We start from the raw sequence: 113,601 nt of genomic DNA, 5'->3' as shown, positions 1-113,601 counted from the left end.
CTCCTGTGCTTACATCTTCCGCCCATGGTGACCAGATTCCTTCCCAAGCCCTGAGTCAAAATGAACCTCTCCTTGCTTTAATTGCTTTTGTCAGAGCAACGAGAGAAGTCACTAAAACCCTGACATCAACATTGTCCACAAAAGTGGCTGGATATGTTAATGAGCTGTCATGAATACATTATAATCACCCCAAGTCTACTGTTTATACTCGGACTCCGTCCTGACACCCTGCTTTCTATGGGTTTGCACAGAGGTGTAATAATGTGTAGCTACTATTTGTGCACTCCACCTAAACATGCTGCCTCCTCTCATCTCAGCGAACCATTGTTTTTCTTGATAATTTTCTCTTTGCTGTAATATTACAGTTGGGGTTGTACAATAGGTTGCCTTTTTAATTTTTTTATTTGATTTCCCTCATGTGTATGAATATTTTGCCTACATGTATGTCTGTGGGCCATTTAGATGCTTAATACTCATGGAGGCCAGAAGATGGGGTCAGATTCCCTTGGAACTGGAGTTACAGTGAGTTGTGAGCCGCCATGTGGGTTGCTGGGACTCCAGGCCCCCCAGGAAGAGCAGCTGGTACTCTTTAACTAACTGCTAAGCCATCTCTCCAGCCCCAGCAGGCTGTCTTTATAGATAGGTTTCTTGCTCAGAGCTATGCTCTGAGCTCCCTTTTGTCTTATCCCATCCCACCTTTGACTTTTTATGACTGAAGAATGCATTTCTTTCTGGCATTGTTTGGATATACCACAGCTTATTTTTCCATCATCTATGGTAGGAAATCTTGGTTATTTCTTTTCTCCTGAGACTAAAATTTTATCAACATAATAAATTATAAAATCCTGCTTATTTTTATTAAGTAGTCAGTAATCAAAGTAAAACTTAACTGAAAGACCCTAACCCTTCAGGCTTACACCCCCAAGCCCCAGGAGAATAAGGAACTAAAAAGAAAACTAGTTCTAAGGGCCTCCTGACTCAATCAGTTACTCAACCTCCCCTGTAACAATGTAACAATGTAAAAAGATTTCTGTTAAGAGATGTGCTCAACTGTGACTGGGATAGTTGCAAGTGTTCCAGGAAGGACTACTGTGACCTTTGTGTAAACTCCACTCCTGCCCTGATACCCCCCTTGAGGTTTCAGAAAGAATGTACATGCAGACGTGACTGTACCCACTCTGTGATCAGACCATGATCTTGTGAAAAGAAATTGTATGGAAATTGTAATCTTATGGGTTTTGTGGGTTTTTCCTTTAAAAGCCCCCATGGGACTGCAGTAAGATGCGGCTCTTGCTCTTAGGAGCAGAGTTTGCCCGTCTGTACAGTCACTTCAATAAAAACCTCGTGCTGTTGCATCAACTGGACTGGAGCCTGGGTTCTTGGGGTGCCCACTCGAGACCCTAAACCTTTGGTGTCCAACATAACTTGTATATTTAAAAGATATACCTTCTTAAGCAAGGACAGGCTCTGCAGATAATTTTTTTCAAGTTGTAATAACAACTTTGAGTTCATACATAACTGGAAAAATAATAATATGAAGGAAAAATTTATGTAACTTCACTCAGAAATAAATAATATTAATGTTAATATTTTGGTGTAAAATGTAATTTCTGGAAATTAAGGTCTTAGCATTCTAAGTTAATATTATAAATGTTTTACTTTCTATCTAAATGTCCCTCATAAATAGAACTTTTCATTGTGAATGATCCTGTGTGGTTATTTATTTAGTCACCATCTTGTTTTCAAATATTCCCAGTCTTTTGCTGTGCTATAGTTACATCCTAAATATAGCTTCCAGCAACTAACCCCCTCTAGTTTTCTTACAGTAATTTTCTGGAAACTTAATAAAAATGTTATTTTGTTGTTAGAAGAAAGGGGACAAAACTTAGAAGGAATTAGGAATTTAAAAATGTTCAAACCTTTACTTATTAAAAAATCATGCAGAAAAGAAGACGTAGCTTGATTTAAGGCACATTAATTACAAGAGCATAAGGACCTAGGATATGGCTCAGTGTTATCGCACTTGCCTGCCAAGTCTGAGGGTCCGAATTTGACCCCCACCACTGAACAAAGAAACAGTTAAGAATCTAAAAGTCAGGGAATGTTGAGGATATAGTGAAATTGGTAGAGTGCTTGCCCACCATGCAAAAAGCCCTGGGTTTGATTCCTAGTACCACAAAAAACAGGATATGGTGGTGCACACCTATAACTTCAGCACTCAGCAGGCAGAGACAGGAAGATCAGGAGTTCAAGGTCATCCTCAACTACATAGTAAATTTAAGTCTACCTTGGACCACATAAGAACTTGTCTCAAAATATGAAAAAAAAAAACACCACAGAAACATTATTGCTTCTGTTTTCAAATTTTTGTTTATTGCATATGCTTTAATTTTCATTTATTCCATATAGCAGTGTAATGCACCTCTTTTCCAAAATAATGGGAAATAACACCCATGATCCCTGCAGCATTAGGCACAATAGTCAAGAAGCACAATTGAGGTAAACATCAGTGAATGAAGGACTAGAGAAATTGAGGTGCATGTATACAGTGGAACATTATTTAGCCACAAAAAAGGAAATACTGTTTTTACCAGCACGAAATAACGTAGAGGACATTATGCAAGTGAGATATGCCAGGCAAATACTTTATGATCTCAGTTACTTGGAGAATCTAAAAATCATTGAAGTCAAAGAGGTAGAGTGGGATAGGGGCTATCAGGAGCCGGGGGATGGGGGAGTTGGGAAATGCTGGTTAAAAGGAGCCAACTTTGACTTATGATATGAACATGTGTTGAACACGGGTGCTGGTAGGCTCACTGATGATTTCATTTCAATAATCATGCACAGTGTGTGCTGAGTCAGCACTTTGCACACCTCAAGTATATCCAGTCTTTGTCTACTAAGTATTTTGTAATAGAATAAATTTTTAAAAATAGCTAGGCAATGCTGGGGCTATAGCTCAGTGACGGGGGCTTGTCTTGTATGCAAAGCCTTGGGTCTAATCCCCACAACCACAAGAAAAAGGGGAAATGCACAACATTACACAAAACAGAGTAAAAACCACCATAATTGAAGGACCTTGAAACAATCACATTCATGCTTATTTTTCTAAGTGTGTGTGTGTGTGTGTGTGTGTGTGTGTGTGTGTGTGTGTGTGAAGAGAGATACTTACATACAGATATACACGTGTTAGAGTTAAATTCTTGTCCTGGATATATAGCCTAGTGATAGAGCACTTGCGTAGCATTTACAAGGTCCATTAGACGTTTGTCAGCTGCCCTCTTCCTTACTGCCGGAAGTTGTATAATCATGTCCCTGTACCTGGTCTTTTTATTGCAGATATCCCATGACCTCAAGAGCTTGAATTTAATCATCACAACCAGTGGAACTGGTTGGTGTTTAACCTTGAGCCCAGAGTAACGCACAGATGATGTTGGTAAGGTGACTTCCCTTCACACCATGGGTTCATTGGCTGGACTATAAATGAAATGGACAAAAACAGATTAACAAGTCCCAGAAAAATATGTAACCTGAAGAAAGAGCAGATGGTTAAAGTTTATGTAACACATCCTCATTACAGAAAAAGATGGGGGCTTGAGGCTCCTGGGGAAGTGGCAGTTACCTAAGGCAGTACGTTAGGAGAGGGGAGGAAGTATGCCCTGATCGCCTGCCTTGCAAATAAGTCTCTCAGAAAGAAAGGTTCATCTGGGCATCGCCCTCTACTTGACACAGAGTTTACCCTTGTACATTTCCTTTACAGATATATGTCTTCACAAAAGGCAAGCTTGTCAGAGCTACTAATAGAGCTGCAGTTTCTCACAATAACCAGCCCCAAATATGCCAATTATATTTTGGGGTATTATATTTGGTCTCCTATGATCATATTTAAGGGTGATGGGTCCTGAGTACGAGTAACTGAGCACTGTGGGAAAAAACAATCGGCAGACCACTGCGCACAGAAAAGCTCGGTCTTTGTTGTATTGAGAAACTACCTTCTGTGGGGCAGGGTGTTGATTTATAATAATAATCTGGTGGATTTACAAAGTGCACACAAGAGCACACACAGACTTGCATAAAAATGGACTTAGTCAGCTTGAGTGCTATGTGGCCACCAACAGTGACTGAATTCACCACTTAGTTTTTCTCTTTGAGATTGCTTGCTTACAGTAAAGTTGTCCAGTTTATTGATAGCCAACAGAGGGTTCCAACAAAGAACCACTCTTGTTTTTACAGCTGGATGACTCCTGACATAAATATTGTGAAAAATTTCCATGTCAGCACAGAGCAACTTCTAGGATACATTAATAAGAAGAAAAACAAGGGACAGAGGTTTGTGCTGAATTCCTTCTTCTTTATGTAGGCAAAGATGAAGAGCAAAAAGGTGTGTTCATATCTGCTTTTATTTTCACAAAGAAACCCCTGAGAGGCCGTGTGAATCTTTAAACAAGTGGTAACCAGGGTACATATCAGAAGAGGTAATGAAAGTGAGGCTCCAGGCTGGCTGTGGCCTCCCCAACTCATGCTGAAAGTTACTTGCCACTTAAAGAATATGAGGTGAGACTTTTAGGGTGCGGTGATATCATGGGAGTCAGTAGAGGCTGTTACTGTGGGAGTCAGTTACAGTCCAGTGTGCTCCTGATAAAAGAGAGAGAAAGAGAGATCTTGACTTCTCTTCTGTCTGCACATACTGATTTGTCCCTTCTGCTACGTCATGACATAACAGAAGTCGCCACCAGAAGCTGATACTGTGTTCTCGACTTTCCCAGCCACCAGAAACATGAGCCGCATAATTTATTATTCTTTGGGTATGCTAGGTTTTTTTTTTTTTCATTTTTATATGGTCTTTGTCTTTTAACTGTATGTACATCTTAGCTTTCCAAAAATAACATTAAAGATCACCAGATGTAATCTAAGCAAATCTATTTGTTTATACCATACAATAACAACGGGCTATTGAAAGCCAGCTTTTGCTTCCTGTCACTTGGCAAGCTTGTAAACATCCACCATTGAAGAGTTCATAGACCTGCAGCGGAGAAGATTCCCTCTGGATCGAGTGTGATCTCTTCCTGGTATTCACAACACAGTGATAGCTGCTTCCTTCCTCTCGGGATTCTGGCTTCTGTTGCCACCCCGAAGGCCCAACCCAGAACACAGCAGAAAAGAGGTGATGCAAACACCTCTTACAAGGCTGTTTGACTTCCCAAACAGGGCCACCAACTGTGGAGCAAGTGTCCAAATACCTGAACTATGGGGGACATCTCTCATCTAAACCACCATAATTATCAGTCCATGTAATTGGAAGTGACGCTCAACAAAAGTACAAATATGTTTAATAATTTTGAAGTCCAAGAGGATTTTCTGCTGTTACATGTCTTACCAGTCATGTTAAGCATACTTTATGGCATTGGAACAAATCTGGCAGGTCTTGATGCAAATTTTTGTGCTCCTAGAACCGATGGCTTGAAACAAGTTCTCTAAGAACACTCTACTTCATACAAACCGCTCGCTAAGACTGAATGTAAAATCTGAAGTGTACAATTAGGCAATGGCATTTGCTATTTGCTCGGGCACTATAATTTGCAGTAGAAAGCCCAAACCTCTGTGCTCTGTGATCTGTATGTATTCCAAAAGGCCCCTTTATGCACTCTTTGTCTGTACCTTAAATGACCAAGTCTGGGGTATTTTTGAACCCACCTTCCTTGTTAATAACTGGTTCGTGGGAAACCTCCTGTGAAGAGTCTGTGTGTGTGTGTGTGTGTGTGTGTGTGTGTGTGTGTGTGTGTGTGTGTGTGCGTGTGTCTACGTCATCTGTGCTCTGGAGTCAGATGCCCTAGTGGCTGGTCCTCTGACCTTCTCTCTCACCCTCTTCCTGTCTCCGGAGCAGCAACTGTCAGGTGTGGGCTCCATTGTCATAGAGCTCTGCAGCAGAAATAGGTTCAGCTGCCTTGTGATAAAGGTACCATGGGCTGTTCTGGCTTCCTGCTCTGAGTGACTCACTCCACTATTGTCTCCCCCAGGGGACTTACTGTCCGTCTTAAGGTTTGTTTCTGAAAACATACAGCTGACCACAATTTCATCTTACTTAAGAACTAAAGGGGATTTCCTGAGGATGGGCTGGGGGAAGGGCATCCCCAAGCCTAGAGACACTGCTCCCTGACTTGCCCCAGTGATGGCAGCCTAGCCGAGGGTGCTGACAGGAAGTATAATTTCCTGTGTGTTGGCTGGGGGTAAAGCAGCAGCAGCAGCAGCAGCAGCAGGGAGCCTTTGCACCTCCACTGGACTCTGCTTACTTTCCTCATGTAGGAAATGGGACCCAGCCGACTAAGCTCCTCATTCTCTTAGGCTGCAGGTCAGCAACCACTTTCTGGGCAGGAAATGAGTCATTTCAGTGTCGATGGCTTCCCAGTTTCTGTGCATCTCATCCACACTGCCATCATAGCAGAAGCATTATTAAATGATGCAAAAGGAAGGAGTGTGCCCGCATTCCAATCAAACTGTGTTCAGGGACTCTTAAAGACCATAGTCTGGTGTTCTTTAAACACTTTTTTCAATCATTTCAAGATGTAAAAACCCATTCACAGGCTAAAGGGATGCCTCACTGAGTAAAGGTGCTTGTCACCAAGCCTGGTGACCTTAGTTTAATCCCTAAAACCCACATGGTAGAAAAAGAGAATAGACTCCCAAAAGTTGTCCTCAGACCTCCACAAGCATGTCACATGCACGCGCACACACACACACACACACACACACACACACACACACACACACAATTAATTAATTAAAAATGTAATTTTAAAATTATGAAACAAAATTGACCTCATAGCCTCCAGGCAAACAAAAGCAAGTAATAAGTAGATTCTGCTCGTTGTGGTTGTGTTAGTTACTTTTTTATTGTCATGACAAAATGCCATGACCAAGGCAGCTTAGAAAAGAAAGCATTTAATTTGGGGCTCATGGTTCCAGGTAGTTAGAGTCCATTGCCATCATGGTGGGGACCATGGCAGCAGGCAGGCAGGCATAGCACTGAAGCAGTAGCTGAGAATTTACAAAAGATCTACAGGCAGGAAGCAGAGAAAGAGAGACAGAGACAGAGAGATACAGACAGAGAGAGACAGCCTGAGCCTGCCTGGCATGGTCCTTTGAAACTCCAAAGTTCACCCCCAGTGAACCTTCTCCGACAAGACCATACCTCCTATTCCTTCCCAAAACAGTTCCGCCAACTGCAAACGAAGCATTCAGACATAGGAGCCTATGGAGGCCATTCTTATTCAAACCACCACATGGGCCATTGACTTATACACTCTACTGCTGATTACGTTTTTTCACTCAACATGGCATTATAAGCTGCTTTGCAGCTTGGGGCATCCCAGCACCTATCACAGTGATTTTTCATGAGGATGTTCAAGGATGTAAACAGAATATTTCAGTAGCTTGCCCCTGGTTAAGGGCCTTGGCTCTCTTCTTTTCACCAGCCATCCCTATTAAGAAGAGCACCTAATAGAATTCTAAGGATCAAGAATTCCTTTAGACCTGGACAAGGGTATCATACCATCAGTATAATGTCATCCCTGGCCTAGCCACTTCAACTAGGAATAGGCCCTAGTGCAAAGTTAAAAATACCTAGCTATTGGGCAGTGGTGGCGCACGCCTTTAATCCCAGCACTCAGGAGGCAGAGCCAGGTGGATCTCTGTGAGTTCGAGGCCAGCCTGGGCTAACAAGTGAGTTCCAGGAAAGGTGCAAAGCTACACACAGAAACCCTGTCTGGAAAAACCAAAAAAAAACAAAAAAAAACAAAAAAAAAAAAACCTAGCTATTAAATAATTGTGATAGCTTTCCATCGCTATAGTGAAATACTTGGAATAACTAGCTTTTGGAAAGAAAAGGTTTCTTTGGGCTCACTGTTGGGAAGGTATCATCCGTGAGTGATTGGTCTTATGGTTTTGTGCCTGTGGCAAGGCAGGGCGCCGTGGGAGTACACTGCAGAACAAAGTTGCTCACCTCATTTGTGTTCAGGAAGCAAAAGAGAATAGGGAACAGGCTGGAGTCCCATAGTCACACTCAAGTCCAGTCCCTCAATAACCTAAAGGCCTCCCACTCGGCCTCACTGCTTAAAAATGTCTGCAATATTCCAAACGTGTCCCCCTGAGGTCCAAGCTCTTACCACAGGGGTCTTTTAGGGGGACATTCAGAATCCAAACTGCAACACTAAAAACTGAATTCTAGTCCATGATTTTATCAGTCTGCAGCAACTTGATTAGGCAATTCCAGTGGAGAAGGGATGACTGGCAGGTCAAATTCAGTGTCACGTCATTGGATGTAATACTACCATAACACTACATACCCCACCCAAAATTCCTAATCAAAGCAGGCAGTAAATCTGTTAATGTAAAAACGTTTCATACAAACTCAGCATCTGAGCACACAAACCTTTGCGCACACTAGTGTCCCCTACACTCCGTTCATTCTGCTCTGTCCTCTGGCTGCATAACCCTCACCCCTCGAGGCTCCATCGCTTTATTTACAATGCTTTTCTCCCATGATGCTAGTCTGAGCTGAGCCTTCCCCTCTGAATCCTGATGCTCCCTGGGCCATCTTCATTACTTACATAAAAAAATGTTCATTGCTAGGTTAACTACCCATTAGTGGATGTTAGCCCCACCTACCCCCACCAGCTTCCTGCTCATTCTGCTCCTGAATTACATTTGTAACAGCAATTGTATAAATAAATAAAAAAAAAAAAAAGTGTTCCCTCGGTTACAGTTTTGTGTAAATTTGTATTTCACAAAACCCAAACAAGCTTAATGTGCTCTTAAAGCTTGTAAGTGTGAGATTAGTCTTAAATTGTTAAGTTTGAAAACACCATCTAGGTAGGACTAATGTGGTGCATTTTCTAAAATGAGCCAAATCATGCAGGTTAAGTTGGAAGAAGCCAAAGTAAGCCACCCTGCTTTGGTACGGGGAAGTCACACACACACCTGGATCAGCTTTTCAACATACATTTCCCCCAAATAAATGAGCAATTCTCCTGGAGAATTTGGGTAATTTTAGCAGCTGCCACATGACAAAATTTCTCAAGGACAGAACCATATAATCATGAATAAATATCCATTAGAAAAATGATGCATTTTGAATCTTTGAGGGAAAACAAACAAACAAACTACAAAATACCAAGAATTTAGCAATACATATTTCTTACTACTGGGATAGCTTCTCATTTGTTTTACCAGCTTCGAGTCACTGAGATTGTGTTGGAATTAGCACAGTTCAGACACTACAGCCTGCCTTGCTGGTTATTAATGTGGCTCTCCAGAGTCCTCACCAGGTCTTGAAAAGCAGTTTCCCAGTCTCAACAATTGTTCCTCACTGGCCGTCTTTCAGTCTGCCCCTTCCTTGGTGCCAAAAGTCCCCTGAGAAGGGAAAGTCTGAGATCTAGCTTTCAAAGCAAGCCTATTTACCGAGTTCCAGCAACTGCAAAGTCTTCAACCAAGACTCATTCTCCTGGGCTCTGCTTTCTGCCTTGAAGAATTTTGAATAGCCTCCATCAGTGGGAAAACAAGCCCATGGGCCAGTTCAGCTTGCCTTGGAGTGGAATGTGACTACTTTCCAAAGTGATGCTTGGTCCATTCACATCCGTTCCACACCCTCTGCAAATCTTGACATTAATGGGAATTGAGAAAGGGGCCACGTTAGCACAGGCGCAACCCTACACTTCACTGTGGAAATACTCATCGTTTTATTTGTTTGCTACGGCAGCTACAACAATATATGGCGTTGAGGGAAGACTGCATATATTAGTGAAGTGTCACTAGGACAGAATGCTGTAGGCAATCAGCTTACATTGGATTTCCATCCACGGTTTGTCTCGACCATCTCTTCGGAACCAGTGATGAACACTCTGATGAAAGCACACGGTAGAAGAGACTTCTCATCTCATGGTAGCCAGGAAGCAAAAAGAAAAAAGAGGTCAAGATCTCAGAATATCCCCTCGAGGACACAGCCCATCTCTCTCCACTAGGCTGTACTCCTTGAAGGCTCCACCACCTCTCAGTGGTGCCAATAGACTGAGGACCAAGCCTGCAGTACATGGGTCAGATGATGGTAGGAAGGCATGCAATTGAGTACCCTTCTACCAGAACCTCTGAGGGCTTCCCTGAGAACTGAAGGCATTTCCACATTCTCAGCAGCTTCACCATCACAGCCCCACAGTTTCCTCATTAGGTCCTGGGAGTCTCTTGCTATCAAGTCTGAGGGAAGACTGTCAAGTGTAGGGAGACCAGGAAGGGAACCTGGTGGCCAGAGCAGGAACAAAGCAGGAACTCAGTTCTATCAAGTGTCCACCGGTCTCCCTCTTATGCTCTGGGGACTTCCAGAAGCATTTCTCCTTGGTGGAATGCTTGTCACACATTCATTCATTCAGCATCTCTGCATCATATATCCAATGTGTGTCAGAGTGCTGCTGATGCTGAGGCATGTCCATTAACAAAGACATATCCATTAACAAAGATGGTTCCCTCCTACTGAGGCTTGCTGCCCTCTGCCTTGGGGAGGGAAAGCAGAGGCCATGGGAGGTGTCCTTGACCAAGCAAGTAATAGGCTCTTTGAGATGCTGTTGTGTTGCTCTGTAAAATAGCATCATAATTGCAAATTTTTCACAGGGTTAAGAAAGAAGTTAAGTGTACCATATGTGAAGACGCTTCACCCATACACACTCAAAGTAGCAGCTCACTTGTGTGCTGTTCTGGCAGGTGGTATCTAGACAACTATAAAGCAATTAGATCTGTAGCAATAAAACCAACCACCAACACTTGTACAGTACTGAAGACGTGCCTCATACTTTTCTGGGTCGACAATACACATTGGCTGGTCATGAGTTCTTACAATCCTTACTTAAAACAAGAGGGACAAAACTACCTGGTGTAAGATGGGGAGGAAGGGGTTAAATAGCAGGAGGTAACCAAGGAGACTGCAGCTTTGTGTCTCCTGACACTCCAGTGCTCTTTGGTGGTTAAACAACCTTGAAGTTGAGCTAGGTTCTGTATCAGAGGCTGATGCCCAAGCATTTCCCAGTTGCAACACAGAACATCTGCATCCTCAGAGAACCTCTGGCCTCCTTATAATAACATTTACATTGTGGTTTTGAGCCCCTCCCTTGTGGGCTTTTCCAAAGGATCATGGAAAGAATTTCTCCAGTAGCCATATCCAGTCTATCCCTTACTTGAGAGGTGGTAGGGAAGGGAGGAGGCCACCTTACCCTATAAATACACCACTCACCTCATAAATAATTCTAAGACTTCCTAAAAATCCACAATGCCCAGCCCAATGTGTTATACCCTTCAGACCCCGCCTCCCACTCTCTTTGAGTGTCAGCTCTGTTTTGTCTTAGCTGAATCGCTGGGCTGACTTCATTGTTGTGAGGACTGAGGTGAAGCCCTTACCTGCTAACAGACAGACAGCAAGCTGTGTCAAGAATGGGGAACTGAAAGAAGGCATGTGGGGGTGAATGCCCTCCCAGGCACACAGGTAGAAAGGTGGTTTAGGAGCATAGGGGGATGATCTTGAACACTAGACTTAAGAGTATTGTAACACGAATTTTAAAAGGTCTTACTAATTAAAAAAAAAAAAAACAGAGCCAGATATTGGGGTGAAAACTGAGAGATCAGAGGAATAGGACAAGCCTCAGCCAATCTCACCTCACCAACTCCTCAGCCTCCAGAGAGCAAGCGTTCCTGTTTCCTCAGACTGAAAGCCTCTGGTCCTCACCCAGTAGGGTCTTAGCTGAACTGCTTAAAAGCTTTCTAGTTCCTGGTCCTCAGCCTCAAGAGAGCAAGTTCCTGTTTCTTAACGCCTTATATACCTTTCTGCTTCCTGCCATCACTTCCTGGGATTAAAGGCATGTGTCTTTCCAAAGCAAAGACATGAGATCTCAAGTTCTGGGATTAAAGGTGTGTGCCACCACTGCCTGCCTCTGTTTCCAGTGTGGGAACTCACAGAGATCCAGATGGATCTCTGCTTCCCAAGTGATAGGATTAAAGACATGTGTGTCACCGCTGTCTGGCCTCTATGTTTATCTAGTGGCTGTTCTGTTCTCTGACCCCCAGATAAGTTTATTAGGGTGTATAATATATCAACTACAGAGTATGAACTTTTGGCCAGCTGGTGGTGGCATCCCAGCACTCAGGAGGCTGATCTCTGTGAGTTTGAGGCCATCCTGGTCTACAAAAAGAGTTCCAGGACAGTCAGGGCTATTAATACAGAGAAAGCCTGTCTTGAAAACAAACAACAACAAGAACCCCTAAAACCAAGCTCAAAGCAAAAAGTATGGACTTCTGGCTGGCGTGCAGCTCAGTGGTAGAGTTGTAGGTTATCTAAGGGCCAGAAACTGATTCTGTGCTAGGCTGTCATCATGATGTCAGTGCTACAGACATTTAAAAATGTAAGCACATATGAACACACACAGGGAGAATTGACACATTACATAGGTTAACAGATAATATTTGTTTGTTGTCTTTTTCCCAATTTTTTCTATATTGGATTTTTTTTCAAGTAGGCAGTGAACTTCATGTTCAGAAAAGAGAAACACTACTTTTAGTTTTAGATAAAGAAAAGACTTTTCTTTTCCACAGAATCCCAAAGGGCAGCATCCAATTAAGTCGCAGGTTAGTGTGCTGAGGCTGACTGTTGAAGGCCCCGGTAACCCAGGCAACCTGAAGTATCATCGAGCACTGTGTTCTCCAAGCCAGCCTAAGACACCCTTTGTTGATACATCCCTGAGATCAGATTGAGGAGCTGGTTGGTCCCAAGGTAAATTAAGCCCTTTCCTCCTCTTTTGTCTGAGGCCTTAGGTGATACTGAGCTGGGCATGGCTTTCTTAAGCATTTTACAATAAGCAGTGGTGACTGTGTGTATCACATGAACCTTCTACCATGAGGGTTTTGTTCCTCTACACTGCCTCACTTTTCACAATCTGTTTTTTTCGCCCCCCTGAATTTGACCATGTCCCCCACTTCTATCTGGGCTGTGACTCATCAGTCTCAGAGTGCCCTAGACTAGAAGGCAGGATCCATGGGCCTCCCAGGTGCCTGGGTGTGTGTGTTGGGTATAAAAGCTGGAAGGCATGCTGCATATAACTCAACAAATGCTGGCTATAGTCATGATGATAGTGATGAGGATGAAGGTGGCTGAAGAGGTACCCATCTCTTGACTACTACAACACAACTCAGGGAGCTACTTCATAAAGAAACAAAGTTTATTTGGGCTGAAAGCATTGGGGGTGTCAGGTCCTAGCATCGTGATACAAATTCTACTGAGGGTCTCCTAGTTTGCATCCCTATCATGGAGGGAACATGTGTGAATCTCTATATCTATATGCTCTGTCTTAGTTACTTTTCAATTGCTGTGACAAAATACCACGACCAACGCAACTTATAGAAGAAACAGTTTTGAGGGAGCTTACAGTTTCAGAAGGTGAGTCTATGATCATCATGGTGGGGAGCTCAGCAGCAGGCAGGCATGGCCCTGGAGCAGTAGCTGAGAACTTACAGCCTTACACAAGTAGGAGGCAGAGAGAGCTAATTGGGAATGGCAGTAGCATGGGCTTTTAAAACCTCAAAGCCTACCCGCAGTGACATACCTCCTCCAAAAAGTCCACACCTCCTAATCCTTCCCAAACAGTTCCAACAACTGATGACTAAGTATTCAAACATATGAACCTATGGAGGTCATTCTCATCAGACCACCACATGGTCTTTCTCTTTTCCCTTAGAGAGCCACCCACATTTAGTCACCAATGACCTAATCTACTTCCCAAATACCATAACTTTGAACACAATAGTTGGATTAATTTCTCTTCTTTTAATATACTAACATAAAACTTTGAATATTAAATTCCTGCATGAGTCCCCAGAGAAAACCACAGGGGTAGCAATGATCAAGCAGCCTGTTGTTTCCTGACATTGGAGGAAAAACCCCTGATTGAGCCTTATGGAGAAAATTTGTGTGTGGATTCCAAAGGGACAGAGTTAGGTAGAGAATGAAGAGAGTCAGGAGTCAGAGAGGAAGGCTGAGGAAGCTAGAAAGTGATTATATAATTTACACACATACAGCTGGGCGGTGGTGGCACACGCCTTTAATCCCAGCACTCGGGAGGCAGAGGCAGGCAGATCTTTGTGAGTTCCAGGCCAGCCTGGTCTACAGAGTGAGATCCAGGAAAGGTGCAAAGCTGCACAGAGAAACCCTGTCTAGAAAAACCAAAAAAAAAAAATTTACACACACACACACACACAGAGTGGGGAAGGGAGGGAGGAAAAGAAAAGAGGAGGGAGGAAGTTAGAGAGATTGGGGAAGAAGGGAGATAGAGAGATGAGGGGAGGGAGGGAAGGGGGGAGGAAGAGGGAGGGGGAAGGGGGAGAGACAGCCTAGGGCGGGTCTGAGCTGACCCTCCATAGTCTACAGTCACGAGGCTGAATTGTGACTCTCTGCTGAATGCAGTGATGTTAAAGTACATGGAGTCCCAGGTTTACAAAGAATGTTTGCTCAAGAGGCCACAAGAATTTAAACATTAGCCCTGTCTGTGGGTCTCACCCGGATCAAGTGACCTCAGCCAGACTTCAGGCATTGAGCGCCGCTGCAGGGTGGGGCATGGAACCTCAGAACTGACTGCCTGGGCAGTTCTCTGGGTCTGCAGGGATTCCTAGGTCTTCTAAGACAGTCTGGGGAGCTCCTGATGTTCCACATGCTGCCCTATCTCCACCCACCTCCACCCACCCCACCCACTCACCCCACCCCCGCATCAGCATCAGGGAACTCTCAGGCCTGCTTGCTAGAGGTAGAGAACAGAAGTATCTGCAACAATATTTTTTTAGTTTTTTTTTTTTTTGTCTTCTGGAAATAATATTTGTTTAGACAAAATTTCTTATTATAAAAGTAATATATTACAAAAAAAATTGAAAAGATATTAAGAAGCCAAAGGTCAAAAATAGAATCACTGTGAGGTTACTATCCAGAGATAACCGCACTGCCCTTTGGATTATTTTCTTTTATTCATTTACAGTGTATGCATGGTGTACAAACACATGTCCATGACAGGATTTATTATATTCCTATTATATTTCATAACATTTGCATCATACTATGAGTAGTTTTATAACCCACCTCTCACACTCATTAACATTTTCTTATGTGACTAAATGTTCTCTGGAGACAGAGATTTTAAATTTACATCCAGTGAGATTTGCCCCTTCTGATACACAGCTCTATGAGCTTTGAGAAGTCCAGGCTCCCATAAGACTGCCCTTGGACCTTGGTCCTTCTCACTGCTCCTTTAAAGTATCCCCACCCCCTTCCTCATACACCCATCCCAGCCGCCCTGGAATCCACTGCATTCCTCTTCTTCCCCATAGCTTTGTCTTTTTGAGAACTCTGCATCTTTACCTTTCAGTGTGTAACATTTTGGTCTGTCTCTTTCACTTAGCACAATGCCATGTGTATGATGACATACACTGATACTAGTTATTTTGGATCACTGAGCAGTATTCCCCAGTACAGATGCACCACAGAATATTTAACTGTTTTTCAGGTGATGCACATGACTTTTACTTGCTAAATGAATATTCCATCCTATGGATATACAAAACCTCACGCAGCTGGTCTCAACAGTTCCGTGTGTGTGTGTGTGTGTGTGTGTGTGTGTGTGTGTGTGTGTGTGTGTGTGTATTTGACATTTTAGGTTGTTCCCTTACCATAAGTAGTCACTAAAAAGACATCGTTATATATACAACTTTGTATTTATATATATACCTTTATATACTGTACAGGTATCTGAAGCTCTTAACAAGCATGTATTGTGTCTTTTAAAATAGGAACATACAGAAAATAGAAAATACAGATACTTCCAAAAATATATTTAATTATATGAGATTTTATAACACTCCAGGTCACAGTGTTTTGTGTTATTATCAAAATAAAAGATAATAACTTTAATTCTGCGGTAGCAAATTCTGCCTGGTAAGCAAGACTGGCTAAATGTCTTGTTTTTTGAATCATGAGCGTAAGTATAATAGGATTACCGTCTGGTTACATTGTTTTCCTAGAAGAAAGTGTCTTTAGACACGGGGCTCCCTTGGCCTACACAGAACAGGGTGGACTGGTCAAGGCTGATGCAAGGCTGGCTTCTGTTAGACCCGCACGGCGATTTTCTAATCACATTTGAGAAGCTGAAGTCAAAGCCACTAAGAGAGAAATGACAAGGCTGGCATCCCCTGTGGTATAAAAAGATGGGCTCTCCCTCCGCAGAGATGCTGAGGCTCTGGGAAAAAAAAAAAGGGAAACAGAGATAATGTCAGTGTGTGACATCTACTGTCAAAATCATGCATGCACACTACAGAAGTGTTTAGATAGAACAGAAAGTTCATAAGGCCGAAAGTAAAAATTATTCATTTCCCTACTCCCAGAGAATTACAGCTAATAATTTCAGTTGTCCTTTCAAGAAAGCACAGGCGAGCACACGCGCGCGCGCGCGCGCGCGCGCACGCACACACACACACACACACACACACACACACACACACTTACACGCACGAACACACCTCTTTATGTAAATACACACAATGCAATTTGCCCCCTTTGCCTGACCCCACCCCTTGGACATAGTTCATGCTGGTTCACAGGTTCACACAGAGTCAATTCATTTTTCCTTGTGTATGAATTCTTATTGTACGAATGTTTCAGAGTGTTAGCCAACTTCCTTATTGGTGAATAGTGTATTATCAGAGTTTAACTGATTGAGAAAAACTTGTTCTGACTTTAAACTATCCAGCAGAGACCTGGCCAAATCCCATTTAAACTAAAGAAGGTTTGATCTTGGGAGTTCTTGAAACAGAAATTACTGAATTCTTTTCAAACAATTAAAACGTGAACTTTTAAAGTTATAAAACTATCTTATCTTGGTTCAGAAACAATGCTACTGCTCTGGTCTAGTGGCCAGGTTCTTACCCACAGACGACTTCCTTAGGAGGCTGAGTCCCTTTTTCTTATTAGCCAATGGCTCGCCCTACTGGTCATTTATACGGCTGCATTTCTGATTCAGTCCATGTCCATACTTGAATCATGTAAAATTGGTCCATCCCCACCTTTTTTTGTCTTAAAATAATTAACTAACTAATATCTGGATACATTTAATTTATTTTCAGCAAAATGAAATAACACAGAGAAAAAGGCAAGAAATTATGAGGATCTCCCCTCATCTTTTTTGCAATTCTTACTTTTTTATCTAGTAGTTATGATTTGGAGTTCATCTTCTCAGACCATTTCTGCTGTCTGCCCCATTACCATCCACAAATTAAACACACAGCTTTGTTTCTCTTTGCACTATATTTCTGAGTCTATGTTAGAGGTGTTGGTTTGGCATATTTTGGAGTTAAAGATAGTCACCAATGTGAGTGCTAGGAATCAAACCCAGGTCCTCTGGAACAACAGCCAGTACTCTTAACCACTGAGCCATCTCTCTAGCCCTAAAATTTATTTTCTTAAAAAGGTATAGAAACATCTCCAAGACATACTATTAAATGAAAAAAGCAAATCCCAGAATTGTATCTGTAGTATGTGCATGTCCATGCAGATGTATGGATGCACACATGCGCCATGACAGAAATGTCATAATCTACAAGGACATATGAGAATATAGAAACAGCGGTCTACCTGCTTTGAGTAAGGAAAACTGACTAGCATAGGAATAAAGAAAAAGCAGAGTTCACTTCTGTGACCTTTTTATAGTTGCAAATTTTGTTTCAAGCATGTATATTAACTTAAAAATAATCTAAGATTAAGAAGGAAAAGTCCCAAGGTCCCCTTGCAGCTCCACTTCTGGAATGTCTGCTGAAGTGTTGCTAGGCCCAACATGGTGTTGAGCACCCTGGAGAGAGCTGGCTGAGCTTGCAGATGTCGTTGGAACTTGCACTGACCTAGCTCAGAGACTGGGGGTGGGGTGGGGGTGGGGTGAGGGTGGAGGGGGCTGCAGTACAGAAACGACCTACTGTGCAGTAGACAATGTAGGATATGCATGGAGAATCACACTGCAGTTCACCTGGGTGCTGCTGATTCCAACCAATTACTTACGAGTTCATGACACAGTCCGGATGAGTGGTGTGGTCCACACACATTAAGAACTTCACCGGTCTACAGGAGGAAAACAGTCCTTAAGAGATTACCCAGAAAACTTGCACCCATTAAACATTCACAACATGCCTGAAAAGTGCTGGAAACACAGAATGCATCTCTGAAGATTCCACAAGCCACTTCTTTATAAATAATATCAGGTAGGTTGGGAGTGGGGGGGGGGCACACCTTTAATCCCAGCACTAGGGAGGGAGGCAGAGGCAGGCAGGTCTCTGTCAGTTTGAGTCCTGGTCTACGTAGGGAGTTCCAGGAGAGCCAAAGCTTCACAGTGAAACCCTGTCTCAACACCCTCCTCACAAGAGCTAGCACTTATCAAGCACTTACTATGTAGCAGCAATGTTGATTGTGTGTTATATTCAGATCTTGTCATTTAACCCTACAACCATCCAATGGAGTTGGTCCTGTTTTCAACTGCAATCTGCTGCAGCTAAAGCTGACCACAAAGGTTTTCCCATGTCCTCACAACATGGGACACATGGTGAGCTAGAGAGCTAACCTTGAACCTTTAGGCTCATCCAGACCCGTTCTGCCTGCACATCTTACTTTATTAGGAACACCTTTTGGATGTGTACTTTGGACAGAAGGTTGGACTTAAAACACAAGTGGTGATGGCCATGCTCCAGCTTCAGCAAAGAATGCTCAACTGTGTAGTACAATCGAGGCAGAAAATATGAAGTTCCAGGGCAACCAGGAGGGAAGGAAAACAGCAATGGAAATAGGATCAGGTGACAGTGACACACAGGATATGAATGACAAGGCTACGACAACACCTCTATGATCATATACTGGAAAGAATTGAGAGATGTTGGGGAGGTACACCATCACTCGGCGCATGCTCTGTGGTCCCTGCTCAGACTCACCTGCGCTGCAGTGAAGTCTCCTGTACATACATACATTTTATTAGTAGTGGTTTTGGGGGTATTGCCTCACTATGTTGCCTAGGCTGGTCTTGAACTCCTGGGCTCTAGTCATCCTCCCACCTTGGCCTCATGAGTGCCTGGGACAACAGATGCCATCTGTCCATACATATTTACAAAAAATAAATGTAGCTGTTATTGTCTTTTACCAAAGACAGGCTTTGGATTTCACCAAATACAATCTAACACGGTATGAGCAGAAACCAACCAGGAGGAGAGAGTCTATGGAGAGATAATGCTCCGCCAGCATCACCAAGGACCCTGATGTGAACTCTGGCTGACACAGGACTATAGGTGATGTCACTGAATTTTGAGGGCTGGGAGACCCTTCCCTACATTTGTGTTGGCCCTTGTTTGCCTAGCCTTTGCAGTTTTCTTTGCTACCCACGAGCAATAGAAAAACCTTAACACAGAACAGCAGCCAGCAGGAGCTGAGTGAGGCCTGGAGTCCAAGAACCAGCAGCAAAGTGAAGTGGGGATCCCAGGAGAGGGGAGGGACCCAGGCTGGGACCCAGGACAGCTGTGATGGGGAGGAGGCTTCTGGGTGTGGTCTGACTGATACAGCACTGAAGAAAGTGACTGAAGAAAGGGCCTTTCTAGAGAGTTCTTGGGCCAGAGAAAAGTGGTGGTAACTCTGAAATCTGTAACCAAAACTGTCCCTATCAATGAACTGTAATATAGTAAGAATTGTCTGTTTAGATTTATTTCTAATACCAATGCTTTGACTCAGAAAGGAACATTAGTAGGGCGTGCTTGGGGATACATGCTTCAAGGCTACACAAAGTTGGGCTCAAAAATCAACTTTTATCTTGAGTATTGACCTTGGGCCAGTTATTTAACCTCTGTGACTCATCTCAGTAGCTTTTGTACTGTGATCTAAAGATGTAGGAACCACAGCCCTTGGTCTCCAGTCATCACACATTAACCAAGGCCAGAGGGAGAAAGTGGACATAGATATATGATAAATTTCTGCTTTTAGTATCCTCCAGCTGTCCTTGAAATGGACTCAGGAAGGTTCCCCCTGCCCACACATCCATAAGCAACTCAGAAGTCACCATCCATGGCCTTTGGAGTGGATACCTGCGAAACCAACCCTTTGAATCGCTCTAACCCGTCAAAGTGGTTATACACAGTGCTACCTACGCGTAGTCATCGATACAACTGTGCTGGAACCCCAGTGCCTCCAGTCTGTCTTCCAGGATTTTCACACTGCCTTCACCACAGGATTCCCTAAAACACAGACCGATGCATCTTTTAAAACAAACAGATTAAAGAAGGAGGAAAACATAGTAGACTCTTTTAGTGTCAACCAAAGATCTTTTGGCCACTCCCAGATGTTCTCTCAAGGGGAACACGGGAAAAGTTCTGGTTCAGGAGCTGTGGCTCCTGGGAAACTACACAGTCAAGCAAAGAGATGAGACCTCAGGGTTTGGCAATATTCTCCTCCATGCAGCATCAAGGCTCTGAAGAACAGAGACCAGCTCTCCTCGGAAGCTCCCACACGGCCTTGAAACAGGGTGTGGCCTCATCGCCAAGCTTCGGGACCAAATGGGTTTAACTTTTTTATCTGGCACTATTTAAGCCACGGGGTAGAATTGTTTGCAAAACCAGGAGCCAAGCAAGTGGGGGCGTTATCTTAGGCTGCTCAGCAGTGGCGTTCATTCATGAAAAAGATGAGTTCCACCCTTGCTTGTACGTTAACTCGGGTAGTTTCTGAGAAGCTGTAGTTCTTCAAAGTCCTGGTCCTCACTGGTTAGCCAGCACCTAGTTGCAGAAGTGGTTGCTTTATGGAAAGCACTGGGTTGATTTTGAAAACCCTGGTGAAGGTATCAAGCCTTCAAGAGAGAAGAAAAAAGAAACTGGCTTTGACCCTCACAGATGTGTAAGAAGCTCGTTTATCGAAGCTCCCATGCCACTCATAAAGATCAGCATGGTGTTGGCTGGGAGTGAGCTGGCATTCAATCGTCATCATTCTCTACCAGCCACATTAGAAGCAGAAGGCTGGCAGGTCCCTAAAGCTAAGTGCCATGGGCCCTGGTCAGGTCATATCCAAGTAAAGCAAGACCTCACAGCTACCATCCAAAGCCCCATAACTCACACTTTGGGTCCCCCGATGTCATGCATGACCCAGATCTCAATTCTTGTGATTTTATCCTTTTGTAAGTATGGGATTTCAAAATCTGCAAAAAACCTGGGAAACAGGAAGGACATTTATTTTTATTTTTTTGTTCTTCTGTGGTGTTGAATCAGTACATGCTAGGCAAACTCTCTGATGTCAAGCCCCGTCTCCAGCCTAGGAGAATGTTTCCCATCTTAACACAGTATGATAACTGTCCATTTGGTCTGTTAGTTTGTTTAGACATTAAATTTTTTAAACATTTCTAGGAAAGTCAAATGTGGTGGTGCACACCTTTAAACTCAGCACTTCGGAAGCAGAGGCAAGTGGGTCTTTTTGAGTTTGAGGCCAGTCTGGTCTACATAGTGAATTCCAGGACAGCCAGGGCTATTCAGACAGACCCTGTCCCACCCACCCACCCCCAAACACGTTTCTAGGGCTCTTTTTACGTTTGGTGTACATGCACATGCTTGTGTATGTGTGAGAGAGGGAGCACATGCATGTGTGTACATACCTACATAACCCAGAGGACAAAGTTAGGTGCAGTGCAGTCTCTCACTGGCCTGGAACTGGCCCAGGAGGCTAGGCTGACTAAAATAGTGAGCCCGAGATCCACTGGTCTCTGCCACCCCAGCACGTGGGTCACAAATGTGCCACCACTCATGGATTTTTCCCCTGGGACTCAGACAGAGGTCCTTATGTGTGCAAGGCAAGCGCTCCCAATGACCTGTATCCCTCCAGCTGCTCTTCTCACCTGCTACATTCGGGTCCTTGCTCCTGTGCTTGTAGATCTTAATGGTTTAACTGTATAGACATGGCACTAATGACCACATCACTCAACTGTTTTACTTTACCTGACTTTACAAAAGCAAGCTTTAAAGTGGGACTGGTATGATTCTCCAGCTTTTATTCTGGTATCATCTATGGTGCTCTTGGTATTTCGGTTCTTACCCTTTCACGGGATAGGCTCCTTTGGGCTCTGAGCCATTCAGCATGACGTTGATCACCCCAGAACTGTCTCTTGAATACTGCAAGAAGAAACAGAGAAAATGAAGTCACATCCTATTTTTTTATGCTTTGAAAGCATCTTTGTTTTTTTTATTGACAGTTTTCAATGGGGGAAATTTGGCATTTCACATGGCTAGTAGAGATGCAAATTGGTTTATTTGGAGAAGCAAATCACCTTTAAAGTCCCTGACTCCTAGACTCAGTAGTTCCATGTTAGGTACCTTAGCCTAAGGATGTGATTTAGAATGCATGACATCATGTCAGCTAGAATAAACTAGGCTGAGCTGACATGACAAACAGCCTCGACCTTACAGTGGCTTCTCACAAAGATTCACTTTATGCTCCCGCTGAACACTCACCAGAGGCTCTTGGTGGTTTGGCAGTTGGTGTTCTCACTATGAGGAAGCCTCCACACCCACACCTGCGAAGTTGTTAACTTCTCCCAGGAAGGGAGATGGGCCAGTGCCGTCACTCTCACTCACCTCCCATTGGCCCATGTCAGTCACATGTAAGTAACTGCATGAAGCACTACAAACCACAGGTGCAGAAAATAATAAGCCAGCTGTGTTTGGTGACCAACTCGAAGTCCCACCACAAGCGCTGCACACAAGCATGCGCAGCGTGGCATGGCTTGCAAGATGAAAACATGCTCACCAGCTTGGAACTGCAAGGTACTGGTGTACAGTTCCCATTACATACCAACACAACACTGAAGGCCTAATTATTAATGTGCTGCTAGTAAGAATCTGCCGAGGCTACGCAATATCATAGGGAGTGCTTACATTCAAAGCGAAGTGCACGATTAGATGAACGGAAGATGCACATTGCCACAATATAATTGAGCAAGGCTCAGGGTGTAGCTCAGACGTGCTGGCACGCAATAGGCCTCGAGTTCAGTTTCTGATATCATCCAACAAACAGATAAATTAGTGGGTGTCTAGGTAGTCTTGTTCTCAGAGCTCTAGTTGTAATTAGAGCATGTAATTTCCCTCTTAAAATGACTGTTCTAGAATAAAGGGGAGGTGGTGGTGAATTATGGGTCACTGAGCCTCACAGGACAGGTTTACTCACTAATAAAAGGAAACCGGATGCCACGTTTTATGCTATTTGTCTCCAGTTGCTTCCAAAAGGCACTAACAGTAGGAGTTAAGTCTTCAAATGCTGACATCCGACAATCTCTGAGTTAAAGGGGTAACATTTGGGTGGCAGGAACATCATTGGTGATTTCACTTGTCTTTCTGTACCTTGTCCTTCTCTATCACCATCAGTGATGGCACTGACCATGGGGGAAAAAATTGAAAAGTCCATGGGTATATACACAATGAAGCTGCAGAAAGTTATGGCTAAAAGTTCAGTCTCTGAAGCTGGAAAACCTGTTTTCGAATCCTGGTTCACCTGCTTATTACAATTTTAAACTCAGGAAAGTCTTTTGACCACTTTGTAATTCATTTTCCAAGCTACCTCCGAGGATTGAAGGCTGCCAAGACTAAGTGTTTAAAATCATAACAACATTTAGCCTGGGGATGCAGCTCATGGTAGGATCTTCACTTGATATGTGCAAAGCCCTAAGTTTGATCCGCAGCACCACAAATAATAATACTAACAACAATACTGATTGACTACTTATAAGGTTCAAGCCCTGTCATTACTGTACTGGATTAGCTTTGCTCCTGCTTCAACCACCTAGTGTATCTATCCTAAGGGCTTAAAAATTGGAGGCGCTGATACTAGTTTCCAATAATAAAACCCAGTTAGAGCACATACCTTAAAGTGAGGGAGATTCACAGTGGCATGTACTACAATTCTTTCTTTCCTTTCTTCCTTCCTTCCTCCCTCCTTCCCTCCCTTCCTCCCTCCCTCCCTCCCTCCTTCCCTTCCTTCCTTCCCTTGTATGTTTTGTTTGTTTGTTTTTGTTGTTTGAGACAGGGTTTCTTTGTGTAGCCTTGACTGTCCTAGAACTAGCTCTGTAGACCAGGCTGGCTTGAACTCACAGAGATCTGCTTGCCTCTGCCTCTACCCAGCTCAAATGTAGTTTTAGTACCTGTTTACAGCTCTTGCTCTCTCTCTCTCTCTCTCTCTCTCTCTCTCTCTCTCTCTCTCTCTCTCTCTCTCTCTTAGTGATTTATTCATTTTTATTTTATGTGCATTGGTGTTTTGCCTGCATGTATGTATGAGGGTGTCAGGTTGACTAAAGCTGAAGTTACAGACAGTTGTGAGCTGCCATTGTGGGTGCTGGGACTTGAACTTGGGTCCTCTAGGAAAGCTCTTAACCGCTGAGCCATCTCTCCAGCCCTTTATAGTTACAGACAGTGCTGATATGACACCTCTATCGAGGTGCTAAGCCTTCCAGTCTCCAATAAGAACTTTGGCAGCTACTGGAGCCTGTGTTTCAGATGAAGCCCTGGGAAAGTAGAAACGAACACTGCTCCCGCTGGAGCAGACAGGAGTACACAGTGCTCAGCATGAGGCCTTGTGCTTGGAGGAGGCCCTCTGCTTAGCCCTGGTGGAAGGGTTGATCAAAGTCCTTCACCCAATCAGTGGACCCATTGACCACCTGGAGAGCAAAGGAGATGATGGGAGGCAGAGACACGTGACTTCTGAAAGGGGAGGACGGGAAGTAGCCTGTCCTTTACTTGCTTCTTGATCAGCATGATTGACAGTTAATCATCAGCACTTAGCTAAAGACTTAACCCTCCTTATTCCTAATCTTTATTCCAATGCTTAAGGCAGGGAATGTAAGCTATAAATGACATCATTTTATGGCTACTGACAGCATCATCAACTCTGTGGCAATGTCCTCTGAGATACAGATATGCCTTAGGAACATTTCTGTGGTGCCAGCTTATTGGTAGCCTACCGACTCTTCTCCTGTTAATGATACTCTGTGGACATTTCTGATACCCACATCTAAGTCTCCAGTGGCCCAGGCTCTTCTATAGAGATTATTCCCATTTTACATGGCACTAGGCTTTGAAGCACTACACATAATCATGGTGAGACAGAAATGCTGATAATGCACTATCCCTATGTATATATAGCTAACATTTGTGAAACGTTTTTCTCTGCACCAGCCACTATATTATTATTTTATCTCCTTATACCCTCACAATTTTGTGGAGCAAAGGAAATGAGGCAGAGAAACCATTAAAGTGGAGAGGAGGACTCACAGAAATTAGGTAACAGCCTGGGGTCCAGTCCATAGATTCCACACATGCTCAACACGCACTCACCCATCCCAGGATTACCTGCATGGATGCACTTTTCCAATAGGAGTCCACAGCATTGTTTTCACAGTCTTCTGATGTGGGGCAGGACTGGTAATCAAGTCCTAAGAGAAAAGTATACAAATGCCTTTCATATTGGAAACGCATTCATTTAAAGTATTTGCTAATTCCATATTTGGCGTGAGTTCTGAACAAATGTGTACAGTGCGTTTACCTTCTTCGAGCCTCAGTTTCCCCTCTGGAAAATAAAGAGATGAGGGCAGAGTCCTGCTGGATTGGAATCATAGGCTCCGAGGTCTGATTGTGAGATTACAGGGCTTACTGGATATACATTCCTAAGCCACTCCCTTAATCATGCCATGCCTCAGTTTCCACGCTTGCCAAATTAGGAATAATGATAGGATCATAGAGGATAATGTGTGGATTCTAGAATTAATGTGTCTAAGAGACTTGCAACAGCCTGCAGCAAAGGTAAGTACTCTCTGTCCATTATTGTTATTATCCACTACTATAGATGCTACCTACTTCAGAGGATTTGGAAAGGACGAAATGAGATGAGCATAGATGAAAATATCCAGCATCCAAGGTCAATTCGCAGGTAGAGAAGCTGTTACTTTGTGGTGACATGTGCAAAAGTCTTACCAGAGGCATTTTCCTGTCGACACCAACTCAGAAAATCTCCAACCTTGCCATACAGAACGTCGCACAGGGGCGTGAGGCGACGAGTGTTCTCTGCAAAGCTGGTAACGAGTAGGTGGTTATTCTCCCAGAACAGCGACTGATGAGAAACAGCCAGGAGTTAAAATGTGAGACAAAATGAAAGCGCATTGCAGTCGTCATCAAGACAAATCAGCAGCCACTCCTCGTGGAATCGGGACCCACTGCGAGTCTACTGCTTTCCTTTTCCTTGCTGCTACTGCACAGTTGAAGTGTGTCGCCTCTCTCCTCCCTCCCTGTCTTGCAAACACACTGCGTAGACCAGTGGTTCCCAACCTTCCTAATGCTGCGGCCCTTTAATACAGTTCCTCACGTTGTGGTGACCCCCGACCACAAAATTATTTTCATTGCTACTTCGTAACTGTAATTTTGCTACTGTTATGAATTGTAATGTAAGTATGTTTTGGAGACAGAAGTTTGTTAAAGGGGTCGCAACCCATAGCTTGAGAACCACCGACATAGACAATAATGACACATATTCCCAGCGGTACGAAACACACGAACCACTGTCAAGAGCCTTGCATCACAAATGATTAAGGGGCCAGGCCTAGCTCTGCAAGCCTAGCTCTGTCCCATGCTGGATGTATGATTTTGACCAGGGCATTTCATCTTCCTGTGCCTGGGTTTGGAAAATAGGAGCAGAAGCCTTTGGCCGTGTGCTGCAGCTGTGATTAGGATGGTATGCAATTGTGCCATGCCCTTTTCTAGAGTGCGCGGTGATTCAAAACACCTCATTCTTTACAGCACACTTGGTACCTTCCGGGGTAAATAGTGTCTTCGGAGCACAGGTAACAATATTTCCGGCGGTTGTCTCATCTGGTCCTCAGTAGTCCAGTCTCTTTGTAGACTGGAAAGGCTACGAGATCCTTTTTTATTTTGCATCCCTAACCCTTAATAAAACACCAGGAACACAGAAGGATTCCAGTAAATTATTTATTGAGTTCATCAACTAGCTCACTAAACTTCTGAGAGATGTACAATTTTAAATTATGCATCTGCTTTTTACCAACAAAGAAGCAGGAAAAAAATGCAGCATAAACTTAAAAATTACATTTTTTTGTCATCATCTCTGAGGTGGTTGTCCTCACCTTGTCTCTCGGAATGGCGTGCCTGGAGAGGTTAATGAAGAGGTCATAGTCTGAGGGAAGCACAGAACAGGGGTCCTTGTCTAGCACCACCTTGAAGGCTTCCCAGATGGCTGTGCAGTTTTTGTTCCTGTGCAGAAGTGCCAGTCAGGACTGGGGAGATGCTTCAGAAGGCAAGGCTCTTGTGGTGTAAGCGTGAGGACCTGGGTTCAACACCCACCCCCATCCACGTGGCTGCCTGTGGCTCTAACCCCAGCGTTGCATGAGGTGGAAACAGGAGCATGACAGGCTGTGCTGGCTGCCAGGCTAGCTCTAGTTTTCGGACTAGAAGATGATAGAGCCAGGAATTATAGAGCAGGACACCCAGTGTCCCCCTCTGGCCTCTGTGTGGGCACAGGCACATCACACACACACACACACACACACACACACACACACACACACACACACAGTGCAAGTTATAAGAAGAAAACCTAAAAGGCACCGCAATGCACTGTGAAACAGTTCCACTGTGAGAGGAAACACAGAGTTCTCCCATCTAAGTAACGTGCTTTTCCCCAGGTTCACCACATAAGCAAAAAAGGTCACAGACAGAAGCACAACTAGAAGGTGACAATTCCTTTCCTTTTCTCTTTTGTTTTGTGTTTTTTGTTTGTTAGGTTGGTGGGTTGGTTGTTTTTGAGACAGGGTTTCTGTGTATAGCCCTGGCTATCCTGGAACTCACTCTGTAGACCAGGCTGGTCTTGAACTCAGAGACCCACCTGCCTCTGCATCCCAAGTGCTGAGATTAAAGGCAGAAGGTGACAATTTTAATGTCAATAAACTCTAGTTTTCAGATGTTGTGAGTGTGTGTGTGTGTGTGTGTGTGTGTATGTGTGTGTGTGTGTGTGTGTGTGTGTGTGTGTGTGTGTGATCAAGGGCCACATTTCTTGCTCTTGTCTATTCATTTAGACACAAGAGTGGGGCCCATTGTTCAGGTCCATTAGAGGGCAGGTCTCTGCACTCGTGAGGCCAGGTCAGGAGGCAAGACTTGGGAGGACAGAGTGGATGACAAGTGCAGGGAGTGGCTTCTTCTGCTGAGTCAGAATGTCCTCCAGGGACAACAGTTTTCACAACTGAGGTACAAGCACCTTTCAAAATCACTTCCTATGCAATGGTCACTTTTTCTTCCTCTTGGTGAGTGGTGACTAGTCACTAGTGGTGACTCCTTATGTTATTCTCTCTCTCTCTCTCTCTCTCTCTCTCTCTCTCTCTCTCTCCCCCCCCCACCCGCCTTCTCCCTCCCTCTCTCTCTCTTCCGCCTTCTCCCTCCCTCTCTCACTCCCTCCGTCCTTCTCTCTCTCCTCCCTCTCTCCCTCTCTCTCTGATTGAAATGTATAACAATTAAATACAACTGGCACAAGAAAGGGATAATATAACAACACAAAAAGCGGGTCTAAAGGAGGAAAACATTTCAGTAGGAAGCACAATGTGCGCAAGACAGAGGAAACCAGAGTGCTCTGGACACTCATCCTAATGCCGCCTGACTCCCTCTCTGTCCCCTCTCTTCTTCTTTTCAAACAGACACTAAACTTGGAGCATCGTCTGGCAAAAGACACCTTGAGGAGGGGCCCTGAAGGAGATGGGAGTTTGAAGGACGTAAGGATTTCAGCCATAAGGAGGAAAAAAACTTAAGTCCTCTAGAGCAGAGGACCTGAAATTGCCAAAGGGCGCCCACTTCAGCAGTTGCTGCTAGAGACCTCTGCAGGCTGCAGGCTGGCGAGGCAGTCACTCAAACACCTCTAGACTGGTATTTGTGGCTCCCACCCGCACCTCTCTCACCTCTACAACCGCAGGACAACCTCGTCTGCAATCGCCCCCTGGACCTGGAGATCTCCTGCACTCTGGCCCCTGGCCCTGAGAATCGCTTACCTATCCCTGCATGGAGACCGGTTAGTTCCTCTGCCTGACTTTCCAAAGCGCCCCCCTCTCTCTCCCTTTTCACTTTCTGGCTTAGCACTTACCCGGGCTGGAGGCTCAGCAGTGTAGTGTACTCTGCGCAGCGGCCCAGGAAGATGCTTTGCAAATGCGGAGTGGTGCCCTCCCCGCTCCACCGCGCTGTGGCAGCTCTCGCCCCCTGCAGCAGCGGCAGCTGCAGGGACAGCCACAGCCACAGAGACAACGCGTATCCCTGGGCGGCCATCGAGGAGACTTTGAGTCCTCCAACCAACGACCTCTCCTGGACTCCTCCCAGTTTCTCCTTTCTCTCCCGCCTCGGAGGCGGTTCCCCTTAGCTGAGCGCTAGCTGGAAGCTCATCCTAACCCATGGCAGGCCCCCTTCCATCCCCTTTCCTCTTCCGTTCCGAGATTGAAGGATGTGAAGGTTTCATACATAAGAGGAAAAAAAAAAAACTTTTTTGGTTCAAATTGCAACACCCTTGACAAGTGTCCTCTTTCCCAAGGGCCAAATATGAGTGAAATGTGTTTGTTTTCAGGACACACACACACACACACACACACAACTAGAAATCACCCATCTGTTACCACGTAAGCACCAAGCAAGCTTAAGCTAAGTTCCCCTTCACACCTTCACACCGTCCTTCCTTTCTGAGTTTATAATTGTCTTCAGTTTCCAGATGAATAGACTTGGGAAAGTTAATTAACTTCCCCAACATCTCAATCTCACTCCTAGGTAACCCTAAAGATGGTCTAGAACGCGGGAGTGAAAAGAATCCCACGTGGAGTGCCAAGTCCTCAGTCCTTACCTCAAAAACAGCTGTGAACTCAGACTGCTGGAGCAAGTACTTGAGACACACGAGAGGGGTGTGTGTATGTGTGTGCGTGTGTGTGTGTGCGTGTGTGTGTGTGTGCGTGTGTGTGTGTGTGTGTGTGTGCGCGCGCGCGCGCGCGCGCGGTGCATGTGTGTGTGTATGACTTGATTTGAATCCCTTTCTGTTGTAACCAAACTCTATATTCTCCTGTCTAGCTTTTCCTTAAGTAGAAGGTTACAATCCAGTGATAGGTATTTTCAGTTTTTCCAGCATCCATCCTCTCCATCCTGTTTGCTTCCACATTTCTAAACAGGTGTGTATCCATTATCTCTAGGTGATTTTGTTTTGGATGTTATCTCCTGGCTTTCTACTATGAAAAAGCAGATTGTATCTGCTCCCTTGATGTTCATCCCTCCCCCCTCCATTCTTTTTTACCTTTCATCCTCCCAACAGGGTGTTAACACAGCTATAAACCTGTCATATTGCATTATTATGAACTTGTGAATGTTATTCATGGCTGATGTATTGCATTTTATTTCCTTAGTAGCAAGAGGTAGTAGATGACTTCGCCTGGACTCGCTTTCCCCCACCTTGGCATGGTATTCTAGGCTTCAAGGTACGCTTAAGGTCACAGTCCACACTCTGTAAGCCATGTAAATGTTCTCATTCCAAACCACTAGTCAACAGCCGTCCTTGGGAATATCCAGCTTCCTGCTCCAGGATGAGCATGTTGCTCTTGGCTGTGTGCCTGTCATCCCTGCTAGTCTTCCCTCTCTGCTGTGTCATGTTCTCTCATTTCCAGATCTCTTCATGAAGCACAATTCCTCATGGCTTCTTGAGAACACACTAGGAAGTCTCTGAGGTTTTTGCATATCAGAAAATATCACTACTTTACACATCTGATTGAGACATGAGTATGTAGAATTTTAAATTGGAAATAATTTCCCTTCAAAGTTTAAAAACCATTTCCTTTTGTTTATCTACCACATCCTGATCCAGTAGTTTGAGGATTTTTTTTTTTTTATCATGTGGAGTATGAATTTTCAGAGGTGAATTCGGGGAATGGTTTTTATTCAGTATCTTGGTAACCAGTGGTGGGGTCATTCACTGTTTTGTTTATTATTTAGTTATTCACTTAGTTGTCTATTATTAATTTATGGTACTAGTGGAATTGAATCTTAGGCATCACTCATGCTAGGCAAGTGCTCCAACGCTGAGCTATATTTCTAGCCTTCTTTTGACACAGTCTCCCTAAGTTACCACCACCAGCCTTAAAAGCACTGTGTAGCCCAGGTAGGTCCTAAACTACCTCTGCAGAGCACACGGGCTTTCCAGGGTTGGAAAGGCAGGAGATTGATACTTCCCCAGAGCAACCAGAAATAAAGGGCTCTCAGATCTTTAGCAGAGCAAGACTCACTCTGGACTTTGGGCATCCAAAAGGGAGTGTGTGTGTGTGTGTGTGTGTGTGTGTGTGTGTGTGTGTGTGTGTGTCCCACTAAATTAATAAATATGCCACCAATGGAGATTATATACAGATTTTGGCACCCCAAACTGTCTTTCTGTCCCCTTTCCCTTCAGAACAAAAACAAGACTATCACACTTAGATAGTCTCAATCAGACCATGAAGAGCCCCCTCTCCAACTGAAATGACATTAGAGAACAATTTAGTCAGTCAAAATTATTTTTCTAGCCCCAAACTGTCTTCACAAATCCTGAAAATATTTGAGTAACTGTTATACAGCCAGGGAGGCTTTTTGAGAACATGAGAGAAAAAGAAGGCTTAATTTGCCTTCGGTGGTTAATAAAAATATGGATATCAAAGAGGAAGGCTCAACAAGAAGTGAAGAACATAAAAGAATTCTATAACATCTTATCATATGATATATCTAAGTTATCATAAACTATAGAAATACAGATATCAAAAGCACTGCTAGGGAGGGCCCAAAATAAACTGAGGAACATATTTTTGGACACTGGAAGACAGGAGGTTCTTGTGATATAGTGACAGAAAACTGAGATGGATTTTTTTTTCTACAATTATACAGGGAACACTTTGTATTTAACAAATTTATATAGTTACTTTAGATTTCCAAGTCAAGTGTTGAAGTTTTGGTTTCTTGTTGCTTTAATAAAGGGTAAAATGAAAAAAAAAAACTATAAAAACAGAATCAGGAGTAGCAATTGGGGGGGGGAGGTTAAGCCTGTCCAGACTGTGAAAGATGCTGAGGTTGAGGTCCACGATAGGGAACACAAACTTTGGGTAGCAAAAAGATGACAGTTGTGTGGCTGGGCATTCTTATTTGGAAATATATATTTAAAACTTTTTAAACTGTGGTAAGATATACATAAAATTTATCTTCTAGCCATTTTTAAGTATGAGCATCATTATCTTAGTGCTTGGTAAGAGTGACGGTTTGAACAAGTATGGCCCCCATTGACTCATGTGTCTGATGCTTGGCCCACACTCTATTCCGAGGTGTGGTCTTCTTGGAGTAGATATGTCCTTGTTGCAGGAAGTGCATCATTGTGGAGGTGGGCTTTTAGTTCTCATTTATTCTCAAGCCATGCCCAGTGTGTCAGTTCATTTCCTGTTGTCTGTGGATCAAGGTATGGAACTCTCCAGCTCCTTCTCCAGCACCATAGCTGCCTATACACAACCATGTCCTGACATCATGATGATGGACTAAACCTCTAAAATTATAAGTCAACCCCAATTCAATGTTTTCCTTTATAAGAGTTGCCGTGGTCATGGGATCTCTTCACAGCAATAGAAACCCTAACTAAGGCAGGGGGAAAAAAACCTGACCCACAGGACCACCCTGCACTGCCAGGCCTGGGTAGGTAGACACCCACTGGCTCACCTGGTGTTGCTGAGCCTGGGTGGGTGGAAGATACCCATGGGCCCACCTGGCACTGCTAGGCCCAGAGAGGCAGAGGACACCTGAGATGCTCCCATCTACAGCCATGTTGTATGGGCCAGGCGTGAGAGGCTCCCACCCACAGCCACGTGGCACAGGCAGGGCTGAAGACACCGGAGATATCCCTGCCTGTAGCCACGCAGCGCTGGCTGGGTGCGAGAGACACTGGAGAGGCCCTGCCTGCAGCCATGCAGCACAGGAGGAGCAAGCATCACATCGATGAGCAAGTTCATGGTGGAGAGATTGTAGAGGAAGGGAAACAGAATGGCTTGGGCACTATGAAGATAAGCAGAACTGAAGTTGCGAGGGTGGCGAAGAACAGTCCTATGTGAGCAGCTTATGCTGCCACCTAAGGCCACAGAGATGCCCTGACCCGTACTGCCACCAAGAATCATGGCTGGGTCTGTAGTCCTGCAGTAGCAGCCGCAGCGGTCTGGGTCCATGTCTGTGGCCCATGCTACCACCAAAGGCCATTGGGCTGTCCCTGGTCTGGGCTACCTACCACCTGTCTGAGAGCTGTGCAGAGCTGGCCCCGCCCCTCACGAGCTGGCAGTGGGGAGAGCTGACTATCCCTTGACTGGTCAGGGCGGGAGAGCTGGCCCCATTCCTCACCTGGGCAAGCAGGAGAGCTGTCTGTCCCTGGTGGCATGGGTGCAGGAGCGTGGGTGGGCTGTCCAACTCAACTAGCATCCAGGCCCAGATTCAGAGCTTTGAGTTGGCCCACTCCAACATGTACCCTCCAACATGTACCCCGTCTAAGAACTGCTGGAGCATGTGATGGGGCCAGTCCTGCGGAATCAAAGCTGCCGGAGTTCCATGACACACGGCAGCCAGCAGCAGGATATCTGAGAGGAGTCCAAGAATCCAGTATTGATAGTGTAGCAGAAGCCAGAAACCTTGAACCAGACCAATGACTCATTGCAATGAACATTTGCAAGTAAAGCTTTTTGGGCAAAAGGGCAGACTGAGTGGCACACTTTGACACCATGACACACTGCAGCTTCTATGGCGAGATGTTGTTTTTTCTTTCTTCCCTTTATAAATTTTCTTTCTTTCTTTCTTTCTTTTTTTTTTTTTTGGTCATTTTTATTTTTTCCCTTTGGCAGGGAGGTTGCAAGGGCAAAGGGCAGGTATGAAGGGATGGGGAGATGAGTGGGTTTGGGGTGCATGATATGAAATTCACATAGAATCAATAAAAAAGATTTTAAAAATCTAGTCATAACAGTGGGTGTTTTGAAGAGTGGTATGATGCATAGATCCCTCACACATCTCAGAAAACAAAAACAGTGCAGAATTGTTTAGGAAAGTGTGGGAAGCTAGCTCCCACTTTTTCCTGGGGTGCTCTTAAGAAGAGAGGAATAAAGAAATATTTAGATATGTGGAGAAGACAGACAGAAACACAGGATAGCTTCAGGAGGACCTGGATCAATATCCATTAGCCTTTTCTGCCTCTTCAAAAGGGCTTTTTGTAGGAATGCCAAGGGGCGGGGCAAAAGACCTCCCCCTAGCATAGCCAAGTGCAGATCCTTCCAAACTCCTGGTAACCACACACATGGTCAGTCCATCCTCTAATGCAGCCCTGCTGGGTAAAGCAAGCTCAGCTCTCACTAGGAAACCTCTGTGGGCCCCCACAAGAAAGCTCTATGGAAGAGGCTCTCTTTGTAGTGGAGTGAATCATTGTGAGTCACAAAGTATTCAAGACTAAGAAACACTAAGTAGGACTGAAGAAACAGAGAAAAAGAAATGCTTTTTAAAATAGACTGGGGGCAGGGGAGGAAGGGAGTGGGCTACCAAAATTCTACAGGCAGGAAACAGACTATTGAGATCATTCCAGGACAGACATGTGCTACCCTTCATAAAAACAGACAGCTTTGAATGAAGCCACAGGTTTAGAGGTCACAGACAAGAATGACAGGTTATTCCTAGGCTTTGAGCCTTATCTGGGTAGACTTTGGACATGGCTGTCTGGCAGCTCTGCTCTGCCTTTCATTTTCTTCCTTTGTGGAGCACAGAGTCCATGGACTTCACCCTACTCCAGCTTCATTCATTCCGGAGCACAGAACTTGCTGTCTGACTTCACAAGTGCACAGATAACCTTGGCCCAGAACACAGTATGGCCAGGACTACCCCCATTTGTAATTTAGGCAGTACAGATACGAGGTTTGGGACTTGAACTGATACTGAAATAAGTTCAGAACTGTGGGGGACATTAGGATGGGTGATGGTATTTATCATGTGGGATGGATGTGAGTCTTTGAAAGTCAGAGGATTAACTACAATCAAGCCAAAATGCCCCTCAAAGATGTCTAAACTCATATTCTGGAGACCTGTGACTGTCGCCTTACATGGTAGTAGATTTTGCAGAAGTGATATATATGTGTGTGTGTGTGTGTGTGTGTGTGTGTGTGTGTGTGTGTGTGTGTGTGTATCACAGATCCAAACCTCTCAGGGTCTGAAATATGACTTATGGCTCTCACCAAAACAGCAGCTACAAAGGCACTGTGTTGGATCCCATGTTCCAGATCCCTCCATGTGACACAATGCAGGCCAGGTGCTACCTTTGCTTCAGTGGCTTATACCACAGAGGAACCCCACCCCCACCTTTTAATAGACTGAGTTTTATCTCTAGACAGATCACTCATTATTCCTGGGACATAAGAAAACAATTCTTACCAAATATCTGCAGGCAGGTGGGATCGGGGAACAAGCTTTTTTATCTTTTTGTATTTGTGGTATAATCTCTCTCTCTCTCTCTCTCTCTCTCTCTCTCTCTCTCTCTCTCTCTCTCTCTCTCTCTGTGTGTGTGTGTGTGTGTGTGTGTGTGTGTGTATGTGTGTGTGTGTGTGTGCGCGTGCGTTTCCTTTACTTTTAATAGAATGTAAGGTCTGCAAAATCCAACATTGCAATAAGGCCAGGCATTGGAGAAATGTAAAGTTAGAATTCACTTGAGGAAGACATGCTATGTAATACAATTTGCTTAATCAGCAACATCATGAGGATATAACACCAGGCATTGACATTCTGGATGTGTATACTGGTTATTGGGTATAATCAGATGGTTATTCTGTTTGTTTGTTCTGGTAATGTAAGCCAAACCCAGGGCCTTGGGCATGCTAGAGCTACACTGAGCCTGGGGTTATATTTTTAAAAGAAGTCCAAAATTTACACACGTTCACTTTGTAAACATGACTTTAAGGTGCAGCCATTAGGAAGCACTGGTTCAGCTGTTTTGTGTCAGAGGCATGTTGAACACCCACTTTCTTTTGTACCCAAAATGTCTCCAGGAAAGCTTCTGGTCTTTAACTTTAACTTCATGTAATTTTTATTGTTGTTGTCCAATCAACATAAAGTCAGTTGATTTTAACTAATATTGAAATTTGATAAAAATTAAACCAGAAAAGCTACCACACTTTCTTAATAGCAGTATAAAAAAAAAGAGTAACAAAATAACTTTTAACGTTATGAAATGATACAAAAGGTGGGTAAGGTCTCAGGTAATGCGGTGAATGTATCTGCTCACAAGCTCATTCCAACCTAGAACACAGGAAAGTTGCATTACACCTGTGTTTGTGGTATCATTTGTTCTATTTCTCTCCTTTGATCTTACCTGGGTTAAGACTAAAAACCCCACTTCATCCAGGCTAGTTGTTATGAATGGTAGCAACAGCAGGAGCCTCTTCCTATTTTGCAAAGGAAAATGTGTTAATGCATGGAGTCCACAAACTTAAGGTCTAGTAATCATTCTTCAGAGAATATGAAGAAGTTGTAGTAAGTCACTTTCTCCTTCAAGTTTAACTCAATTCTTGTTTCTGGGTTTAAAAATAAATGCATCTTTTATGCAACTGGTTTCTTAACCCTAAGCACTGAAATTTCTTTTCTGGAAAGAAATGGTTAAAAGTTTGAGCAATATTTTTTACTTTATTGCTTTCAAAGGGTTTTCATTAACAGTATCCATATATATATATATGGATATATATATATATATATATATATATATATATATATATATATATATATATATATATATGTTGGAAACACAGTAACTAGGATTCACTTCTAACCCTTGCTTGCTACAGTAACAATTCTGCAGTATTTAACTCAGTTCATTAAGAAATGCAAAAAATGGCAGCATAATATGACAACCTTGTTACCCAAACACCATCTTCAAAACTATTTCCTAAGTGAGATTCTTTTTTTCAGTGAGAAAAATGTGACCCTCATTCCTGCATTCATAAGCTCTGCTTAATATTTTCCCTTGGGAAAACCAACAAACCGCGGTGTGCTAGGTAGGGTAGGTGGGTATGAGTCATTCCAATTTCTGAACCAAATGTTTCCAGAAATCAGCTATTCAGTGAGCTTCCTCTAATAAGGTAAACAGTTTTCACTGCTTCCGGGAGCCCCTGTGCAATTTCTCTGGATACAAAAGCTTCCCAGTGGATGACACAACAGGTCCACACTGAACTGATACTGCCATTTCTAGCATTTTGTTAATTAACCTGCTATGTTCTTGGTGAGGCTTGCTGTCCCGTCTCTTGTGAAACATTTATAATTTTCAGTTTAACTTCTGTTGACCATATGCTTTTCTAATTCTTTAAAAGTATCTATGGACTGAGTTGTGAGGCTAAACTTAAAAGGCACAAAAATCCTCTGTAAAGTCCTCTTGTCACATATATCTGACATAAACTTTTAAGAAGTGTGCAGCTCACCTTACTGGTATTTTTATTGAGCTGGCTTGTAAAATCTATCCTGGATTGTAATCAAATAATGAACACTGTTTCTAAATATTCTGCAACAGTACACATTTGAAGAGCGGTCATGTTATCACTAAGTAGAGTTTTCTGCTTATCTACTGACTCATCATGAGAAATTGTCCACACCAGAGCCAAACATGCTGGAAGAATTCCTCCAGCACGTGTGAGATCCACAGTCACTGTGCTGACAGCAAGGCCTTCTCACTCTCAGAGGGAGGGCAACTGGGTTGATAGCTTTCTGTCCTTGCTTTTAAAACACTTGAGAGGCTCACCACTAAGTTCAGCATTCTAAGTTTCTGGGGGCCTCCTAGTTTGGAAAGTTTTAAGCTTTCATTTGCAAGAATATTATTACAAACAATACATGGAGGTCTTTCATTTTCAAAGGGTTCTGCACATTTGATAAAGACCCACTTTAAGTAATCTTCATTATAACCTTTTATGCTCCCTTTCCCCCCTGAAATGTGGCTCAATTGAAGTTGAAGCTAGAAAATTAAAATCATTATTCTTCTCCATTATTGCCAGCATTCATACTCACAGATCCAGAAGTTGAACTTACTTAAGCATGTGTATGTATTCCTTTTCCTCTTAATAAAGAAATGGCTCATTTTAAAAGTAATTCTTTCATTTTAACTGAAATGTCATAGTTTTCACTAATAAAAACAAACAAAACAGCTTAAATAACAGTTCCAAACATGCCCTTAAGGTTTGCAACTGAATCTCTTGGGTATCTTAGACTTCACCTCTACTTGCAAGTCATGGTGATGGAAAATTAGAGTGCACAGCATTACTTTTGCTTTCATGAATACTAAATGGCATCCATAGGCAAGTTATTGAAAACAATTTCTTAGCCAATGTAGTCATCGTCCCTCATTGCATTAAAATTGATCCCAATAATCCTGAGCATGTGCAAAATTCAGGCAGAGGATTTATGCAAAACATTCTGGTACTTCGTGTTCTATTTTGTTTTTGAAAAGTTCATCATATGGCCAATAACTGATTTAAAGACTCAAGAATGGGTCAAAGACATACTGTGATATAAAAAGACATTAACACTGATACAATGACATTTTGTGATGTCTGTTACTTGAGTGTCCTTTTGATTACGAGAGATTTACAGATCTGCTGGACATTGCATATTTGCTTAGGAACTTTTTGAATTGGTTGGAATGCATCTTAGATTTTCATTGCTGATGCCTTCTGATGGGAGAGTTTTAAGATTGCTTGTTACAGTTGGATCTAGTGAGAATAGAGTGAGGTTTTCCATGGTCAGGTCAATTATCAGGTTGAAGTTGGTGATATATTTTCACAGAACTTTCTTGAGTGCATGCTTGACCTGTGTAAGACCACAGACATGACAGGAAAGAATCACAACACAAAGTAATACTATGGCCAGCCTTGTTCTGACCGGTATATTCCTTTTGCATGTAATACTTTGTCTTCTTCCAGGCACATCTATTATGTTGCCCAGGTTGGCCCCAAACTGGTGATCCTCCTGTCTCAGCACTCCCCTCCGTCTTCCTATGTTGTCCTTATACACGAAACCTTAAAGATAATAACTTCCAGGTACCAGCTGCAGGTGTATTAAAATGTAACCATCTTCTCAAGAGATTCCTGACTGGTTGCCTCTTGACCTCCAGGGACCCAGCTAGTACCGCAAAGGACTTCAACCTCATTAAATGAGCCGATCTGTGTATATGTCCCCTGGGATACCAACTGCTGCCTCATTCTCACAGCAGAACTTAATCCATCCCTGAGCAAACCCGGAAGGTCACTCCTGGTCTATCCTCCTGTCTTTCTTCTTCCTTCACACCCCCAGTTGCGGACCTCACAGTTAACCCAAGTCACTGCAATTCAACAGGCCCTGCCTCACCCCGAAAAGCCACCTTTGGGGGAAACCGGGACTGACTCTCTGCGCATGTGCGATTCCGAGTGCCGGGCATGGATCCCATTCTCTAAGGATCCAGAGGCTCTGGCAATGTTATCGCAGTATTTCCTCCTCTAGCGGGAGTTTTTTGAAGGCCCTGGCGGTGACAGAGCTTTCAAGATCTGAGTCTGAGGAGACTGTGGGAAACTAGAATCCGAGGCGGTCGCTGGTTGTGGCTGCGGTGGCGAAGCAGCCGCCGGTGAAGGAGGCACCCAGGCTGATGGTGGCGCTTGACTGGACCCTGCTCCTCTTCCGGGTCCAGCTGCGAGCCAGGTGATAAATCCCACAGTCCTTGTGCAAACATCGTGGAGATTTTTTTGATATCTGAAATCCGGTTTATCTTGTTAACTTATTTAGAGTACTATAGCGTTTTTAATAATCACAGTAGACTTGTGTACTCTTTTAGGTTAAATCGACCATTGATTTTTAAAATAAACTATAAATATATTAACTAGACATACATAAGTATTTTTCCCTGTAATGATTTTAATAAAACACATTTCTTAATCACGAATAAGTCAGTGCAAATGAATGCATCTCTGTCACAACCCATATTATTTCTGGTTGACTTATTTGTAGGCTTTTACTACTGTTTATAGATCCTGATCCTTCCGCCAGGGGGACCTGCCTCTACTGAATGTACCATGCTTTGCTGACTCCCATGGGAGGCCTTATCTTTTTCGGAACAGGGGATGGGGGATGGGTTGGGGTGGGGGGGAGAACTGGTGGAGGGAGCAGGAGGAGGGAAGAGAGGGGGATCAGTGGTTGGCATGTAAAATGAATAAAAAATTTCTTAATAAAGAAAAAAAAAGGTAGACGGGATAGAGAGATGGCTCAGCCATGAAGAGCATGTATTGATCTTGCAAAAGAGCCGAGTTGGGTTGCCAGCATGACCATCAGATGGCTCACAATCACCTGTAACTCCAGTTCTTAGGGATCCACTAACATTCTCTTCTGGCCTCCAAGCACACATACACACACACACACTTTAAAAAAAAAGTTGGGCACAAAAGTTTGAATCTCAACTCACACTTTAGAGCATTTCTTTCTCTTGAGCTGCTAATTTCATAATTTGAGAGGTTCACTGCACAGAAGTCTAAAAGCTCCTAATGTTCTAAAGTAAGTTAGGTTATTATGGTTGACAGTATTTGCATACTTTGCAATATCTCATAGAGAAGACTTCAAACATTCTCAACACAAAGAAATAGTAAATGTTTACTGTAAGGGGCACCAGTTAACCCCAATCTATTAGGCATTGCACATTGTATACACATATTGAAATAGTACATGGTACTCTACAAATACATACCCATTGTGTGTCAATTATAAGTTAAAATGCTCTTTGATTTTTAAAACCATTTGTTGATTAGTTGACTAGCAAATGTTTATTTTACATGTCTCAAACTATATAAAAGGAAATTCACTGAGAAGACTCAACCTCCTCTAGTCCACTTTTGTCTTAATTATTTTTTATTGACTTTACAAAACACTGTGACCAAGGCAACATAGAAGAAAGAGTTTATTTTGGGACTTGCTTATAGTTTCCAAGGATAAGCCCACAACCATCATGGTGGGGAACATGGCAGCAGGCTGGCATGGTGTTGGATCAGTAACTGACAGTTTACATCTAATCCAAACGCACTAGTCAGAGAGAGAGAGAGAGAGAGAGAGAGAGAGAGAGAGAGAGAGAGAGAGAGAGAGAGAGAGAGAGAGCTAACTCAGAATGGCATGGGCTTTTGAAACCTCAAAGCCCATCTTGGGTGACCTGTCTCCTCTCACAAGGCCACACCCCCTAGTCCTTCCCAAACAGTTTCACCAACTAAACCACTACACTATCCAATACTATTCCTTATAGTCTTCTACAGGTAAGCATTTTCAATTAATGTCTTGCTTATTTTTCCATTCTTATATAGACCCAAGCAAAAGAGAATATATATTCTTTTTGTTTATTTTGTTTTTGAGATGGTCTCATGAACTAGAATTCCCTATGAAACTAAGAATAATCTTGAACTCTTGATCCTACTGTTTCTAATAATTATTTTTATTAATTTTATTATCACAATTTTATTATTTTAACTTTGTTTTTTTATATGTGTTTGAGTGTTTTGATTGCATGTATTTTTGTATACCATGTGTGAACAATGTCTGTGGAGTCCAGAAAAAGGCTTTAGGTCCCCTGGGACTGGAGTAAAGATGACTATGAATCATGGGGGTGCCAGAAATCAAACCTGAGTCCAATGGAAGAGCAGCCAGTGCTCTTAACCTCAGAGCCATCTCTCCAGCTCCAGAATGAACATCCTTATTTCACTCCATCCGTCCTTCAGTATTCCTGTATTATTCACCACTTTTTATAGACTTGGTGTGTTATAGATATTCCTCTTTACTGGTATTTAATTAAGCTTGCCCACCCCACCCCCCAGTCACATATTCCCTTTTGTCAATACAATCAAAGCCCTATATGGGCATTTGTATTATTTCTAGTCTGTGAATATTAGAAACCATACTTTATTGAATGTATTATTTCCTAAATTTGCAAGTATAGCTGCCTAACTCTTAGAACTGCTGGATCCAAGGAGAGATGTATTTGTAAATGTGACAATTTTGACACTTGTCCTTCACAGGGAAGAGGTACAAATGAGAACAAAGAATAATGACATGAAAATGTCAAAATGAAACTTGTTTCTTTGTATACTAATAATCAACTAGAGAGATGGTTCAACAGTTGAGAGCACTTTCTACTCTTGCAGAGGACTGGAATTGGGTTCCTAGTACTTATATGGGATGGCTCACAGTCATCCAGCAGCTCATAATCACCTGAAGTTCCAGCTCCAAGGCATCTGACACCCTTTTCTGACCGCCAACAGCACCTGCACAGGTGCACATCATCAAACACAGCCACACATACAGACATAAAGAATCCTTTAAAAGATCAGTGAACAGTTTTCCTTAACGGAGTATAGTCCCTTCTACACATTCATCAGCAGAGAATGGGAGCTATTGTTGGCCTTTTTTGTTTGTTTTTGTTTTTGAGGGTTTACCTGACTCTAAGTTTGGGGGCTACTCTTATTCTCCCCCTGAAAGGTTTGATGATGTAATATAATGACAAAAATTGAGGAAATGCTATACATAAAATAACAGTTTTAGTGTAAAGGATACAACTTTGGGGACACCAAATGGAAAAGACACAGGGCAAGCTATAGGGGCCTGGGTACAAAGCTTTCATGCCTTCTTTGTGTGTGCTTCTCTCCCAGCACATCTGTGTCTTCAAACTGGACAGTCATTGAATGTGATTGCTTGAAAGGTTTTGCATGAACTTTTCCTAAGTACCTATGTTCAATTGTCCCAACGCTCTCTCCTGCTCTTAGAGATGGAAGGATGGGTTGAAGAATCCAACTCCATATACTTAGTTGATTATTCTACGGACTAGTCTATAGCCTGGAGCTACCTAAGATCCCTCTATAATCCATCTCTCATAATTCAGAGATGATTGAAAGAGTGAATTATGAAAGGATTCATATCAGGAAATGCTAAGGATTTAAATGGTTCTGCACTAGGAACCCAGCCCAAAGATCAAGTACCTTTTATCATCATCATCATCATCATTATTATTGTGCTACATAAATGGATAATAAAATGAGAGCGTGTACCTAACTTCCAAGTTAAGAAACAGAGATATGGTAGTAGCTCATACCTGTAATGCCAGCATTTGAGAGGCTGAGGTAGTAGGATTTCCATGAGTTAGTGGCCAGCCTGGGCTGTCATGTGTGATTCAGTTAAGAACCAGAATGTTAAGGTAGCTTTTTAAGTCTCCTGTGATCCTTTCAGACTGTACTCCTTTTAACTAGAAGAAACCACTAGCACAGATTTTGTGTTATCTATTAATATTTCTTGTTTTTAATTAATGTCTCTTAGTTATTCTTTTAGATATTAAAAATTTTGTAGCAATTAACAATGTTTAGTTATATCTAATTCAAATTTGTGTGTCATGTGTAAACAACATAATGTTCTTTACAACTGATCTTTCTACATATGTCTAGCAAAGTGTTATGTAACTTGTTCTCAAAAGCTGGATTATGAAATCTTACAGCTTGGAAGTGTTGCTTCTAAATGTTCTGCAATGGTTAAAAAAATAAATAATTAAAATGATACTGGGGCTGCAGATCAGTGGTAGAATGGTTTCCTGGCATGTGCAATGCCCTGGGTTTGAGTCCCAGCACATACTTTAAAAAGAAGAAAAAGTGAATGAGCTGGATGGTTTGTTACTCTGCCTAACTTTTGGTTAATTAGCTGAGATATCAAAGTATACATATATCTACAAACATGTAAGGGAACACCTGAGCTGCTTTCTGTCCAATGGTGGGTCTTCGATGAAAATAAGATTGTATTGACAACAGTGGTAGACTAACTAAGAAGTTAGGTGGGACTCTTGAAGATTACTTCTCGAGTTCTTTATATTCTCCCTTTCCTTGTCAGTGCTAGAGATTATGGAGGCCCTGGCACACATTACACACATGCACTAACAGTAAGCTACAACCCTCAGTTCCTAAGTAGCTTTCCAGTTTTTAATATTTTAACCTTTCTCTCAAGAATACCATTGACACACTTGAACTCACAGATTAAATTATCTCCATTATAATATTTTACTTCTCTCTCTCTCTCTCTCTCTCTCTCTCTCTCTCTCTCTCTCTCTCCCTCTCTCTCTCGTTTTTTTGTTTGTTTGTTTTTGTTTTGTTTTGTTTCATTTCGTTTTTTACCCCTGAGACAGGGTTTCTCTGTGTAGCCCTGGCTGTCCTGAAACTCACTCTGTAGACCAGGCTGGCCTCAAACTCACAGAGATCCACCTGCCTCTGCCTCCCAAGTGCTGGGATTAAAGGTGTGTGCCTCTGCCACCCCATATTTTACCTCTTTTTAAGAATATGCTTTGAAGTCATAATTTGCTATTTAAAATAAACTTTTTAAAATGTCTTGATTTATTCTTTGAGAATTTCATAGGTTTTTATCATATTCTTTCCCTTCCCCTAACTCCTCCCAGACCCTCCCCTACTTCCTTAACTACCCAAGTTCATGTTCTTTCTCTCTCCTGAAAAAAAAGAAGAAAACAAAGCAAGACTGTGGAGTCCAATTTATGTTGACCATTATTCCTAAGCACGGGGCCGCCTAGAGTGTGTTTGACATAGTCAATGTCACTCTACTGAAGGACAGTGATTTTCCCTGTCCTGGCAGCTATCAGTTGCAAATTGCTTCTTGACCAGAGGTGGGACTTCATGCCTACTTTTCTTCCTCCATACTAGGACTTTGGCTTGCCTGAGCTTGAGCAAGTTTTGTGTATACTATAACAACATTTTTCTTTTTCACTTAAAAAATTATGTATGGGGTGGCATATACATGTGAAAGTGCATGTGTGAAGGACAGCTTCTGAGATTTGTCTCTTTCCTTCCACGCTGTGGGTTCCAAGAGTCAAACTGAGGTTGGTAGGCAGCAAGTGCCTCTGATCTCTGAGCCATCCCTCTGGCTCCAACATTTTTCTTTACGTGGTCACTTATTTTATATGAGAGTCTGTGGGAGTCCAGCTCCAACCTTTTGAAGGGTTCTTGGCGGGGGGAGGAGAGAGGAATGAGGAAGTATTAGAAAAAAAGATAGAAGGAAACGATAAGAAAGAAATAACACAGGATAGCTTTGGGAGGGTCCTGGGTCACTACCCAGTTGCCTCGAGGTTCATTCCAAAGGGCTTTTTATCACTACCTAGGGGAGAGGCAAAAGACCCTTGCAAGATCAAAGCACAACATACAGCCAAATGTAGACCCTTCAAAACACCTGGTAAATATGCCTGTGGCCAAATCATCCCATTATGCAGCCCTACTGACCTTGAGTAAGGTCTCACTAGGAAGCCTCTGTGGGCCTCCACAATTTTACATACTAGATCCAGCAGTTGGATTTAAACATTGTTTTTCTTTTACATTCTTTATTAAGTTTTGAAATGGTTTTAACTTTTAAAATTAGCCTTTAACATTTCTTTATGATAATTTTCATACATATTATTTTTGTTTTTAAAAGTAGAGTGTTGGGGTTGGAGATATGGCTCAGTGGGTGAGAATACTTGCTGCCCAGGTCTAAGGATCTCAGCTCAAAATCTCAGCACCAGTAAAGATCAGGCAGCCATATTTACCTATGACCCCTTGCTGTGTCAGCCAGAAACAGGAGAATTGATGGGGTTTGCTGGCTGCCAGCCTAACTTAAGGTGAGAGATCCAGTATCAGGGGAATGTGGTGGAGAATGATACATCAGTCTATCTGATGTCCTCGCCTGGCCTCTGCAGAACAACTGCCCATATCCACACAGAGCATCTACATCATACACATACCGCCCCCCCACATTTAATTAATAATAAAAAAGAAAGTAAGGTCTGGTTACAGTTTACATTAGTTTGATTAAACATTATAAAGGTATAAATTCAAACATCTTGAATACGTTATGTAGTATATGTACAGTATGATATACTGGACTGTCATAAATGATACCTTTTCTGTCGTGAGACTCTGGTAAGCAGCAATGAACTTCCTTCAGATAATGTTGCAGCTAATTGAGTTACACTAACTACAAATGTACAGCTGTTAGCGTTTCCATTAAGGTAGAGTTATATTGACATACAGGAAGAACTCCACTGAGAAGATAACCATCAAAATAGCCTGTCAACTCCCGCTTTATTTAACGTATCCTCTTCATTAATTATTTCTCATAGTGGCTGCAGGTGGCTATGGTATTTGTCAGAATGGAGTCCATGCTAAAACCTCAAGTAAATTGTTCTGTTGAGTTCTGTTACAAAGAATTGTGGGTGGGTTTATCGTCCAGTAAGAACACTTACAGCATAAGCATGGAGACCTGAACTCAAACCACTAGCATTCACAGAAAAAATCCAGAGTGCCTGTCACCTCAGTGCTTTGGAGGGCAGATATAGGGGCATTTCTGGGGCTTACTCACTACCCAGCTAGCCCCTGGTTGAAAGACCCCATCTCAAGTGGATAAAGTGGAGATAGATCAGGGCACCAATAATGTCCACCTCTGTTCTCAGTGTGCATGGGAGAATCACTGTTTCCAATCCATATTTAGCACGTGATCAGAGGTTTTGGAATATAGCATCTTAAATGGTTTAACTTGATGTTTAAATCCTTTACAGATCTTCTGACAAATAGGAGGCCACTGTGGCTAGTTTGTAAGTCACAAAGGCAGTGATCTATCTAGTATGATCTTCTGTTTTAATAACTGCTAAATGCTGCCTGTAGGAGGTGTCAGGTACCATGTTAGGCATGTCACGTGTTTTCTCTGGATTACCAGGAAGTCTAAAAGACCGTGTGTAGTGAAAGAGCAGTAATGGAATCCAAGAACTATGGCATTTATCCAAGGGTGTTTGTACCACCTCGTGATTACAGGCAGTAAGAGTGGGATGAAAGTTTAAGGTTATGTATTAGGTACAATTTTTAAAAGTACCAACATGGTTTATAATTTCATTAAACTTGCAAATATTCAACAACTGATTTATTTTCCATTATTTTATTGACATTTCATACCTATATACATTTATGGAGTATAATGACTCTTCATGGACATACACAATATAGAATGATTAAATCAGTTAATAAAATTATAACTCACTTCCCTATATTTCTTACAGTGAGCCATTTGAAATTTACTCTTACTTATTTTGAAATAGAGTATTGCTGACCATAGTCACAATTCTTTGCAACATCTGATCCTGTCTGAAATTCTGCCTGTTGGTCAACAGCTTCCCATCTTCTTCCCCCGGCCAGCCCTTGTACTTCCAGTTAAGTGTTTTTAGACTCTATATGTAAGTATGATCATGCATTTTTTACATGTCTGTGTTTGTCTTAAAATAATTTCTAAATGAAGCTTACTTAATAACAACAGATTAAAATATTACCACTGTTTGAAGTCATAATTTAGTAAGAAGTGGGTGATTTTTATCCATTAATACTATATTCCCCAATAAACTGTAGTTTTATCGAAGAACAGCACAATATAAATAGCAGCAGCAACCATCATAAACACAACACTTGTAGCTTTAAAATTGGAACAGTCAAACCAACTGAAAAGATTTCTACTACATGAGCAAGTTGGGGTAAAACAACAACAACAAATACCATTGCTGGGAAAATGAGGCAATTCTGTACATCAAACCACAAGGAGAGTGAATCAGCTTCCTCTTGCTTCATTTCAGAGGGGTGCTGTCATGTGGTCTTGAACAGTTCACTTACTTGTGACCCAGATCCTTTCAGAGAGTTCTAGAACATAAATGTGGGTAGACTCAGCTCACATTCTGGTTTTGCCCCCTAATTTGCTTAAATTGCAAGGTTCCTGTGCAGTTTTTGAGTTGTGTCCTTCCCTCACATAAGCATTAGTTCTACTCCAATGGTGTAATTTTTTTATTAATTGTTAAAAGACATTCATGGGGTATTTGATACACACAGGACTCTGGTAGGCAGTGGAAGAGGGTGGGGAAGAGTGAGACAATTACCTACCCTAAACATTAACTATGGGTACTTGGGGATTCAAATAATTTTAGATATATTTGGTAGAGCTGTAGATGACCTCATGAAGTATTGTCAAACATTTTAGCTAAGGTACTAATTATTCTGAGGCAGATTATGAAGAGAAATTATCTGAGTCAGTAATAAAGCTATTGCTAGAGTGGAGGAGAAAGTGATTATGGTGATATATTAGCTACTTGTACATCACTGTTACCAAAAAACTAACAGAACGTCTTGGGTTCATAGCTTCACAGGGATTTTTGTCTGTCATGGTGAAGGATGGTGGCAGGGGTGAGTGGTAGAGCTGTTTGTGTCTTGGTAGACCAGGAAGCAGAGACTGTGGTCAGAGCCAGGGTTGTTTTCAATCCTTGAAAGCTCACTTTTAGTGGCCTTCTTCTGACACATGGGCCCTACCTCCTAAAGACTCCACAGGAGTCCAAACCTGGGAGATGAACATTCAAAACACAAGGCTGTGGAGACACTTCTGATTCAAACCATAACGGTTTAACCCAGCCCCACAAAGGCTTCTGGCAATCTCAAACTGCAAAATGGCAACAGCACAACCTTAAAAACTATCATAGTTTTAACCAATGACACTGTTCAAGGTCTGAAGTCTAAATATCTGCTAAAATTCATGCCAATCACTTAGCTGTGTACTCTTGTTTAAAAAAAAAAGTTATATGCTTCCAATATTCAGTGGCACAGGGTAATAATTCCCATTCCAAAAGGAGGAGGTCAGAGGATATCCAGGAAAGATTGGATCAAAGGATGATCAGAATATATTGTATGAAAAAGAACTATTTTCAGTTTTGAAAAAAGGCAAAAAAAATATTTTAATTCTATTCAAATATAGAATTTCAATATTAAAAATATAACTGTCAAATCACACCTGCTCATTTGTTTTCTAAAATTTCAAGAATATATTCCCAAATACAAGAGAAACTGTTCTTACCTTCAGGTTATGTTTACAAAGATCTTTGTTACAGCCAATCCTATAACAATGAATTAAAACAAAACCAGAAGGCTAAACCACAAATTGTATAGCTCCATCATTTTAGCTCTGCCCCCATATCTCTGACCTGCTGCACATGCAGCCTGTCATTTGGGCTGGCTCTACTCAGGGCCTTCAGCTTTCCTCTGGAGATGTCTCTTGATCCTGGCATCTCCTCTTCTTGGGCTCTCCATTGCAATTTAGCTTCATAAACAATCTGCTCAGTGACTCCATTCAGGAAAGCTCACCCCATTTTTCCATTGTCTTGCCCCGGAATCTTGGTGCAAGCCACCTTGACCCCATAGCTGTTGCATTATGCAGGCCTGCAGAATCAGCACCATAAGGATGATGCTGAATTCTCCTACCATCCTGGACCCTGGCTGTAGATGTCTATGAGTACCTGCACGTCTGACCTGGGAAGACACTTCCTGAGACAGCTTTTCCTTGCAGTGTGCTTCTGTGGCTTTCTTCCCAGGCAGTTTTTCACATACATTTGTATTTTCACATCTTGGAATCCTTAATGTGTGGTGTCTGGCCCTTGGGGCATTCCCCCTGCCGCCCTAGTGCAGTGTTCATAGGCTACTTTTCAACAGCTCTAATCTCTTTTACCTTATAGATGTTTTGTCTGCAGATGTTAAAGCACCTGTGCTCCCTTCTCCAACAAAACTGCACATTTTAAAATCTGTCCCCTCAGCCTTTTGTTCCAGTTCTCACAGAAATATTGTATAAAAGCAAGACGCAATAACCATGACACAGTCTGAATGTTATTCTATCTTGAAATGTCCTCCACCATTAATATTCTACTACTTTTGAATTTGGCCTCTCTCAAATCTTTGGGGAACTAACAAAATGTAGTCAGATTCTTCTCTAGACTGTATCATGAATAGGCTGTAGTCCAATTCCCAATAAGTTCATACTCCCATCTGTCTTAGGGTTGTTATTGCCATGAGGAGACACCATGACCACAGCAACTCTTTTAAAGGAAAACATTTCATTGAGGTGACTCACCTACAATTTCAGAGATTCTGTTTATTATCATCATGGTGGGGAGCATGGGGGTGCAAGCAGATGTGATGTTGGAGACAGTTCAGAGTCCTGCAGGCAACAGGAAGTCAACTGAGACACGGGGTAGTATCTTGAGCACAGGAAACCCCAAAGCCCACCCCTACAGTGACATACTTCCTCCAACAAGGTCATACCCACTCTAACAAAACCACACCTCCTAACAGTGCCACTCCCTATGAGATTATGGGGGCCAATTACACTCAAACCACCACACCATTTGAACCTAATGAGCAGCCTTTACTGCCCACATTCCTGTTGGTCTTCTGGTCTTCTGATTTCTCACCAAGATGGATCATTAAGCAAAACTCACAGCATATTAGGACTCCTCTAGCCTAAAATTTCAAGTTCTCCCAGATGCCTCATGCAGATTAATTCCAAAGTCTTAAGAACCACATGGTAAGGTTTTGTCACAGAAATGAACCCACCATTCTGGTACCTTTTTTTTCTCCTGATTGGGTTAAATTTGCATTGCTTTGATCAGAATACCTAACAGAGACAACTTAAGGTAAGACTTTATTTTTGCTTGCTTATATTTTCAGATGGATTTCAGTCCATTAGGGTGGAGAAGGCATGTTTGACAGGAATAATTCTGTCCATGTCCTGTTGGTAAGATGGGAAGCTCTGTAAAAGCTTGTTTAGTTACAGTCTTTGGCAAGTTATGTGACCTCCTTTATTCTTTTCATCTGTAAAACCCAGATGATAGTATTATCAACACTTCAATACTTATTCCGTGAATAGAAATAATTCCATGCTCCCAAAGTCCTTAGAAAACTGCCTTATAATCAGGTTTATTTGCTATCCTTATTTCATTTAGGGCAAATCCATGAACAACAATATAAATTGGTGAGCCCCTCTCTCCTTAAAAACCAGGCTTGGTGGTGCATGCCTAATCCCAACAATTCAGAGGAAGAGAAAGGAGGACAGAACTTCAAGGTCATCCTCCACTACAGAGTGGTTTTGAAGCCAGGCTGAGCTATATTCTGCCTCCAAAACCAACCAGTGCCAGGTGGCGGTGGTAGCGCATGCCTTTAATCCTAGCGCTCAGGAAGCAGAGGCATGTGGATCTCTGTGAGTTCGAGGCCAGCCTAGTCTACAGAGCGAGTTCCAGGACAGGCTCCAAAAGCTACACAAAGAAACCCTGTCTCGGAAAGAAAAAAAAAAAAAACCCAACCAGCTAAAAAAAACAAACCTACACTCGACTCCCCAAATAAACAGAAGTCAACAAGAAGATGGCGTCATAATGGAGGTCAAGCCCAGCCTAGGCAACCTAGCAGACCTCACTAAATCTTAAAAAGTCAATAAGATAGGATATGGAAACACAGAAGACCTAGCAAAGTCAGAGGACAGAAAAATGGTGAGTCACATTGTGTTTGTTGAATAATAACAGTAGTGAACACATTTTTTTTTGTTTGTTTTGAAAGCACTTAACAAATTAAGTGTTGGGTAATGGTCAGTTAGCAACACAATATTTGTGGACTGACAATATTAGCAATGCCCTTGTTTCAGGAAGTAAAGTGTTCTGATTTACTCTGCTGGTGGTGAGACAGTGAACCAGCTCGAAATTGAACACAGACAATTGGAGTCCAAGGTAATGTGCTGAGCTACTACTACAGTTCAATCCAAATGTGCCTCCTGGCTCTTACAATTTTAGTACTAGAGTCTAACAAGAGAGGGTATCCTGTTTCATATAGCTTTACGTGTGCTGTCATCAAGATACCTATTGTGAGGGCTAATCTTTAAGGTCAACTTGGATTAAGAAGCACCAGTAGAACATTAGTAAAGCACCCATCTAGGTATGTGTTGATAAGGGTTTTTCTCAAGAAGATTGACCAAAGAGGTAAAACTTCCCTTGAATGGAGGGAGCACAGCCTGTATGCTGGGTCTTTAGATGGAAGAAGGAAAAAAGGAAGCTCACTAACCCAGGTATTCTCTGCTTCCTAGCTGCCATGATGTGAGCCATACCTCCCTGCCACGATGGACCAAAGCCTCTGAAATAAGGAAGCAAGAATGACTCTTTCCTCCCTTAATTTATTTCTCTCAGGATTTGTCACAGTGACTGACTAATTTGCGACTGTTTTGGGGTGGCCGCTATGCTAGGAATTATAATCGCGGATTTCCTCAAGTATGTGGAAGCTAATGTTCAGAGAGATTTAGAAACATACCCGCAGTTGTATATGCAGCAGAGGAGAGTTGAACACAGGTCTCTTTAGTCTTTTCTATTTCTACACTGATCTTTTAAATTTAGCGTATTATATATTTAGCCCTCCTTCCCTGTAGACTCCACATTCACGGATTCATTCAACCATGAACTACAAGTATTTATGTCTCTCTGTGTATATGTGTCTGTACCTTCGTCTACTGTTGTAGGGGTGAGATCCTTTCTGCACTGAACTCCTTTTTCCTCATTATTTCCCAAACAAGTGTGGTGGACTGAATAATGTCTCCTGTAGTTTCAGATGTTCAGGCCCTTGGTCCCCAGCTGTGGTGCAGCTTTGGGAATAAATAGTACAGCTTTGCTGGCGGAAGTACATCACTAGGGGTGGGCTCTGAGAGTTTATATAGCCTCGTCCCACTTCCAGCTCACTCTTCCGGCTTCACGTTTGTGTTGAAGTCATCTCTCCACTTCCTGTTCCTGCTGCCTTGCCTGCCACTTGCTGTCATGCCTCCTGCCCATATGATGGTCTCAGCCCTCTAGAAGGTAAGCCAGAATAAACTCCTTCTACAAGTTTCTTCCATAAGTCATGGTGTTTTGTCACAGCAGCAGGAATGAAATATTAAACGAATGATTTAAAGGATACAGGAGAATGTGTGGAAGTATAAATTCAAACATGACAACATTTTATGCAGGAGCTTGATTATCTGGAGATTCTGGTATCCTTGAGTCTGGTGAGAGAAGCTGTTCTGGAACCAATCACTGTACTTATGGTATCCGTATACAGTATGCTTTACAGCTACTTACCAGGTTTGAAAAGTTTTAATTATGGAAGCATCATCAGTAACTGGAATGGTGTTTCTCAAACTTTAGTTACAAAGCAACATTATAGAATCCTGGGACTTGCTCAAAATGGATTAACTCACCTGGATAAGACTCAGATGCCACATCCTTTAAGGCTCTTTAGGTTCTGATGTGGGCTCTGATGTGGTTCATACTTTGAGGCTCAGTCTGAAGGATGCTAGGTCAATATTCTTGGCATTTAAGCTTTCTGGGTAAAGTTTTACTACAGTGGCATTTTCAGGGCCATAGAGTTTATCACATCTCAGTCCTTACCAGCTATCATTGCTTTAGCTGAGGGCAAGCACGTGGATAAGAACTTTGAACAGCATGTACTCTGCCTCCTGCTATGTCAAGCAATATTTTCTGCTATGGTCCCTTTCCACTGATGACCACGTAGCTCAGCAAGTCTACATGGTCAGATTTGTTTTTAGTGAGAAGTAAATAATTATGTAATAATTATGATATGAGAGAGCATAACTAAACCCTACTGCCCATCTCAATTTAGGCTCCCTCCTCTGTTGACAGAACCCCCTTTAAATGTAAGATAACATTCTGCTAGTGTATGGCCAATCTTTCAACAGTTAAGTCTATCACCGGTACATAATGCACCCTTCCCTTTGGAGAGGAATAAAATACAAATATCATGCTATGGGTAAAGGAAGGACTATTATTTCTTAGGGGAAGGGAAATCATGATCAAAATGTATTATATGAAAAATATGAAATAAAACTAATAATAATAATAATAATAATAAAAGAATTGGCTTGAAGTCTATTTTGTCATATGTTAGAATAGCAACACATGCCTCTGGAATTTTATCTATGTAATTTTTTTATCAGGGGTCATTAGTATGGGCTTTATAAATTTTGGAGGAGATGATTGTCTTTTTTTTTTTCATGTTACTGTGTCTTTACACTAGAATCTGCCCATCTGAGGTTAGATCATTAGTTAAGACTTGTTGGTTTTGTTCTTTTAATTCAGGTTGCCTCTTTTCTTTTGGTGGATTAATTTTCAGTGCTCAAGAGAGACCGGGGTGTAATATAGTTGTGATGATATTTCAGCCCCTTAGACTGGAGTTCCAGGTATCTGGCTTTATCTTCATTCTGCCCCTATGGGATGAGTAGTGTCTGCAGCAACCATCACAACCCAGTAGTTAACCCACTCTGATAATAGAGTAGCAGGGACTTCAAAGCAAACTCTTGGTAGGTACTGATTAGTTGGGGAGTAAAGGGACCCTAATGATACTGCATATAGTAATATGTTAGTATAAATGCAAAGGAAAAGCGAAGAAGAAGAGGTAAACAACCACCGTGAGACCAGTGATGAGTATTAGGTTATGTGGGAAGTAGAGGACAGGGACATACATAGGGGTGGAAATAATTGAGGCAAAGGAAGAATAGTGTGGCTATGTGGCATTTTGGTTAATAGCAGACTGTTAAGGAGGAGGTCAGCCTCTGGGAGGTCAGGCTTTGGGAGATGTAACAGTAAGAAGAATGAGTATGGGAAAGAAAGAGAAAGGAAGAAAATGGAAAAAGAAAAAGAGGAAGAAAGAAAAATAAGAAAATAAAAGAGAGAGAGTTGGAGACAGAGAAAGGGTGGGGGTGCTCACCAGAACAAGTGTGTGAAACAGCAGAAGGTGCAAACAGTAGGGACATGCTGTCTTGCTTCAGTGCCCTCCTTCATCATGTAGATAAGGACAGCTATAGGGGAGTGGGGAGAGCTGGAGACAATGGAATAAGGCAGGTAAGGATAGCTCTAGTGGCAGAGCTGCTTCACAGTTGAGAGCAGTGTTGCTCTTCCAGAGGCCTTGGGTTTGATTCCATAATCCAGATGGTGCTTCACAGCCTTCCAGATGCCCTCTTCTGACCTCCATGGGCACAAAGCATGCATACAGTAAACACACACACACACACACACACACACACACACACACACACACACACACACATACACACAAACACACAAACACTCACACATAAAGTAAAATGAATATAAAACAAGATTACTAGCCTGAATGTTGATTTCCTCTCCTTGGCTGATCCACAGCTTTGCTGTCTTGGTCCAGGTCCAGGCTGTGCTCCTGCTGCATTTAAACACAGTCCCATTCTTCTCTTGTGGGCTCGCAGATCCAGTCAGCCATGTTTTCTTGACTGTTTTATGGCATGTTGACAGCTGAGGCTATCAACTGTCCAGACTCAGTTGCTGTGTCCCCACAGAGTCGGGAGCAGTTGGTGGCTATAGGGTACCCCAATCAGTGTTCAGACTTTTGCTTACCTCCCATGGCTTTGCCTTTCCCTGTTGGGGTTCTGATGGTGCCCTTGAAGGCAGTCACTGGGAGCCCCTTCTGTGAAATCCCTTAGGCCCTGCTTTTGTAGAGTTCTTGGTCAGAGTCCTTTAGCCCAGTTTGCCTGGAGGAAAATGCACCATGGCAGAAAAACAAGTCAGATCCTGTTGTAGATAAAGTTTATGGTCAGATAGCAGAAATGGTTGTTTGAGATGTTGAGCAAGTCAATTCCAGGTCTGAAGAAGCAGCTGATGGAATGATAAAATATTCCTGCTCCCCTTTTTTTCTAAATTGTAATCAGCTACTCCAGCTGATGTGGCTTCTATTCCACTCTCTTACCCTGAAGTTCTTATTTTACTTTTTGTTTATTAATATTTAGGGGCATGTATGTTTGAGCACCATGTGCTTATTTAGTGCCCATAGAGGCCAGAAGAGGGCACTGGATCCCCAGAACTAGAGTTACAGACCATTGTGAGCTGCTCTGTGGGTGCTGGGACCCAAACCTGGATTCTCTGCAAAAGTAGCAAGTGCTCTTTACCCCTGAACCATCTCTTCTGCTCCAGTGAGTGTTTTTTGTTTTGCTTTTTAAAATAAAACCTCATGGAGCTGGGGAGGTAAATGGCTCAGAACACAGAGCCTGATGGCCTGAGTTCTACGCAGAGACTCACTTGTTGGAAGGAGAGAACAGACTCTCATAAGTTGTCCTCTGACTACCCCACGAGCTCTTTGGTATTATTACACCAGGACACAAGAAGAGAAGGACCAAATCTACAAGCGTCTGGTTACAGCAAGCTTTAGTTTAGAGGTGTACCCGGGACTGGCCTGCTGGCTGTCTCATCCTAAGTCTGGATTTGAGAGATCAGCCCCTTACTGGTCTTTTTGGGTCCCTTTTATGAAGAAAATCTAAAGGTTAATAGAAAACAGTTGTAAGTGTGTTTCCAGGGTTGAGATAATTGGCTGTTAGAAAAAATACAATGAAAGGTAATAAAAGCAAAAATATACATCATGTGGAAGGGGAGTCATACATTATGGGGCAGGTGGTCAAGGTATAGATCAAGGTCTTGAAAACATATTTTTATAAGGCAACGGGCAATCATACATCATGGGGTCATGAGTTTGGTGCTGGTTGAAAAACATGTTTAGTAAACGGAAACTTATTCTTAATGAGAAATAGAAACCGATTCTTAGAAGGTATGGGGACTTAACAACAATGTGGCTCCTGTTCTGATTTCATAGTATGTGTGTGGTGTGCCCCCACAATAAATGAGTCAGTATAATAAATAAAACAATAACAAAAATACTTTTATAATAATTCAAGGGCTAAGAGTACAGTGCATGTTGAGCATGCACAAGTCACTGAATTTTACACCCAGCCCCTAAAAGAAAAAAAAAATCAATCACAAACATATCAGCTTTTTATAATCTTGCTTACAAGGAAAATGGTCAAAGTAATTCAAAAGAGTCCCCTTTGTATGGACATTTTAGGACAATGAATGTACTAGTCAATTACCCTGATCACACTAAGAAATAATTGATTGTAGGTAATATAAGCACTGACCGATTCATCTGCTTGTTGATGATGACTGACTTCCTAGAACAGGCTAGTACTTACCCAACATGGTTATTTTTCCACATGCTCTGGATTAGTTAGTATTAATCTTAGTGCCCCCTTGTCACTCAGCAGCATCCCAGACCAAGGCTGCAGTTGAGAAAAATGAGTCCCCAGAATGGGGCTGTCTAGGCAGTGGCTGGGGCAAGATAAGAATCAAGCCAGTGTTTCATGGATTCATGGTTGTTTTAGAACAGTGGTGAGTCTGTCCACAGGAATCCTAGTCTTTCTGCTCACGTGATTCCTAGCCTTGTAAATTTCCAGACAGTTACTTTATATAATTATATTTTTTGAACTCTGGTTTGTTTTGTGTGTGTGTGTGTGTGTGTGTGTGTCCATCCCCACTTCAGCCAGAGCTAGTGAGGGAGGAAATAGACTGGTATTTCCGTAAACATTTTCCCCCTCTTTGGATGGGGTTAGGCAATTACCTGCCAGATTTCATCATTACAGTGACTAAATCCAACAATTTACAGGAAGCTTATCTATCACCCTTTCATTCTGGCTGCTTGTGATACTTCTCACTACAAGGTAAAATAGCTGGATTGAGCTGGCTCTGAAACCAGTCACCTTCCCTCAGGCCAACACATCCTGCAAAACAGCCCACAACAGATGCTTTGACTGGAAGTCCAAGCTGGTATTGAGTTGACGACATTTCTTAAGAAAAGGAGAGGGCCGGGTGGTGGCGGCGGCGGCGCATGCCTTTAATCCCAGCACTTGGGAGGCAGAGCCAGGCGGATCTCTGTGAGTTCGAGGCCAGCCTGGGCTACCAAGTGAGTTCCAGGAAAGGCACAAAGCTACACAGGGAAAACCTGTCTCGAAAAACAAAAAAAAACAAACAAACAAACAAAAAAAAAACAAAAACAAAACAAAACAAAAAAAAAACCTAAAGAAAGAAAAGAAGATGATGTTGTTTCTCCTTTGCTTTACAGTTAATATACACTTATGAGGTAGTAAATAACATGTTGACCCAGAGAAGCTAAGTAACAAAGAGGGCTGGCAGTGGGGGGGGGGGGTATTGCAAGAATCTCATTGTGAAGGGGAAATATAATGGATATTGCCAGTGGACTGGGGTGGATCTGGGAGGGGGAATGGGGATGGGAATAGCAGGGATCAAGTGGGGTGAAGATGGAGGAAGAGAGTACAGGGAGAGAAAACTGGAATCTAGGGACATCTCTGGGATGAGCTAGAAACCTAGAACAATGGAAACTCCCAGCAATCTATGAGGGTGACCCTAGCAAAGAAAGACTCACAGCAATCTGTAAGGACAACCCTAGCTAAGACTCCTAGCAACGGGGAATACGGAGTCTGAACAAGCCATCCCCTATAACCAGGCAAGGCTTCTAATACACCAACCCAGCCACAAACCCTTTGACCTACAATTTGTCCTACCCACAAATAAAGGGATAAAGTTGGTGTAGAAATCGTGGGAGTGACCAACTAATGACGGACCCATACCCTGAGAGGTCGCTCACCCCTGAGGGCCAGAACCCAGAGGCAGGATACCCCAGAGATCTAGGATAGAGCCAAACACAAATGGGGGAAAAAATCAATGAAATGACTTTTAGTGATATTCTGCTATACTTATAGATTGATGCCTAGGTCAACTGTTATCAGAGAGGCTTCACACAGCAACTGATGGAAACAGATACAGAGACCCACATCCAAACATTAGGCAGATCTCTGGGAATCCTGTGGAAGGGACGGGGAAGGATTGTAGAATCTAGTGGTGTCAAGGGCCCCACAAGAAAACCCAAAGAACTAACTAACCTGGGCTCATAGGAGCTCACAGAGACTGAACCAACAACCAGGGAGCCTGCATGGAACTGACCTAGGCCCTCTGCACATATGATACAGTTGTGCAACTTGGTCTTCATGTGAGACTCCTAACAGTGAGAGCAGGGGCTGTCTATGACTGTGTTGCCTGCTTTTGGGATCCATTCCTCCTACCAGACTGCTTCATTCAACCTTAATAGGAGAGGAGGTACCTAGTCTCACTGCAACTTGATATACCATGGCTGGCTGATATCCATGGGAGGCCCTGAACAAGGCAGGGAGGGGATATGGGGTATAGACTACTAGTAGTCAGCAAGCAAACAACAACAACAACAACAACCAATGAAAGAACTAACCAACAATAAAAAACCTAAGAGAGATGACATACAGATATGTTTAGGAAATGGAAGGATCTTTTCTGGAGTGTTTGCGAAGAAACATGGGCCTCTCTACACATCATATCTCTAGATTTGAAGCCAAACAAACCATGGTTTATTGTCTAAGCTTTCTCAACAAAAGGAGCTCTAAAAGGTATGCATGACTGTGCATGCTTGTAATCCCAGTGCTTAGGAAACTGAGGCAGGAAGATTGCCACAAGTTCCAGGTCAGCGTGGGCTATACAGCCAGACTCTGTCCTAAGAAAGAGAAAAACTGGAGGTGAGCAAGGTGTCCTAAGGAATAATGGACCATCCACATTTGGATGCTTGAGTAATTTATTGTATGGTTTGCTCCTTTCTGGAAACCAGAGCAAGGCTTTGTTGTGCTTACTCCATTATTAGTAGGACTTTCTCTCTCTCTCTCTCTCTCTCTCTCTCTCTCTCTCTCTCTCTCTCTCTCTCTCTCTCTCTCTCTCTCTCTCTCTCTCTTGGTTTTTCAGACAGGGTTTCTCTTTGTAGCTTTGCACCTTTCCTGGAACTTGCTTTGGAGACCAGGCTGGCCTCGAACTCACAGATATCCGCCTGCCTCTGCCTCCAGAGTGCTGGGATTAAAGGCGGGTGCCACCACCGCCTGGCTGGACTTATTCTCTTAAGTGCCAATAACAGTCAACTTTGGTTCCAGTTCAGAGGTTAATAGCACATATTATTAAGTATGCAATATGTTGATATAAACTAATGACAGAAATTATCTGAGCATAAGGTTACATATATGCATAAGGCATGAATTTTGACCCTAATATTGTCCACTCACTAATTCTGATATCGGACAAGCCAATGACTGTCTTTGAACATCATCTTCCCTTTCTGTTTAGAGGGGAAAATATAACCATTGACGTGAAATTACATATGATCACATGGAAAACAACATAAATGCCCGAGGCATGCATTGCTGTATTGCAATTACTGTTTTTAGTTCTATGTATTTTTTCTTTCCTGTATTCTGTTCCCTGCTCTGATTTTCCTCATCTTTTTTTTTTTTTTTTTTTTTTTTTTGGTTTTTCGAGACAGGGTTTCTCTGTGTAGCTTTGTGCCTTTCCTGGAACTCACTTGGTAGCCCAGGCTGGCCTCGAATTCACAGAGATCCGCCTGCCTCTGCCTCCCGAGTGCTGGGATTAAAAGCATGTGCCACCACCGCCCGGCGATTTTCCTCATCTTTAAAAGTTTAAAAAATTTCTTTTGATTATTTATCCACGTGTGTGTGGATGCACATGCCATGGCATACTTGTGGAGGAGATCAAAAGACAGCTTTCAGGAGGCAAGTTTTTCCTCCCACCATGGGACCCAGCAGTCAAATATAGGTCATCAGGTTTGATAGCAAGCACCTTTAACTGCTGAGCCATCTCACTGGCTCTTCTTCCTCTTTTTATTTCTATCAAATCTGACCTTTTTTTTTCTATTTCCTCTCTTTTTGAATTTCTTATTTTATGCCTTTGAATATGTCCAACTATTTCTCTGAATATCAGTGAGCTTATGGTGATATTTTATTTGTGCTGAAATGTGCTTTTATTTGTATGTTAATAAATAAAGTTGCCTGGGGGTCAGAGCTAATAGCAAGCTATTTAGCAGAAGTCTGGTAGTGGTAGCACACGCCCTTAATCCCAATCACATGACAGGCAGAATCTCTGTATATTCAAGGACACAGCCAGCTTGGAGACACACACCTTTAATCTCAATACCAACCATAGAAACCTGGAGGTCTGTATAGACAGGCAGTGATGAGGAGGTCATGTGGTTGGGTTTATAACCAATGAGAAGGCAGGAGAGAAAGTCAATAAAAAGACAGACACACAGGAAGTAGGTCTCTTTCTGAGGGGAAGGACGACAGCGACAGTGAGGGGTAAGAAGGAGGTCTTGGTCTTAGCTCTTGGCTGCTGCTCAATCTCTGGGCTTTTAACTCTGCATTTGGCTCTGTGTTTCTTATTTAATAAGACTGTTCAGAATTACATCTACATGAGCTACCTCTAGGGAACAGAATTCCACATCTTCAGAAATGGGCACACTATGCAGTATCTGTATTCCAATATGATGAGCTATCTTTCATATGAGAAGGGAACCATGTGCTGCAGACACGCTCCATCTGTCAGCTCTCTATTGCTGTAACCATGGTGGCAGTGGGTGGTAAAACTACTCAACACATGGCAGGGACTTGAAAGAAGAAGCCAGAGTTCCTGTGTCCCCTCTAAGATTATATTCCCCAATGACTGGAAGAACCCTCTGATGGGGATGTCATTCTGTGTGCTGTGAATATATGTTGCTCTGATTGGTTGATAAATAAAGCTGTTTGGCCAATGGTGAGGCAGAATAAGGTTAGGCAGGACATTCTAACTGGAGAGAGGTAAATCACAGCAAATGCAATTTGAAAAAAACTTGAAATTCTGAAAACAGAGACCAAGATCAATGGTACACACAAAAGAGACCCCAGTTAGGAAAATGTCCAAGGTGAAACATGTCCCCAACCTTCTGACAGTCATATGGATTTTAAAGACACTAGCAAGACATGGAGGGAGTCAGACATACAGAATGGAGGAGAGGTAAAAAGACAAGTGGCAGAATATAGATTAATATAAATGGGTTAATTTAAGTTATAAAAGTTAGTTAGAAACAAGTCTAAGCTAAGGTCAAGCTTTCATAATTAATACAAGGCTCCATGTCATTAATTTTGGGACTGGTGGCCCTAAAGAAAGTCTGACAAGAAAGAGCAGCTACAAGAAAAAACTTAAGTGAGGAAAGGTTTGGCTTACTTTTTGAGAGCAGAGTCTATCATGGTGGGAAAGGCACAGCACTGGAGCACTCAAAGCTGCTCCACAGACCCGTAGGACAAGTCAGCACAGGAAGTGAAGTCCAACACCCATAGATTGACTTCCTCTGGCTAGGCTTCATGTACACTTATCAGAGAAAAGGCTATTTGTGGACAGTTGGCGGTGGCCATGAGAGGCTCCAGAAGAAAACAAACCTGTTGTCACCTTGATCCTGGACTTCTGGCCTCCAGAACTGTGGGAAAATAAATTTCTGTTGTTCAAGTCATCCATGATGTGGCATTATGTTATGTCAGTCCTAGGAAACAAATACATACAGCAACATGTCTTTACTTGTATAGTAAGAACCAGAGGGGAAATAATGTTAGTTCATTAAAGCAAAGAAAGTAAACACTTGGGAGCGCCTCTCTCTCTCTCTCTCTCTCTCTCTCTCTCTCTCTCTCTCTCTCTCTCTCTCTCTCTGTAATGTGTGAGATCTGACCTGTCCAGGTGGATTCTCTGGAGCTCAGAGAAATTTTGAACATATTAAGAAGCAGCCATGAGAAAATTAAAGTCTTGGGCTGGTGACCATTGTAGTGTTTAGTACTCTGCTTATATTGCTTATATTGGTTAGTGTTAATGAGAGAGAGAGAGAGAGAGAGAGAGAGAGAGAGAGAGAGAGAGAGAGAGAGAGAGAGAGAGAGATTAGAACACGTTTTCAATTTTTACCTGAGATAAGCTTTATCAGAGACAGATTATTTTAAGGCACCTGTTTCCTTTACTAGTTTAGCATCCAGGAGACACAGGTAATCAATTTTTGAGAGCATTTAACAATAACAGATTGTTATATTAAAGTCTGTTTTTGCTGAGCCCAGACCCTTTTTGGTCTGGGGGTGTAATACCTTTTGATTGTTACTATTCCTTTTCCTTACCACCTGGATAATCTGATGATCCTTGGACTCCAGCTCTATGGTGATTCTGTAACAATTAGCTGAGTAGTTAATTAGATGAGGGAACCAGGTAGAGAAAAGCTTGTGGGGTGAGACCTCATTCTTCTGGAATTGGTGACAAGGCAGTGGATCCTGATGTCCTCTGGAACTTGAGAGAGAGCAGGGTTCTCTCTGTGTCGCTGTGCATGGGAAGCACTGCTGACTGGTCTGGAGTGAGTCACATGGAGGGAGCAAATGAACTGAAAGCTCCTACCTTAGCTGGAAAATCTCTTCCCATTAAGTAACCCTGAAAGTACAATTAAGTCTGGTGAAGTGGGTAAGTCTGTCCCCCTACCCTGACAATAGGGAAACAAGAAGGAGAGGTAGTATCCCCAAACTCCCTCAGGACTGAATGAGTGGCTTGGTGTCCAACAGGAGGAAATGGATCTCCCCATGCTGTATCCTGGGTTCCCTGTGAGCTGGTGGCCAAGCCCAGGAGGTCTGCTGGAGGTCTTTGTTTGATGTCCCCATGCCACGAGGTGCACAGAGGGCAGCCAGCTGACCAGTTATCTCACTAGGTGGCACTTTGAACAAGGCTCAATTGATTGCGTGGCAGGGCACGCACTAGCTCTCATGGCCTTCTCAAACAGGGACCTGGAAGCCCTTGTGCAGCTGCTGCTGGAATAGCGTGTGCCAACATTTGGCATTTCTGTTCATGGGCTTTCTCATCTCTCCCATGGTACACCTTAAATTTAAATGCCACAGCTGAAACTTCTGCTTGTGGTGTTAGGAGCCTTGCTTTCCAGATATTTAAGTTTATCCCTAATGTCGGGGAGCTGTGAGAGACAAGGACAGATTTTATTCTGTATCTTGAATTAAGTTTTTTTTTTTTTTTTTTTGGATAGTTTGATGGTTTGAGGACTGCTTTAGAAAGACCTGCCAGGAGGCAGGCTGTAAACTGGAGTGAGGCACATGGCTAGATCTCTGGCTAGAGATGTAGGGCCCCTTACTTAGCTACTGAGCTGCACATCTTCAGTCATATAGCTAGAGTGGCAGAATCCTAACAGGCTTGGCGGGTTTGAGCCGAGGAAACATGCCATGCTGCTGGTGGCCAAGGGGGCATGGTGGAAAGTTACACCATGCAGACATGGCATCCATATGCAAAGTTTTATTGGGGGGAAGGGAGAAAGGAAGGGAGGGAAGGAGAGAGAGAGGGAGGGAGGGAGAGAGGGAGAGGGAGAGGGGGAGGGGGAGGGGGAGGGGAGGGGGAGGGGGAGAGGGAGAGGGAGAGGGAGAGGGAGAGGGAGAGGGAGAGGAGGTACACACCTCATGGGAATAGAGAGAAAGATGAGGTGGGGTTCTCTGAAAGGGGACTTTACATAAGATGATGTTAGGACACTGGGCAGGTCCTAACATTTATGATTTGCTTCATAATGGCAACCCTGTTTTTTTCAATGTTTATTTTCAAAATCAATGAACGCTCTGTTGGGGAAAGTACTGTCACATATTCAAGTAAGCTAAGTTATATGCTTTAGAATTGACCAATTCTGACTAGGAATTCTTCTTTAGGCCTTTAAAAATACAGCTGGAAATGTTCACAAAAGATCTTGTGTCAGTATCTTTTCAGTTTTCTAGAGAACAAGTTGATACCCTGCTCACTGAATGTTTGTTTGTTTCTCGTAAGAATGAGAGTGAGGATGCCGGGCGGTGGTGGCGCACGCCTTTAATCCCAGCACTCGGGAGGCAGAGCCAGGTGGATCTCTGTGAGTTCGAGGCCAGCCTGGGCTACCAAGTGAGTTCCAGGAAAGGCGCAAAGCTACACAGAGAAACCCTGTCTCGAAAAACCAAAAAAAAAAAAAAAAAAAAAAAAAAAAAAAAAAAAAAGAATGAGAGTGAGGGTGAGAGAAAGCTACCAGTCTAATGAGGTCTTCTGTCAAGTGGGTTTTCATGGCTCTGTTCACATGTATTATCCGGCCTCTTTGTGGTGGTAAGTGGACAGAAGAGATAACAGAGGGATGACTACACTGCCAGCCTGGACTTTAGTAACAATTCCCATCTGTTGTGGTTGTAACTTACAGTGACAGCATAACACTAATCAGTCTTGTCTCTTAAGCCAAAGTTCAACATGAATTAACCATATCTATACCCATATGATTATTATCATTCATCAGCCCATGGGGATAACAAGAGTTTTCTTGAAGAGGAAAATGACCCATGGGATAACAACAGCTTCCTTGAAAGGAAAGTGACCTATAGGCCTCATTTTTTAAATCACTTATTTTGTTTGTTTTAGTCCTTGAAATAAATTCCTTGAAATAGTCAAAGTCCAGAGTAGCTGTTATTTTCCTTAGTGGACTACAAACCTTCTAATCTGGGTTAGAGTGTAACTCAGTTTGTAGGTGGCTATTTTTGTTGTTATATACCTATCAGTGTGTTTTGGTCTAGGGGTGTGCTAGCAATCAGGGACACAAATATGTGAATGACACACACAATATGGTATATTCATAGTTAAAATAGAAAAACCACAAGAATGCTAGGTGATTCCCTCATTCATTATTTATTCTGATAGACCCTGTTCTAACTGCTGAGGATAATCTCATCTCGCTCTATATAATTGGTACACTTGAAGTCTGTATTCCAAGATAGCCAGAGTGAAAGATCAGGATGAAATAAATAAGGGGTAAGCAAATGTCCTTTGAAAATTATTAAAAACATAGAGGCAAAACTTTACTGAACAGGCTAAGAAGGTAACTGAGGAAGGGAAAGGAGAAATCTGTCAAGAATTTTTCAGTTCAGTAAGCCTCCCCCTGCCCTCCAGTTAGTTCTTCAGCCACCTCTTTTTTCCAACTACCATAGCACACAGGGGTGAACTTCCTGTCAGACCTAGATTCATGTGGCCAGAATTTTCACTTACTGATGTGTGAAACCTTGGACAATGTCCTTATTTCCTACCTCATAGTTGTTTTCTCTAACACTGTTTACAGACATTATTTATGTTGAGCCAGAATCAGCACTTCAAATATATGTATTTAATTCTCCTTAAAATGTTATTAAGAATGTATCCCCCCCCCCCCCCCCACACACACATATTTTACGGAAGAGAATATAGAGGTTGGAACACAGAACTCCTGGAACTTTCCTAAGTTAGTACAACTAGGGTTTGGTGAAACTGAACCTAATTTTCATCTCCAGAGTCTTGTTTTCCTGCTCACCTTGCATGTTACTATCAAATGGAAAGATTAGAACTGCACAGATGCGCTCCGGGGTTCTTTCTCACCTCCTTCTAACCCATTTTTTGAACGTTTGATTACTTTTACCCGTTGCCATGAATCTGTGGTAGGAGATAAAAAGGTGACTATAGCGAGTCTTCTGCTTACTGTCCCGAAGTTGATGGCTATTAACACATTCTTCCCGGGGTTCCCAGCCTTGCCCTCCTCTCTCCATCAGCCCCAAAGCCACAGATGAGAGCTGCTTCCATCCGTCAGGTGGGAAAAGTCTACTGGCGGGCTTAGACGAGGCCAGGTGAAGTGTAGGGGCGAGACCCACTGGCCTTTGTCCGAGCAGTGACCTCATTTAAGGCCTTCTTCCTGTCTGAGCCTCTTCGGCTTAAAATGGCGGGATTTGTGCTAAGGCTCCTTCCCCCTTAGCCCGCCATGATGGCTCGCCCTTCCCCCACCAGGCTCATCTGGCCGCTCTGGGGTTCTATGGTTCCGGGGCTGAGGTGTCCGTCCTCCCCTCTGGCATCTCCAGGTCCCCACGCGCCCGTGGCGTGAGGAGACGCGGCCGTGTCCCCAGCACTCAGCCACAGCGCACGCACGCGGAGGCCAGGCTAGCAAAGGCCCAGGGCGAGCAGCCCCCGGGGCTAGCCAATCCCCGAGGCTCTTCACAGTCAGGCCCTCAGACAGTGCGTTCTGAGGAGACCCTGGGACGCTCAGGCCTCCCCACCGCACCGGGAGGAGGACCGGGAACGAGCGAGCGGCCGGGAGGTGGGAGCCCCACGCCTCAGCGCGGGGCCGGTCACGTGGGCGGCCGCCCCGCATGGCGGCGGCCCGCGCGCCCCCGCGCCCCGGCCCCGCGGAGCTCGTCGGGCGCGCGCGCCGACGGGGCGGGCGCATGCGCAGGGGGGCGCGCCGCCTCTGTCCCGCGGCGAGGGTGTCTATGGAGAGGCGGCGGCCGCGGCTGCTGAGGCGGACGCTGAGGCCGCGGCGATGGCGCCCTTCCCCGATGAAGTGGACGTCTTCACCGCCCCGCACTGGCGGATGAAGCAGCTGGTGGGGCGCTACTGCGACAAGGTAACGGCAGCGCGGGGCGGAGGGCGGCGCAGAGGAACGGGCGGGTTCCGGGGACGGCCTGGCCTGCGAGCCTCCCGCAACACCCCCACCCCCCCACACCCCCGCGTTGGCGCTCGGCGAGCAGCCGCCTGCGCCCCCGTTCCCGCCCCCGGCGCGGCTCCCGCACCTTCCCGCCCGGGGGGTCCTGGGAAACCCGGGCCGGCCGCGGCCTGGGACGTGCCCTCGGGGCGCGCGGCGCCTGCCCAGCGTCCTGCTGGCGGGTCTGGCCTGTGCCGGGGGGTGAGGGGCGCTCCCGGTTCCCCGGAGCCTCCGCCGCTGGCCCTTCATGGGTGTGGGGGCCCCGGGGTCGGCCTCCCGCGGGGGCTCCCGGTCCGCGCCCGCAGGCCGCTTCTGCGGTGGCTCGCTACCGCAGTACTGCCCGCACGGCCCCTCCGGGCTCTTGGAGTCGCTTTGCAAACACTGCATCCTCCGCCTGGACCTGTGACTTGCTTCCTGGCCCCACGGGCAGCGGCTTCCAGCCTCCCTGGAGCGGGCTGGTTGGCCCTTCCAGCTTTGCACTGGTTTGCTTCCGTGTGCAAGCCCGGTGCAGCGGCTTGGGGAAGCCTGGCACTCCACGTTTCTGCTTATCTTTTCCTCTTCCAGCTTTTTCATTCTCCTGAAGATTTATTCCCTGTAGATTTTGTTCCAAGACAGCTAGCTGTTCCTCTGTTGGGACTTTTCAACTGGAATCAGAAGAGAGGGGCTCTTAGGAAAAGTTGGTTTGCTGTAGAACGCGTTTTGGACTTTTAATTGATGTAGCCTAAGTTGAAGTACTGTTGTGCAGATGAGTTAAGGGCCTTTTTCGAATGATTCCTAAAATTCCCAATTGTCAGTTTGTGTTTGGAAGGTCATCGATGTGTAAACTCTGGGCAGTCATGTGTTTTGTAAAAATGAATCAAATAAATAGCTGTTAAGTAATTATTTCTTAAACATAGAATTACGTTGAGTTTTCAGAAATTACATAGAATGTATACAACTATTAACAGCAAACAAGAGTTATCTTACGACCCAGAGAGGTGCTTGGAAAGAACCCAGTGTATTCACTGGTCGGTCACAGGAAGACCAGCAGTTTGAAGTTTCAGGTTTTAGCATTCCTGCCCCACAACCATTTCTCTCCCTCCATTTTGGGAAAAGAAAAACAAAACAAAAAACCAAACCTAGTCAGAGGTCAGGTGTCCTTTTAAACACCAGGACTGTTTAGGGTCAGGGTTCTCCACTTAGTGGCTTGCTTCTTAATGAACTCCAAAGCTCTTTAAGATCTTGGTGTCTGGACCCCCATTCGTATTGGAATCTGCACGTAGAACCCGGATATCAAGTGTAATTTAGAGCTCTCAGGTGAGAGGAGGTACAGCGAGGGCGATTATCTTTTACCCAGGAGAAGCTTAACTATTGGCTAAGCCTTGAGCCGAAGAGTATAATCTTGCATTTTTCAGTTAGTGGTTTTCTTTTGATAATCTCCACCTTTTGGGTTTTCTTTTCCCTCCCACTATCCTTTAATTTCAGGCAAGGAAAAAAAGTTTTGTTTTTTCCATTTTCTTAAAAAGCAAAAGGGGAATTTAATGAGGACTAATTGAATCCAAGACTTTTCTCTGGTTTGTTTTTTCGAGAGATAGTCCACAGACCAGATAAGGGGAAATTTTTATCAAATTGTACATTTTCCTAGGAGCTTTCTAGTATTTAAGATGTTGCAGATGACCAAAGGATTATGACCTTCCCAAATAATCAAAATTTGTAATGTACTACCCAGGCTCTTTAAAAAAAAATTACTCTTGTTTTGATACTGTTTTTGGAACAGTTTTCTTTCCTAGTCTAGGCTGGCCTTGAGAACTCACTAAGTTGCAGAGACTGGCCTTGAACTCCTGATCTTCCTGCTTCCACCTTCCAGGTTCAAGATTTACAGGCATTTGTCACCCAACGGGGAACAGTCATTATTTTTGTGTCTCTTTTTGGTGTTTGAGAACGTTTGAGCAAATTTTGAAAATGCAGTTGACTTAAATAATGAGTCAAATGAGATTCTTTTCCAGTAGTGAAATGTTCCCTATTGTATAACCAGTTTAATAAAGCATTTTTAAGTTGGTATAGCTTTAGTCAAAATTGCCACTGATTTATTCCCAGCATTGTAAAAAAGTCACAAATTCTAAATTAATTGCATGTGGTTAATGAGATTATCACTTATATTCATCAAGAATAGTGAAGGTTTCAGTTTTCTTAACTGTGCCAGGGTAATTTGTAGCTAGAGTTTTCCGCCTTGCCCACAGTCAGGACAAATCTCTGTCACCCGGCAGTCCCACAGCCGCTCAGACCCAACCAAGTAAACACAGAGACTTATATTGCTTACAAACTGTATGGCCGTGGCAGGCTTCTTGCTAACTGTGCTTGTAGCTTAAATTAGTCCATTTCCATAAATCTATACCCTGCCACGTGGCTGGTGGCTTACCGGCATCTTCACATGCTGCTGGTCATGGCGGCAGCTGCAGTGTCTCTCCGCATCAGCCTTCCACTTCCCAGAATTCTCCTCTCTCCTTGTCCCACCTACTTCCTGCCTGGCCACTGGCCAACCAGTGTTTTATTTATTGACCAATGAGAGCAATTTGACATACAGACCGTCCCACAGCACTTCCCCTTTCTTTTTTTTTTTAAAAGGAAGGTTTTAAGTTTTACACATCTCCAAAGTCAGCTTGGTATATTTGGGAATTTGGGCGTAGCTTCTCTTACTACTTCCTGCTGGAAGGGGGCGCTGTATCTTATGGGGACACAAAGAAAATTTTAGGATCATGGAGTAGTCCGTGAGACCGTATCGTCCGAGCCAGTTGCCTTGAAACGATTCTGGATGCTGGATCATCTGGGCCATGGTGTCATCGGAGACCTTTCAGGTGGTCTTGGCTGGTCAAACCTGATGTATCTTAATCTGGAACAAATCCATAGCCTCTGGCTTTCTGTGGAAACAAAAGCAGAGCCTCCTTTCCAAAGCAACATATCCTTACATCCAAATTTTGAAGTTAAGGTACCTTTAAAATACATATTTTGGCATAACTCAACAGCTTTTGCAATCAAATGTTTTTCTTCAGTTACGAATATCAAAGAGAACATAATCCAGATTCTCTGTGTGGTAGCCATCTTTATGTGGCTTATTTTTTATATTACCTTAAGCCTATTGCTTTAAACTGCAGCCTTTTAAGCCTGAAACGGCGCTGTGGCTGCTGGCTCCGCCCACTTCAGCTTCCCAACATGGCGGTGGTACGTTTTCCGCCAGCTCTGGGAGCCATCAACTCTCAGAAATAGTGGGTCTATGCTTCTTATCAAAGCAGCGTGTAGCCCAGAAACCTCTTTTTGTTTTGTACTAGCAAAGGCTAAATCCACCATGCAGCTTAATGTGCCACTTGCAGAGGCCTCATTCCCGCCATACTGCAGATCGAGCGCACACGCCAGGAACCCGCCAGTAACTCAAACAGGCAGCTGCTGCTCATTTGAGAGAGACAGTTAGGAAGCTGTTTTTAGCTCCGTTTTAGAATCTTTTCTCAGGTTTTAGGTGGAAACTCTTGCCCTCTCGTTGGGCGCCATTTGTAGCTAGAGTTTTCCGCCTTGCCCACAGTCAGGACAAATCTCTGTCACCCGGCAGTCCCACAGCCGCTCAGACCCAACCAAGTAAACACAGAGACTTATATTGCTTACAAACTGTATGGCCGTGGCAGGCTTCTTGCTAACTGTGCTTGTAGCTTAAATTAGTCCATTTCCATAAATCTATACCCTGCCACGTGGCTGGTGGCTTACCGGCATCTTCACATGCTGCTGGTCATGGCGGCAGCTGCAGTGTCTCTCCGCATCAGCCTTCCACTTCCCAGAATTCTCCTCTCTCCTTGTCCCACCTACTTCCTGCCTGGCCACTGGCCAACCAGTGTTTTATTTATTGACCAATGAGAGCAATTTGACATACAGACCGTCCCACAGCAGTAATTAGTGAAGGAGAAAGAACCACATGGGGATTTTCATCATTTCTTCTTGTTTCCAATGGTCAGCAGAAGGTTCTCTGGATGTCTTTTGTGAGCAAAAGTGGGAAAATAAGTGGTTTGTGATGGTAGAACAGCCTTAAAGAATGAAGGGTTGTTTTGATTACTTTGTCATTTCAAGGTTTGTTGTTGTCATCTTCCTTTTGGTTGCGTAGATCAAGGGTATCTGATCCAACCAACCTCCAGGAAAACTGCAAAATGAGAACTAGGCTTTGATTGAAACTAAAATGCTACAAAGTGTGTTATTTCACTGTATTCTAAATATTGATTAAGAATGTCCAGAAACCATAGAGATTTCAATTATTTATTTCAGATTTCAATATTCCCAGTATTGAACTTGTAAAACACAGTGTATTTAAAAAGTGATTTCTTTAGGAGTATCAAATCAGTTTTTCTATGTTTTGAGTAATTTACTTAGAGCAAATTGTTAAGTTGTTACAGATTACATTAAATATTTCTGTATAATAGTTTAATATGTTGCCTGTGGATTTTCTCGTATAAAAAAAGTCACCCAGACAAAATATAAGCTTTGAGGAGGGGAAGTGGATGCAAAATCCCTAACCTAGAAGCCATTTGCAACTGATACCTGATTTTCTCTAATGGATTGTCACTGGGTATATCTACTGTACTCTCTTTGCCCAGGATAGTTGGCAACCACAAAACAGACTATAGTGTGTATGTATGTGCAGTTTTTGTTTTGTCTTGGTATTTTTGTTTTACTGGTTTTGTTAATTTGGTTTTGAAAATGTAGTACGGGAAGGTTTCTTTATCTTTGCTATGCAGACAGCAGGCCTTTGGTGTAAGTAAAATTATTGTTTGTTTCTGTATTATACCTGGGGATTTGTAGGCCTGGATTGCTTAGGTGAGGCCTTATGTAAGCTAGTGATAGATCCATAACCACCCAAGTCAGTATTAAGACTCCCAACTTAATTTTCTTCATCTAAAGCTACAGTAGTTTTTGATTTGTTTTGTAACAGTCTTCTGAGAGTCTTGTTTCATAATTCACTGACCTCCCAAATTGGGATATGTAGTTAAAATTTGCACCAAATGGTAGATAATCCTTTTTCCACTTTCTTCCCAATTTTTAGCATTCCCTTCAATCCTCAGGACTTAATTCCATTAATTCTTTTCTGTTGTCATTGTGAGATGTGATTGCTGTTCTTAAGAGTTGACAGTTTTGTACACACTATCATCTATGATAATACAGAAAAGTCCAAGAGGAGTGCAGTGGGAGCAAAAGGAAGTCCATGGTCAAGTCCACAGTGAACACGAGGAGTCGTCTCTGAAGTGGTTTCTGTAGAGATCTCCATACATAGACAGGTTATAGAAAAGTTGAATTGAGGGGCTTGAGAGATGGCATAGCAATTAAGGTCACAAGTTGCTCTTCCAAAGGACCCAGGTTCTATTCCAGCACCACCATGGCAGGTCACAACAGCCTGTAGCTCCAGTTCTAGGGGATCTGATGCTCCCTTCTATCCTTCATGGGCATCAGGTAGGCATGTGTGCATAGACATACACGCAGGCAACACATCCCCACCCATTGAAAAATGAAGTGGTGAAAGCAGTTAGAGGGTGCTTAAGTTTTTCAAATAAGGATATTAAGAAGTGCCATATACTTTTTTCATTTATAAAAAAGGGTATTTTATAAAACTAAGAAGTAAACGCAGAGTTGAATAGATTACTTTCAGAAACTTGAATGTAGCTTTATGGTCAGTTGGTTTTTGTTTTTTTTTAATAAAAATGTACTGGCATTTGGTCAGTTGACTTTGTGAACATAATACTGAATTTTGAACTGAGAGGAAGGAAAGGGAATTTAATGGATTCTTACTACATGCTGACATTATTTCTTTAATCCTTACAAGAGCTTTGTAAGACAAGTGTTATCCCTCATTTAAAAGTGAGGAAATAGTCTTAGTGGTTAAATAACTTACCTAGCTCGCTCAGCAATTAGTAGAGCCTGAATTTTAATCCTAGAATTCTTTTCTCCCTCAGAAAGCCATGATTTTTAGCCTTCCTCACTTGTTGCTTATGACTGTTTTTATTCAAAACAGTTTATTTATAGGTCATTTTTTCCATCTATAAATTTGGCTAGGGCATACAAAAGCTTCATTGAGTGTATATCTACACTACAAGTCAGTTATGCATTTTCATGTGAAAAATACCAGGTTATTGTTTTACTGTTTGTTTATTGTGTGTCTTGTTATATGTAGGTTCTTTGTTGAATGTGTATATTATTGTGTAGGCTACTAGTGAGCCTTCATTCTATCATAGAACATTGTTTTTCATAGTATATCTTATGACTCGTTGTAAATCAACATTGTGCATGAGAAGTATCATTGAAAAAGGAAAGTGGACATGTAAACACATGTAAATGTACAGAGGGAGATAGTTTTTCCTGAATTATCTTGGAAGTGTTTGTTCTCTGGATTTCACTACATTGTTTTACCATATTTTATATAGTGAGGGGTTGACAAGATCATTTGTAGTAAACAGCATTAGGGAAACACTTTGCTGGAGCAGCATTTCTCAGCTAAAGCACTGTTGACATTTGGGCTACAGAATTTGTTGTGGGGGCTGTCCTCTGCATTGTAAAATGTTTTAGCCACATTCTTGGCTCATACCCACCCTCTGTCACTAGCACTTCTCCATTGGTGACAAACTAAACTGTCCCTAGACCTTCCCTTTTATCTCCTGGGGGACAGTGTTATTGCAGGGAGACCTTTTTTGTGGAGCAATTATTCTGACCAGTTACTGTCTTGCATCCAAAAAGATAGCTTTCTGTGTGGGATAGACATTTTATTTATGACATATGTTAGCTACAGAAGCTAAATCTCCATTGTTGCATAGTTATATGATTTAGGGCAAATTATTTAATACAAATGAAGCTATTTTCTTCACCTGTTGTATAAATATTTTTTTCTCTCCAGAAAGCACTTTTCAGATCTTATTTTTTTTCCAGCTTTAAAATATAGTTGACAAAATTATATATATTCAAGATATACAGTGGTATGGCATACATTTACATTGTTTAGTAATTACCCACATCTAATTGATTAACCCATCCATTAACATAGTTATAATTTGTGTATAGATAGAAGAAAACATACTTCAGATGTACTCTGTTAGTAATTTTCAAATACAGAGTAGCTTGTTAACTGTAACGACTTCCTTAACTCATGAGTGTATTGTATACTTTTTGGACATTAAAACTTAATAGCTATTAATGCTTTTTAAGAATTATTTTTTCATCTTGGGGTTGAGAACAAACCTATAGTTTTTTGCTTGTTAGGATGGCTTTCTATTGCTAAGGCATGTCCCTATGCTCTTATACTAAGACTTTTTAACTCCCCTAACACCCCCACCCCTGATTTAAGCAAAATTACCCATGGTATTATTTGTAGATATTAGCTACTAATGAAGTTTGTTGTAATGTGGTATGATGTTTCTGGACATTCTTAAAATCTAAAGTGTGAATTGCTTCAAGTCTGTTGTACATATTGTTTTTTGTTTTTTTTTGGTTTTTCGAGACAGGGTTTCTCTGTGTAGCTTTGCGCCTTTTCCTGGAACTCACTTGGTAGTCCAGGCTGGCCTCGAACTCACAGAGATCCGCCTGCCTCTGCCTCTGCCTCCCAAGTGCTGGGATTAAAGGTGTGTGCCACCACCGCCCGGCTACATATTGTTTTTAATATGAAAAGGAGCTAAGCATTATTTTTACATTGAAAACATATTTTGTGACATGTGAAAATTGTATGAAACTTTAAACTTCAGTGTCCTTAAATACAAAGTTTTATAGAAATAAATTAACAGTCATCTGCTTACATGTCATCTGTGATTCCTCTTTGGGCTGTAGCAGCTGAGTTGAGTATTTGGTGCAGGCCTCTAGTCTGGGAAAATTTAAATATTTACTGTCTGGCTCTACAGAAATGTTGACAACCCAACCCCCCTGTTCTAGATGATTGACTCATGTATTATGGTTTACTATTCATTGTCTTCTTTTCAGTAGAGTGTCAACCCTATGACAGCAGAGATCTTTATTTTGTTCCCTGTGTGTTCCCACTTACCAAGACAGTATCTAGCCCATCATAGCTGTTCACCAGTTATTGGAATAGAGCAAGAAGTATCTGAACTTACAAAAATGAATATGTAAACGATGGTAACCCTGTGAAGTATAGGCATTTTGTTCCCAATTAGCATCAAGTAGAAACAAAGACACTGAGAGACAAAAGTTCCCTAGCTAAATAAATGATAGACCCGGGTCTCTTAGAGAATCAGAATCTATGGATCTCTGTGATTCTTATGATAATACTTACTACCTTTTAAAGAAGATACCTAGTCACTTCTGTTCTGTGTAGATTGGCTTTACTTCAGTCTTAATGCCACCTTTTTCAGTGTTCTTCCATCACAGTTCTTACTGTGAAAGGCTAGTAAGACAGCTTAGAGTGTACTTCTCTTCAAGAAGACAGAACCACACTTTGGAAAGAAGCCTAAGAAGTTTGGTGTTAGTAACATTTGTCCTCTAATTTATCTACCTGTTGTATTTAACCTAATTGTTTCCCATTTAAAATGAATTTTGTAATAGCATTGAACAGTAGAAGTTAGATTTAATATAGATAATGAGATATTTGAATATTGCTTTGAATTTATTTGTAATTTATTTAGGCAGGGTCTCGGTACATAACCCCTGGCTATCCTGGAACTCAGTATATAGACCAGTGTCTTAAGTTAGGGTTTTTATTGCTGTGAAGAGACACTATGACCATGGCAACTCTTTTTTTTTTTTTTTTTTTTTTTTTTTTTTTTTTTTTTTTTGATTTTTCGAGACAGGGTTTCTCTGCGTAGCTTTGCGCCTTTCCTGGAGCTCACTTGGTAGCCCAGGCTGGCCTCGAACTCACAGAGATCCGCCTGCCTCTGCCTCCCGAGTGCTGGGATTAAAGGCGTGCGCCACCACCGCCCGGCTATTTTTTTTTTTTTTTTTGGAGCAACTCTTATAAAAGAAAACATTTAATTGGGGGTGGCTTACAGTTCAGCGGTTTAGTCTGTTATCATCATGATGAGACATGGCAGCATCCAGGTAGACATGGTACTGGAGAATGAGCTGAGAGTTTTACATCCTGATCCATAGACAACAGGAAGTGAACTGACACACTGGGCATAGCTTGAGCATATATGAGACCTCAAAGCCTGCTTCCACAGTAACACAACACACTTCCTCTCACGAGGCCACACCTGCTTCAACAAGGTCACCCTCCTAATAGTGCCACTCCCTATGAGCCAAGCATTCGAACACATGAGTCTGTGGGGGGGCATATCTATAGAAACCACCACAAACAGGCTGCCCTTGAACTCACAGAGATCCACTTACCTCTGCCTCCTAAATTTTGGGAGTAAAGGCCTGTGCCACCATGCTCAGCTTACTTTGAATTTTGAAACAAATTTCTTGATGTGTGTGTTTTAGTATTAGAATTTAATTTTCTATTAAGTGTGAAAGCTTGGCATTACACTGCAATGGGAATTTTTCTCCAATTGAATGCTAGAATTTAAAAAATGATGGCATACTTAAGGTGTTACATATTTATGTCAGTTTTCTTAAAAATACACTTCTCTTGTCGTTGTCGTGGCTCATGCCTTTAGTTCCATCCAGCTCTTGGGGTGCAGAAGGTGGGTCTCTGTGAGTTTGAGACCAACCTGGTTTACACAGTGAGTTCCAGGCTAACCAGGGACCTTGTCTCAAAAAAAAAAAAAGTGTGTGTGTACATATGTAAATTATCTAATAATATTTTATCTAATAGCTCTATATTTTATGCTTCCTAAACAGATCAGTTTCATCTTGACACTAAAACTTACAGTGAAGTATTTTCCCAGTTTTAAATTGTAGTAGTATAATAACATGAAAAACATTTTAAACAAAGAAAAGAAAGCCACATTATCCTAAGCTTATTCTTCTAATGTAGGTGTCTTTGGTATGATTTATGATACAGATAGAGTAATTTAAAATTAGACTTGGAGGGAACTGGGTCTGATCATTTTTATTTGGGTAAACTATGTGACTTTTTTCCTTTCTCACCAGGTATTTGAGAATGCCAGCCAACATCTTCTTAGTGTAGGGGACTCTACAGTTATACATCTATGAATTATTTTTTTTAATGAATTTCCTTTATTTGTACTGTGACATAATTGATGTAAAGGAACTATCTTGCTATATAAAAAAATTAGGTATACATTTGAATGTTTCTTGTTACATTGTCTTATGTTTGCATCTATTTACTATGTCTTTTTAAATTTTTATTCAGCTTTCTAAAACGAACTTTTCCAACAACAATGACTTCCGTGCTCTTCTCCAGTCTTTATATGCTACTTTCAAGGAGTTTAAAATGCATGAGCAAATTGAAAATGAATACATTATTGGTTTACTTCAGCAACGCAGTCAGACCATCTATAATGTCCATTCTGACAATAAACTCTCTGAGATGCTTAGTCTCTTTGAAAAGGGGCTGAAGAATGTTAAGGTGAGTTGAAAATTCATATGTAAGTAACTATTAGAAATAATGCGAACCTGACATTGTAATTTTTATTAGCAACTTTAGGAAATGGTATTATTTTAAAGATATTTCATTTATTCATGATGCCTAGGAAGGCTGTTCATCAAGAATGGTTACAGTGGAGGCTTGTAGTAAGGCGGAGAGATAAAGGTCAACTCTGGATGCAAGAAAAACCAGGAGTTAAGAGCCAAGTCGCAAGCGCTAGTAGATGGAAAATTACTGAGAGAAAAGATTAGGACCAGGAGAATTCTTGTTGCATTAACTCTTTAGGATTTTTGCTGAAGATAGGCCAGGGTATTAAACCGTAGAGGCTGAGGGGGTAGTGAGGGATTTGTTTAGATACTGCCATAGTCACATACTGAAAGTAGATGATGATTGTTAAACTGACTCAGTAGGATTCTTCCCAAAAGTGAACTGAGAGGCTAATGACAGAGTCTAAGGTCCCATTTCATTGGAAAGAGGATTCAGAGGATCTGGCTCACGTATGGTGAGAGTCTTTGGAAATTGGCTCTTTATTAATGCCTAGTAAAGTCTTCTTTTTGGTGAACACTGACCACCAAATTTTAAAGTGTTGTAAGTTGGAATTTTAATTACCATGAAATTGTTACAAACATTTGCCAATTTTTTTTTTTTTTTTTTTTTTTTTGGTTTTTCGAGACAGGGTTTCTCTGTGTAGCTTTGCACCTTTCCTGGAACTCACTTGGTAGCCCAGGCTGGCCTTGAACTCACAGAGATCCACCTGGCTCTGCCTCCCAAGTGCTGGGATTAAAGGCATGCGCCACCACCGCCCGGCCATTTGCCACATTCTTAAAAAAAAAAAAAAAAAAAAAGCTATCAGTGTGGGTACTGATGACTAAAGGTATAATTTTTGTTTAGGGTAACACTTCAGTTCCAAACATTTTATTTAAAATTAAAGATGGGGCCAGATATGGAGGCATATATCTTTATATATGTACTCTGGAGGCAGAAGAAAGTGTATATTTATGAGTTCAAGGCCAGTCAGGGCTACATAGTGAGACCTTTTCTCAAACAAAATAAAATTGAGGGTGGAAGATGTAATTTAGTGGTAGAGTTCTTGCCTAGCATGAGCAAGGTCTTGTCTCCAGTCTGTAACAGTGGGGGAAAATGGAATGGCAGCTATAGTGTTTACTGGATTTTATTTTTCCCTCTTGTAGGAATCAGAATGGTTAAAGACGACGATTTCAGTTGTATGGCACTTGTCTGAAATTCTAGTGGTCAGGAGAATGAGGTAGGAGAGTCACTAGCTCAAGACCAGCCTAGGGTACATAGTGAGATTTTTATCTCAAAAACAAAGTAATTTTGAACAAGAAAATGAAATGCATTTGTGAGTATAGTTTAGGATAAGGATGTATGTACATTTTCTTAATAATATTTGTCTTAAATATTTGAAAGTTAAACTTTGTTTAACCTTTTCAGTTCAGTGAAGCATATGAGTAAGTTATAACTCCATCAAGACACCTTATACCCTTTACTTAGATACTTTGCTTTAGAAAGGTGATTCAGTAAGAGGGAGGATTAATTTTGAAGGACTGAGAACACTCAAACTGAAGACCATTTTAAGAAATTCTACCAGTAGTCTCTGGAAGAAGGAACACTTGGTAGATATCCAGAGGGGAGGTGGTTGATTAGTAAAGGAAAGCATACTAGATAGTAACAGAAGGGAGTTTTACTTTTCTATTGAGTACTCCTTGTACTCTTGGTGTTTTAGATCACATTCATGTATTATGTAGTCAGTGTTTCTGAACCAAAGTAGTGGTTGTTAAAAATATAGGTAAAGGGACATGCTTGAAAATGATGTAGGATGTAGCTGAAAGTTTTCCTGTATCCCGCCTGGCCCGTGGTCAGGACAAATCTCTCTCACTACCAGTCCCACAGCAGTTCAGACCCAAATAAACACACACAGGCTAATATTTTAATATTTTTAAACTATGCCTTGGCAAGCTTCTTGTTATCTAGTTCTTACATCTTTTTATTATTATTATTTTTTCTTTTATTTTACAATACTATTCAGTTCTACATTACTATTTAGTTCTACATAACAGCTACAGATTCCCTTGTTCTCCCCCTTCCTGACCCCTCCCCTTCCCCCCAGCCCACCCCCCATTCCCACCATCTCCAGATCAAGGCCACCCCCGAGGACTGAGATCAACCTGATAGACTCAGTCCAGGCAGGTCCAGTCCCCTCCTCCCAGATTGAGCCAAGCGTCCCTGTATAAGTCCCAGGTTTCAAACAGCTATCTCATGCAGCGAGCCCAGGACCTGGTACCACTGCCTAGATGCCTCCCAAACAGATCAAGCCAATCAACCGTCTCACCTATTCAGAGGGCATGATCCAGTTGGGGGCCCCTCAGCCTTTGGTTCATAGTTCATGTGTTTCCATTCGTTTGGCTATTTGTCCCTGTGCTTTATCCAACCTTGGTTTCAACAATTCTCGCTCATATAAACCCTCCTCTTTCTGGCTAATTAGACTCCCAGTGCTCCACCCGGGGGCCTAGCTGTGGATGTCTGCATCCAGATTCCTCAGTCCTTGGATGGGGTTTCTGGCACAACTATTAGGGTGTTTGGCCATCCCATCACTAGAGTAGGTCAGTCCCAGCTGTCTTTCGGCCATTGCCAGCAGTTTTTTGTTGGGGTATCTTTGTGGATCCCTAATCATCAGGGAAATGCAAATCAAAACAACTCTGAGATACCCCCTTACGCCTGTTAGAATGGCTAAGATCAAAAACACTGAGGACCCTTTATGCTGGAGAGGATGTGGAACTTGGGGAACTCTCCTCCACTGCTGGTGGGAATGCAAGCTTGTACAACCACATTGGAAATCAATATGGTGCTTTCTTAGAAAATTGGGAATCAATCTCCCCCAAGATCCAGCTATACCACTCTTGGGCATATACCCAAGAAATGCTCAATCATACCACAAGAGCACTTGCTCAGCTATGTTTATATCAGCATTGTTTGTAATAGCCAAAACCTGGAAACAACCTAGATGCCCTTCAACTGAAGAATGGATAAATAAATTGTGGCACATATACACCATGGAATACTACTCAGCAGAGAAAAACAATGACATCATGAAGTTTGCAGGCAAATGGATGGATCTAGAAAAAATCATCCTGAGTGAGGTAACCCAGACTCAGAAAGACAAATATGGTATGTACTCACTCATAGGAGGATACTAGATGTGGAATAAGGATGACTGGACTGCTACTCACATCACCAGTGAGGCTACCTGTAAAACAGGACCCCAAGAAAGACACGGGGATTACCCAATGACGGAGAAATGGATGAGATCTACATGAACAACCTGGACATAAGTGGGAGCAATGAAGGGCAAGGGTCAGGGGAAAGAGAGCAGGAGATCCCAGCTGGATCAAGAACAGAGAGGGAGAACAAGGAATAGGAGACCATGGTAAATGAAGACCACACGAGAAAAGGAAGAAACAAAGTGCTAAAGAAGCCCACAATTCTTACATCTTAAATTAACCCATTTCTGTAAATATGTACCTTGCCATGTGGCTTGTGGCTTACCGGTATCTTTACATTTTGCTTCTGGAAGTGGCAGCGTCTCCCCTGTTCCATCTTCTTTCTTCCTCACTCTCTCTCTAGAATGTCCTGCCTAACCTTATTCTGCCTCACCATTGGCCAAACAGCTTTATTTATCAACCAATCAGAGCAACACATTTTCACAGCATACAGAATGACATCACCTATCAGTAGGATCTAAGACCAATGGAATACTGTAATTATATAAAGTGGTAGAGGGAAAGAGAAAGAGGAGTGAGAATGGTATTGGACTTTGTATGTGCAAGAAGGCTAGGGATTAAGGCTTATTCTGAACTATTTACGTAATATGTGTGTATTTATTAATAGGAAGAGAGGGCATTGATGAATTTGAAGAGCACAAAGAAAGAACTAGTGTGAAAAAGAAATTTTATAATTATTAGGATACAAGTGTAATTGGAAGCCATACATCTGGATATGCTTAAGGGATGTGTAAAATCACATCAGAATTCAACATTGAACTGAATATTGGAAAGTAATTGAATACATTATCTAAACGAAAAAGCTGGCCACAATAGTAATGAAATAGTACTTGTCTTAGTTACTTTTTTATTGCTGTAATAAAACACCATGACCAAGACAACTTATCAAAGGGTTTATTTGGAGCTTACGTTTCCAGAGGGATGAGTCCATAAAAATCCTGGTGTGCCTGGTGTGTGTGTGTGTGTGTGTGTGTGTGTGTGTGTGTGTGTGTGTGTGTGTGTGTGTGTGTGTTAGCAGGTAGGTGTGGTGATGGGAACTAGAGACTGAGAGCTGAGTATTCAGTTCTTAAATCACAAATAGGAAGCAGGAAGTAGAGAGACTGAGCTTGAAATTAACTGGAAATGATGAGGATTTTTATCCCTCAAATTCTGCCCTTTTAGCAAGGCCACACTTCCTAGGTCTTCCCAAACAGTGCCACTAATTGGGGACCAAAATTCCAATCCCAAAGCCTTTGCGGGAACATTCTCATTTAAATCACCACAGTATCAGCATATTTTTAAATATTTCATCATTTTGTCAGTTTCCCATAGTTTTACATTGAGGAGAGAGAAAAGATGGATAAGTTGCAGGGAGATGTGGTTTTAATTCATATGTGGAAGAAATGTTTGACTATTGAGAGGTATCTAGAATTAAAATGATTTACTTTAAAATGTGAGTTTCTTGCCTTTAGAAATGTTGATAGTAATATATGTGGCCTGTTAGGATAACATAAAATTTATTATAAAAACTTTTTATAGTATATTTTAAAATATACTTGCTATATTTTAATAAAATTAAAAAAAACCTAGATTAGAGTTACTAAGGAATTCAAAGCTTATTATTTTAAGGGCTGTAAGTGGGAGGTGGTGCCAAGGCTGAGGGTACAGTATCGGACATGTTAGCAAGTGCTCTGGCACTGAGCTGCATCCTAGCTCTCAGGACATCTTTATGCTAAAAGAAAACTAAGTTGACTTCCTGGGATCAGTCAAACCTTGACATATATTTGAGAGTCTTACTGTGTTGCCCTGACTGGTCTGGAACTTGCTGTGATATCAGGCTGGTCTCAAACTTAGAAATCTGTTTGCTGCTGCCTTCTGAGTGCTGGCATTAATGATACGCATCTCCACTTTCTGCTAAATGTGTATTATTTTTTGTTTCTAGAATGAGTATGAACAGTTAAATTATGCAAAACAACTGAAGGAGAGATTGGAGGCTTTTACAAGAGATTTTCTTCCTCACATGAAAGAAGAAGAAGAGGTAAGCAGAGTTTTTCTTTGTTGTGATTTATAGTCATAATTTAACAGAAAATATAATTTTGCCTTAGGTTCTTTAAAATAATGCATAAAAAGAAAATGTTCTGTTGATGGAGTGAATCCTCTGTTTCTTTTTGGGAACAGAAATGGAATCCAGTGAGATTTTATTTTTTTAGAAAGGTGGCTACTTTGATTGAATGGATGACTTTAATTACTTAAGAAATATGTATTTTTATGTGCAATGGCACTGTGATACACGTTCATAATTGTCACTAATTTTTGAGAGCCTTTAGAAAATTCTGTAAATCTTTAAATATGTATGCTAGGTTGAAAGAGTTTTTAGAATTATTTCATGAGTAGACTAGAGTAATTAAATGGTTGTTTTAAGTTTATCACTGTTGTGCCTCATGTACATGAAATATAGCATATCAGTAGATACATGGCAAACAGTTTTTCTTCTTTCAGTAATATTAGTATCCAGCATAAGATACAGAGAAAACTATCCTATGAGGACTGAATACTATTGCTTTCTTTCTTTCTTTTTGTTTTTTTTTTTTTTTTTTTTTAGATTTATTTTTATTTTACATGTATGAGTGTTTCATCTCTATGTTTGCATGTGCACTGTGTGCCAAAAGATGACATCAGATTTCCTGGACTGAAGTTACAGATGATTTTGAGTCACCATATGGGTGCTAGAAGCCAAACCCAGGTCCTTGGCAAGAGCAGCAAGTTGTCTTAACTAACTAGCCATCTCTCTAGCCCTAGTTTGAAAAACAAAACATTTATTGTGCATTTGGGAATTGTTTCCCTTCCACCATGGGTTCTGGGAATTGAATTTGGTCATCAGTCTTGGTAGCAAATACTGTCACCCACTGAGCCAACTTTTTGGCTTCTGGGTACTTTTTTTTTTAAGCTGTAAATCATATATTGTGATTTGCAATTATGGTTTCACCTTATAATCGGCTTGATAATAAAAAGAAATGCAACCTATTTTCTAAACTCTTCCCAGAATGGGAAGCATTGATTTGGTGATCTTTCATTGGTACTTGATGGTATCTCATCAGTTTTTATATTGTAATATGTATCTAATGCTTAAATCAAGGTTAAGCATTTTTTTTTTAATTGAAAATAAGTTTTTCTTTTTCTCTCACATAATATATCCTGGCTATGGTTTCCCCTTTCTCCCTACCTCCCCTCCCTTGTAGATCCCCACCCCCTTTCTGTCTCATTAGAAAACAAACAGGCTTCTATAGGATAATATAATATAAAGCAAAATCTTAATGCCTCAGAATTGGACAAACCAAACAAAAAGAAGGAAAAGAGAAGGCAAAATCAGAGACCCATTCGTTTGCACACTCAGGAATGCCATAACAACACCAAACTGGAAGCTATAGTATATATGTAAAGGATCCTGTAGGGTAAAAAGAGAAGAAAAAAATTATATATATATATATATATATATATAATATACTATATAACTATGTCCTGTTCTGTAGGCAGACACACACACACACACACACACACACACACACACACACACACACACACACACACACACACACAGCCTGGCATGGCCTTTTGAAACCCTGAATCACATCTTCAGTGATTCCCTTCCTTCAACAAGACCACACCTCTTAATCCTTCTTAAATAGTGCCATTCCCTAATGACTAAGCATTCAAATATGTGAACCTATGTGGGCCATTCTTATTCAAACCACCACAGGCAGGTATTGGGCTAAATATCTAACAATAAATAACAAAATGGTTGACTGTTTAACAAGCTTAGTACAGGAAAACCTTGTTCTTTAAAATTGTATAGAGGCCTGAAAAATCATAGAAAAATATCCTTTTTAAATATTCTTTTAAAAATTTAGGTAGTTTAGTGATAATAGCTATAATTTTTATCTCTTTGAAATGTATGTTCATAATACTGAACTTGAGCCATTAGTAAAGGGTTTTGAGTAAATTGAAAATCTTTCCCTACAAATTCTTTTAAATTTAGGTTTTTCAGCCCATGTTAATGGAATATTTTACCTATGAAGAGCTTAAAGATATCAAAAAGAAAGTGATTGCACAGCACTGCTCTCAGAAGGACACTGCAGAACTCCTTAGAGGTCTCAGCCTGTGGAATCAAGCTGAAGAGCGACAGAAATTTTTCAAATATTCTGTGGATGAAAAATCAGATACAGGTAAGATTCATCTATTTTGACAGAACAATTTGTTAATGTAGTACTATTGACATTTTGTTATAAATTATAGATTTTATTTAAGAAACAATTGAAGTCAGGTCTATACTGTAGTCAGTTTAAGCCATTTATTTTTCCTTAAAAATGTAATTGAGGACAGTAGTTTCTATTGTAGAATTTAGTGTTTATAGTCTTCCATCTTGTCGGCTTGAGTTTCATGTAGTATAGTGATTCTCGAGTATAGTGATTCTTGAATGAATTTGTAGGTATAAAGTAAGTACTATTTTTGACCAATGAAAAATCAGGACTGCTATGATCAGAGTAGTATTACAGTATCAGACAGCTTTCTGAGCTCTCTTGATCATACTGAAAGGTTTAAGTTTTTTCCCTTTCTTTCTATTGTATGTTGTAGCTAGAGTTTTCCTGCCTTGCCCACAGTCAGGACAAATCTCTCTCACCCGCCAGTCCCACAGCCGCTCAGACCCAACCAAGTAAACACAGAGACTTATATTGCTTACAAACTGTATGGCCGTGACAGGCTTCTTGTTAACTGTTCTTTTATCTTAAATTAACCCATTTCTGTAGCAGGAATCTTAAAAGTTCTTATTAATAAAATCAAACCCGAGGCCAGTTATCGGGGTCAACGCTGGTAGATCAGAGAGACAGAACAAGCCACAGCTATCTCATCTTGCCAGTTCCTCAGCTGGTCCTGTCTCCTCAGACTGGAGGCCTCTGAGTCCTCATCCGGAATGGGTCTCAGCTGAATTACTGCTCAAAAGCCTGAATGCTTAACCAGCCAAAATGCTTCTAGTTTCTGGTCCTCACGCCTTATATATCTTTCTGCTTTCTACCACCACTCCCTGGGATTAAAGGCTGGCTTTCTGGGATTAAAGGCGTGTGTCACCATGCTTGGCTATTTCCAATGTGGCCTTGAACTCACAGAGATCCAGAGGGATTTCTATCTCTGGAATGCTAGAATTAAAGGTGTGAGTGCCACCATTTTCTAGCCTTTGTATCTAGTGGCTGTCTGTTCTCTGACCCCAGATAAATTTATTAGAGTACACAATATTTTGGGGAACACAATACCACCACACATTTCTATAAATCTATACCTTGCCACGTGGCTGGTGGCTTACCGGTGTCTTTACATGCTGCTTGTCCTGGCGGTGGCTGCAGTGTCTCTCTCTCCTTCTTCCTGTTTCCCCAATTCTCCTCTCTCTTTGTCCCGCCTATACTTCCTGCCTGGTCACTGGCCATCAGTGTTTTATTTATATAGAGTGATATCCACAGCAGTATGTATATGGGTGTTTTGCCTGTTGTATGTCTATAGCCCATGTGCATTCAGTGCTTGCATAGGCTAGAGGAGGGCGTCAGATTCCCTGGGACTGGAGTTATATTTGGTTGTGCACTACCATGTGGCTCCTTTGAATGGAAACTAGATCCTCCAGAACAGCCAGTGTTCTTAACCTCTGGCCCATCTCTCCAGCTTTACATTGGCCATCTTTTATTGTGTATTTTCAAAGTCAGTTAAGTTAAAAGCATTGTCCTTTACTTAGGATTCAATGTAGAACTTTTGGACTTTATAATGGCATGAAAGTGATTTGTATACTTCAGTTTTGCATTTTGATCATTTTTCAGCCTAGTTTATGTGCAGTATAAAACTTGGTAAATGTCTAAATACTAGGCAGCAGTGAGCCGTGGTTCCTAGTCAACCATATCCATTCCAGGGGTCAACCATGTCATTCATGTTGTTCATGGAGAAGAGTTGATACTCTACAGCTCAACAGCTGTGGTGGTTGCTAAGTTTTGATACACTTTTGTTCCTGGACAAATTTAACTTATGATGGATTGACTGGGGATATAATAACTTCATTTTGAGTTAAGGAAAGGAACATTTATAATTTTATTTTCATCTTCTGATGTTTATCGTTCTCTCAGTATATCTCCAGTAACGTTCAGGATAGTGAGTATGAGAGAGAAGCAAAGCAAAGCTTTTCTGTGTAGTTACTTTAAGAATTCATATAAGCAATGCAAATAGAATAGATGCTTACCTTTTCTATTTTTATTTTTATTTATCTCAATAGCTTTGCTTTTTAAAACATTAAAAATATAGTTGGTTCCAGGTGTGGTTGTGCACACCATTAATCCCAGCACTCCAGAGGCACAGAAACAGACAGGTCTCTGAGTTTGAGGCCAGCCTAGTCTACATAGCAAATTCCAGGCCAGCCTGGGCTACATAGACAAAAGATAAACAAATAGAAGAACCCAAATAGTTGACATCCTTAGTCTAGCAGAAATTCTTCTGCTTCTAGATATGTAATGACAGTGTTAGTCCTGTAAAATTTTTTGAAATTGGTATTTTTTCCAATACTAAAGTAGTCAGATTCATGTTTAAACAAAAATAATTTTATAAGTTGAAGCTATGATTAAACCCATAAAGCTTATGAGCTTTACTCTTGAAATACAGCTTGTGCCCTGGATACCACACCAAAGCCTGTTATGTCTTGTTTAATTGTTACTATAAAATGGAGTTTAAAAGCATCACACAAATTTAATTTTCCCTCTCCTTCAAAGCACATTATAGCAGCATTATGTTTAAAATATTTGGCATTTCAAAAGTGGCAGTTTAAAGTAGTTTGATGATAGTGTTTGTATAAGTGTTCTTTGTGAAGAACCAGACATACAAGATTCTCAAATTCTTTATAGTACTTTGGAGACAACTCATTCTTTTTTTCATTTTTCTTTGGAAAAATGCTACCATATTACAGGATCATAGGAAGTTGTTTACCTAATGACTTTCTACAATACTTAATAACAAAAGATTTCTTACCAGTGCACCAGGGACATTTATGCTTATTGAACTGGTACATAGTTTAAATAAGTTAAGGCATTTGTACATTAAAAAAATCAGACTTCATAGACCTTTTACATGGAATGTCAAAATCAAAGAGGGAACACTAGGAAGGAACTAACAGGAGCCTTAATGCATGAATAGCAAATATGAGCATGTGTGTCATTAACAATGCCTTGTAGATCTAATAATCTGCCTGAGTATATGCTTGCTGACTTAAAGCAGTATAACCTGTTGGGTTCCTTTTTCAAATGATGCTGTTTATACTACAAAGTGAGTATTGTTTTTCCTATGACGCCTGTGTAAGAGGAAGTCAATTCTGTGTTCATTATTGTAGCTGCCACTGATGAAGTATGATCTGGGCCATGATAGTTTAACCCTACGGGTTCTTAACAAGTTCAACATCCCCATGTTACCTCTAATACGTGTTATTTCCTTTTCACATGTTGCAAGCAGGAAGGAATTTACTTCAGGCACTGGCTTTTACTTGTGTGATTATCATTTCTTACTGCCTTGCTCATGTAGCCTTAATGTTAAAGATTTTCTTTTTTATTTCAGAAGCGGAAGTGTCAGAACACTCCACAGGTATAACCCATCTTCCTCCTGAGGTAATGCTGTCCATTTTCAGTTATCTTAATCCTCAAGAATTGTGTCGATGCAGTCAAGTCAGTACTAAGTGGTCTCAGCTGGCAAAAACAGGATCTTTGTGGAAACATCTTTACCCTGTTCATTGGGCCAGAGGTAGGTAAATGGGACTTTCAATTTGTTTAAAAAATATTTCAGTCTGCCTTTCTAGACAGATACTCACAGCCATTAATCTGTAATGCCAGGGAAGGGAAACTTTGAGGGTTTGGCCAGAAACCAGATTTTATAGTTGATGTGGTTTTAGTATATATTTTAGAAGAGCTAACAATGGTGAAATGTTTGTGAGTAAACTATATAATTGCTACTGTTTCCTTTAGAATAACTAGGAAAAAATATGTCAGACAGACTGTAAAAAACACTGGTAAAATGTTGATAATTGTTTATGATAAAAAAATGGGTACACAGATTCATTATATTATATCTTCGTATATGTGACTATGGTTAGAATTTTTCAATAGTAAAAGTTTAAAGTAAATGTAATTGATTTTTAGAACTGTTAAATAATTAGATTATTTAAGTATTTTAAACATAGACTCAGTTCTATAAAATATGAAGGGTGAGATACATACAGTTCTTGTTTGGTCATGGCTTTAAGTAACCAACTCTGGTTTTGTCTTTAACATAGCTTTTTACAATGGTGGCTAATGTAATGTTCTTTAAATTACATTAATTTCATTGTGCTAAGTTACTTTCACATCTGAATGTAGAGAAACTTTCTTCTCATGTGCATGTAAAAGAGTCATGAAATGTTTACAGCTGTCGTGCACTACATTGTTTTGTTGCTGAATTAAAATAATGTCTTAAGTATCCATTTAAAATTCTTATAAGTTATATACTATCCCCTTATAGGACATTTTGCAATGGAAATACATATTTCTTAACAAAATTTTGACTTTAAAAAATTTTTTTTTGAGTCTTATTGAAAAACAGTTTATTTGGTAAAAAGTCAGATTCTTACTATATAGCCTGCCTGGCTGGCCTGGAGCTCAGAGAGATCCACCTGTCTCTTCCTTTGCCAGCACTATGTTTTGAAAAGTGTTCTTAGTCTATTGGCTAAACTGACCTCATAATCTGTATCCTCCTGCATCACACTCCTTAGTGCTGGAATTAGAGGCACCTCCTGAGGCAGTTTTAAAATAAGATGTTCTTAGATATTTAGTGTTTTTGGAGTGATCAGAATTATTATTTTTGTATGGATTAATTTTTTCATATTACTTGTCAGAGTAAAATTTGAGTAAAAAATCAAATAATGCATATGAATAAGTCAGCTTTTTCTTCAGCTGTTTTTAATGAAGAATTAAGACAGATCCAAATGATGGTGTGAATACCATTAAAGGTGATAATGCTGTTGATTTTATGAAGACACTGCATCTTAAATATGCTACTTCACTTTTTTCTGTTTTTAACATATTTAGACCAAACCTTTGGTTAAAAATTCTTTTTGTTTATAATATTTTTGTCCCTGTCAGGGATATTATAGTCTGGAGACGTCTTTGCTTGTCCTAGTTCTGGTTATTATACCATCATCTAGTGCAGTGGTTCTTAATCTGTGGGTCTTACCCCTTTGTGAGTCTCATCAGATATTTACATTATGATTCATAACAGTAGCAAAATTACAGTTATGAAGTAGCAATGAAAATAATTTTATGGTTGGGGGTCACCACAACATGAGGAACTGTATTAAAGGGCTGAAGCATTAGGAAGGTTGAGAACCAACTTGTCTGGTGGGTAGAGGCCTAGATTGCTGCTAAGCACCTTGTAATCCATAGGTTAGCAACTCAAGTCAAAGAATTACCCAGCCTTAGACGTCAGTGGTGTCTAGGTTGAGAAACCCTATGTAATCTTAAGAATTTAATAAATTGATGTTATTGTCTCTATCTTCATGAACATGTAATACATTTACTGTAATTGTAGTATCTGTACATTTATTGTTTCACTTTACATCAGTGTGCCTGCGTGCCCCTTGATTTCTGTTCCTACCTACTTGTGCACTGCTGGCCAGTCACTACAGAATACTTCATTAGTTGTCATCAGAATGAGGCTATTACTGTATCCAAAGTGAAGTTACTGTAGGAAAGAAAAGATAGGCCATTTCCAGTCTTTTTTTTTAAATTGCACCTAGAGATACTGATAATTATTTTCTTAGAAACTGAGTTATGATCGTTAAGCTTATTTCTTATAAAGGGTATCATTGAAAACTTTTCCAAAAGAACAGATACATGGCAAGTGTACAGCAAACTATGTAAGCTTTTGAAGTTCTTTTTCTTTAGTTTTAGAGAAAGGTTACTCTGGGAAATACTATTGGTTAGTAATGACTACTGTTAATTGAACTCATGTAGTCATAATTATTTTTGTATGTTTTAAATTGAATCCTTTGCTTATAAATGTGTAGTTTTAAAGAATATTTCTAAAAGTAGCCATTGCCTGAAGTTCAGATATGAATAGGATATTCTTTCTTATAATGACCTTATATCTAATTTGATTTTGTTCCTCTTGTTTATTCACTGTATAGGTGACTGGTATAGTGGTCCTGCCACTGAACTTGATACTGAGCCTGATGAGGAATGGGTGAGAAGTAGGAAAGATGAAAGTCGTGCTTTTCAGGAATGGGATGAAGATGCCGATATAGATGAATCTGGTATTTCATGCTTGGAATGAAAATTATTACATGATGTTTAAATAATTGACATTCTAGTTCATAATTATTAGGTCTCAAAAAATTCAGGTATTTTATGTTTTCTAAAGATTTTTAAAAAGCCTACTTCTCTGAAGAATTTGAAGGAACAACAAGTAAATTTAGAATTTCTTGTTAGAAGTATTTTTTAAAATAGAGTGGTTTCTCTTGTGTTTTTATATTAAAATAGCAAAGTCAGAAAATGATGGCTGTTTTTATGTAGGAATAAACTTCATTATAGTGCTTCACAGCTTACAATATATGATTTAGGATTTCAGTTAATCAGTTCATCAGCATTTATTGAGTCATCTGTGGTTGAGGGGAGATAGGATGATGTTTTGTCTGTAAAGTCATATAATTTGCCTCAAGATTATTGTAGAGTTAAGAAATAATATGTATGAGAGGCAGGATTGGTGTAGCTTAGGGTAGAGCACTTGTATAACATTGTAAATCCCTGGGCTTAGTCTCCAGCACTACAGAAAAAAAAAAATCATTTGTGAAGATTGTGTTGCACAGTTTTGGGGTTCCCCCCCATTAAGTACTGTAAGAGGGAGAGTTTGAGAGTAGATAAAAATTGATCCCTACTGTTAAATAAATAGAAGTAAAGGAGAATTTAGAATACATAGTTCTTCCTTCAAGGTACATAATGAAAATCCTGTAATAGAGATGCATAGATGATGCTTGGGAATATAGAGGAGGAAGGCAGATTCTTTCTTAGATACTATTTTACATAGTATTTTCTAAAAGATCATAAAACAGTGAAAAATTTATAAATGAGAAATTTTAAGAAGTTTCTGTTTACAGAGCTAAAATAAGTAAGCTGGTTTGGTCGATGATCTATGTTGAGAATAAGAACTACAGTGATTTTACTTGGCAAAAACTGTTTCAGATAGTCCTGAGTTGAAGAGGGCACATTTTGGTATAGTTTCAGGAGTTTGAAAATTTGTTTAAGAAGGAAGAGATCTGTTTTCATTAGCTTCAATCATATGCTTACCTGTGGCAGGCAGTGGAGTGTGTATTTTAGATTTTATAGTAAACAAAGCACACCTAGGTAGGGAGGGCCATAGGGGAAAAAATGAATTAGGAATAAAAGTGTGGTAGAATAAATAAAAAGTGTGGTTTGCTGAAGTGATTTTTTTTAGTGATAGTGTCCAAGTACAGGACATTTAATACCAAGTTAAGGTATTTATAAAATACTTGAAAAAATATTTAGCTGTTACTCTTTTCACATAGATTCCTTTTTAGCTACTATATTCTATTTTATTTTAAATAAATCTTTAATATATTAAGGTGTTTTGTGCTTAGATAATTCAGGTTAGGAGTTTAGGTAAGTATACTAAAGATAGGATCCTGAAAGGTGATAGAGATTTTAGGTCCATTTATAGTTTGCTTTTCATTTTATAAAATTGGAGTTGTAGAAATTTTTGTTTTCCTTAATATTGGGGCTTAAACTCAGGCCTTTACCCATCCTGTGAAAACACTGTTTGTCAAACTAAAGCTGTAGTTTGCTTGTTTGTTGTTAGAGGGGTATAACTTGTATAACATTCAAATTATAATAATAATTTCTTCACCAACTCCACACAAACCAAAAAGGAATTTCAGCATAGAGTATGAAATTATAAACATTCAAGCTCTATAGAAATTGCTAAATCAAGTGCAAAAGGCCATGCTCATGTTTAACTTCTTATGAGTGAAAGTGTCTTCTTTTGCTTGAAGATTCATGATGATAAGGTTAATGGAGTTGTTTCACATCTCTTCTAGCTCTGTATCCTTTTAATTAGGTAGAATAACTGATGCTACCTTTAAGAATCTATAGATCATTTATTCCTTTGTAACAAATTGTAGTCTCTTGAAGAATTTTTACAGTTCTTTGACTATTCAGAATTCTCTTCAGAACTTTTTCTTGTTGTCTGAAAGTGAAATTGCTTGTAAAAGGGAGTTTGAGGGCAGCATAGAGTATTTCCTATCTAGTATTTGATGCATCCTTTGGGTGGCCTACTTACAATGGTGTATCTAGTTCTTAGATGTTTGAATTCATTTTACAGAAGAGTCTGCAGAGGAATCGATTGCTATCAGCATTGCACAAATGGAAAAACGTTTACTCCATGGCTTAATTCATAATGTTCTGCCATATGTTGGTACCTCTGTAAAAACTTTAGTGTTAGCATACAGCTCTGCAGTCTCCAGCAAAATGGTATGTACAAATGAATACTAGCTTGAGTATTAAGAAAAATAGCAGTGAGACAACTTTGGTTTGCTTATTGATATTTATTTAAGAGGGAAAGAACAGAGTGTCTTCCCATGGGTAGGTGTACACTGCTTGCTTTCATATAATTTCATTTCTTAGAGTATTCTTTGTAGCTTAGGAATCATTGCCTGTGCTATAGATGATGGAACTGAAATTAGGCAGGTAATCATTTATTTGGATTTATAGATATAAAATGGTGAGTCTTAGTTCTATATAGTTTATTATAACATGTAAGGCATGGCAAGATGGACAAGTGAGATGAAACCAGTTTTATAAAAGTTAAAGACTTCCTACATAAAATCTCCTTGGGTAGTCTTTAAAAATGCAGACTTTTCTGGGTCTAATTTCTAAGACTCTTTAAGAAGATTACTAGAAATTTGAGCTCAGGGACTGGAGAGGTAAATGTCTTGTTTAGTAAAGCGCCTTTTGTACAAGCACAAGGACCTGAGTCTGGATCCCCAGCATGTACAGATATGTGTATAATGGCATGTGTCTGTGACCATAGTGCTGGGGGGCCAGGGGAAATGGTGCAGAGACAGCAGATTTCAGGTGCTCATTGGCAGCTGCACTAGCAGAACCTGTGGCCTTAGAGTTCAGGGAGAGATGATGGAGGAAGACACTGAGGATTAACTTCTGGCCTCCATGTACACCACACAAACCAAAAAGGAATTTCAGCATAGAGTATGTCTATTTTAATGTGTTCTTTGAGGGATTTTTTTTTCTTCAGTATGCATATAGACTTAGAAAAAACCGGTGGGTTATATTTAGTATTGTCTGTTGCTTATCTAACTAAAGCTCTATATGTCCTCATGGTGACTTTTCTTTTCTTTCTTAGGTTAGACAGATTTTAGAGCTTTGTCCTAACCTGGAACATCTGGATCTTACCCAGACTGATATTTCTGATTCTGCATTTGACAGGTTATTTATTTTTTAAATATCTAAATATAATAAATTTTGACTATGAAATCAGTAAAAATATTCCCTATTTTCTTGTTTGTATAATCACTGTTCACTCATACTATTTTATATTTCTACTAAATTCCTGCCATGTAAAGCTGTAACTTGATAGAACACTCCCAAGTTTTTGCCTCTTGTTCACATATGGCAGCTGATCCAGAACATTGGTACTGCCGTCTGTATGTCATGCCTAAGCTTATGAACCTTGCTTTGTAACTGTCTAGATCAATACTACCTGTTTTCAAGGTTTTATTTCAGTTTTTGAGTGCCTTTTGTCAAAGCTCCCTTTTAATTAATGCTTTTTCTAGTTTAGTACCAGTTTGTTCAAGCCATATTCTTTGCAAATGATTCTTTCTTGGAGACTACTAGTTTTCTTTTTGTTTTAGCTTCCTGTTTCTTCCAATTCTGAAATATCTTATTTCAGAGGAAGAGAGAGATTCTTCTACTCATTTCTACAGTTTGTTTCTTCTATGTCTTCATTATGCAGTAGTTACTTTTTTTTCATGTGTATGCTGCCTTTCCTCTACTGCTTACTTTTAGAACAGGAAACTTAAGTCTCTTCCATTCATGTCTTTCTCTCATCCTATCCTCTGCTCGGTTAGCAATGATACTTGTTTTTTAATTACTTGCCTTAGTATCTTTTTTGTATTCCTAGCACTAAAAATATTCCCCGATGATAAAAATTCCAGCAATGTTTAAGTGATGATTTTGTATTTAAAATAATTCTAAGACTTCTCTGTGTGTATGTATGTGTGTGTGTGTGTGTGTGTGTGTGTGTGTGTGTGTGTGTGTGTGTGTGTAGTTTAATGCTTTTGAGGAATTTAACAGTCTTGCTCCCTCTTGTAGTTGGTCTTGGCTTGGTTGCTGCCAGAATCTTCGGCATCTTGATCTGTCTGGATGTGAAAAAATCACAGATATGGCTCTAGAGAAGATTTCTAGAGCTCTTGGAGTTCTGACATCTCATCAGAGTGGCTTTTTGAAAAGTGCAGGCAAGGCTACTTCAACTCCATGGACAAATAAAGACATTACCATGCAATCCCCCAAGCAGTATGCCTGTTTGCACAATTTAACTGACAAAGGAGTTGGTGAAGAAATAGACAATGAGCACACTTGGACTAAACCTGTGTCTTCTGAAAGTTTCACTTCTCCTTATGTGTGGATGCTAGATGCTGAAGATTTGGCTGATATTGAAGATGCTGTGGAATGGAGGCACAGAAATGTTGAAAGTCTCTGTGTAATGGAAACAGCCTCCAACTTTGGTTGTTCCTCATCTGGTTGTTACAGTAAGGACTTTGTGGGATTAAGGACTAGTGTCTGTTGGCAGCAGCATTGTGCTTCTCCAGCCTTTGCATATTGTGGCCATTCATTCTGTTGCACAGGGACAGCTCTAAGGACTATGTCTACACTCCCAGCGACTTCTGCAATGTGTAGAAAAGCATTAAGGACTACATTGCCCAGGGGAAAAGACTTAATTTATTTTGGGAGTGAAAAGTCTGACCAAGAGACTGGACGAGTACTTTTGTTTCTCAGTCTATCTGGATGTTATCAGATCACAGACCATGGTCTCAGGTGAGTGATCAGTTCCAGTTGTTAAGAAATGGGCATATTCTTATTCTCAGATGGAATATTATATTTTAATCTCAGTTTTTTACTTGATTTATTTAAGCAAGTGACTTATTTGTTAAAAGTGTGGGAGCAATAGTGTTTCTGATCCAACATGAAGTTTCATTTTAGTTCAAATACATTGTGAAATAAGAGAGAATATACATTTAGAAGTTTAATTGCTTAGTAATTGACCATATTACATTTTTGTAATACATTTTGGTGGGTAGATGTATAGGTTATCGTTTCAAGGACATTACAGAAGTATATTTTATATTGAGGACTTTGGAAAGCATGTCTGTTAGAGTTTGGTGTGATTTTTATAGCTGTGAAGTGCCAGTTGTTGCTGGAGGGCTTCTCTCCAGGTTCCCCAAGCCCCGCAGTCCCACAATCCACATATGAAATAATCACTCAGACGCTTATATCACTTATAAACTGTATGGCCGTGGCAGGCTTCTTGCTAACTGTTCTTTTATCTTAAATTAACCCATTTTTATAAATCTATACCTTGCCACGTGGCTGGTGGCTTCCCAGCGTCTTCACATGCTGCTTGTCCTGGCGGTGGCTGCAGTGTCTCTCCTCTCAGCCTTCTGCTTCCCAGAATTCTCCTCTCTCCTTGTCCCACCTACTTCCTGCCTCGTCACTGGCCACCAGTGTTTTATTTATATAGAACAATATCCACAGCAGCCAGTGACCCAAATTGCTGTTGATCTGTATCCGCTTGTTGTTGTTGTTGAGACAATCTCAGTAAGTATCCTTGACTGGTCTGCTACTTGCCTTGTAGACCAGTCTGGCTTTGAACTCACAGAGATCCACCCAGCTCTGCCTCCTAGGTGCTGAGATTAAAGACAACACTTGCTGCTATTTTGAGCTAAGGTCTCACTCTCTCCCAGCTGCCCTCATACTTGCTACAATCCTATTCCCAGCACCTACATGGGAGTTTATGAGAGTTTGAAACCCTCTGTACCTCTAGTTCTAGGTGACCTAGTACAGTGCTCTCTTCTGTGCTCTGCAGGTACCAGGTATTGACTTGGTGCAGACATACATACAGGCACACCACATCCAATTTTGGCACTGCTGGAGATCAAACCTAGAGCTTTGTGTATGCTAGGCAAGAAGTCTAGCAGCTTAGTAGTATCCCAGCCCTATAAGTACAGTCTTTAGCATAGTATACTAATTGCCTCTATCTTCTGCCCCCACTTTTTTCAGTGGAGAGAAAAGAGGGGGTAAAGTGTTCAATATCTCTGAGTGACTGAGAGGCAGATCTCCTCAGCAGCCAGGTCTTCCATATGCTGTGGGACCCACTTAGAGCTGTTAGGTTATGAATAGTCTTTTTCTTTTTAGGTTTATTTTTAATTATGTGTATATATACATGTTTCTGCATTTGTACATATGTGTCTGCTGAGGTTTGAGGCAGTGGATCCTCTGAACCTGGAGTTATGGTTGGTTATGAACTGCCTGATATGGGTGCTGGGAACAGAACTTGGGGCCACTGGAAGGACAGTAAGTCAGTCCTCTTAATCTTTGAGTCATCTCTCCAGCCACAGTTATATAATGTTAGAGGCAGTAAATGCAGAGACATACACCTACATACATAATTCAAAATAAGCTGAAATGGAGCCAAATACTTTAGTATTTCATATATTTTTGATGCTATTGTAAATGGAATTGCTTTCTTAATTCCTTTGTTAGATTGTTCATTGCTAGTATATAGAAAATAATTTGGTTTTGAGATGAGTTTCCCTCAAAACTCTTCTCCAGCTTCCCAACTTCTGGGATAGGTATATGCCCCCATAATGGGCAAATGTTTAAAACTGGAATTGATTTTTGTGTGTTGTTTTGTTTACTCTATTTTTTGAACTTGTTATTGTTAACTGTGTTTTGTATGTGATTTTTTTTCCCTTTTTCCCTGTATTAATGAGAGAACCCAGGACTATGCACATGGCAGACAAGCGCTCTTCAGTTGCGCTATACTCCTAAGTTAGTATGTGAATTCTTTAAGGCTTTCTACATAGAATGTCATTTATAAACAGATCATTTTGATTATAACTTTCCTGTTTGGATGCCTTTGCTTCATTTTGTTTACCCAGTTGATCAGACTAAATTTACAGTGTTAACTAACATAAGTAGAAATGACAGTACTATTTCAGTCATTGTAGCTGTGTAATAAGTTTAGAAATAGAGATTTGTCTTACAACTTGTGTTATTTAAGATTGTTTGGCTCTCTGAAATCTCCTGATAACAAATATGAATATTAAAGGTAGCTGCGTTCCTGAAAAGCCCACCCACCATGAGTCACAAAAGATGCATCTAGAGCTCCCTGTCAGGTACCTCTACAGAAGAATTTTCTCATCCTCCACAATTAGTTCCTGTTTGTGTGATGTGAGGAAAGGGCCTTGTGAATCCTGAGCTGAATCTTTTAGTGTGGTGAACTTCCTGAGCCAGTAAGTTTTATGAATTGACTGAGTCTTCTGAGCTTCTGGCTCTAAGAGAGGCTGTTTCCATTTAGGAAAAATAGTATACAACACCCCTTCCTAGAACTCTCTGATTCTGCCTGTACCCACACCCTTGATGCCTCTCTGTTTTGGAGGGGCTGATGAAGAAATCTGATTATTTTCCTCCATTTATGGCTGAGTGTTCATTATACCACTTGCTACAGCAGCAGCTCTCACTTAATCTCAGCCGCTTGACAAATTCTGAGTCTCTAAAAACTGATTAAAAAAGTTGTCCTCCATGACTGAGATTGACAGCCACAGGAATCTGTGGGCACAAATGCAAATGTTTAATAGAATGTAGTTTGTAGGCACCTTACATTTATTTAAAAAAAACTGTAGTAGTGGCATCCCTGGCTGACAAAGTATAGAGAGGTAGCCCATTTTGAGTACTGTGACTTTTAAGAGTGTCTTTCTCTCTATGTGTAAGGTGCCTTTCTTCAAACTGTTTTGTCTTTTTTTTTTTTTTTTTGGTGGAGGCATGTAGGTGGGAGAATGTCTTCCTTAGGGTTTTATTGCTGTGAAGAGACACTATGACCACAGCAACTCTTATAAAGGAAAACATTTAATTGGGGCTGGCTTACAGTTGAGAGGTTTAGTCTATTATCATGGCAGGACATGGTGACATGCAGGTCAACATGGTGGTGGAGAAGGAGCTGCGAGTTCTGCATCTTGATCTGCAGTCATCAGGAGACTGTGTGCCACAAGTCAAGCTCCATTGGGTGTAGCTTGAGTATATGAGACATCAAAGCCCATCCCCACAGTGACACACTTCCTCCAACAAGGCCATACCTCCTAGTAGTGCCACTCCCTGTGGGCCAAGCATTCAAACACATGACTCCATGGGGGCCACTCCTAATTCAAACTACCACAGGGAGTAAGGGATTGATTTCTACCCAGAATCCCAGGTAGTCCAGGCTGACTTCAGATTTATTATGTATCCAAAACTGGCTTTGAATTCCCAATGATCCCGAATTTTCTCTCAAGTGCTCGGATTATAGACCTATGCCACCATTCCCATCTCATTCAAACTTTATTGTTTTACACTATTCTTCCAGATGCTTTTTTAAATCTGTTAGATACTCAGTGTAGCACCACATAGTGAAACTCTTTCACAGAGGCTGTTAGCATCTCTGAAGGCCCACTGCCATTCATTCTAAGTAAGTGCTATTTGGTCATGGAATGCAGCAGCTAAAAGTAAGTTCACATATAGCGTGAAAATATTCCACTGTGTGTCAGTTGTTTCATCAGAAATACAATGCTGAGTACTAGAGCATGGATATATGAGGTATTACTTTATTTAAGCTGTGGGTATCTACATTCTTCATGAGTCACCCTGCTTCCTCCTGGAGTGCTGCTGTAGGGATGCTGGGTATCTTGCCACCTCCCATGGGGTTGGCAGGGCAAGCTTATGTTGCTTGCTCTGGCTCAGGATAGGATAAGGGGGAGCAGAGTTGTGCACTTGCATCCCAGGCTTGCCACTCGAGCCTGATTCGGGCTATTACAGGCTCCAGGAGAGTAACATACCCATTGCCTCTCAATGGGCCATACTTGGCTGCTCAACGGCCCTGAGTTGAATGAATAATCTTGACCTTCAGTATACTTCATGTAGGGGAGAAATTACAAAGCTTACTATGGGGGGGATAACTGTCCCTAAAACAGCATAATCTTCTTCATTCATACCACTTTGTCATTTATTCCTTCTTTCACCCCTTTGATGAGCCACTATTCATGCACCACAACCTTCCAGAGACCTGCTGCACAGCATTTGACTTTGACATGTCAGACTAGAAAGAGATGCCATATTCAGAATGTAGGTTCTGAGAGCAGCTATTCTGAGCTAGGATTGCAGAAACCTGTGTGATGCTTGAGTCTTGGAAGGGGGTCAATCTCTGAGGCAGACTTGGCCAAAAAACTGGTGTCTAGGGCTGGAGAGATGGCTCAGTGATTAAGAGCACTTGCTGCTTTTGTGTTCAATTTCCAAACCTACTCACGTGCCTCTGTAACTTCAGTTCCAGAGGATGTGATGCCCTCTTCTGGCCACCAAAGGCAAACCACCCATATATATAAAATTAAACAATAAAACCAAAACTAATGTCAGTAACTCCGAGGCACCTGTCAGCACCATAGGCCTAGGGGCCTAGGTTTTAGTTTCCACAGGAGACAGTGTGCCATCTCAATCTGGGAATAGTAATATGAATGCTTAACATGACCAAGGCACTATTTTCTCTGGAGACAGGGTACTACTTTGCCCAAGGTATGGGGCATAATCATGGTGACAAGGGCATCATTTGGAATTCAGAATCATGGGCCACCAGCAGGGGTGACTCTAATCACAAAGCCTTAGGGATAGAAGGATGCCATCAATACTTCCCTCTGGAGCAGGGCATGTTCCAGCAGTTGTTTTTGGTTCCAAAAATGATATAATGTAGTTGCTGCTTGGATAGGAGATGGTACACAGTATTGGCTCCCTCTGTGGCATATCACAGCTGTGTGGTCTCTAGTTAGCTCTCTCAGCTCTGTTTAATACTTATGAGGACTTTAAGTGTTCTGGGTGGCAGTGGGGTTGCTGGAGGTCCTTACTTTCCCTTTACCTACAATAAGAAAGTCATCCAGGTTGCTGGTTGTGGATTTGGCTGTGGAGATGAGATATTCTCTTTCATTCTGTATGAGGCTGCTCTGAGCTCTGCAGTCTGCAGAGTTTCTGGCATACTGGTCCTTTTCCTTGTGTTGGTTTCATCCAAGTGTAGTTTTTATTGGTTTTCTTGCTGTCTTTTGGGGAGGGGCTAATGGTTATGGGGCATTTAGTTGGCTATCTTGCTGACATCTCAAAACTCTTAAAGTGGCTGTTTACTAGTTCTACCATCTGTATCATTTATTGCTGTGTTTCTATTGACTAATGCATTTCTTCCTCTCAGATTGTTTTAATATTTAATAGTTTTTTGTTGGGTACTAAATAATTTGAATTATATATTGTTGAATTTGGGACTTTGTTTTATTCTTCAGTAATTATTCCCTTTGAATCGCGATTGTTTGCATCAGTTCTATAACTTGTACATTTTTCTGTGGCTTTTTCTTCTCTTTGTATGCTTTATTAATTGTTTAAGCGCACCTTTCCCTGGTTGAGGGCAGAATTTGTTTATTATTCGTCTTTTTTGTTATTTCAGCTTGCTTCTGGTGTACTTAGGTATTGTGACAAGACACAGATAAGGGAGATCTTTCTAGAATACGTTTTCTTGCTGTTTGTTACTATACCTCTTAGTCTTTTATTGATTTATACTACCTTTGGTTAAAGCCAATTTTATAGCCCTTGCTTTTAACCTTTGTAATTTTGATATCTCTAATTTTTACTACTCTCATTCTTTCCCCTAAAAGATACACACACACACACACACACACACACACACACACACACACACACACAGCCATTCATGCACATACACATACCACTTTACCCCTAAATAGCTGCTTGCTCATTTTTTTTTTTATGGTACTGTCTTCTTTTGTCTTTATTAATTGAATTTTCTCTTTGTAACATAGTACTACAGTCTAAATTCTGCTTATTATTTCTCTAATAGCATATGCCATTATGCCATTATGTGAAACCTTTTTTGACCTCTCAAAACCTTTCTGTGTATTTCCAGAAATGTGGTATTATAGTTGCTTGTTTGTATTCATAGTTGTTTGTTTTCCCACTAAGGGCCAGTAAAGCCAGTGACTATACAGATTGTTGATTTAGGCATACTTTTAATAGAAACATTTTACATTTCATTCCATTTGTTTTGCATTCAGACACCATTTGAGCTCTTTTAGACTACCTTTTGAAAGATACATTTTTTAAATTGTGAATTGCTAAAGTTCCTAGACTTTATGAATTAGTGAATTTTAAGTATTTTCTTCCTTTAAAGACCTTTCTTGGGCCAGTTAATCCCAGCACTGAGGAGACTTGGGCAAAAGAATTTTGAATTCCAAACCATCCTTGGCTCCGTGAGTTCAAGGTCAGCTTAGACTTTATAGTGAGACTCTGTCTAAAAAAAATTCTCTCATTCCTGTCAAATCACATAGATTCTGAGCTACTACCATTGTTAACCTGTCTATAGAGATGGCAAAATGGTGTGGAAAATTCTTTAAATTAGAATATAAGATAAAATAGATTTAAAACATGCCCTTTCCAATCCTTACCATTCAGTGTTCTCCCTGAGTATCAATATTCCCATAGTCCTGGCTAGATGTGGTGGCATATGCCTGCAATCCCAGCTCTTAGGAAGTAGTAGATGGAGAACTGCTGCTCCTTGACAATCTGTTTTGCATAGTGACTTCTAGGCTAATCAGTACTATCTAGAAAAAATGTCTCAGAAAACAACAAAAATTCATAGTTCTTTCTCATTTCCATAATAGTTTATTTACTTCTGACATTGGTTCCTAATTTATTAAGCTGCATTAATTTTAAAACTAAATTTGGTATATTAGTTTCTTAATTTATCTCTTCTGTTTCCAGTTACTCCATTTTTTCATGTTTTAATAACTTAATTATTGCATAGAAATTTGACATTCTCAATTCTTGATATATTTTAATCTGTTGTGGTTTTATACTTGAATGTGATGTTAGGTTTTCTTTTTAAACACTGAAGTGAATTTACATACTATTAAATTTATCATCACTAACCCCCTTTTAATATATCTACATCATCCCCCAAATAAAAGCCCATACTTACTACTAGTTACTCCAGTTCTTTGTCCTCAGTTGCTGGCAGCTAGTTCATCTACCAAGCATCTCTGTGGGTTTACCTATTGTTAAATAGCAGTATTTAATGTTTGCTTTTTTCCACATATTGTAATATGTTTAAAGGTCATGCAGATCATAACATGTCTGTACTTCATAGCTGTATAACATTTAATTGTATGGATATACCAAATTTTGTTTATCCATTCATCAGAAAGCATTTGGGGTGTTTTTGCTTTTTGTCTGATGTGACTAATGCTGCTGTGGACATTTATATGCTAGTTTTGGTATAAACATGTTTTCAGTTCTCTTGTATGTGTAGGAATTATTAGGTTGTTGGGGGCACAGAGGTCCTTGTACTCACAGAGAAGCACTAAGAGAACCAGGAATGTTATACAGTAGTGTCTCCTCAATGGAGGGATAAAAATCAAATACCTGCATTCCATCCAAAAAACTCGGAGTGAATTTTGTTAATGACCTGGTGACCTTTCTGCTATCTATGGAGGCAGACCTCATCCAAATTGCCCAGAATGATTATCTGAGACTCTCCCGTCCCTAGACCATTACCCATCCTTAGGGGAGATGTTATAGGTACTTTATGGCCTGCTGACCTCTATGCTATCAAATCAGAGACCATACTAGATTCTAGGTCTTTTAGCTTCAGACACCACCCTCATGGTCACATGTACTTTGTAAAAGAGTTTCTATGTAGTCACACTTTAAGCTTTATTGTGCACCTGAAATTGGACTGATAGTTGCCTGGAAACCTTTTCCCAAATTATACTGTGTTTTAAATATGCTGACAATGAACTGCCTGGCTTTAGACTCCTTGAAGTGGTTGACGATGTCAATGTGCACTGGATTTTCATTCTTATCTCTTCAGTGGTTTGGTTCACTTCCCTGTCTGATACCTGCAGGAAGGACCCCCTCACTAGATTATGTGAGGAACTCCAGAACTAGCAATTAGGTTTCAGACTTCAGGAATTTTCTTGATAATTTTTACTCTCTTAGACAGTGTGGTGGGAGAATGGACAGTAGTACATCTCTAGGTCTCAGTGTTTCTTCATGTGAGAATTGAGTTACTATAATGTTCTTACAAAGAAAGATGTGTATGTTTATTTACTGGAGTTTTTAGGAAAAATCTAGAACAGTTTTGAGTCAGATATATTTCTGCCTGAGGATGGGTCAGTTATTGGTGTTTTATAAGAGAGATCTGTAAAATGTTGATCTAGTAGGCCATTACAATATTAAAATTTTCAAAGTTTAGTATTTCCTGACTGTCACTTTATTTCTCTTGCAGGGTTTTGACTCTGGGAGGAGGGCTGCCTTACTTGGAGCACCTTAATCTCTCTGGCTGTCTTACTGTAACTGGTGCGGGGCTGCAGGATTTGGTCTCAGCATGTCCTTCCCTAAATGATGAATACTTCTACTACTGTGACAACATTAACGGTAATACCGCCTTTTAACAGAGAGATACTTTGAAGAATGCATTTACAATTTTTTTGGCAGTTCTAATAATTTTTATGGTTTTTATTTGCTTTCCTAGATTTCCAATTGCACAAATTGTTTTGCTTTCAGGTTTACTCCTTTAAATTTAATAAAATGATTTGGTTCTCTAAGGTTATAAAATCAAAATACTACACATTTTTACTTATTTCTTTCTTATTCATTCTAACAGACTTTTTGGCATGTAAGAGTTTAGATCATTTTAAAATGACAAGTTGTTATAGAATACTAAGATTATTTTAAGATTTTGAGACTTCTGCTGTAGTATTCTAGCACTCACCATTAACAATTTAAGAGTGTTGATTTTCTAGACACACTGATTTTGTAGGAATGACAGGCTCATTTTTCTCACAGCACTGCTTTATCCAGTGTGGTAGATAGACAAAGGAAGACTGGTAATAGGAACTCCTCAGGAGCCCTGTGTCTTGTTTCATATTAATCTCCCTCAAGACTGAGGAGAGTAGATTATGCAGTATTGAGAAAAGACTGAGATGCCTTAGGCATGACCAGAATTCCTATACTGTTTTAGAAGTTGATTCCTGATCTCTGAACCAATTTGAAAATCACGAAGAAGGAGTTGGGGATATAGCTGTTTGAAAGAGTGCTTGCTTAGCATGCATGAAACTCTGGTTTGAGCCTCAGCACCACATAAAACCAAGAGTGGTGGCTTGTCTTGTAATTAATGCCAGCAGCTTCAAGTCCAGCTTGGGTTATGTGAGACCCCATCTTAAAAAACCTCCCTCCCTCTCTCTCTCTCTCTCTCTCTCTCTCTCTCTCTCTCTCTCTCTCTCTCTCTCTCTCACACACACACACACACACACACACACACACACACACACACACACACAGAGTTAAACATGCCTCTCCCCCCCTTTTAAAAGTCTATTGGTTAGAACATGCATTTTCAAATTACATTTGAATTGTTTTTTAGGCATTTGATCGTGTTTAGTAGAAACTGAATTGTTCAGAAGCATAATAAAACTGCTCCTTAGTTATTAATAAACAAAACAAATCATCCTGTATTCATAACTAGAAACAAATTTAAACAGCTCCATTCTATTATATACCTATCTTACACTGCATACTGTTGTTTTTGAGAGCCCAGTTATTCTTAAATGAGAGGGAAGATCAGAGTTTATCTCAGGGAGAAAATTGACAGGAGCCAGGGAAACTAAAGAGAAGAAAAACATTTTAGCATGCAGAGAAGTTAGAAAATTTCCTGTTGCTTGGGATTTAGATTTCTCTTAAAATAAATGAGACTAGAGATCTCAGCTCTTTTATTTCTGGAAGAGCTGACATGTTCTTAACAAAAGCAACTTGGTAGTATCTTTGCTTTCTCTTGCTGGCAGTGGAAAAAAAAAAATGAATGTTTTTTTTTTTTGGGGGGGGGGGAGGGGGTTGTACCTACCTGTACAAAGGAAAACAAAAGGATGTTCATGAATGGAAGTTTTTGTTTGTTATTAAAAATAAAGCCATAGGGGACTGGACAGATGACTTAGTGGTTATGTGGATGACTCATGGTTCTTATAGAGTACCAGAGTTTGGTTCCCAACAGACACATTGGGTGGCTCACAACTGCCTGTAGCTCCAGCTCCAGGGGATCCAACAGTCTATCTGGCTTCTTTGGCCAATGCACTCATATGCACATATACTTATACACAGACATGTAATCTGAAAGAATAAAAATAAATACAGCTTTTAAAAAGAAAGTTTCCCAAGGCTTATAGGATGCATTTTAAGACAAATTAATATATAATTTTTAAATAAAATATTTTATTTGAATGTTTAAGACAAATTAATATATAATTTTTAAATAAAATATTTTATTTGTATGTTACATTTGAATTGCCTATATAATTTCAGTATAGGTTGTATTTGGAAACATCTCATAACCTAATTTGTTTTGCTTAGTGGATATAGATGCTTTGATGGAAAGTATTGAGTTTTAATTCAATTTTATTATCTGCCTACTTATTTTGTACTTAAGTGTTTTTAAACTTCTTGAAAAATATTTAGGTGAAAAAGTTAAGTGCTTAAAATCTTTTGTACTTTCTCAATATTATTTTTATCTTAATCTGTTTTGAATATATATTGTTGGCATTCCAAAGGAGCTATTTACTCCTTTGTTAAAAGTAATTTTTCTAATTTTCAGTAGAAAATTTTAATTGAGAGATCTGATTTTTTTTTTTTTTTAAAGTTTTGGAAGGTATTTACAGTACTTGAAATAATACTAAATTTCCTTTTTTAACTTGATAGAGCATGATTTGAAAGAAATGGAAATCCTTTAACGTTTACAGGGTGACTTCTCATATGCTTTCTAGGATTCTTGGTAGTTGCTCTTAAAGCAATAATTTGAGTCAGTTTTTTTTTGTTGTTGTTGTTGTTTTGTTTTTTTGTAAAAGAACATATGGACAACTTAAAAGCTGCTAAAATTGTACCCAGATGTAAAAGGTAACACCATTGGCATAGTACAGGAAATACTTGGTGAAGGTTTAGGAGCCCTCATTTTTATTTTGGAAAGTAGTTACGATCTAGTACATGATTCAGAGTAATGAGAAAGCATACATATTTGAAAGGAACATTTAATTTAAAACGTACTTTGCTAAATAAAATCTATGTAATTGCTGCATTATTAGCTATAAGAATTTAATGCTAATAAATGTTATTCATAGATTATATTAAATAGTGAATGAAAAGGAAGAATGGCCTGCATCTAAGCACTGGCAGACATTGGGGAAAGTGTTAGCCATCAGCTATTCCATTTCTACTTTGAGCAAGATACTGTACTAAGCTCTGATGCCAAACACACACTCTGATTTTCTAAATGATTCTCCATGATTTTTAAATTGTTACTTGACTTGGATATTCAAGGTGTCTTAGCCATAATATTTACACAAGTGTTTATCATTAAAGTAGTTGTTCTATGGCCTAGTTTTGAGCTCTGAAGAACATTTGAACAATGTTAGTAAACTTTCTTGTGCTGCTTTGCATTTCAGTTTGTACATAATTTAGCAGTTAAGATAGATTAGCTCATAGTTCTGGAGGTGACAGTCTCAGATGATTTGCTCTCTTATGTTTCTAATTTAAGTTAAAAAGGAATTAAAGGTAAGTGAAGGTAAGTGAAGACATACTCACAGCATGAGTAATATATAGTACTTAAAACTGAGGAAAAACATCATTTTTATAAACAGAATTATCTACCTCTGTAGTTCTTTTCATCTAAATATAAAATACATAGTATTCTTTGCTTTAACAATTAGGAGATTTCACCTTTTACTTTTCTATATTCTTACTATAATTTAGCCTGATATATTAACTGTTTGGCTAAGTCAGATATTTAAAGGGAAGTAATTTAATTGTTAGTGTACTGGGAGAATGGTATCCTTGACCACTTGTACTGTTGAGGCCCCCTTCACTATTTTCCTTTAAAAACCAGTACTATTTCTAGCTTTGATTGTTTTTTTCCCCCAGGCCTTTTAATAATACTGAATTTTATATGGAATTTCCTACAGAATTCAGTATAATATTTCTTCTTTACCTTTCTGTCACTAAAAATAAAAGCTACTTGGGAAGCTAGGGCACAAAGATTTCTTGAACCTAGAAGTTTACAGCCGGCATGGAAGATAAAAGGCCTTGGATCTTAAAACAGAGAAACACGCCAGGCGGTGGTGGCGCACGCCTTTAATCCCAGCACTCGGGAGGCAGAGGCAGGTGGATCTCTGTGAGTTCGAGGCCAGCCTGGTCTACCAAGTGAGTTCCAGGAAAGGCGCAAAGCTACGCAGAGAAACCCTGTCTCGAAAAACCAAAAAAAAAAAAAAAAAAAAAAAAAAAAAAAAAAAAACAAAAAAAAACAGAGAAACACAAAAACGTGTGTGTGCGTGTGCGTGCGTGCGTGCGTGTGCGTGTGTGTGTGTGTTGTATGAATAATGTATGTGGTCTTTTATTTGGGAAATTAAAAAATGCCATTCTTCCACAGTTGCTGAGAGTAGAATTATGTACCAATAAATGATAGATAGGTATAGTTTGTTAAGATTCAGCAGTCTGAGCATTAATTAGATTGTCAGGGAATTGGTAAAAAGACATCAGATGTGTGGTGGCAAAGCAGTACTGTGTAAGGGTGAAGCAAGCTAAGCAGTATGTGGTTGAGGATTGACTTGTGTATAGGAAAACTGGAAGTATGTTACAAAGAAAAACTTGGTCAAAGATTGACAGTGGGAAGAATTTCTAAACTTAGGATTTTTTTTACCAGGGCATTTCTAACAATTATAAATCTGTACTAAATCCTTTTAATTTTAGCTTTGTGTCCTATTTTAAGGGAAAATAAGAAAAATGCTGTTTTCTAGGTTTTTTAAAATAAATTTTAAATATTTAGCATATAACCTAATTAAAAAATGGAAGATTTTAATTTTTATTAAATAAAAATGGGCCTATAGTGCTCCAGTTTTACAGGGTACTTTTTAAACCTATAAACATGTGTAATCAGTTTCAATTATACTGAAATTTGAGGCCAATCTTTTTTAATTTACCCTATTTTCCATATCGTATGTCATGTCCATTTCCCCCATTAGAAGCTAATTCCAGGCCTGTCAGTCTTAAATATGTAAACATAAGTGAAATTATAATTGATTGCAAGTCTACACATAAATGTGAAATTCAGTGTTCTTAAAGATAATTTGCCATTTATGTAGTGAAATATATGAACATTATATCTTAGGGACTTTATCCTAAGAAATTCTTCATTTTCTTTAATATGTGCTGTCTTGGGAATAAAAGGAAATGCTTAACCTCTGGTGATACATATATTCTATGTTTAGTTGCACCTATCCTGATTTCTGTCTTATAGGGGTGTTAGCATAGTCACCTTCTTTTGCAATGTACTGCTGCTCTTAAAAAGTAGAATAATGTAAATGGACACTGTATTTCTGAGTTAAGCTGGAGATCACAGTGCGATGTTAAGTTCATTAGATACATTCTATATTGAAGTTCTGTTTTGTGTCTTTTTGTTTTGGCCTTTATGCATCATAATTGCAAACTTTGGCTTTCCAAGTGAAAGCATAAAGAACTGCTCCTTAATTCAGTCTGCCAGCTACACTGAGTCTTTGAAATGCTAAAAACAACCCTTCTACATTTGTTTTTTCTTATGAAAACCATTTTATTCAGAACACTCTAACTTTTGTGAGATTTCTTCGTTACTTTTCTGATTTTTAGCTATGTTCCCGAATAGATCTAGATCTTTTATCTAGTGTCTGGGTCGCATAGGGCAGCTGGGGTAAAATCCCAGTTATTTCACCAGTGTTTTATTAGTGTTTGTAAGTGAATCACCATTTTATATTCTAGATGTTTAATAATCACTCAGTTTGCATTCAGTTTTGGGAAGTAATTTCATCTAAAGCTACCATTTGTTTTCATTCAGAGATCTACAAGTGTTCAGAGTATGTTATATACATTGATCTCTGTATAGTGTATTGTTTTAGACTTTGAATATGACATTTATTCTAATTGTGCTGCATTATTGAGTTGACACAGTTCAGATGGGGTTTTATGCTTTGTGTTAATTATATTTCTAGGAAGGATGCTCAAAGAGTTTGTTTTTCTATTATCTAGCAATTTTGTTTCTGTGGATTGTCTCCTTTTCTTCTTGGGTTGTAAGAATCTTGGGGAATTTGTGTTCCATCTTCCATGGAGGATATTTTAGATGAAATCAGACTATTATTGGCAATTTGTGTCTGAATTTTTAATGCTTTTACTGTAAGATTTTACTTGTGTGATGTCAATGAACTGCTAGTAAAACACAGTTTTAGACTAGTTGGCAGAACTGTTTTGCATGAACTCCATGAAGTTCCTCCTTTCACATGTTTTTTACTTTCATACAGGTCCTCATGCTGATACCGCCAGTGGATGCCAGAATTTGCAGTGTGGTTTTCGAGCCTGCTGCCGCTCTGGCGAATGACCCTTGACTTCTGACCTTTGTCTACTTCATTTAGCTGAGCAGGCTTCCTTTCATGCACTTTACTTACAGCACATTTCTTGTGTTAACAACCCCTTTTTGGGTGTGTCTTGATTTGGCCCCATTTCTTACAGTCTCAGAAATTTAATTTAGCAGTGAACTGTATGTACAGTGTTGTTTTTCCTAGCAAAATATATTTTTGTTTTAGAAAGGGATTAGGATTTTTTATTAGGGTGAGGACAGTCTTATTGGTTTCTTTGAAATGAAATGCTTTAAAGACTATCACTAATGCCATGGTATTTAAAGTATTTTTAGATTCTTTTGCATTTTAGTCAGTGGAGGTTATTGGTTCTCTATGTGGAAACACTGTACCAAGTTTTGCAGATCCTTTCTGATACACTTTGTGGAGTTTTATTTTCAAGACTGAACATTTTAGAAATGAATCTCTTTTTTTCCCTAACATTTTCTTTATTTTAACAATTCTCAGGGGCCAATTCAAACACATCTAGAAATGAGATTCTTTAAGATTGTAGAATAAATTGGCCTCTTGGTGTTTGCTCAGTGAGCTAGCAAAAGCACCTGTCTATTTGTATTTGCTTAGACACCTGGTTCCACTACTGTCCCGAAGCTGTTGAATTTGGGAGGGATTTTTAAAAATTCCACAATTGTTTGAAGAAATGTATAAATAAAAATCTACTTTGAGAACTTTACCAAGCAATATCTTGTGTTGTGATTTTATTTTAAATCTGAATTCAGGTTTACTAAATGTTTTGTCTTTTGAGCCTCCATGAAATTATGACTCTGACACATTATCAGTTTTAGATACAGTTGAGTTAAATTTTCTTTTTCAAATTAATTGTAATTGCATGTCATGATGAAGAAAATAGTGCCCTGCCTCTTCTTTTCCTTCCTTCTCTTAAGTGCAAAGAAAGCTGTGGAAGGAAGTAATCCTGCAATCAGCTTCTTTGTGGTAAGTATTTCCTGCCTGTTCAGAAAGGAGCAGAGCTGGGGAGACTGACTGTGAAGCAAACGAGTGAAGCATGCGTTAACTAATTGAAACATAGTTGGGAATTCTGGAACACTTTGCAGTTCAACTGACATTTGAATTAAATACTGGCATATTGATTGGCATTCCCTTTGAAGAATCACCCTGTTGTCAAGAGTTTTCATTTTGATTCATTATCATTTGAAAACAAAACCCTACAGATTTGGTATAGGGCTGAGCACATGTACATTCCGCTAACTTGAACATTTTGAGTTTGTTACCTTTGTGACGAAGTCGAGTCTTGTGGACACTACAGTTAGCTTCCTCCTGTAAGTATGTGCAGGAGGAAAAAAACAACATCTCATTCTCTATGAGAATATGAAAAGAAATTGAGTATAGAGTCAAGTCTAAAGTTTGACTGTTTTGTAAGATATACTGTAGTTGTGTTTTTATTTCTCAAATTGTTAATAAAGCTTATTTATGAAGTTGATAGCAGGTACCATTTTGAGAAAAAGCCTGAAAATTTCCCAGGAATGAGTCTCGAGCAAATGTGTAGTTCATTTTTCTCAGTATTAACTTGAAATTGCACAGAACAATGGCTTTGAATCATCATAAGAGTGCTTAGGCTTATCATAACCTCAGATAATCAGAAAACTATAGTTTGTAGGGAGATTTTCCCCACCTCGGTGGTCTTATGAGGGAAAATGCCTAAGTGTTTAAGAACCTGGCTTAGAGACTATCTTTATTAAATTAATTTTGAACAGCTGGTTTTCTGAAGTTATAAGGAAAGGAAGTTTTTTTTTTTTTTTAATTTTGAACACATTTTGGTTTTCATTCTTAATATAAGGGGATAGTTTAATATGACACTGTATAATTGGTTTCAATTTTTGGGAATTTTATAATTGTTTTCTTCTGAGAATAAAATGTAGCAGTTGTGTGTACATTGCATCACATACTTGATAAACTTTAGGTGTTAAATGTAAGGCCAGTGTTGTGTTTTAGATATGCTAGCCTTTATAAGCTTCATATAGTGCAATGGAATGGTAATATGGTCATTCTCAGTGTAATTATGGGAAAAGTAAATAACTTGCCCTTGGTAACCCAGTAAGTGGCGCAACTAGGATTTGTTCATCTTCTTAACTATGGTGTTACTGTGTCTCTTTGTTATTATTTTGTAACTGTTAAGGGCCAGTCAGGCACCTGTCCCTAAAGAGCTGATGAGAGTAGCAGAGTGGAGACAAACATAATTGCAGTGTAATTTGGTAGAAGAATGCCTCAGCTAAAGCAAAGGTGAAAGTTGATAGTCTCTTCTATCTTTGAAAATGAGAGCTCCATCAGTGCTCAGTAGGAAGTCATTCTTTCACATAGTTCATTCGGCATTAGGAAATGTTCTTGGTTGTCAAAACTTGGTTGAGGAGAACTCAACTGGAGCATCTAGTAGGCAGAGGCCAGATGGGCTGTTACACATCTTAAAATTTTTTTATTAGATTTCTGTTTATGTGTGTTTTGCCTACATGCATGTAATGTATATGCCCCTTGTTGGCATTTAGTGTCTGTAGAAGTCAGAAAAGGGCACTGGCGTTAAGGATGATTATGAACTGTCATATAAATGCTGGGAATCAAACCTGCAGCACCAAGTGTCCTTAACTGCTGAGCAGTGTCTCCAAC

General features: G+C 40.8%; 3 protein-coding genes across 4 annotated transcripts; 1 reads left to right on the top strand and 2 right to left on the bottom strand.

Moving 5' to 3' along the window:
• Positions 1-15,018: 15,018 nt before the first annotated feature.
• Positions 15,019-29,519, bottom strand: Bst1 (bone marrow stromal cell antigen 1). 2 transcript variants are annotated; one of them, XM_006995400.4, is made up of 9 exons: positions 29,243-29,507; positions 27,243-27,369; positions 26,080-26,215; positions 25,459-25,541; positions 22,157-22,233; positions 21,188-21,280; positions 20,233-20,319; positions 18,113-18,172; positions 15,019-16,304 (listed from the first exon to the last, which is right to left on the bottom strand). In XM_006995400.4, exons 1-9 carry the CDS (start codon positions 29,419-29,421, stop codon positions 16,199-16,201), a joined length of 948 nt encoding a protein of 315 aa, XP_006995462.1. In that variant the 5' UTR covers positions 29,422-29,507; the 3' UTR covers positions 15,019-16,198. The 2 variants fall into 2 exon arrangements, with proteins under 2 accessions (XP_006995462.1, XP_042141876.1); XM_042285942.2 differs by lacking the exons at positions 15,019-16,304; positions 18,113-18,172 and adding an exon at positions 18,193-19,188 and having other exon boundaries at positions 29,243-29,519.
• A 17,603-nt stretch (positions 29,520-47,122) lies between these two features.
• On the bottom strand, positions 47,123-67,886 carry LOC121832751 (uncharacterized). The gene is made up of 5 exons (XM_076545632.1): positions 66,156-67,886; positions 62,233-62,333; positions 55,187-55,584; positions 50,125-50,211; positions 47,123-47,879 (listed from the first exon to the last, which is right to left on the bottom strand). Exon 1 carries the CDS (start codon positions 67,884-67,886, stop codon positions 66,570-66,572), a length of 1,317 nt encoding a protein of 438 aa, XP_076401747.1. The 3' UTR covers positions 47,123-47,879; positions 50,125-50,211; positions 55,187-55,584; positions 62,233-62,333; positions 66,156-66,569.
• On the top strand, positions 67,087-111,666 carry LOC102927696 (F-box/LRR-repeat protein 5). The gene is made up of 11 exons (XM_076546232.1): positions 67,087-67,235; positions 77,572-77,787; positions 83,026-83,121; positions 85,120-85,306; positions 88,713-88,895; positions 91,312-91,437; positions 93,519-93,667; positions 94,557-94,639; positions 95,525-96,247; positions 104,796-104,944; positions 110,875-111,666. Exons 1-11 carry the CDS (start codon positions 67,152-67,154, stop codon positions 110,949-110,951), a joined length of 2,073 nt encoding a protein of 690 aa, XP_076402347.1. The 5' UTR covers positions 67,087-67,151; the 3' UTR covers positions 110,952-111,666.
• Positions 111,667-113,601: the final 1,935 nt, after the last annotated feature.

Source organism: Peromyscus maniculatus, chromosome 10 (genome assembly GCF_049852395.1).
Source record: "Peromyscus maniculatus bairdii isolate BWxNUB_F1_BW_parent chromosome 10, HU_Pman_BW_mat_3.1, whole genome shotgun sequence".
Lineage (NCBI taxonomy): Eukaryota > Metazoa > Chordata > Mammalia > Rodentia > Cricetidae > Peromyscus > Peromyscus maniculatus.
Note: the sequence above shows the minus strand (reverse complement) of the source record. Positions and strands in the feature narration are given on the sequence as shown.

Bases quoted from the DNA above. Each gene is read 5' to 3' on its own strand.
- Bst1 (XM_006995400.4), bottom strand. From the start codon at position 29,421: ATGGCCGCCCAGGGATACGCGTTGTCTCTGTGGCTGTGGCTGTCCCTG. The intron at 27,370-29,242 runs GTAAGTGCTAAG...ACTTCTGCACAG, and splicing joins CTGCTGAGCCTCCAGCCCGG to GAACAAAAACTGCACAGCCA. The intron at 21,281-22,156 runs GTAAGAACCGAA...CCTGTTTCCCAG, and splicing joins GGAGCCTATCCCGTGAAAGG to GTTTTTTGCAGATTTTGAAA.
- LOC102927696 (XM_076546232.1), top strand. From the start codon at position 67,152: ATGGCGCCCTTCCCCGATGAAGTGGACGTCTTCACCGCCCCGCACTGG. The intron at 83,122-85,119 runs GTAAGCAGAGTT...TTTTAAATTTAG, and splicing joins ACATGAAAGAAGAAGAAGAG to GTTTTTCAGCCCATGTTAAT. The intron at 94,640-95,524 runs GTTATTTATTTT...TCCCTCTTGTAG, and splicing joins TCTGATTCTGCATTTGACAG to TTGGTCTTGGCTTGGTTGCT.
- LOC121832751 (XM_076545632.1), bottom strand. From the start codon at position 67,886: ATGAAAAAGCTGGAAGAGGAAAAGATAAGCAGAAACGTGGAGTGCCAG.